This window comes from Tamandua tetradactyla, chromosome 2 (assembly GCF_023851605.1).
Source record: "Tamandua tetradactyla isolate mTamTet1 chromosome 2, mTamTet1.pri, whole genome shotgun sequence".
NCBI classification, from domain to species: Eukaryota; Metazoa; Chordata; class Mammalia; order Pilosa; family Myrmecophagidae; genus Tamandua; species Tamandua tetradactyla.
The window spans coordinates 190,458,718-190,602,896 of record NC_135328.1 but is presented as its reverse complement, the minus strand read 5'-3'; the positions used below and the strand labels follow the sequence as shown (position 1 = coordinate 190,602,896).

General features: G+C 38.0%; 1 protein-coding gene and 4 pseudogenes across 6 annotated transcripts; 2 read left to right on the top strand and 3 right to left on the bottom strand.

Annotated features, from left to right (window-relative positions):
- Positions 1-18,520: 18,520 nt before the first annotated feature.
- On the bottom strand, positions 18,521-19,617 carry LOC143663816 (transcriptional adapter 1 pseudogene; annotated as a pseudogene).
- A 26,977-nt stretch (positions 19,618-46,594) lies between these two features.
- Positions 46,595-90,113, top strand: LOC143658304 (eukaryotic translation initiation factor 2-alpha kinase 3-like; annotated as a pseudogene).
- ZMYM1 (zinc finger MYM-type containing 1) lies at positions 90,029-129,502 on the top strand. Of its 6 annotated transcripts, XR_013171102.1 has the most exons (12): positions 90,029-90,116; positions 110,407-110,576; positions 111,713-111,785; positions 111,988-112,237; positions 118,238-118,412; positions 118,515-118,727; positions 120,736-120,889; positions 122,100-122,237; positions 122,406-122,443; positions 127,022-127,138; positions 127,496-127,575; positions 127,702-129,501. XR_013171102.1 is itself a non-coding variant. In XM_077150370.1 (11 exons), the coding sequence occupies exons 2-11, from the start codon at positions 110,481-110,483 to the stop codon at positions 127,499-127,501; spliced, it is 1,260 nt and encodes a 419-aa protein (XP_077006485.1). In that variant the 5' UTR covers positions 90,029-90,116; positions 110,407-110,480; the 3' UTR covers positions 127,502-129,501. The 6 variants fall into 6 exon arrangements, 4 of the variants coding, with proteins under 4 accessions (XP_077006485.1, XP_077006483.1, XP_077006481.1 ...); XR_013171101.1 differs by having other exon boundaries at positions 127,022-127,575; positions 127,702-129,502; XM_077150370.1 differs by having other exon boundaries at positions 127,496-129,501.
- Positions 100,772-101,889, bottom strand: LOC143674527 (ras-related protein Rap-1b pseudogene; annotated as a pseudogene).
- A 7,909-nt stretch (positions 129,503-137,411) lies between the features above and the next one.
- On the bottom strand, positions 137,412-139,496 carry LOC143658293 (myb/SANT-like DNA-binding domain-containing protein 3 pseudogene; annotated as a pseudogene).
- Between the last annotated feature and the right edge of the window lie 4,683 nt (positions 139,497-144,179).

The following is a 144,179-nucleotide window of genomic DNA, read 5'->3' as shown; positions in this document are numbered from 1 at the left end:
GCTTAAGAGCATTTTCCTGACCAAAAGCCTTAATAATTTCTAGAAGTGTTCTTACTTTGCTTTTCACATTTAGAACTACAGTCCACCTAGAGATGGATTTTATATATGGTATGTATCTTTCCCATGAGAATATCAAATTGATTAGTCACTATTTTTGAAAAGCCTCTCATCTAAAAATTGTCTACATATGCATGCATGGGTTTGTTTTGGGACTATGTTGTCTCATTTCTTTAGTCTCTCCTTGTGGAAACATCACACTTTCTTAATTTCTGTAACAGCTTTATAATAAATCTTGATGTCTTGTAGAAAAAGTCCTCCCTCCTATTATGTTCTTCAAGATCATCTTGGATTTACTTGTCCCTTTAGATATTCTTGTAAATTTTAGAATTAGGTTGACAATTTTGACAAAAATTTCCTTATAAACTTTAGAATTAGCTGGGATTTTGTTTAGTATTGCACTGAAGCTATAGACCTGTTTTGGAGAATTGACATTGTATAGAGTTGACTCTTCCAATCCATGAAACTGTATATCTCTCCATTTTTTATGCATCTTTAATTTCCCTTAATAATGTATAATAGTCCTAAGTATAGATGACTCACATATTTTTTTTTTCACGTGGGCAAGCACCAGGAATCAAATCTGGATCTCCAGCATGGCAGGCGAGAACTCTGCCTGCTGGGCCACTGTAGGGCCTGCCCTCATATATTTTAATTACATTTCTTCAAGATATTTCATATTTTGCATTACTTTAAGTGGTAAATTTTCCTTTTTAGCTGATTGTTGCTGGTATACACATAGAAATGCAATTGATTTTTGCATGCTCCTCTTGAAGCTAGCACCCTTGCTAAATTCATTTATTAATTCTACTTACTTATCATATTTTGTGAATGTTATAAGTTTCCAGTTATGTCATCAGGGAGTAAACATAACTTTTACTTCATTTTCTTGCCTATTGCACTAGCTAAGAGCTCTGGTACTGCGTTGAATGGAAATGGTGCTAATGGGCATCTTTTTGGTGATATGGGTGATATTTACTTAACATTTTTATTACAAACAACAAACAGACATACGAACATTCTTGGCATAGAAACATTCTTGACATGGTTACAATTAGTGGCTCAAAATATCATCACTTAATTGTGTATTCATCCATGATCATTTTTTTTTAACATTTGCATCTTTCCAGCAAAAGAAAGAAAAAACACATATCCCCCATTCCTCTTACTACTCCCTTCCATTGACCACAAATATTTCAATCTACTCAATTTATTTCAACATTTGTGCACCCTATTATTTATTTTTCTATCCATATTTTAATGCATCTGTCCATACCATAGAGAAAAGAAGCATCAGACACGAGGTTTTCACAATCATACAGTCACACTGTGAAAGCTATATCATTATACATACATCTTCAAGACACATGGCTACTGGAACACAGCTCTACAGTTTCAGGCACTTCCCTCTAGCCACTCTAATATACCATAAACTAAAAAGGGGTATCTATTTAATACGCAAGAATAACCTCCAGGATAACCTCTTGACTCTGCTTGAAATTTCTCAGCCGCCTACGCTTTATTTTGTCTTGTTTCTCCCTTCCCCCTTTCTGTCAGGAAGACTTTCTCAATCCCTTGATTGAGCTCATTCTAGGATTTCTGTCCTATGTTGCCAGGGAGGTTTATACTCCTGGGAGTAATGTCCCACATAGAGAGAGGAAGGGCAGTGAGTTCACTTGCCGTGTTGGCAGAGCAAGAGAGACTACATCTGAGATTCTCTGGGGTGACTCTTAGGCCTAATTTTAAGGAGGCTTAGACTCTCCTTTGCAGGGATAAGTTTCATAGAGGCAAACCCCAAGATTGAGGGCTCAGCCTATTGCTTTGGTTGCCCCCACTGCTTGCGAGAATATCAGGAATTCTACAAGTGGGGAAGTTGAGTTTTGCCCCTTTCTCCACATTCCCTGAGGGGCTTTGAAAATACTTCTTTATTCACTGTTCAAATCACTCTGGAATTTATCAGAGCAACACACTAACCTGAACAAACCTACAAAATCTCATGCCCTATTCAAGGTTCCATGTACTTATGTTGTTCAATTAAACTGCGTATATAAGTTAAATTAGGAAATGCACTAGTCAAAATATAAACTTTGTACCAAATAAACATTTCTTGCTTTAGTCTCACATGGAAGTTAAAATTTTAAAATGTGAATGACCATCTATTTTCAACATCCAGCAATATTGACATTCCTTTGTTCTTCCTCATGCAAAAACATTTTTTAATTTATACATTTAGTCACTGTCATTGTACACTTTAGGTATTCCTAAATTTAACTATCTCTGTCTTTATCATCTATCTTTCCTTCTGGTTTCATATGTGCCCCCAGCCCTTCTTGTCTATCATTCTCACATTCAGCTTCATTCAACTTACATTTTTGTGCTACAATCAGGTAGTATTGTGCTATCCATTTCTGAATTTTTACAATCAGTACTGTTGCACAATCTGTATTCCTTCAGCATCAATTACCCAATCTCTGTCCTATTTCTATCACTTATTAACCTGTGTTCTTAGCTGAAATTCTCCAAGTTCCCTCATTAATGTTAGTTCCTATCAGTGAGAACATACAGTTTCTCCTTTTGTTTCTAGCTAATCTCACTAAGCATAATGTCCTCAAGGTCCATCCATGTTGTTACATGCTTCGTGACTTTATTCTGTCCTACAGCTGTGTAATATTCCATCGTATATCTATACCACAGCTTGTTTAGCCACTCATCTGTTGATGGACATTTGGGGCTGTTTCCATCTCTTTGCAATTGTAAATAATTCTGCTATAAACGTTGGTGTGCAAATGTTCATTTGTGTCCTTGCCCTTATGTCCTCTCAATAAATACCTAGCAATGGTATTGCTGGATCATATGTCAATTCTATACTTAACTTCCTGAGGAACTTCCAAATGCCTTCCACAGCAGTTGTGCCATTTTACACACCTACCAACAGTGAATAAGGGTGACTGTTTCTCCACATCCTCTCCAGCACTTGTCGTTTTCTGTTTTATTGATAATGCCCATTCTGGTAGGTGTGAGATGATACCTTATTGTGGTTTTGATTTGCATTTCCCTAATAGCCAGGGAAGTTGAGCATCTTTTCATGTGTCTTTTGGCCATTTGTATTTCCTCTTCTGAGAAGTGTCTGTTCAAGTCTTTTGTCCATTTTTTAATTGGGTTGTTTGTCTTTTTGTTGTTGAGTTGAACGATCTCTTTATATATTCTGGATACTAGAGCCTTATCTGATATGTCATTTCCAAATATTGTCTCCCATTGTGTAGGCTGTCTCTTTATTTTCTTGACAAAGTTCTTTGGTGGACAAAAATGTTTAATATTGAGGCATTCCCATTTATCTATTTCTTTCTTCAATGCTCGTACTTGGGTGTAAGATCTAGGAAACCACCTCCTATTACAAGTTTTATAAGATATTTCCCTAAATTTTCTTCTAAAAGTTTTATGGTCTTAAGTCTAATGTTTAGGTCTTTGATCCATTTTAAGTTAATTTTTTGTACAAGGTGTGAGATATGGATTCTCTTTCATTCTTTTGCATATGAATATCCAGTTCTCCAAGCACTGTTTATTGAAGAGACTGTTCTGTCCCAGATGAGTTGGCTTGACTGCCTTATCAAAGATCAATTGCCCATAGATGAGAAGGTCTATATTTAAACACTCTATTCAATTCCATTGGTCAGTATATCTATCTTTATGCCAGTACCATGTTGTTTTGACCACTGCAGCTTTGTAATGCACCTTAAAGTCGGGTAGTGAGAGTCCTCCGACTTCATTTTTCTTTCTCAAGATATTTTTAGCTATTTGGGGCACCCTGCCCTTCCAAATAAATTTGGTTATTGGTTTTTCTATTTTTGAAAAGTAAGTTTTTGGGATTTGAATTGTTATTGCATTTAATCTATAAATCAATTTAGGTAGAATTGACATCTTAACTATATTTAGTTCTCCAATCCATGAACATGGTATGCCCTTCCCTTTATGTAGTCTTCTGTGATTTCTTTTAGCAATTTCTTGTAGTTTTCTTTGTACAGGTCTTTGTATCCTTAGTTAAATTTATTTCTAAATATTTTATTATTTTGATTGCAATTGTAAATGGAATTTTTTTCTTAATTCCTTCCCTCAGATTGCTCATTACTAGTGTATAGAAACACTACAGATTTTTGAGTGTTGATCTTGTAACCTGCCACTTTGCTGTACTCATTTCTTAGCTCTAGTAGTTCTGCTGTGGATTTTAGGGGGTTTTCAACATATAGGGTCATATCATCTGCAAACTATGAGAGTTTTACTTCTTCCTTTCCAATTTTGATGTCTTGTATTTCTTTTTCTTGTCTAATTGCTCTGGCTAGAACTTCCAACACAATGTTGAATAATAATGGTGACAGTGGACATCCTTGTCTTGTTCCTGATTTAGGAGGAAAGCTTTCAGTCTTTCCCCATTAAGGAATGTTAGCTGTGGGGTTTTCATATATTCCCTTTATTGTGTTGAGGAAGTTCCCTTCTATTCTTATCTTTTGACGTGTTTTCATCAATAAAGAATGATGAATGTTGTCAAATGCCTTATCTGCATCAATCAAGATGATCATGTGGTTTTTATGATTTGATTTGTTGATATTACATTAATTGATTTTCTTATGTTGAACCATCCTTGCATACCTGGAGTAAATCCCACTTGGTCATGGTGCATAATTCTTTTAACGGGTGCTGGATTCGATTAGCAAGAATTCTGTTGAGGAATTTTTCATCTATATTCATTAGAAGGATGGGTCTGTAATTTTCTTTTCTTGTAGTAACTTTGTCTGGCTTTGGTATGAGGGTGATGTTGGCTCATAGAATGAGTTAAGTAGCTTCCCCTCCTCTTCAAATTTCGGAAGAGTTTGAGCAGGATTGGTACTAATTCTTTCTTGAATGCTTGGTAGAACTCACATGTGGAGCCATCTGGTCCTGGATTTTTCTTTTCTGGAATCATCTTAATGACTGATTCAATTTCTTTACTTCTGATTGGCTTTTTGAGGTCATCTGTTTCTTCTCAAGTAAATGTTGGCTGTTTATGTCCTTCTAGGAAGTTGGTCATTTCATCTACATTGTTTAGTTTAATATCATAAAGTTGATCATAGGATCCTCTCATTACCTCTTTTACTTTTGAGGGGTCAGTGGTTATGTCTCCTCTTCCATTTCTGATTTTATTTATTTGCATCCTCTCTTTTTCTTTTCATCAATGTTGCTAAGGGTCCATCAATTTTATTGATTTTCTCAAAGACCAACTGCTTGTTTTGTTGATTTTCTTGATTGCTTTCATGTTCTCAATTTCATTTATTTCTGCTCTAATCTTCATTATTTCTTTCCTTTTGCTTGCTTTGGGGTTAGTTTGCTGTTCTTTCTCCACTTCTTCCAAGTGAACAGTTAATTCCTCAATTTTTGATATATGCATTTAAGGCAATGAATTTCCCTCTTAGCACAGCCTTTGCTGCATCCCATAAATTTTGATATATTGTGTTTTCATTTTCATTTGCCTCGAGATATTTACTGATTTCTCTTGTAGTTTCTCCTTTGACCCACTGTATTTTTAAGAGTGTGTTGTTGAACCTCCATATATTTGTGAATTTTCTGGCCCTCTGCCTGATATTGATTTCCAACTTCATTCCTTTATGATCTGGGAAAGTGTTTTGTATAATTTCAAACTTTTTAAATTTATTGAGACTTGCTTTGTGACCCAACATATGGTCTATCCTTCAGAATAATCCATGAGCACTCGAGAAAAAGGTGTATCCTGCTGTTGTGGAGTGTAATGGTCTATAAATGTCTGTTAAGTTTTTTTGTTTATTGTATCATTCAAATGCTCTGTTTCTTTATTGATCCTCTGTCTAGATGTTCTATCCATTGATGAGAGGGGAAATTGAAGTCTCCAACTATTATGGCAGATGTATCTATTTCTCTCTTCAGTGGTTTCAGTGTTTGCCTCATGTATTTTGGAGCACTCTGGCTCAGTGCATAAATATTTATGACTGTTATGTCTTCTTGTTGAATTGTTCCTTTTATTAATACACAGTGTCCCTCTTTGTCTCTTTTAATTGTTTTACATTTGAAGTCTAACTTGTCAGATATTAGTATAGCTACTGCTGCTCTTTTTTTTATTGTTGTTTGCATGAAATATCTTTTCCCAACCTTTCACTTTCAATCTGTGTTTGTCCTTCGGTCTAAAATGTGTCTCCTAAAGACAGCGTATGGATGGGTCCTATTTTTAATCCATTCTGCCAGTCTATGCCTTTTGATTGGGGAGTTTAATCCATTAACCTTTAGTGTCATTACTGTTAGGGCAGTAGTTTCTTCTACCATTTTGTCTTTTGGATTTTGCATGTCATATCTACTTTTTTACTCTTTTTGCCTTTACGATAGTCTTCATTTCTATATTCTTCTCCACACCTCTCTCTCCTGTCTTTTCCTGTCTCTAGTGCTCCCTTGAGTATTTCTTACAGAGCTGGTCTCTTGGTCACAAATTTTCTCAGTAATTTTTTGTCTGAAATGTTTTAATTTCCCCCTCATTTTTTGAAGGACAATTTTGCTGGATATAGAATTCTTGGTTGGGAGTTTTTCTTTCCAAATCTTAAATATATCATGCCACTGTCATCTCCCATCTATGGTTTCTGCTGAGAAATCTACACTTAGTTTTATTGGGCTTCCCTTGTATGTGGTGGGTTGCTTTTCTCTAGCTGCTTTTCAAAATTCTCTCCTTCTCTTTGACATCTGACATTCAAATTCGTAAATGTCTTGGAGTATGTCTATTTGGAGCTATTCTGCTTGGGGTATGCTGCACTTCCTGAATCTGTAATTTTAAGTCTTTCATAAGAATTGGGAAATTTCTTCCATTAGTCTTTCTCCTTCTTTTGCCTTCTTTTCTCCTTCTGGGACACCCACAACACATATATCCATGCACTTTCTATTGTCATTCAATTCTCTGAGTCCCTGCACATATTTTTCCATTCTTTTCCCTATGTTTTCTTTTGCTTTTGGATTTCAGATGTCCCATCCTTCAGTTCACCAGTCCTTTCTCCTGCCTCCTGAAATCTCACATTGTAAGTTTCCATTGTTTCCTTCATCTCTTCTACTGTGCCTTTCATTCCCATAAGTTCTGTGATTTGTTTTTTCAGATTTTTTATTTCTTCTTTTTGTTCACCTGTTGCCTTCTTTCTAGCCTTCCTCAACTCACTGATTTGATTTTTGATGAGATTTTCCATGTCTGCTCAAACATACTGAATTAGTTGTTTCAGCTCCTGTATCTCATTTGAATTGTTGGTTTGTTCCTTTGACTGGGCCATATCTTCAATTTTCCTAGTATTACTCTTTTTCTTTTTTTTGCTGGCATCTAGGCATTTTATTTCCTTAATTAGTTTATTCTGGAGATTGTTTTCACACTTTTACCCAGGATTTTCTTGCCAGATGGCTTTGTTCTCTATCTGTTCTTTGGCATTCAATTCAATTTATTCTAGACCTCTTGCACAGGTTTTGTCTAACAGATAAGAATTTTTCAGTTCTTGTTTTCTTGTTTCTTGCCTGCTTTTATGGACCTTTTTTCCTTTTTCTTTTTAAGGAGGGCCTACTTAGATATTATAGACTTTCCCAGATTTTCCAAGACCAGACTGGCCTCCTCTCAGGAAGAAAGAGACAGAGAAACAGTTGTAGGCTGGCTTTAATTGCTTCAGTTTTCCAGTCCCTGGGGTCTGAATTTCTTGAGGAGGGATTCCACCTGAGTTGGGCACCACCCCTCTTGGGGAAGGCACAGCCTTCAGGGAATTAATTCCTTTCACCTGACCAGCCTCTTTGTTTCTCAGACAAGTTTAATTCTGCCCTTGCCTGAAGCAGTTGGAGCCTGAGAAGCCCTGCAGTTCTATCTAATGAGCAGGTAAGCAGTAGAAACAAACTAAAAAACAACATCCTTTTCAGAGCAGGTCCCCCTTTCCTCACGTTTGTTAATCAAGAAATTAGATTGGTATGTTGCTCTATGTACCTCCATGCCCCCAGCAATGAGAGTCTGCTGAAGTTAAAGCCACCATATCACCTCATACTGGTTGGAAACTACAGGCAGACAAGCACCACATACTGGACAGGATAGGAAAAACACAGCGTCTAGAGGCTTCATAGGAAAGTCTGTCAACTTGCTGGGTCTTGCCCTCAGGAAAAATTGATGCAGATGATTCTTTCTTCCTCAGAGAAGGCCCATGCCCCAAAACTATATCCATAGATCTTTCTGATACAGACTTCTCTCTACTTCAGAAGTGTCAGGATGCTATGTGATAATATCCTTACATTTCTTAGAGAGTCTTTGAGACCTTAAATCCGGATGCAGTCTAACAGTTGCATCCTTGAGCTGATCTTAATCCTGAGGCCATATTTCACTGCAATGCCTTAGATTTGATCCATGTCCTGAGACCGTATTTACTTTGAAAATCTTTTGCTAGTTGGAGAGACTGTTCAGAGCCCTATACAGTTTCTAATTTCTGCAGAAATAGTTCTTTACCTTATTTCTCTTTTGCAATATCATACCATAGGTGACTAAAAGAAGCCAATAGGCACTTTTAATATTCCACCAGGAAATTCCTTAAATCACAAGGGGCTCACAAGGTCCCAGACCTTCCCTGCCAAGGTCTCAGGCATGTATGTGAAGCCAAGCTCATAGCTAAATGCAGCCACAGAAGTAACCCTAATTAACAACATTTGGAGGAGAAGAACTCCCTCCCAGAGTCCAGACAATCATAGAATCATGAAAAATGACAAACTGTTGTTTTAAGCTGCAAAATTTTGGAGTGGTTTGCTACATATCAATAGATAACTGACAGAGTAAAATACTTTACGGCTTTTAGTTTGATATTATTAAGCTTTTCCTTTAAGCATGCATGTTTTATTTAAGAATCCTTACTTTGTACTTATATAACGAGTTTTGAGTTGACTAATGATATCTTGGCTATGTATAAAATTCTGGGATTTTAGTTTATGTGCCGATTGGAAAGGATGTATGTACTCTAAAAAACCATGTTTTAATTCTAATCCTATTTTGTAAAGGCAGCTGTTTCTTCTGATCCCTGTTCAGTACTGTATGTTTGAAACTTCAATTAGCTCATCTCCCTGGAGATGTAACCCAATCAAGAGTGGTTTTTAGACTGGATTAGGTGGAGACATGTCTCAACCCATTTCCAGGTGGGTCTTGATTAGTTTACTGGAATCCTTTAAAAGAAGAAGCACTTTTGAGAAAGCTAGAGAACTACAAGAGAGAAAGCCATGAGATTCTGAGAGGGCAGAGAATACTGCTGAACCACGAAGCACAGAGTTCACCAGCCAGCGACTTTTGGAGATGAAGAAGGAAAATGCCTTCCAGGGAGCTGGAGAGGAAGCTAGCAGGTGATGCCATGTTTGCCATGTGCCCTTCCAGCTGAGAGAGAAACCCTGAACTTCATCAGCACTCTTAAATTGAGGTATCTTTCCCTGGATGCCTTAGATTGGACATTTCTATAGATTTGTTTTAACTGGGACGTTTTCTCAGCCTTAGAACGTTAAGCTTGCAACTTATTAAATTCCCCTTTTTCAAGCCATTCCATTTCTGGTATATTGCATTCTGGCAACTAGCAATCTGGAAAAGTTTATATCATAGTATTGCAGATGGAGAGTCCACATCTTGTCCAATTTACTTTCTTTTGTAAGTAAAATGTTCTTTTTCATGCATAGAATCTTGTAAGCTTTTTTTCTTTATTCTTGGTTTCAGTTAGAATTCCTCTACTGTGGTGGTTTGTAGCTATGTAGTCCAGAAAAACACATTCTTAAACTTAATCCATTCCTGTGGGTGTGCACCCACTGTAAGGGGGAACTTTTGATGAGATTAGTTCAGTTAAGGTGTGACAACACAATCAGGATAGATCTTAATCCTATTACTGGAGTGCTATGCAAGCAGAAGCAAATTCAGAGAGAGAGAGAGAGAGAGAGAGAGTCAAAGGAAGCAAGAAGCTGAAGGTCAACAGAACCAGAAGAGAATGGAGAGGCAAAGAAAGGCTGCCATGGGCATTGCCATGTGAAAGAGAAGCCCAGGATCAAGGATCACCAGCAGCCAGTCCCAGGACAGCAGTCTTCAGTAAGAAAGAATTGTCTTGATGATGCCTTGTTTTGGCTTTTCTCCTAGTCTCAAAACCACAAGCTAACAATAAGTTTTCTCCTAGTCTCAAAACCATAAGCTAATATTGTTTAAGCCCACCCATTACACGATATTTGCTTGAGCAGCCAAGAAAATTAAAACATCGACTTACTATTCACATTGCCTATACCGTGCTTATGAACTGGACTGGTGCCTTTCACTTCCCAGCATCATTTTTTTCTTCAAGTTGGCTGTACCTCATAACCAAATATGTTAATATTTCCTCAGCAAAACTTATGAATACTCATACTAAGTATGATATATAAAAACTAAATAGGGAGCAGGCCATGGTGGCTCAGCAGGCAGAGTTCTCGCCTACCATGCCGGAGACCCAAGTTCAATTCCTGGTGCCTGCCCATGGAGAAAAATAAAAACTAAATAGGGTGGGCAATGGTGACTCAGTGGCAGAGTTCTTGCCTGCCATGCTGGAGACCTGGGTTCAATTCCCAGAGCCTGCTCAACAAAACAAAACAAAACCTAAATAACCTCACATCAGTTTAGTTTAGGTTTCACTGCTAAAAGAGATCAGATTAGGGCATACTATGCCAACAAATGAATTACGAAAAGAACTTTCAATTTTTGGAGTTTTATTGATTTCAGAATTGTAAAGTGAATGATTGTGCATCAGTTTAGGTTAGGTTTCACTGCTAAAAGAGTTCAGATTAGGTTTTTGTGTCTCTATATGTGGCTTAAACACGATGGAAGCTTCTTTTTTTTCACATAGAAGTTCATAAGATGTTAGTATGGCAGATCCATAGTCATCAGAAAAGTGTGAAATTTTAAGTGCACAGCTCCTTGAATTATTACAAAGTTAACATGGCCTCGTAACCACCAGGAGATCAAGATAGGAGACATTACTAGTCCTCCATAATTCTCCCATCTGGCAACATGAACTTTTGAGTCCCAACTTTTGTGGGCACTATATTTTTAATTGGGAAGATAAATCATGTTCAAGAAGCCAGATAATGGAGTGGACTCGAGAGAAAAATTTGGAAATGATGGTGCCAACACAAATATCACATGGCATACCAAGACAGGCTTAGATAGAAGTGTGGAAATAGATGTAAAAGATCCCATCTGGGCCGGCCTTGGTGGCTTAGCAGGCAATGTTCTCTCCTGCCATGCTGGAGACCTGGCTTCTATTCCCAGTGGCTGCCCATGCAAAACAAAACAACAACAAAATACAAACAAACAAACAAACAAAAAACAATTGGCCATTTATTTAAAAAAAAAAAAAAGAAAAAAGAAAAAGATCGCAGCTTTGCATCATGGCAAAATCAACTCCAACACCAAGCTTCTGGGCTCAGGAAAGAAAGGCAGGTCAATGCAGGTCTATACCCAGAAGCAATCCAAAGGACAGTAAGACAGCACAGAGTTAATATGAAACATCTCAGATCTTGGGCCCACATGGAAAAGTATCCAGCCAATCTTCTCAGCATGCCTCCAACTCTATACTTACTGCAACCCTCAAAGATGTGACTCAGAGCCCCACTTCCCCAACCCAGAATGGGAAGGAATTAATCCACATGATTACATGACCTAGTTGGGGATTGATCAGATGCTGGTCCAGAACCTGGGGGAAACTCACTTGCTAAACCTTCTCAGGGTCAGGAGTCCCTGGCCCAATCCTGTTCCCACCTGGAAACACTCATGCCTTGAGGGTGTGAGGCCAGGACCAGTTCAGGGTTTTATCCATAAACTTCTTTGGGTCCCAAAGACCACAGAGATAGTCTCACTCTCTCCTTCTCACTTCTCTACAACCACAGGTCTCCCATCCATGGCTGGGGCTGGCCTAGGTCCTCAAGCCTGCACAAACTTGTATATACCAACCCTGCATCCTCTCTGACTTGGCCTACTCATGCCTGGATCCTTGCCCTCACCTTTAGCTCTGGCTACACTTCCTTTACAGTCCTCAAAGATAAGTTCTCTGTCATTTCTGCCCATTGACTTCAGGACTTGAAGCACTTTCTCTATGGTTGCTTCTCTGCCCTTGTCATTTCTTTCTCTGATTCTGAGAGGAAGAGGAGAGTTTCCCTTTGGGTCATAGAGATCCTTCGTGGCATTAATGTGGATCTCCTTTTTTGTGTGGCTGTGAACACCTCTCAGTACTGCCTTCTTGGCTTTCAAAGCCTTTGCTCTGGCTTTGGTTTTGGGAGGGGCAAGGGCTTCTTTCTTTGCTTTCACAGCCATGTTTATTATGAACAGCTATCTTTATTCTTATATGTATTGTTTTTTTTTTTTTTAATCCCCGCACTGATGGAGTCACATCTCCATGGAGGTAAGCTCTTTAAAGTTTCCAGTATATAGTGCTGAGTAAGGATTAGAAGAAACCATTGCTCCCACAAGGTTGAGCAGGATTAAAACATGGCTTTTCTAGGGGACATAAACCTTTCCAAACCAGCACATTCCACCCTCTGGACCCTCAAAACGGCATGTTTCTCCATATACACAATACATTCATTCCATAACACTATCAGAGATCCTTAAGCCATTTCAGTTAGAATCCAAATACAATGCGTGGTTCAAACCAGTACAGAGTCTCAGAGTCAGCTGTAGGCCTGGAAAGTTCTAAGTCCAAACTTTCCCCTGGGTCTGGACCTGTAAAACTCAAACAAGCGATTTGCTGCCAGCATACAAAGGAGGAATAGTCATAAGAGACATATGCCCATTTCCATAGGGAGAAAGAGGCACAGGGGTCACAGGACCTAGGCAATTTCAAAAACCCACAGGGTAGAGTCCATTAGATGTCAGAGTCTGAGCGTCATTGATCTTTGGGGCTTTAGAGAGTGGCAGTCTCGCCCTCTCCAAGGGCCTACACGGTGGCCTACCTCTGTCTGAACACAACATTGGGGGACAGTGGAGAGACCCCTTTTTTCTCAGCACCACCCTCTCCAAGGACCGGGGCCTGCTTCTGGGTTCTCGGCCATCTCTAGGGTACATGCTCGATCCCCCAATGTGGTGGCAGCCAGACTCTCCCTAAACCCCAGGGAGTGTGCTCCACCTTCCCCAAGGCCTCAGGTGGCATGCCTCTTCCACTGCAATGCGGTGGAAGGCCCATCCTCTGCCTTTGGGGCAAATTTACCCTCTCCACCTGCGTGGGTGGGCCTGTTCTCCTGGCCTGAGGATCTTCTTCTTAATTAATACATCCAGCCAACCTACAAGATCATTTTTTTCATCACGTAGTTGTCTATTCATCATGATCATTTCTTAGAACATTTACATCAATTCAGAAAACGAAATAGGAAGAAAACAGAAAAAATACTTCATACATACCATACCCCCACCCTTCCCATTCGTTGAGCACTAGCATTTCGATCTACTCAATTTATTTTGACATTTGTTCCCCCTATTATTTATTTATTTTTAATCCATATGTTTTACTCATCCGTCCATAAGGTAGATGAAAGAAGCGTCAGGCACAAGGTTTTCAGGATCGCACAGTCACGTTGTGAAAGCTGTATCATTATACAGTCATGTTCAAGCAACATGGCTACTGGAACACAGCTCTGCATTTTTAGGCAGTTCCCTCCAGCCTCTCTGTTCAAAGTGATAGCTGTTTAATGGGTAAGAATAACCTCCAGGATAACCTTTCGAGTCTGTTTGGAATCTCTCAGCCTTTGATACTTTGTCTCATTTCTCTCTTCCCCCTCTCGGTTGAGAAGTTTTTCAATCCCTTGGTGCCAAGTCCCAGCTCATTCTAGGATTTCTGTCCCACATTGCCAGAAAGGTTCATACCCCTGGGAGTCATGTCCCACGTAGAGAGGGGGAGGGCAGTGAGTTTGCTTGTCGTGTTGATTGAGGGAGAGATGGCCCGACGCGTCTTGCCTACGGATCCTCAGCCTCCATGGCTTTGCCTCTGAAGTTATTTTTCCTCCAGTGTGTCCCTTCTCTTAGCCCCGCAGTCCAAACTGGCAGGGGCTCTGTCTATACAGGTCCCACAGCACTGTCGTTGGCTTTCGATGCCGTAGCCTTGGATCATGCCCATCAGACATAAGGAATTTCCACAAATCCTTCCTGGATAACTCCGTGTCGGGTCTTGGCTTTCTCTGAGATGATGGCTGACTGGTTCCATGTTTGGTTAAAACCTCATGTGGGGCACTATTCTCTGGGTTCTCCCCTCCTGGAAGCCCAGAATTTTCCAGAGCCTCAGTTTCTGGTTTCTTTGTACGCAAGAGTTCAGTTCTCATCTGATCTCTTTCCTGTCACATTCCCTGTAAGCTGCGAGGAGAAACCAGACTGCACTTTCCACATTGAATTTGCAGACCTCCTCTGCTAAACTTCCAAGTTCATGCCTTTGAAAATCTGCCTTCCAGCCAAAGCCACTGGTCAATTTTACCAGATTATCTGCTGTTTTAAAACAAGGATTGCCTTCTTTGCAGTTTGCGGTAACACACATGCCTCCTTTCTGTCTAAGGCCTCATCACCGGTTTCTTCGGAGTCCACATTTCTACCAACAGTCTCTTCAAACATTCTAGGCCTTCTCTGTCAAGCGCTTCTGTTCTAGTTTGCTAGCTGCTGGAATGCAATATACCAGAAACAGAATGGCTTTTCAAAGGGGAATTGAATAAGTTGCTAGTTCACAGTTTGAAAGCCAAGAAAATGTTCCAGTTAAAACCAGTCAGTACACATGTCCAATCTAAGGCATCCAGGGAAAGATACCTTGGTTCAAGAAGGCTGATATAGTTCAGGATTTCTCTGTCAAGTAGGAAGGCACGTGGTGAACAGAGGCAAGGTTTCTCTCTCATCTGGAAAGGCACATGGCAAACACAGCGTTAACTGTGAGCTTTGTCTCCTGGCCTCCTGTTTGATGAAGCTCCCTGGGAGGCGTTTTCCTTCTTCATCTCCAAAGGACGGCTGGCTGGTGGACTCTCTGATTCTCCTAGCTATGTCATTCTCTGCTCTCTCAGAATCTCATGGCTTTCTCTCTTGTCATGCTCTAGGTGTTTCCAAAGTGCTTCCTGTATTGTTTTTTGAGTAATGAAAATGTTCAAAAATTTATTGTAGTGATGAATGCATCAAGATGAATCATCAACTATATGATGATACTTGAACCATTGATCATACAGTTTGATTATAGGGTATATGAATATATCTCAATAAAAGTGCATTTTTTAACAAGTGCATGAAATAAATACTAAAATCCTCCTTGGCACATCTCTTTCCCCACATCTCCACAGAGTAGCTCTTATTTGTTGTTAAAGCTTCCAGACACTTTTTTTTATTATTTCATATGTATATATAGCTGTTTATTTCAGCATTTTTAATGTTAACAAGAGATGGGAGAAAACTTAATATGTCTTAAGTATTAGGAAACTAGTAAATGGTACATCAGTGTAGTAGAATTCTCTGAAGTTGAAAGAGACACCTCAGAAAATCTTTAGGTCCAATTATGGCAAAGTCTCTGTCAAGTGAAAAATGCAGAGTGTGGAACACTGTGTATTGTATGCATCTACTTTTATAAAAATGCATAAAATGTCTCTAAAAGTATTTGTAAAAAGCTGATAAACTCTAGGAAAGAGAACTGGGTGGCTGGGGCTAGGGCAGAGGTGGAAGGGAATCTCATCACAAAAAAACATATTGTACATTTTGAAATTAGATAATAAATAAGATGTATACTAAAATTAAACATTTAAATAAATAAATTTTAACTGAAAAAATAAATTGGCTGTAAATATGAAGATTTATTTCTGAACTCTCGATTCTGTTCAATCTATAAGTCCATACACCTGTACTACGTGTTTTAGGTTACGGTAGCTTTGTAGAGAGTTTTGAAATCAGGAAGTGCGAGCCCTTCAACTTCTTCTTTTTCAAGATTGTTTTGGTTATTTTGGATCCCTTGCATTTCTATATGAATTTTAGGGTCAGTTTATCCACTTCTGCAAAGAAGCCAGTGGGATTGTCTTTTCTACCAAAAGCTTTATTTGTCACATTTTACGTACAAAATCAAATACATAGCTCTAGATATATGAAAAACATATACATATATAGATACATATCTATAATATACTGTAGTTGGACCTACACAATCGCACCTGTACATTCTAATTTATCCACCAACACTACTTCTTAAGAACAACATATCTCTGAAAGAAAAATTGGCAAAAGTGATACTGCCTGTGCTGGTTTGAATTTGTGGACCCCAGAAAAGCCACGTCCTTTAATCCTCATTCAGTATTGCTGGGAGTTTTTTTTAATTCTCCATGGAAATGTGACCCATCCAATTGTGGGTGGTAACTTTTGATTAGATAATTTCTATGGAGGTGTGTCTCTGCCCATTCAAGGAGGGGTTGCTTTCTGGAGCCGTTTAAGAAGGTTCCATTTTGGAAAGAGCCACAGAGCCCAGGCAGTGAGACACCTTTGGAGATGAAGAAGGAAAACACCCCTGGGTGAGCTTCATGAAACAAGAAGCCTAGAAAGAAAGCTAGCAGACATCACCACATTTGCCATGTGCCTTTCCAATTGAGAGAAAAACTGAACATCGTCAGCCTTTCTTGAGTGAAGGTAACCTCTTCTTGGTGCTTAATTTGGACTTTTTTTATAGAATTGCTTTAATTGGGATAATATCATAGCCTTAGGACTGTAAACTTGCAACTTAATAAATTCCCCCTTTTAAAAGCCATTCTGGGCGAGCCACAGTGGCTCAGTGGCAAGAACGCTTGCCTGCCATGCCAAAGGACCCGGGTTCGATTCCCAGTGCCTGCCCATGTGAAAAAAAAAATAAAAGCCATTCCATTTCTGGTATATTGCATTCTGGCCACTAACAAACTAGAAAACTGTCTGGCTTTTTAAAAGGAGAATTTAATAAGTTGCTAGTTTAGTTCTAAGGCTGAGAAAATGTCCCGATTAAAACAAGTCTATAGAAATGTCCATTCTAAGGCATCCAGGGAAAGATACCTTGGTTCAAGAAGGCCGACGAAGTTCAGGGTTTCTCTCTTAAATGGAAGGGTACATGGTGAGCACGGTCAGAGTTTCTCTCTCACTGGAAAGGCATATGGTGAACACGGTCAGGGTTCCTCTCTCATCTGGAAGGACACATGGTGAACACGGCATCATCTGCTAGCTTCTTCTCTCCTGGCTTCTGTTTTCATGAAGCTCCCTGGGAGGCGTTTTCTTTCTGGCTCGTGAATTCTGCTTGCTGGTGCTGCAGCATTCTCTGCTCTCTCCAAATCTCATTCATTCTCCAAAATGTTTCCTTTTTTATAGGATTCCATAAACTTATCAAGACCCACCCAAATGGGTGGAGACATGTCATCACCTAATCCAGTTTAACAATCACGCTTGATTAAATCACATCATCCAGGAAGATGATCTGATTACAGTTTCAAAGATATAGTATTGAATAGGGATTATTCTACGTTTATGAAATGGGATTTTGATTGAAACATGCTTTTCTAGGAGATATACATCCTTTCAAATCAGCATACTGTCAAATGTGAATTATTTTCACTTTATGATGTAAATGAGTAGAAAATAGATATTTCACAGGAATAAGAGAGTTAGCAAGCACAAATCCAATTTGCTTGTATGGACATCTTCAAACATATTCTACAGGAATAATTAATAGATGAACCTGCCAATTGAAGTATTTGAGCATATTAACTCTATAATAGAGAAACTTGAGTGAAGAGGGGACATTCTATAAGATTAATTAGTTGCATTCCAAGAGTTTTGTTTGTTTTTATTTTAGTTTCAATGCAAAGAAAGGACTTTATTTTGTCTATTAGCATAGCACTGCCAAGTTATAGTTTCTTTGGGTTATAATGATGAATTTTTAGGGAGCTATCTACAGCTGTGGAAAATGAAACTGATCCCTAAAGGAGGTCTCTGATTTTTAACACTATATAGATTATTTCAGCCAAAATGCAAAAGCAGAGTTTTTTAGGAGAAAAGCAGGAATTTTAGACTTGCCAGATACAAGAATATATGTCTGAACCCACATGGCTGTCCCACTAATCATGGGGACTAAGTTATAATAGCTTCCTTTTTCAAGGATGTCATCTACTTCAGATGTAGACCATAGAATACCAAGTCACAGATGCCAAACATCTCCATCCTGGGCACTGAATTCCATCAGATCCTGTTTCCATAATTGAAATCACACACACACACACACAAGGATAATTCTCGAAGACAGGTTTATATTAATGGCTTCCAGTAGCAACACAAAATGTACTCATGTCACATTTCCATAGGAAAGCTTATATATACACTATTCACTTCAGCCTTGAAATATGGACCCAAAAACATTCCAATCTCAATAATCAGTTTGCTGAGGGCCCCACCCCCTCAAATCCTAATTCAGCAATATAAAAATCCCTCTTTAGATGCTAAGCATTGGCAGTGAACTTTGTCTTGCTGCAAGTCTTGATGATTTGGATGCCAGACTTTCATGATAATCTTTTCAATGTTGACAGCATACACACTATGTGTAGGGATTACTTCCCTGTGAACCTACAAAGCTTCAGAAAGATTGTACATGTTCACTGGAGGCAAAGATGCTGGTAGAGTGTCCCCAGGCACACCAGCAGGAATGCAGCCTGCTGCTTGGCATTATCAGGGGGTGGCTGAGAAGCTGGATTCTGACTAGTAATGGAAACAGAAAAGCCAGAGGGCTTCCTATTAAATTGTTGTAAGCTACTATACCATTCTTCAGGTATGGCCGAGGGGTCACATTAATACCAAAAGGGTATTTAAAGTGACTATCTCAGACCCAATACGCTTTCCTTCTTGACACACTGATGTCACAATATCTTTAAAGTGATTCTTTACTGCATAGACAACAGCTGAAATGGCATCCTTGGTGACATCAGCCAGCCCATGCTCATAAGCAGTCACTATCATTCTCCCTTCAAGCTGACCCGGAGTGGGGAGTATCTGTGTATGGGAACAAAGTCTCAAGTCATCATCATCTTAAGGATCCTTTGCCACAAACTGCTGGACTCCTGAGACTGGATTTTGAGGCTGAAATCTATTATCAAATTTCTGATGAACTGAAGAAAGCTTTTCTCCCCCTTGGGTTTCCCAGGTTTGGCTGCAAGACACGGTGCTGAGGGTAAAGATCCAGTACCCTCTGGTGTTAAAACCAAGATCTGACAATGTGTGAGAATAGGCAGGAGGAAATCATTGAGGGAATGGACGTTATCCTGTATGAGAAGTCTGTGAGCCTCAAGGTCAAACTCTTCTTTTCTGATCTTCTGCTTAAACCACAACTTTAGGTTAGCATAGTGTTATTTATGTTGCTTCCTATGGCCTCACTCAAATTCTTCTTGACCGTCTCCAGCTCGCTCACAAAGGTCACCATTGCTCTGCGCATCTCAGCACAACCACCCCAGCTGGGGGTTGGATAGGGATGAGTTTCTTCTTAACTCACACTTCCTCATTTCTGACCATGGGAAGAAAAGCCTTGGATGTTGTGTTAGTTTCCTTGACTTCTCAACAACAAAAAACGTTCAGTGGTTCAGCTTAAACAATGGGAATTTATTTGATCATGGTTTTGAGACTAAGAAAAAGTTCAAATCAAGGTATCATCGAAGTGATGCTTTCTCCCCCAGGACTGTGGCATTCTGGGGCTGACTGCCTGAGCTCCATGATAGCTTGTCAGATGGCAAAGCACATGGCGGCCTGAAAGGGAAAACTAAATTTGTAGAGTCTGTTCTGCTCAACTGATGTGACCATTACATGACTTTGGCAATAAATTGTTATAGAATTTGCTATACTCAACTGAGGTTACCATTATGTGACCTTGATAATAAATTGTTGTAGAGTTTGTTATGCTTAACTAAGGTGGCCATTACATGACCTTGGTAATAAATTGTTGAAATGTGCACTCTAGCTGGGAGGACTGGCTATCCTCCCAGAAAGAGATGTATTTTGATAAAAAGAGTTACCTAGGTCCCAGAAAACTCCTCTCAGTCTCTAGCCAGTTCCTAGAGGACCACCTGGGCCCAGTCATGTAAGTTAATTGGAATCCAGCCGCTATTGTGTAAAGATACCATATAAACTGCGTGCAAGCAGTTAGACAAGAGAATCTCATGAGAGAGAGAGACAGAGACAGAGGCAGAGACAGAGACAGAGAGAGAATGCTCTGCTGTGGATTTTTACCTGTCAGACCCTGAATACTGTCTCGGAGATTCCCCAGCACTCCCCTTCAGGTGTTGATGCTATCCCATCTGGTGATGTAACTATGTCTCATTTCTAATAATCTTTTACTTTCCTAATAAATTCTGTTTTTGTATCACTGAAGTCTGTGTTGTCTGTGAATCTGAGCCTATAAATTAAGTGACCACAAATATCATGTTGCCTTTCACGCAACAAAATTGGTATAATTGACAGGATTCACATTTCAGCACAGCTTCATGGTGGTGAATATCAACAAGACAAGCTTTAGAAAATCTGTGTAGAGAATATGGACTGTGTTCTCTTGAATATTGCAATGCTTTGTTAAGACCATTTTTTGATAGATTTAAAGTTGCTGGTTTCTTATTCTTTCTGTGTGCAGAGTGTTGTTTTGAATGTGAACATTTTTGTCTCCCTGGTTGATACTTTCTACTGCTATAAGACATTTGGGAATTTGTAATTCAGTAACCCCTTTTCAAGATTTACTTGAAATCAGTGAGGGTCAAAAAACTCTGTAAAAATCAAAAGGTACTATCTCCTTTATCTTTTTGGTTGTGCATTCATTGTTACAGATATTAGTGAAAGGCCTGTTCAGGAGTTGGGAAAGGCATTTAGCAATATCTGACATGAAAGCTCGCAGCTTCCATCCAAGTAGCAGTAAGAAATTATAAGTGGGTCATAAGCTTTGGTCATCGACTAAGGAATGATGACACTTTTTAAAAAGTCCTCTAAGAAATGAGACAAAATAAAGTGTCAATGGCTGAGAGATTCTAACAGAGTCGAAAGGTTATCCTGGAGGTTATTCTTAACGCATTAAATAGATATCACCTTTTTATTAAAGCATAACAAAGAGGCTGGGGGTAACTGCCTGAAACTGGAGAACTGTGTTTCAGTAGCCATGCTTCTTGATGATGATTGTATAATGATATAGCTTTCACAATGTGACTGTGTGATTGTGAAAACCTTGTGTCTGATGCTTCTTTTATCTACCTTATGGACAAATGAGTAAAACATGATTAAAAATAAATAAATAATAGGGGGAACAAATGTAAAAATAAATCTAGTAGATTGAAATGCTAGTGATCAATGAAAGGGAGGGGTAAGGGGTATGGTATGTATGATTTTTTTTCCGTTTTCTTTTATTTCTTTTTTCTGAATTGCAATTGCAAATGTTCTAAGAAATTATCATGATAATGAATATACAACCATGTGATGAAAAAAATGTTCATATTGTATGTTGATTGGTTTTATTAATAAAAATTTTTTTTTAAAAAGTCCTCTAAGTCCAAAATAAAGAGCCAAGAAATCCTGGAATGGGATGATTTCTCTTTCTCCTTGCTTACAAAGGAATGGGCAAAATGAACAGGACCCTGTGAAGATTGGGGGAATGGAATTAAACAGGGAGAGTCTATTCAAGTTACTAGAAAGCATCCTGTTAGAAAAAGGAGAAGAAATGGTTGGAGTGTGTCAAAGAGGATGGGCTTTGTTAAAAACATATAGAAAAATGTGTGAGCAGAGAGATCAAGCAATTTCTGAAAAGATTAATTGTGAAAAGGAATTGGCAGAGTTGCAGGGAAAACTGCCTATGCTGCAGTGTCAAAATTCTAATTTGGAAAATCAAGTTTGTAATTATCAGTCAGGAGCTGAAAAAGCCACAGTCCATGCGACCCAATATTAAAGATAAAAATAAACAAAGTGAAGTGAACAAAAAGAAAGTACATATGGTAATAGTCACCGCCCCTGCTGATTGGGACCCTGATAAGTAGGATGGTGATGTGTGGGATGAGACAGAAGAGAAGGAGGAGGAGGAAGAAAAAGATTGGAAGATTTTAGATGAGAAGGTTTGTCAGAAATAAAAGAGTAAATATCATCCAGAAATAGGAGCTCACCCAACACAAAAGGCAAAAAGAAGAGAAACAGGGCAATCAGGTTACTATCAAAACCACTATAAAAGAACAAGAAATAACTGACATTCTTAGGCATTTTACTCAGAAAATTAGTGAGCCATTAATTGCCTGGATGGTCAGGATTGCTGATGCAGAGGCTGGAGGAGTGGTGTGGATTATGCCAATGGCATGAAATTTGTAAGAGTTAGCACTAATTCCCTTATACAGACTGCTTTTCAGGAGTTTAGTTGGCAGATCAGAGAAAGTTCTAACTTGTTGGCATTAGCTGCACAAGGGTGTAATAAACAATACCCTACTGACATTATGTGGCTGCAAAGTGATCAGCCCTGGTACATTTTGTGAGATGCTATGCATAGAATGAAAGAGGAAGCTATGAAGTCCTCAATTATGTTAGGAGAAGCCAACTCATACCATCTCCTCCCTGTCAATGAAGAGAAATGTCATTGTTAAGATGGCACCCCCTACATGGAAATATTTAATAGTGACTTTATTATTAGGAAAAACAGGACATCCACTTAATGGGGTTCTGGATAAACTGGCAGAGCTGGGGGACATGGGAGACTAGAATATAAAGGAAGGAGAGACCAAAATACATGATGGGAGTTGGTTTCCCAATACCAGTAATAGGATTTCCCACAGAGGCATGTTCCAAGCCCTGCTGGAAGCTGGGGTCAACCAAGGAAGTACTAATGGTTTGCCAAATAATGAGATAAAGAAAATGTATGAAGAAAAATGTAAATCAAGTTATAATCATAAAGTGAATACTAATAATGCTCCAACTCCTGGCAAGGCAGAAGACCTGCATCCAACTCCCTCAGCACCTTAATTTAGCCCCTTTCTTTCAGACAAAGGGATTAGGCCAAACCCCATTACCTGTTACCCCAAATTTGTGGCTCCCCTTTGGTTTTATATTTTATATTTTTGAATTGAGGGAGCTGTTTAATATTGAGAAACTCCTTGCTTGTAAGTTTTATCCTCACAGTTTTTCTTTACTTTTAAGTTGAAAAATCTAACTTCCCATTGTATAAACTGAACATTGGTGAAAAGTAGCCTAAGAATGAAACTTCCAATTTCAATAGCATCTTATAATTAGATTCATGAGATGAGACGCCTCATTGTATTAGTCAGGTTCTCTAGAGAAACAGAATCAACAGGGAACACTTGCAAATATAAAATATATGAAAGTGTCTCACTTGACTGCAGGAATGCAGAGTCCAAAATCCACAGGGCAGGTTGTGAAGCCAACGACTCTAATGGAGGGTCTGGATGAACTCCACAGGAGAGGCTCACCAGCCGAAGCAGGAAGAGAGCCTGTCTCTTCTGAATCCTCCTTAAAAGGCTTCCAGTGATTAGATTAAGCATCACTCATTGCAGAAGACACTCCCCTTTGGCTGATTACAAATGGAATCAGCTGCGGATGCAGCTGACGTGATCATGATCTAATTCTATGAAATGTCCTCATTGCAACAGACAGTCCAGCACTTGCCCAACCAGGCAAACAGGTACCACAACTTGGCCAAGTTGACACATGAACCTGACCATGACATTCTTATTCAAGCTTTTTTAAAAAAAATTATATAACGATTAAAAAAACTTTTAAAAAAGTGAAAATTCTCATTAAAAATTATAAATTAATGTTTCAAAAATGCATTGACTAAAGCATTTTAAATATTTAAATGATAGGAATTGTATGTGGTGAAATGTTTGTTTGAAGACAGTTTCCAAAATCATTTTAGTAATTTATGAAAGGATATGAGGATATAAAAATGTGGTTTTTATTACAAGGAAAAAAGAGGATAGTTTTGTCCTAAAATAAAATGAATGGCCGTAACACAATGAGGAAAGTGTAGAACAAAGCCTGAATAAATATAGCAGGTTGCCAAAGGTTTTTGAAAAAGGAAATTATGGTCAAATTTAAAAAAAGATTTAATAGGTCTGTTCTAGTTTGCCAGCTGCCAGAATGCAATATACCAGAAACAGAATGGTTTTTAAAAAGGGGAATTTAATAAGTTGCTAGTTTACAGTTCCAAGGCTGAGAAAATATCTCAATTAAAACAAGAAAATATAATTGAAATTATATATTATAGAAATGTCCAATCTAAGGTATCCAGGGAAAGATACCTTGGTTAAAAAAGGCCAATGAATTTCAGGGTCTCGCTCTCAAGTGAGAAGGCACATGGCGAACAGGGTCAGGGTTTCTCTCTCATCTGGAAAGGGATGTAGTGAACATGGCATGATCTGCTAGGTTTCTCTCCTGGCTTCCTTTCATGAAGCTCCCCAGGAGGCATTTTCCTTCTTCATCTCCAAAGGCCGCTGGTTGGTAGACTCTCTGCTTCTCGTGGCTATGTTATTCTCTGCTCTCTCAGAAATCTCTCATACTCTAAAATGTTTCCTTTTTTATAGGGACTCCGGTAAACCAGTCAAGACCCACCCAAATAGGTGGAGACGCATCTCCCCTAAACCAGTTTAACAACCATTCTTGATTGGGTTACATCTCCAGAGAAATTATCTAATTACATACAGTATTGAATACAGATTATTCTGCTTCTATGAAATTGGATTTTGTTTAAAACATTGCTTTTCTAGGGTACATACATCCTTTCAAACCAGCACAAGGACTATCTACAAAATCTTTTAAAGCTTTATTATCAAATAATATACTGATGCAAGACTAAAATTTGGTTTTCTCTCAGTTAAAGTGACAAAATTTTCTTTGATTGTTAGTCTAGTCTAATGAAAAGTTATAAAAGTCTTTTCTAAATAATCAACATAAAAAGCAAAGAGTCTGTGTTTTATCAGAATAACTTTTTATACTTTATGTTGATGTTATCATGTCATTAGCTGTGTAAGAAAAATAAATCAAGACCCGGGTTCAATTCCTGGACCATGAACCCCCCAAAAAAAATCCTTTGAAAAGGATTTATTGATTCATAAACAGTGGCTAATGGACTAACCATTTGAATGCCTACCTGAAAACAGAATAATTGAGAAATACATGGAAGGGGATTATGGGGGAAAACATCAAATATATACATATATATATGAAATTGTTCAATGTACTAATGTATCTATTTTTCATGTAGTTGCCCACTCAACCCTAAATTCACCTGAACATGAGTTTGATGCTACCACAGATGCCTTGGCAAAAATCGCTGTGAATGCCATTACTGAAGAAGACTCCACTTTTGTACAATGCGTGCATCAGCAACCTGGACATTTAAGCTCACAAGCTAGGCAGCTATGCACAAGCTATGCACAAGCCTAAGAGATTGATTTACATTTTTCTATTTTAAATCAGATTAAAAATCAATGTGAAATTTGTAAAAAAAAAGATGGCTTACAAACAATACCAAATACAGTAACAGGGGAATTGGCAAGAGGAACACTCCCTGCTCAAATATGACCTATCGATTGTATTGGATGGTTGCCTTATAATAGAGGGTGTCAATACATCTGCACCTGTGTACACAACTACTCTGGAGCGCTTGCTGCCTGTGCATACCAATGTGCCACTCAAAGAAATACTTGTAAAACTTTAGATATTATTACAGATCTCCTTTTACAAATCCAAAGTGACAATGGTTCCCTTTTTGAGGGTAATGAATAATTATTCCTTATAAAAAGGGAAACTGGGAAAAGCTAAATCATGCTCCTAATGTAACAACTTGTATAGGAAGATTTGTCTCCACTGATAGCAAAATTAGCTCTAACAACCAAGACAAGCCAAGGGTTGCTGAAATAATAGCAAAGGGAAATAATAATACAATGATAGTGACCAATGCTGGAAAGGATAAATTAGAAATATTGCCCATAATCAACTTTTTCTTTGTGAATAAGTATATTACAGCGGTCATCATCTTCAACTGAATGATTGAATAATAGCCTGGCATCGTGGGCTCATACCTATGCCCGAGGGCGTAGTATCTCTCTGCAGGATCAGTGCTGAGCTCCTGACCAATATAGCTGAAGGACTTCTATGGTGAATAGCACCAGCCACTGAACAGAAATGAACTTAGCTAAATCTAACAACTGCTAAAGAACCTGTGCTCTTATACATATAAAATGATATATATATATATATATATATATATATATATAAATCCCTGATAATCAAGATTCTGTTAAAAATGCTTTACAAGAAATAGATGAAGAGGTAAAAGTCATACACACCCTTTCTCAAGACCCTTTGCAGTTATAATGGACCTCTCTTACTGGTTCTTAATGTTTGGTATTAATAACATTTGCCGGTATAATAGCATCTTTAATTCTACTCTGTTGCTTGCTCTCCTACTGTTGTCTTTTTGTGTTTGCTCCAGACCAGGGTAGCGAGTATAAAAATATACTGTACTGGTTGGGGAATGTGTTTGCTTGTCTAAGAATACTGTACTGGCTGGGTGATGTTTCTTTCCTTGCCCCAGATGGGATGGACCTGTTCCTAATATATACTGTTGCTGTAGGTGAATCTGTTATTGCTGTTATCAGCCAGGAGATGCCCAGCATGTGAATGATGTGTTCTTATCTTGAATTCCTTTGTCTTTGTCTGTTTGGGTTTGCCCCAAAGATGACCATGGCCTACATCATGAACATATCAGACTCTAAGGGTCGAATGAAAGGGAAAACTAAATATGTAGAGTCTGTTCTGCTCAACTGATGTGGCCATTACATGACTTTGGTAATAAATTGTTATAGAGTTTGTTATACTCAACTGAGGTTACCATTACATGACCTTGATGATAAATTGTTATAGAGTTGATCATGCCTAATTAAGGTGGCCATGACGTGACCTTGATAATAAATTGTTGAAATGTGCATTCTAGCTGGGAGGACTGGCTATCCTCCCAGAAAGAGATGTATTTTGATAAAAAGAGTATCTAGGTCCCAGGAAACTCCTCTCGGTCTCTAGCCAGTTTCTAGAGGACCACCTGGGCCCAGTCATGTAAGCTAATTGAAAACCAGCCACTATTGTATAAAGATACCATATAAACTGCATGCAAGCAGTTAGACAAGAGAATTTCATGCAAGAGAGACAGAGACAGAGACAGAGCAAGACAGGGAGAGAATGCTCTGCTGTGGATTTTTACCAATCAGACCCTGAATGCTGTTTCCGAGATTCCCCAGCACTCCTCTTCAGGTGTTGATACTATCCCATCTGGTAATGTAACTGTGTCTCATTTCTAATAATCTTTTAATTACTTTCCTAATAAATTCTGTTTTTATATCACTGAAGTCTGTGTTGTCTGTGAATCTGAGCCTATAAATTAAGTGGCCACAAATATCATGTTGCCTGTCATGCCACATGGCCTTTCAGTTCTCTTCTGGTTTATGTTGACATTCAGCTTATTACTTCTGTGGCTTTCTTTCTGTGTGTCTGAATTTTATTCCACTTATAAAACACTTCGATAATAGGATTAAGACCCATCCTGAGAAAGGTGGGCCACAACTTAACTGAAGTAACCACATCAAAAAGATGCTACTTATAATGGATTCACACCCACAGGAATGGATTAGTTTAAGAACATGCTTTTCTGAGGTACATACAGCTCTAAGCCATCACAGCAGACATGGTGTATCTTTTTATTCTGCATTCCTAAGTGATTTCCTCAGCTTTATTTTCCAATGCTTCTATTGAATTTCTAATGTCCACTACTATATTTTTAATTTCCAAGAACTCTTTCTTTTTCTCCTATTGTTCCATTTTTTCATAGTATAGTGTTCCTGTTTTATGAAGGTAATAAATTATCTTAAATCTCTGAGTATATTAATTAAAGTTATTCAGTGTTCTAAGTATTTTCTTCTGTTTGCTTATTGTCCCTCTTTTCTCCACATTTCTTTTACCACTTTTTAGTTTGGGCTTGTCCCTTTCACCTTCAAATTTTCCTCAAATATCTGGTGTTCCTGGGTGCTGTATTGATTTTTTTTTTTTTTTTTTTTTTTTTTAGGGAAGCATGAAAAGCTAATTGGATCAGCTATGTATCTGGAGAGGTAGGCTCCACTGAATTTTTCACTGAGGTTCCCCAAAGTTCGCTTAGGGTTCACTTAGGTTCCTCTAAGTATCTTTTCTTTAGGGTCATTCCATTCCTCCAAAAATGAATTTCTCAAGTTTTTACCTGATGGCCAGAAATCTAGGTAAATATGACATAAGAGGGTTTGCTAGCCTCATCATTCTGTCTGCAGACCTTCACTATTTTCATTCTCTATTTTCATTTCCACTTAACATCTCCACTCTCCTTTGTGCCTGATATATCCAAACCTGAAGCTTCAATTTTTTCCCAAATGGAGGAATGGTTATAGGGCAGTTGCCTAGCTGTAAAGAATGCTGGAAAAATCCTGGGGACCGTAAAGTTCCAAATTTAGAGTTTCTCCCAATTTCTATGTTTTCATCCCTAAGCCACCATCTACCATCTGAGATGACTAGTGCCTCCACATCTTGAGCCTTTCTGGAGATCTATGGAATTAATTGATTTCCCTCTGGGGATACGCCTCCTCTGCAAGCATGTAACTTCCCCCTTCTGTTTCCACTCTTTCATGAGCTCTCTGCCTTCCAAAATATGCCAAACTCTTCCATTCTTTAAGATCTATTTTCCCATTTGACTTTGTCAGAGTTCTCTAGAGAAACAGAACCAACAGGAGAGATCTGTAAATATGAGATTTATAAAGGTGTCTCACGCAACTGTGGAAATGGATGAGTCCAAAATCTGTAGAGCAGTCTGTGAAGCTGGCAGTTGCCAATGAAGAGTCTGGATGACCTCCACAGGAAAGGTCTGCTGAATGAAAAAGCAATGAAAGGTCTCTCTTCTTCCTCAAAAGCCTTTACTGATTGAATTTTCTTGTTATGGGAGACATGCCTTAGTTGATGGCAGATGTAATTAGCCACAGATGCAATCAACTGACTCATGATTGAATACACCAGCCTTCTGGTTTATGAACCAGCCATGTAATCTCCTTGCAGTAATGGTCAGGCCAGTGCTTTTCTGACCAGATGTGCTGGTTTGAAAGGATATATGTCCCCTAGAAAAGCCATGCTTTAATCTAAATCCCATTTCATAAAGGCAGAATAATCCTTATTCAATACTATATGTTTGAATCTGTAATTAGATCGTCTCCCTGGAGATGTAACCCAATCAAGAGTGGTTGTTAAGCTGGATAGGGGAAATGTGTCTCCACCCATTTTGGTGGGTCTTGATAAGTTTCTGGAGTCCTATAAAAGATGAAACATTTTGGAGAATGAAGGAGAGTCAGAGAGAGCAGAGCAGAATGCATAGCCATGAGTAGCAGAGTCCACCAGCCAGCGACCTTTGGAGATGAAAAAGGAAATATTTCCTGGGGAGCTTCATGAAACAGGAAGCCAGGAGAAGAAGCTAGCAGATGACACCATGTTTGCCATGTGCCCTTCCAGATAAGATAGGAACCCTGACCGTGTTCACCATGTACCTTTCCACATGAGAGAGAAACTGTGACTGTGTTTGCCATGTGTCTTCTCACTTGAAAGAGAAACCCTGAACTTCATCGGCCTTGTTGAACCAAGGTATCTTTCTCTGAATGCCTTTGATTGGACATTTCTATAGACTTGTTATAATTGGGACATTTTCTCAGCCTTAGAACTGTAAACTAGCAACTTATTAAATTCCCCTTTTTAAAAGCCATTCTGTTTCTGGTATATTGCACTCCAGCTGCTAGCAAACTAGAACACCAGACAACTGGGCTTCATCACTTGGGCAAGTTGACACCAGAACTTAACCATCACAATCCACCCCTTGTCAACTTGGCAGCTAGACATATCAACTTGAAACACAACAATTTCTAAATAGAACACAATAACAGACTTACATTTCACCTAACAATATTCAACCGTCCTGCATACAACTGAAAATGCACTGCATCTCTCCAGAATAGGGTGCAAGTCCTTAAGTAACATTCACTCTTAAACTTCATATCCTGTGATTTAAATACTATAACATGAACAATACAAGTTATGTGATAACAGGAAAACAAGTTATCTACTTATTATGTACAAATGCAAACATATCCATAACAAAACAGGGAGGAAATAGTCATACGATCACAGTTCCTGTTTCTGTAACTGGTCGCATAGTCATGGTTAATATTTATCACTACCTTCTATTACCCATTCCATGTTCCCTTTCCCCTCAGCAAGCATTTCAGCTGGCCATGGTTCTTTACCAGGTGGGGCGACCCCGACCTTCATTCTGAAGTTTCTCAGCCGTTGGTAGCCCTGCCTGGATTGGGTTGTGGCAGTTTTCCGTAGACTTTAGTCACAGGGTGTGGTAGTACTAGGAGAAGCCCTAGGGGATCTCCTGTATTCCAAGAAAATTCTTCTTTACCTCCATTGTGTAGCTGAGGTCCTATTTCCCCTTGATAGGATCAATCACACCTGGACAGAACAATAATCCCCTTTTGTGCCTGTTGATTTACTGGTATGAGAAGCCCAAAGTGGCCAGGTGGCAGTTTTAACTTCCAGTTCAATGGAATCATTGCATCTCCTGATAGGAGCACTCGTCCTTTTGGAAGAAAGACCTGTACACCAGCAGAGCTTAAGGTTTCAGGGACAGGAAGCAAGCATTTGCCTATTGGATCACTAGGGGTGGTAGTGAGTGGTGCCACTCCCATTTGGACCCCTTGATTCCTGGACCTATGAATCCTGGCTATGGGAGAACAGCACCATACAGTGGACACTGTCAGAGCATACACATACTCCTTGAGAACATTGTCCCAGCACTCCAAAGTATTGGCACCTAGTTGGCACCATAATTAGGTCTTCAAAAGGCCATTCCACCATTCTATCAGCCCAGCTGCCTCTGGATGATAGGGAGCATGGTAAGACCAGAGAATTCCATGAGCATGTGCCCTTTCTTGCACTTCATTTGTTGTGAAGTGGGTTCCTTGATAAGAAGCAATGCTGTGTGGAATACCATGATGGTGGATAAGGCATTCTGTAAGTCCATGTATGGTAGTTTTTGTGGAAGCATTGCATGCTGGAAAGGCAAACCCATATTTGGTGTATGTGTCTATTGCAGATAGAATGAATCATTGCCCCTTCTATGATGGAAGGGGTCCAATGCAATTAACCTGCCACCAAGTAGCAGTCTTGATCCCCCTGGGATCACCCAGGGGAATGGGGCCGTATAAGGGACTGAGTATGGAACTTTGCTGCTGGCAGATTGGGCATTCAGCCCTGGCCATAGCCAGGTCAGCCTTAGTGAGTGGAAGTCCATGTTGCTGAGGCCATGCATAATCTCTATCCCTACCACCATGACCACCTTGTTCATGAGCCCATTGGGCAATGGCAGGAGTGGCTGAGGAAGGAGGATGACTTGTATCCACAGGACAGATCATCGTATTCACTTGATTGTTAAAAGCTTCCTCTACTGAAGTCACCGTCTGGTGAGCAATCACATGGAATACAAATATCTTCATGTTCTTTATCCACTCAGAAAAGTCTACCCACATACTTCTTCCCCAGACCTCTCTGTCACCAATTTTCCAATCATGCTCCTTCCAAGTACCTGACCATCCAGCCAAACCATTAGCAACAGCCCCTGAGTCAGTATACAAAAGCCAGCTCTCCTTCCAAGCAAAATGCACAACCAGGTGCACTGCTCGAAGTTCTGCCCACTGGGAGGATTTCCCCTCACCACTGTCCTTTAAGGACATTCCAGAATGGGGATGTAGTGCTGCAGCTGTCCCTTTCCAGGTGGTCCCAGCATATCATGCAGAACCATCTGTAAACCAGGTCTGTGTTTTCTCTTCCTCAGTCAATTGACTGTAATGAATTTCCCAAGAGGCCTTAGCTCTGGTCTGGGAAAGAGAAAGTAATGTGGCAGGAGTGGAGGCCATGGGCATTTGGACCACTTCCTCATGTAACTTATTTGTGCCTTCAGGACCTGCTCCAGCCCTGTCTCTAATATACCATTTCCATTTGATGATGGAGTGCTGCTGTACACACCCCACTTTATGGCTTGGTGGGTCAGACAACACCCAGCTCATGAAGGCAACTCAGGTCTCATGGTAACTTGATGGCCCATCATTAAGTGTTCAATCTCTACCAAGGCCCAGTAGCAAGCTAAGAGCTGTTTCTCAAAAGGAGAGTAGTTCTTTTCTAATCTAAGCCCTTACTTAAACAGCAGACACCCTGCAAGTTTGAGATTTTAGTTAATGTTGTTAATCTAGTATTTGCACAATGAAGCTCTGTGTCCGGTTTTCAGAGCTCTCAAGTGTGCAGCCACAGGAAGTAAGATTATTTTTTCATGGCACACATGGAAACTTTTACGTCATTCATACAGCACTTAAGTTTCAAATCTGAAGGCTTCAGCTCATCCCTTTCCTTCATTGCTATATCTAGCATATCTAACAACAACCAGTCAACATCACTATACCTTTTAATTCCACAAAACTCTGTAAAAGTGTTAAAAACTTCTCATTCCGAGTCTTGCCTCCTATTATCATACAATTAGCAGACTCTAATGGCAATATTTTGAGTATCTCTTTTACCAACTCACCCCATGGACTGTCAGTGCCATCTTGATTATTGGAAACAGAGTCACTAGTACCTCTAAATCTAGTCAGAGTAGAGAACCAATTGTAAAAACCCATATATAAGATTCTGTTTCTCAAGAACCACTCCTGAAATCAAGTTAATTTAGTCAGGGTTCTCTAGAGAATTAGAACAAACAGGAGAGGTCTGTAAAGATAAGATTTGTCAAGGTGTCTCACATAACCATGGGAATGAAAGAGACCAAAATCTGCAGGGCAGGCTGTGAAGCTGGCAGCTCCGAGGAAGGGTCTGGATGAACTCCACAGGAGAAGGTCACTGGCTGAAGAAGCAGTGAAAGAATCTTTCTCTTTCCTTAAAAGTCTTCAACTGATTGGATTATCTCATCATGGGAGATGTGCCTTAGTTGATCGCAGATGCAATCAACTGACTGATGATTTAATACACCAGCCTTCTGGTTTATCAACCAACCATGAAATATCTCTGCAGAAATGGTCAGGCCAGTACTTGCCTGATCAGACAACTGGGCATCATCACTTGGTCAAGCTGACACCAGAACCTAACCATCACAACATTCTTTTATGCCCCTTAGTAGGTATCATTTTTTATTTCTTTAATGTCGATTTATTTGAGTTTCAGAAATAAGACATTTTTAACCAGAATTTAGTCCTGTCAATTCTACTTCTGAATACTTTTCACTTTCAAAAGAGGGACCCACTTTCTGAAGGAAACAGTTGCATCTATGTAGAAGGGTCGTCTGCCATTCCACCCCATACCAGGAAATGGGCTCGTCCTGAGTGGGCAATGGTGGGTGAATTCCAAGAGGTCAAGGTTGATCATATGTCTGATGAAAGTCAGGGTCCCAGACAGTCTGTGAGTCCTGATCTCCATCCCTATACCCAAATAGGTCACATTCGAAGGAGGGGTAAAAGGGCTTTGGGAATGTAAGAGTGGGGAACTATTACCAAGATCCTCCTTCTCACCCTGTTTCAGTGGATGATGTGGTGACTTTCACTACAAGGTATTTCAATTTGCTAAAGCTTCTGGAATGCAATATACCAGAAATGGATCAGCTTTTTAAAAGTGGATTTAATGATTAAGAGTTTCCAGTTTTAAGACCATGAAAATGTTCAAATTAAGGCACCAGCAAGAGGTTACCTTCACTCAGGAAGGACTGATGCTATCCAGAATATCTCTATCAGCTGAGAAGGTATCATCTCCTGGTCCTTGTTCCCGTTTCAGTTGCTTCTAGTTTCTGATGCCAGTGGTTTCCTCTCTAAGCATCTGTGGGCCTTCACTTAATTCCTCCAGGACATAACTATGGGTTCTGGCTTCCTTAGCACCTCATGGGGAGGCACGTGGTGACATCTGTGGGGCTCTGCCCGTGTCTAGGCATTTTCTCTCTCTGTCGGCACTCCATGCATCTCCAAACATCCATGCCTCTGTCAGCTCTGAAACAACTGTCCTCCAAGCATCTGCATCTTAGGTTTCTCCAAATTGTTTTCCCTTTTAAGACTCTAATAAACTAATCAAGCCCCACCTCGAATGGGTGGAGTCACATTTCCATCTAATCAAAAGGTCACACCCACAACTGGGTGTGCCACATCGCTGTGGAGATAATCTAATCAAAAGTTTCCACCCTATGGTATCACAAACAGGATTAAAAGAAAGGGCTGGCCCGCAAGACTGGAACAGGATTAAAACATGGCTTTTCTTGGGTACATAATAGTTTCAAACCAGCCTTGCCATGCAAATGTTCAAACTGGGGGTGCAAGGATATTTCAGTGGTAGAATTCTCGCCTGCCATGCAGGAGACCTGGATTCAATTGCCAGCTCTTGCACTTACCGCTCAAAAAAATTTTTTTTCAACAAATGGTGCTACAATAACAGGATACTCAATTGGAATAAGAATGAAATGTGACCCCCACTGTGCCAGTTTGAAAGGATTTATGTACCCTAGAAAAGCCATGTCTCAATCTCAATCCAGTCTTGTAGGAGTGACCATTTCTTTTAAACCCTATTCAGCACTGTATGTTGGAAGCTTGATTAGATTATCTCATGGAGATGTGAGTCCCCAATTGTGGGTATTAACTTTTGAATAGAGGGAGATGTGACTCCACCCATTCCATGTGGGTCTTGATTAGTTTACTGGAATATTTTCAAAGAGGAAGCATTTTGGAGAAGCTTCAGTATGATAAGAGAACCACAGAGTCCACCAGCCAGCAACCTTTGGAGATGAAGAGGGCGAACTCCTCCAGGGAAGCTTCATGAAGCGAGAGGCCTGGAGAGGAAGCTAGCAGATGTCACCATTTTCACCATGTGCCTTCCCAGTTGAGAGAGAAAACCTGAACTTCATCAGTCTTTCTTGAGTGAAAGTAACTTCTTGTTGGTGCCTTAATTTGGACATTTTTATAGACTTGCTTTAATTTGGACATTCTCACAGCCTTAGAATTGTAAACTTGCAACTTAATAAATTCCCCTTTTAAACAGCCATTCCATTTCTGGTATATTGCATTCCATCAGCTAGCAAACTAGCACACCCATCATACAGCATACAAAAAAAAATGTCCAAATTAAGTTATCCAGAGAAAGATACCTTGACTCTGAAGAAAGGCCAAATGGCGTCTGGGATTTCTCTATCACATCGGAAGGCATGTGATGACATCTGCTTTGCTACCAGGTTTGTTGCTTTCAGCTTCTGATTTCAGTAGCTTTCACTCTAAGCATCTGTGAGCCCTCAGTTAGCTTCTCTGGAGCAAACTCTAGGTTTCATCTCCTAGTTTAGCATCTTCAAATATCTATGTCTTGGTTTCATTCCTCTGCCCTCTGTGTCGATTCTCCAAGCATCTCCAAACGTCTGTGTCTGAGCTTTCTCTAAAATGTTTCCCCTTTCAAAGGACTCCAGTAAACTAATTAAAAAGACCCACCTTAAATGGGCAGAGTCATATCTCCATCTAATCAAAAAGTCACACCCACAAGTAGGTGTGTCACATCTCCATGGAAACAACTTAATCAAGAGGTCCCACCCTACTACAATATTGGATCAGGATTAAAAGAACCTGGCTGCCCCCACAAGAATGGATCAGGATTAAAGGAACAAGATTTTCTGGGGTACATAACAGCTTCAAACCAGCACATGGTTTTCATTTTTACTTGCAAGGAAAAAATTTGTGGCACTGGAGAATCATGTATGCCTGCTGGCCAGAATTCCTTCCTAATTTAAATGGTTCTGTCAGTGCACCTTTTCTAAGCACCCCCCTGCCTCCAGGTTATTGATCTTAGCCTCAGAACCCCTGCCTTTCCTCAGCTATATTGGCCTGGGCTGGCTTGGGGAGTAATTAAGGATTTATTTGTTTCTCCAGCTCAGTAGTTTAATTCCATCTATGACAGGCAGGCAGGGCTTTCTTTCCTCCTTTTAGGGCAGCCTAGCCAATTCCAAGGGGGCAAGGAATGGAGTTTTAATTAAGGAGAGGGCGTGTATAAATTTGGGCCAGTGAGTGTTTGTTTAGTGATAAGCATAGGCATTAACCTGTTTATCTATTAAGAATGTATAAAGATAAACATACATAGCGACATAGGGGTACAAGAAGTTGTTTACATAAGTTGTATATGATTTAAATTACTGACTATGCATATACAAGGAGGGAGTAGCAGGGATTGATTAGACAGTTGACATTATCTTGAGTGTACTCCTGACAGCCTCAGCAGGGAACAGGACAAGACGTGTCACATTCTACTGCCTCTCTGAGACGAGCATTGTGTCTTCCCACAACCTTAGTCTTCAGAGTTGGAAGACAACTTGGTGGTTTATGATCCAAGGCTTGTCTAGTGCTTGAATCTCTAATGCAGCTTTCCAAAATGAGTTTACCAGTCTCTGCTTGAACACTTCTCAAGACAGGGAGTTAATTCCTTCCTGGAAGCTCCTTCCACAACAGACAGCTCTATCTTCAGGAAGATTCTATCACTAACCTCGGCCAAACCACAGGAAGGTATTTCCCTTCTCCCTCTTCTTCCACGTATATCTACTTCTGCTTATATCATTTAGCTCTGGGCTGCCACCTCCTTTGACTTAATCACTGAGGCTGCACTATTGAATATTGTTGAACACCAATTGTATGCCAGAGCCTGTGCTGGGAACTAGAGACATGGAAGAATAAAATAGGTTTTGGAAGTCAAACATGAAAAAAATCTATAACAAAAACAGAGAAGGGAGTGATTAATTCGGCCTAGGGAAAATAGAGGTGGCTTTCAAGAAAGAATTCCTGGAGGAAGACCTGAGCTGAGTCAGAGGGCAAAGTCAAGTAGAGGGAGCTTGCACCCAAATGCTGCCTCCCCTCCTGAAATGTTGTGCCAGCCTTGTCCCCAGCTCCTGATCTCTTCTCTCCTGCTAAACCCATAATTCAGAGAGGAGAGCAGGGGTTTAGACACTCCTGAGGTGGGCAGGGACAGCCAGAGCTGAGAGGTGGGAGGCATCAGCACATGGACCACGCTGTCAGTTAACCAACAAACCTTCTTACATCCCCATGTGCCCCTAATCCTGTACCCTGTGGGAGAGGCCCAGAAGGAGGAGATGTGCCCTGGTGCTAGTAACCGCTATCGCAATTCACACAGGGAGCTTACAGGACAGTGTGCTGGCCCAGGAGGCAGTCTTGAGCTCTGGCCTCAGTGGAGAGACTAGACTCCTGGGCCAAAGCATAGAAGTGGTCATGGGCCTGGCCTGGTTAAGCAGCTCCTGCTCTATGGACCCCTGCTACGGGCTTGGGCTCCTGGCTGCTGCTCTCTGGTGTCCTGGAAGGCTCAGGTCAGGCAGCACCTGGATTCTCTAACCACATCAGCCCAGCCCAATGCTGGTCATAGGTTCTCAGACTAGAGAATGCTCTAAGCTGGAAGACAATAAGAAAGCAGGTGAATTCATACTGCATCAAGCACTATGCCAGGTGCTTCGAAGATAAACCCTTTAATACTCACCATAACCCTCAACTTCAACTTATTCATAAGGAAGGATACACACTAAACTGCTAACAGCACTCATCTGTGATGGTAGAATTATTAGGGGATTTTTTTTCAGTGTCTTACACAATAATGTATTATTGAAAAAAATTAAAATATTTTTATATTTTCTGTGAGATGTTTTTACAGATCAGGCCTAGCTGTTGCACATCATTTCTTTCTTCATCTCATTTTCCAGCACTCAAGTCACATGCCTGCACTTAACTTCAAGAAAAATGTAGCTCTGTATAGTCAGGATAAGTAAATGAGGTTTGGTGAATATTTGGCAGTATCTGTCCGAACATCAGTTGAACAGAATTCAAAGTTCTAAGACTCTGACTGGCCAAGCTTAGGTGGCATTCTATTCTACTGGCTGAACCAGGAAGGAAATACAGGAAGAATCTACCTCTCAACTTCCTTTCCATTCCAAGGCAAACAGAGTAATTGCCTTCCCTCACAATGGAGAATTTTCCTAAAAGGGAGATAAGGGCACATAGAGGCAGGGAAAGAGTTAGATACTAGACTGCCCAAAACAGCGAATGTCCAGTACTTCTGAAATCTGCATGGATTAAACAAGAAAGTTTCGAAGGGCTTTTCCAGTTTTAATAGTTCACGGTCCAGATGCAAGTATAATAAAATATATAGGTGTCCACAGATTTGTATTGAAGGACGACAGCCCTCCCTGAGTTCTGAGGGCTTCCCTGACTCTCAGAAGAGTAAATAACAGAACGAGATAATATTTTTGAAGGGATGGAAAAGCATAATGGCCGATGAACAGAACAGTATAAAAGCATATAAATGCAGTAACATATATTAAAATGAAAAACAACACTGCAAAATCATGAGCTCAAAAAAATTTTTTTTCCAGGCTCATCACTATTAAAAGATGCCCGCTAGCAGCACTAATATTTTGCCTGATATTTACTGTCATGTACAGCCCTAAAACCCCAAATTTGGTCTTTGGTATTATTATCCACCAAAAGAATCTAGAACCCTTTGAAGACTAGCTAATTCCATGGAACAAAAAAAAAAAAAGGATGGGCTCAGAACATCCACACAGAGAGTAAGAATGTGTGTTTCAAGGATATCAGGGACAGAGCCAAAAGGACAAAGCTTAAAGGTGCACCCACTGCCCAAAGGCATAACAGTTCGATTTTTAAAATCATAATTAGAATTAACTGGAAAAAGTTGAATCTACAAAAACTATGCATTTATACTAATGCTAAAAAAGAGAAAAGTAAACAAAAGTAGCGTTAACACAGTAGAAGAATGAAGAGCAAATACAATATATGTTTAATAATTATGTGTGTGCACATGAGTGCACACAAATGTTCCCAGGTGAGTGCATGTGTATTTTATTGTTTCTTAAAGGGTAAGTTGATTTAAATATATAGGGTATGTTAAATTAAATATATATGTTACGTATATTAATGTATAAAATATATTTCATATATATATTTGGCTGAGCAAGCAGTAAAAATGAACAAAAAATTGTGACTAAACCAAAGTGTCCTTTAAAAAGTACCAAGAATAGAAAAGACCCATCAGCACTTGTGGTTTCATAAAATCATCATGACCAGGAAAAAAGGGAGTCAAGCAGTTAATCAGCAGCAGCTCAGCAATAAGCAAAAAAAAAATTGGGAGATGGAACAACTAAATAACCCTAGTAATAAAATATTGATAAGAAATGTCTTTTCATTTTCCAGATCAATATATTATGTAATGACAAGATAATGAATTAGGGACAGGTTGGTTATGCAAAACTTAGCGGTTACATCATTTTTGGGGTAGATACAGTATTAGTTTGTTAAGCTGCCAGAAGGCAATATACCAGCAATGGAAAGGCTTTTAAAAGGGGAATTTAATAAGTTACAAGTCTACAGTTCTAAGGCCATAAATATGTCCATCTAAGGCATCCAGAGAAAGATACCTTAATTCAAGAAAGGCCGATGGGTCTGGAAAACCTCATCAGCTAGGAAGGCATGTGGCTGGCACCTGCTGGTCCTTTACTCCTGGGCTCCGTTGCTTTCAGCCTTATTCCTGTGGGGGTTCCTTACTTTGCTTTTCTAGGGCTGGCTTTCAACTCTTGGCTTCCCTTGGCTCTCCCCGGGTTCTGGCTTGCTTAACATTTTACGGAAAGACACATGGCGACATCTGCTGGGCTCCAAGCATCTCCAAACATCCGCGTCTCTATCAGCTCCGTCCTCCATGCGTCAGCAGCTGTGTCAGCTCTGTTGTGAGCTCTCTCCAAAAATGCTTCCTCTTTTGAAGGACTCCAGTAAACTAATTAAGAACCATGCTGAATGGGCGGAGTCACATCTCCATCTAATCAAAAGGTCACACTCACAGTTGGGCATGCTACAGTTCTGTAGAAATAACCTAATCAAAAGTTTCCACGCTGCAATATTGAATCAGGATTAAAAGAAACAGCTGCCCCTCACAAGATTGAATCAGGATTGAAACATGACTTCTCTGGGGTACATATTTTCAAAGCAACACAGACACTAAGATTAAAAACCATATGGAAGACAGGGAATTATAAGTCCCATAATATAAAAAGTAAAATTTAATATTAAAGAAGAGTTTAGATTAATGGTCTATATCGCACTGAACAGCAAAACTAGGTCTGTTTCCAGGCCTTCCAACTAATCCAGAAAGAATTAGTTGCTATCATAGATAAATTATTACCTCAACTGATCTAATACCGAATTTCTTTTTCTATTGGTTTGGAAAGATATCTGAAATCCCAGAAAATAAAGTAATAATAAAGAAACCCTGAGCAGGTATCAAAGTAAATATAGGTATAATGTCAAGAGGTATAAATGTTAGGAGTGCAAAAACAATGCAGAAATGTTCAACTCTTGGCATTGAATAGGTTTAGATAGAAGTGTGGTTGATTATGTACTTTTTGTATTTGTACATGATTTGCTGATTTTGGGGGCATTTGAAGTTTTAAAAACTATTGGTCATTTTTAATTTGTAATTGCAGTTCAAATTGTTTAAGAGAATCAAATTAACCAAATATGTATTCTGTGTTTTAATGCCCAAGAAAAAAGTGGTTTCAAAGTTTTGTTTATTAGAAGCATCCCATTAGCAAATTGGGCAATAAACAGCAAACAAATAGCCTAAGTATTCCTCTCTAGGAACAAAAGCTCCTCAAACATGAAATAATCTATCAAAGCAATTGAATCTTAAGTAATAAAGTAGATAATATGTTTTTACTGTTCCTTAGGTAGGATGGGAGGTAATAAATGGGACTAGAATGAGGAGTGGGTTGATTGAAAGAGTTTAGGAGACTGTGGCCCATACACTTTTTTAGAAGAAAAACAACCAAATAGATAATTAGTCTAAAGTGTGGTAAATATTACAGAGGTATGCTCTGGAAACACAGAGGAAGGAAAAGTTAACCTGAGACAGAAAAGAAAGTGAGAATGGAAATGACTTCTATGTGCATCTATTACATAGCAGAGGTAGTATGCTATAGAATATACTGTGTACTTTATACTGGTGGTGATGTATTTGTAATCAAATAGCATTTAAACTGCAAAAAAATTCTAATTCCAAGGATTTTTCATAATGCAAAGAAACCAAATGAAATCTAAAATATCCCCGTGGCTGGAATCTAGACATATCCCTCAGGCCTACCTCCTAGCCAAGGAGTCTGTTTGCCAAGGGACTTCTAGGAGAGAATTCATTTGATGGGAAAAAATTAACCAGTAGGACTAGCCTGATGTGGTAATAACGCTTCACAGACAGGAGAGGAGACTGAACAGAGTACAGTGTCTATATATGGTGTTTGAAATTGTATTTACCCAGAAAATCATGTTCTTGAAGCTGATCCACTCCTGTGGGTGTGAACCTATTTTTTAAGTAGGACCTCTTGATTAGGTTACTTAAATTAAGGCATGACCCAGGGTAGGTCTAATCCCCTTACTAGAGTAATTCATAAGAGAATAAAATTCAGAAAAAGAAAGAGAAACCACAGAAGCAAGAAGATGAAAGCAATAGAACCTGGAAGAGAAGGGGGAGACTGGCAGACACAACCATGTACCTTGCCAAGTAGCAGGGTTGCCCAGGATCCCCTGCAGCCGGTCTTTCTAGAGAAAACATTGCCTGATGAGGCTTTGATCTGGACATTTTTTCAGCCTTAAAACTGTAAGCTTGTAAGCTAATAAATTTCCACTGTTAAAAGCCAACCCATTTTACGGTATCTACTTTCAGTAGCCTAGTTAACTAAAACACTGTTACTTGGATTTAATTCAACCCCAGCCCCAAAAAAGTCATGTCTTAGGTCTAGGGAAAAGAAGGAGAGAGACAGGGACAATGAGGGAGAGGAAGCAAGACGGAGAGCAATAATCAAAACCTGGAAGGTCATTTTTACTAATATTCTGAAAAATATTAACATTACCTTGGGACCCTTCTAAAAGAATGATTTACAAAATGGAGAGAGATGATCTCCCCACTTTGTATATATATCAAGAAGTCGGCACTACCAAGCCAAGACCCAGAGAAATGCAGATTACAAACAAATTAGGAAATGGGCTCAGAAATGTAAAGCAGCTTCCTCAGGTTCTCCTAGGTTTCAAGTGATAGAGTTAGAATTTGGACCCAAATATTGTGTGGGTCCAATTCCTATCCTTTTTGTTTTTTATTTCAACAGCCTTGTGCATGGTTTCCTGAGCATGTTTATTTCACCTGCAAACTCTATCAAGTGAAGTATGTTCCGTCTCCTATACCAACTGCCTAGGATCTGAAATTGGGTCTGTGTACCCCTGTGGTTCCCATTGCTGTTTTTATGTAAAAGCCCATATTCATTTAAAGTTTATACCATTAGGCTTATCCCTCCCTATTTCTGCACCTACTCATTTCCTAGAGGCTCTCCCACACTCATTGAAGAATTCAGCTTCCGGCTCATTGTTTCCCTCTCCACTCCCAATCTTGCCATGACCTCCATTTTATTAGACAGCACTTCTAACACCTGATCTCTCACTTTATTTAGCTTCTTGTTTTCATTGAACTTTTCCTGATTCTACTTGAACTGCTCCATTCCAATGGCCACATCTTGATCCCTTTGATCACTTAAAGTTGCTCCACCTCTAATTCTAAAATAAAATATTGAGATATCTCCATTTCTGAATACAATCTTCTATCTTTTCTGTTTTCTCACCAAGTTGCTTTCTCTAAACCTATCCTTCTATTTTATAAACACCTCAGGTTTCTTGATCAACCTACTTTCATCCTATTTATTAACTTTCTGCTGTCTTCTTTCCCTTTTTTAATTCAGGCTACAGTTCATGTTGCATCATTTCTACTAATGACTTGCCAATATCCTCAAACTCTGTCCTATTGACCTTCCATGGCACGTATGTGGGAAAAGAACCTTTTCTGTGTCCACACTTAAGCTACTCATCATGGTTGGTGAAAACCACACAGCCTACCAAGCTGGTACAAATATGAATTCAGGGTCTCAACCTCAACTGGGCTGGTAGTATTGTCTAGAAATCCTTCCGTGATTCTATTATCAATTCTCCTCTTTTATCCACAATTACTATTCAGAGCTTCATTCTCTTCAAATTACTGATCTTGTCACCTTCCCCTCATTCACAGCAGATGAGCTGACCTCTTATTTCAGAGAGATAATACTATAAGTGTCATTAGATAAGAACTCCCTCTGTTCCTGGAACCAAACACCCAAGGTTTTTTGAAGTTATACCCACCATTGTTTCTTTTCTACCATTACGAAGAAAGAAGTGTTCCTCTGCCTCTTATCTTCTTTCTCACAGCCACACATCTTAGAAGAGCCAACACACGGTTTTCACTTCTTTATATCACACCCATTCCCCAATCCACTACTATCTGGCATTTGCCTTCTACAGAAACACTCTTGGAAAGTTCATTAATAATCTTGTTGGTAAATCCTATGGGTATTTCTCAGTCCTTATTTCAGCAATCAACAGTGTGGTAGTTAGATTCAACTTGGTCAAGTGAAGGCACCTAGTTCTGTTACTGTGGACATGAACCTCATCTGTTGCTGATTACATCTGTGGTTGGCTGGGAGGCACGCCTGCTGCAGTGAAAGACATTTGACTTAATTGGCTGGTGCTTAAATGAGAGAGCGCAAAATAGCACACCCAAAGCAGCTCAGCATACCTCAACTCAGCACTCACAGCTCAGCCCAGGCCTTTGGAGATGCAGAAAGGAATCACCCTGGGGAAAGTTGTTGGAACCCAGAGGCCTGGAGAGAAGGCCAGCAGAGATTATCCTGAACCTTCCCACGTAAGAAAGACCCTCAGTTGAAAGTTAACTGCCTTTCCTCTGAAGAACTAATGAAATAAGTCCCCTTTTATTAATAGCCAATCTGTCTCTGGTGTGTTGCATTCCAGCAACTAGCAAACTAGAACAAACAGCATTGCCATTGTTGAACTTATCCCTCTTTAAACACCCCCTTCCCTTGGCTTTGTGGTGATACCATATTCTCCCAGTTTTCCGCACACCACCTTGGCCATTTCTTCTTGGTCTTTCTTGTATTTCCACATCTATACTAATTATTTGTCAGTGTTGCTCAAGGTTTCTTTCTTTGGTCCTCTTTTCATCTCACTCTATACACAATGAGGATGAAAGTGGACTTCCATTCACTCATTTGGCTATAATCATCAACTGTATGTGAGGACTCACGAAGCTATAACTCTTTCCCAGATATATCTTCTGAACTGTTTATCCAACTTCCCATTGAATATCTCCCTTAGGATATCCACAGCACCTCAAACTCAACATATCTAAAATTAAACCCACTATTTTGCCCATGTCCCACTCTTTCAACTGCTGCTTTTCCTGTGTTCCCGTTCTTATGAATAATACCATCATCCACCAGATTTTCTAATCATTATGCTTAACTCCTTCCTCTCCCATATCCATCCATAGTGATTCTTTCTCTTAATTTTCCTTTTAATCTCTCTGTTTTTCTTCATCCACAGTTCTACACTCTAGGTTCAAGATATCATCATCTCTGGCTTGGATTACTGTGACAGCACCTTTTTTTTTTTTTTTTTTTTTTTTTTACTTTGAAGTCTTATTGTTTAAGAAATGCATTTTGTAAGGCTTTCACTGCCATAGATAATGATTTCTCTAATAGAATAGACAATGACCATTGGAATCACCATTCTAGATGCCATTAAGAATAGTCATGATTCATGGGAGGAGTTCAAAATATCGATATGAACAGGAGTTTGAAAGAAGTTGATCCCAACTCTCATGGATAACTTTGAGGAGTTCAAAATTTCAGTGAAGGGAGTAATTGCAGATGTAGTGGAAATAGCAAGGTGTGCTGGTTTGAAAGGAAGTATGCCCCCTAAGAAAAGCTATGTTTTAATATAAATCTCATTTCTTAAAAGTAGGCTAATCCCTATTCAATACTGTATATTTGAAACTGTAATGAGATCATCTCCCTGGTTGATATGATTTAGTTAAGAATGGTTGTTAAACTGGATTAGGGGATGACATGTCTCCACCCATTTGAGTGGGTCTTGATTAGTTTCTGAAGTCCTATAAAAGAGGAAACATTTTGGAGAATGGGAGATTCAGAGAGAGCAACACTACAAAGCAGAGAGTCCACCAGCCAGTGACCTTTGGAGATGAAGAAGAAAGACACCTCCCGGGGAGCTTCATGAAATAGGAAGCCAGGAGACAAAGCTAGCAGATGATGCCGTGTTCGCCATGTGCCCTTCCAGCTGAGAGAGAAGCCCTGACTGTGTTCGCCATGTGCCTTCTCACTTGAGAGAGAAACCCTGAACTTCATCGGCCTTCTTGAACCAAGGTATCTTTCCCTAGATGCCTTTGATTGGACATTTCTTTAGACTTGTTTTAATTGGGACATTTTCTCGGCCTTAGAACTGTAAACTAGCAACTCATTAAATTCCCCTTTTTAAAAGCCATTCCGTTTCTGGTATATTGCCTTCCAGCAGCTAGCAAACTAGAACACAAGGGATCTAGAATTAGAAGTGAAACCTGAAGATGTGGTTGAACTGCTCCAAAATCATGATAAAACTTGAATGGATCAGGGGTTGCTTCATAGAATGAGCAAAGAAAGTGGTTTCTTGAGATGGAATCTTCTCCTGATGGAGATGCTGGGAATATTGTTGAAATGACAACAAAGGGTTTAGAATATTACATCAACTTAGTGAAAGGCAAACTCGCCAGGAGTAAAGCAGGACAAAGGAGTTCAGGCAAAGGGTTTATTTCAGGGAGAAACAGAGCCACCCAGACAGTGTTTCAAGAGAAAGAGAGAGAAACAGCTGCCCTGAAGTGGTGGGGGATAGGGTTTTTATGGTTTGGGGGTACGGTTTAGGTGGGTTTTCATTAGTGGGTTTTTGGGAGTTGGCAACCTTCCATCGGTGAAGCTTAAAATTTAAGCACTGCCCTAGTTATGCAGGGCTGTAACTGTCAGAGAGCAGATATTGACTAAGGGGAGTTTATGCAAGAACGCATCTGCTGGAGGGTGGACGTTGAGTAATGGGAGGTTGTTGCAAGAGGGCAACTGCTGGAAGGTGAAGGAGATGTGAATTCTTGTGGATTGGAGTGGAAGAGGTTTTCTGAAATATTTGCCAGGGGTAGGTCACATCCTAGGGGGGATGTGGTCCTGTCCTCCATGCCTCACATTCTGGCTTTTTGTAATAGGGAGAATGGGGCAATGGTCTATTTTCTGTAACTGTTTCCAGATGAAATGGGATGTAGTCATCCTAAGGGAAAAAATTTGGGAGGTGGCCAGAGGCACCGTGGGATAGAAGAAAAAGTTGTTTCTGCTCCTTCTCATATTGGGAGACATCATTCATGTATCCTTGAGTTATTAACCGGATGACTCAGTGTATGAACTGGGAGAAGTGCTGTAAGAGACAAGAGCCAAAGAGAAGAACCAATAATAACAACAGTAATGGTGTTATAAGAGATACCAGAAATGATTTTAGCAGTGAAGTGAAATAGTAGAAAGATAAAGATAGTCATGACTGGGTCTCATAATTAGCATCCTGGGCCTTTTGAATGATTTCTATGTTTTCTTTTAAGATTTTCTTCTACCTCCAGTTTTGTTAACATAAAAACAACAGATTTCATTAATGATTTCACAGGTGCCTCCCGTGATGACAGTGAGAACATCTAATGCTCTCCTGTTTTGTATGACAACTGATTTATTTTTGATTGTTGGTTATTAATAGCCTGTGTGGTTGCATTCCAGGGTAGTTGTAATGTGAGGGAGATATTTAAAATTGATCATTCTAATAATGGGTTTCCTGCAAACCAAAAGCAGGCCACGAAAGATGGTATATCCTATGCCAGGTTTTTCTAGAATAGGATTGTCATGAGCATGAACTCCAAATTCTGGATCTTCTAAGAAATGCCTTTTTTTTTTCCTGTTTTTGAGGTTGGGGTGAAGTTTTGAGAATGGAAACCAAATTAGATATTTGTCCAGAAGAGGCCATTTCTTAGGGTTTTAAGACAGTGGCATTAGGAGTGATGGATACCATAGCACAGGCTCCTGGCCGTACCTGAGGAAGTACTAAGTATGCAGTGTTCCCACATAGGAAATAGAAACCAGTATCTGTCAGTGTCAGGCCTGTTGAAGGTCTAGAGGGGATAAAATATAAATTTGTGTAGGTAGAAAAGTTGAATGCTTGGGTTCCACCATACGCTACATTTACACATAGAGGAGAGTAATGAGGGTCAGAGATGTTAAAGGTTTGTCTTGTTTGACAGAGGAGACTGTGAAAAAGAAAAGTGAAAAGGTTTTTTAGGACTTTTTTGTTTTGTTTTCATTTGATTAGGTTATACATCGCCCCAACTGGGTTCCCAGACTAAACAGTCCAGTTCGTTTATAAGAGCTGTTAAAGCATAGAGAGTCTTCACTATAATTTTTACTGAGTATGTGCATAGGGAGGATTCTGCTAATGCCGGAATCATTCCATATAAGGGTTGAGTTGAGATGCTTTCTTGATATATGTTGATTTGAGTGTCACTGTAAGGTGGTTGTAGTAAAGAATAAAGTATGATTGCAGGATGTGGATAGTAAATGCCCTAATTCAGCTGCATAGGGTCATAAAGAGAGGTGTTTAAAGCATAGGAAGGGCTTGTCCATTAAGACTGTAATTATACTGATCGAGTCTGAATTTTCTATAGGTTGAGATTTTTCCATTTTGTTTATGGTTTGACAAAGAGTGGATATATCTTTGATTTCTGCAACATTTGAGGGGAGTTTTGTAACCCATAGGCCACTAAAGGTGGTATATTGTGGAGGGACTCATAGTTTCAAGGCTTAAAGGAAAGGTAAACAGGGCTAGGGTATCAGTGTGGGTAGATTTGGGGCATATCTGACAATTGGATCAAGACTACAGTTGCTATTTTTGGATGATTCCTATAAGAGGATGGTAAGGAGTTTTGGGGACATTTAATATGAGGAAGCATGAGATAGAAAGAGGAAGAGTTTTCAGAAATAACAGGGAGTTAGTGTCATGGTTAGGTAGGGACAGAGGGGTAAAATAAGAACTGGATTTGCTGCCTCTGGAAGTCCTGGAAGAGGCCATGGAGGAATTCATCCAGCAGCAACATTAGGAGCTGTTGCTTTATGGGTTCTGGAAGGTGAGTAAGTAGAGCGATGATTTCAGTGAGGAACTGGAGGGGGATCTGGGGATGAAGGTCCATTGCTAGGCAGCTTGGTTATTTTGAGAGAGGTCAGTCCTGTACGGGTAGACTGATGGACTGAATTAGGAGGGTGATAGAATTTTATTCTGCTTAAGTGATGCCAGGAAGTGGTATTTTCAGCTAGTTTAACAGCTGAGGATGTTGCTAGGACTACTGTGTAAGGCTTTTCCCACCTGGGTTGGTGGGTCTTTGTGGGTTGCATGGTTTTAAGTAGGACAAAGTCTCCAGGGCTGAGTGTGGATGTGGTAGTGGTATTGGGGCTTGGGAGGAGAATGTTCACCTGCTGGCAGAAAAGGATTCTTAATTGGAAGAGTGTGGGAAAGTATTCTCCTACAGGGAATTCAGAGTAGGGAATGGAGATTGCCTTGGAGGAAAGAGCATCTGTACATGAGTTCAAAAGGGCTAGGAAAGAGGAAAGGGTTGTGAGGGGAGTGCTCTCAGATAAGTGAGAGCAAGGGGCAAGAGTTGTATCCATGGAGTGTGGAGTTCTGATGCTAGTTTGGTAAGGTGTGGTTTTAATAAGTGATTAGCTTTTTCTACTTTTGCCAAAGATTGGGGGCAGAAGCAGAGCTGCAGATTTGGCACGTTGGTCAGCAAGTGTTCAGTGGGGTTGTTTCTTTTTGAGATAGGGGGTGGGAGAAATTGGTGGCCTTTGCAGTGGATTAGAATGACTTTGGAGGGGAGGAGAGCAGCTTCAAGAAAAATTTTTTTTTAATTGGTGATCCATTTGTAATGGGTGTGCCATTGGCATTGAGAAATCCCCTTTCGGTCCATATGGTAGTATCGTGTTACATTATATGATATGCATATTCAGGGTTGTGTATAGGGGTTGATAAGAGGAGAAGGAAATTGGTTCCAGAGGATGGAAGAGTGAAGTTTGGATAAAATGTCACAGCCTATGCTATTAAAAAAACAGGAAATTATAAATGGTGAAGAGGATGTGGAGAAACCACACTTTATACACTTATACACTGCTGGTGGGAATTTATAATGGTGCAGCTACTATGAAAGACTATTTGGTGGTTCCTTAGGAAACTAAGTTTCGAGTTGCCCTATGACCCAGCAATAGCACTACTTGGTATATACCTAGAAGAGCTGAAAGCAATGACACAAATAGACATTTGCACACTGATGTTCATAGTAGCATTATTCACAATCGCCAAAAGATGGAAACAATTCAAATGCCCATCAACAGGTGAGTGGATCAGCAAAATGTGGCATATACTTATCATGGAATATTATGCGGCAGTAAGACAAAATGACATCCTGAAGCACATGACAAGATGGATGAGTCTTGAGAACATAATGCTGAGTGTTATGCTGGACATATGCTGGCTATGTAAATTAGCCAGACACAAAAGGATAGATACCGTGTGATTCCACTGTATCTATGACCAGCATAAAGGTATATTCAGAGACTTATATTACAGAATATGGGGGACTTAGAGAAACAGAGATGCTAGAGATGGGTGAACCATTAGCTAATGATGTTGAACGCCAATGTAAGGGAATAGATAAGCATGAAGGTGGTTCTCTAGTGGGCCTATTACCATATTGAAGATGAACAAGATTGAAAGGGGTTGAAGAGACCTATATGTCCCACTGATTCACACTAGAAATATGAATTAGTTCTCGCAAGAATTACTTCAAAGATATGATTCTTGTACAAAGAGTGTTTAACTCCAGGGTACAGGGGGAAAACTGCTATTGCATGCTATGATCTATGTTCAAAAGGAAAACATCAGCACTACCACAGCAACAGCAGAGGTAAATCATGGGGGGAGGGACAAGATTTAAGAGCATGCTTAGATTTCCTATTTGGCAAGGGTGTGTTTATTGGTTTTCTTTCTCTTGGGAATAATGAAATTATCTAAAATTGAGAATATTGATGGTCTGTGGACTTTAGGCCCTCTACATGATGCCTGATGAATGCAGGTGGCAGAAGGATCCACTGACAGAGAAGTAGATTGGTGAACGATGGTGTATACTTATGAGTGAAGGTTGTGCTGCTACAAAAAGGAACGATGTCATGAGACATGTAATGATGTGAATGAACATGTGGGACATTTGGTGAGACAAATAAGCCAGAAACAAAAGAACAAGAATGGTATGATCACTTTTAGAAAATGCTTATAAGAAACTAGGGGTACCTAGATTGTAAGCTTTTAGAGCAGACACATTAAATCTGGAGTGGTGATTATTACTTCTGGATTTTGAGAGGCTGTTTTATATATATAACCTGATATTTAGAGATAAGAAAGAAGCTGAACAGGTTGGGGTTAAAGTAATTCAGAACACAGGGGTAAGGAAGACAGTGTCTATATTTTAGAACCACACATAGTCTTTGAGACCAATGGAAGAAAGGTTTATTTGGTCTGTAGTGCATAGTCAAATTCCACCTATCCACACAGAGAACCCAGAATAAGAAAGAGGTCCTTTTCAATTCTGTATAGATTATTGTAACACCTGGAAACATTCTAGAATATATTAAGCAGATAAAAAGTTTTGGCAAAGTCCCCTGAGGGATGGGAGAAAGAATATGGATATATTAAACCTTACTATCAGGGAATCCCCTGATACTGTGTCAAACTTTAGGGACACCCCAGAAAGATTTGAATAGTGAATTAAAAAATATTTGCAAAGTCCCCTTGGGGGCATGGTGAGAAAGGGAGAAAATTCAACTTCCCCAAGTGGAGAATTCTTGATACTCTCACAAGCAGTGGGGACAGCCAAAGCAATAGGCTGAGCCCCCAATCTTGGGGTTTATTCATATGAAATTAACCCCACAAAGGATAGGCTAAGTCTACTTAATATTAGGCCTAGGAGCCACCCCCAAGAGATCCTCTTTTGTTGCTCAGATGTGACCTCTCTCCTCTCAGCCAACACAACAAGCAGACTCACTGCCCTCCCCCTCTCTATATGGGACATGACTCCCAGGGGTGTGGACCTTCCTAGCAATGTGGGACAGAAATCCTACAATGAGCTGGGACTCAGTACCAAGGAATTCAGAAAACTTTCTCAACCAAAAGGGAGAAGAAAGAAATGAGACAAAATAAAGTGTCAATGGCTGAGAGATTCCAGAGTTGAGAGGTTTATTCTTATGGCTTAAATAGGTATCACCTTTTTAGTTAAGTCACGACAGAGAGGCTGGAGGGAACTGCCTGAAAATGTAGAGCTGTGTTCCAGTAGCCATGGTTCTTGAAGATGATTGTATAATGATATAGCTTTCGCAGTGTGACTGTGTGATTGTGAAAACCTTGTGTCTGATGCTTCTTTTATCTATCGTATGAACAGATGAGTAAAACATATGGATTAAAAATAAATGAATAATGGGGGAACAAATGTTTAAATAAATCTAGTAGATTGAAATGCTAGTGATCAAAGAAAGGGAGGGGTAAGGGGTATGGTATGTATGAATCTTTTTCTGTTTTCCTTTTATTTCTTTTTCTGAATTGATGCAAATGTTCTAAGAAATGATCATAATGATGAATATACAACTACATGATAAAAAAAGAATGTTTATATTGTATGTTGATTGGTTTTATTAATAAAAATTTGTTTTTAATTTTAAAATAAATTTAAAAAGAGAGAGATGGAAACATCAAAGGTAATGGTGGAATTATACAGAGAAGATAGGATTTAACAAATGAATATGAATCCTGAATCCATAAATTGATACTCTTTTAGTCTCCAGTGTTTTAGAACAGCTAGAAGTAAAAATCTAAAACGGTGGAATTGTAGCCCATACCAAACTCTGAAATATATTCTACAACTAATTGCAGTGCTATGCTTTGAAATTTAAAGCTTTTTTGTATATGTTATTTTTCACAAAAAAAAGAAGGAAAAAAAACCCAATTGTGATGATAAAAAATATATACTTAAGCCCTCTAACCTCCTATATTCTGGAGCAGCTAGAAGGAAAAATATGACAGGGTGGTGTGGTAGCCAATGACAAACTCTGGAATCTGTCTTGTAACTGCTTGTTGAAGAGTACTTTGAAAACTACTGCTTTTTTATTTCTTTGCTTTGTATATATGTTATACTATACAATAAAAAAAAAGTTTTAAAAGAAATGTCACAGCCCAGGAGTGAGGAGATACAAGTAGGGATTATCAGGAATTTCTGGGAGAATGTTAGATCATCTATTGAGCATATGATTGGTTCAGTAATTAAAGGGGAAGAGAGGATGCAGCAAACCCTTACAATAGAGATTGAGGAAGTGGATAAAGATCCTGAATGTTCAAGGAGAACCGAATGTATGGTCCCCGATTCAATTACAAAGGAGATCGGCTTACCGCCGGCCTTGATAAGGACCCTTCGGACTTACTGATGGAGATGTAGGGCCATCTCAAACCAGGGACCCGTCAGTGTTTTGTTGTTAATCTGAGGAGATCTGGAAAGGGAGATCCTGGCTATGGGTCCATAGGGTGTTCTAGAGGAACTTTTCTGGAGACAGGATTTTCAGGATGGCTCAACTTCCAGTGACTCTCACAGCAGCACACTGGGCATGCTCCCATTGGGAGCCTAGGATCTCTGTCAGGACAGTCCGATTTCCAGTGACTGTCATGGTGACACACCAGGCAAGGTCCCAGTTGGGGCTTAGGATAGCAGAAGAGGGGTTAGGTTCTCAGATTTGAACCTGAGGGCAGCAGCTAGGAAGGAGTCTATGGCCTGATCTTGTTTGTGTTTTTCTAATCTGGCTTCCTCCTCTCTATTGTTAAAGATCCTAAAGGCTGTTTTAATTAAGTTTATTGGGACCAGCCTTTAGTTTTTGTAACTTTTTCCCAATATCAAGATAAGATTGTAATGAAATGAGTGTGTAAGTGTAGTCAGCTAGTGTGGACTGAGAAGCATTACTTGGCTTTTCCATCACATGGCAGAGTTCTCGCCTTTCTCTTCTGAGTTCCTGCTGACTTCCGTCTTCTGTCTGTTTCTGTCCTTCTCTTTTACAACAGCATCTTAATTGGTCTTCAGAAGTTGTTTCCGTACCCATAGTTATTTAACCCTCCCCACCCTTACCCCCAGCAGCAGCAGCCAAAAGTAATCTTTCTAAAATGCAATTCTGATCAAGTGATTTCCTTGATTAAAGTTCTTTCATATCTTCCCATTACTCACCCACTTCCTAATCTGTTTTATAAGGCTCAGTATGATATGACCCTGCCTACCTCCAGTCTCAATTCTTGCTATTCTCTCCATGATGCATGACAGACTTCATTAACACTGAATTTATTTCAATTCCTCAAATGCTCCGAATTCTTTCCTGTCACTGAATCTTTGTACATACTATTCCTAGAATTCTCTTCTCCCCTCTCTTCACCTGGCTAAGTCCTGCTCAGCCTTCGTATATCAACTTTTAATTTATTCCGGAAAACCTTCCTTGATATCCAAATCTGGGATGGATTGCACTTTTAAGGGTTTATCAGCACCCTGTACTTCATTCTCATAGCCTTATGTTAGCAATTTCTGTTTACATGCCCAAATCCTTCACTAAACCAGCTCCATGAAGGTGTAAACTGTATCAATATTGGTCCTTTTTTTGTTATAACCACCATCTAGAGCAGTGACTCGACAGGTGTTTGTTAAAATAATAATAATGACTAACATTTATTTAGCACATACTATAGGGAAGACATTATACTGTACATATGTGATCTCATCTGATCTTCTTAGCAATCCCATAAAGAAAGTACTATTGCCATTGCCATTTTACATAAGGAAGCAGGGTCAGACAAGTTAATACTAAGGGTATTCAGCTAGTACATGACAGTCAGAATTTACACATAAACTGACTCCAGTGATGGTCTGTGCTACAAGTCAATCTTTAAAATGGGAAGATGAGTGTCATGGTCAGGTTCATGTGTCAACTTGGCTAGGTGGTGGTACCTTTTTGTCTCTTTGGGCAAGTGCTGCCCTGTCTATTGCTATGAGGACATTTCATAGAATTACATCATGAGTATGTTGGCTGCATCTACAGCTGATTCCATTTGTAAGCAGTGAAGGGGAGTGTCTTCTGCAATGAGTGATGCTTAATCTAATCACGGGAAGCCTTTTAAGGAGGATTCAGAAGAGACAGGCTCTCTTCCTGCTTCAGCCAGAGAGCCTCTCCTGTGGAGTTCATCCAGACCCTCCATCGGAGTCCTCAGCTTCACAGCCTACCTACAGATTTTGGACTCTATATTCCCATGGTTACTTGAGACTTTTATAAATTTTATATTTATGGATATTTCCTGTTTATTCTGTTTCTCTAGAGAACCCTAATTAATACAGCCTGGTACCAGGAGTGGTTCTTAAACAACAGAATCTTAAAAATGGGTTTTTATGATTGGTTTCCTCCTCTGACTGGACTCAAAGGCACTAAGGACTCTGATTCTTTTAATCAGAATGATACTGCCAATCCATGGGGTGTTGGCAAAAGAGATAGTCAAAATATCACCATTTGATTCTTCTAATCCTTCACTTGTATAAAGCCAGGCTCTGGGGGATAATGTTTTTGACACCTTTACAGAGTTTTGTAGAAATAAGAGTTATAGAGATGTTGGTTGGTTGTTGTTAGATACACTGGCTACATTAAGGGGTGAAAGGGATGGGCTTAAGGCTTCAAATGAGAACCTTACACACTATTTGACAGATGTAAATGCTTTTGAGTGTCCTTAAGGAAAATCTTACTCTTGTAGCCATAGACTTGAGATCTCTGAAAATCAGACTCAGAATCTTATTGTTAGAGTAGCAACTTTACAACATAAACTAAAATCTCTATCTTGCACGGTGTCTGCCATTAAAGTGAGGGCATTGATTGGAAAGGAGTGGGACCCTGAAAAATGGGATGGTGACATATGGATTGATAATGATGTCGGGGGTGAGGTTGAAACTCTGGGTCATACTGAGTCTTCTCCAGATAACCTATGTCTCTGAGGACATAGCCACCCCAACTCCAGTCTGCCTTGAGGAATTGACCACCCAACCTCCACCTGAAGGGATTAGCCCTAGAGTGATTAATCCTGTTTTACCAGATGAAACTACAAATGAATGTCCTGAAGCAAATGTCTTGGAAGATACTTCTAATTCTTTTCATGACCCACCCCCACCACCCCTCATTTCTTCCAGACCTATAACTAGACTAAAGTCCCAATAGGCGCCTAAAAGTGAGATACAAAGTATCACACATGAGGAGGTATGTTATACTCCAAAAGAACTGAGTTTTCCGATTTATATAGACAAAAATCAGGGGGATATGTGTGGCAATGGATTTTAAGGGTGTGGAATAATGGTGGGAGGAATATAAGGCTGAATCCAGCTGAATTTATAGATATGGGTCCACTAAGCAGAGATTTTGCATTCAATGTTATAGGTCAAGGGGTTAGAAAAGGTATTAACAGTTTGTTTGTATGGTTGGCTGAAACATGGATCAAAAGGTGGCGGACATTACCTGAGGTTGAATGCGAGAACTGCCCTGGTATAATGTAGATGAGGAGATCCAGAGGTTTAGAGAGATTGGAATGTGAGAGTGGGTTTATAATGCAAAGACTGCTCTTACACCCCAGAAATGTCTGGAGGATGAACCTTTCACCAGAACATTGAGAAATAAATTTATGAGACTAGCGCCATCACCCCTGAAGAGCTCTGTAGTTGCCCTTCTCTGTAGGTCAGATGTTACTGTGGGAATTGCTGTCATTAAGCTGGAATCCTTAAACATAATGCAGATAACCGGATCCTGAGTTGGCATAAGCAGGTGGCAGCACTTAATCGCCAAAGACAGGGTGGACATGGCTGTTATAATAGATGGCAAACTCAAAGCAGGAGTCAAAATAATCTGACTTGCAGAGATTTGTGGCATTGGCTAGTAAATCATGGGGTACCTAGAAGTACAACAGGTGGGCAGTCTACTAACTTCTTGTTTGAGCTGTATAAACAAAGAGTTCTAGATCAAGTGAACAGAAGTCTAACTTGAATTACAAAAACATAGCGTCACGGCCCCTTAATCAATTTCCAGTCTCGAGACAGTTTACACACCCAAGCCCCTTGAATGAAGGGGCATCCAGGGCCCTTTGGGGGAGAACTCTGTCACACTGCCACTAATTTATACTGTTAATCTTCCTCCAAGCCTTCCCCAAGGAGATCGACAGCCTTTTACCAGGGTAACTGTGCATTGGGGAAAAGGAAATGATCAGATATTTCAGGGATTATTAGACACTGGTTCAGAAGTGACATTATTTCGAGAAGACCCAAAATGTCACTCTGGTTCACCAGTGAGAGTGGGGGCTTATGGAGCCCAGGGGATCAATGGAGTTTTAGCTCAGGTCCTTCTCACAGTGGGTCCAGTGGCCCCTGGACCCATTCTGTTGTTATTTCCACAGGTCCAGAATGCATAATTGACATAGACATACTGAGCAACTGGCAGAATCCCCACATTGGCTCTCTAACTCATGGAGTGAGGGCTATTATGGTGGGAAAGGCCAAGTGGAAGCCACTAGAACTGCCCCTACCTAGCAAAATAGTAAATCAGAAGCAATACTAGATTCCTGGAGGGATTCCAGAGATTACTGCCACTCTTAAGGACTTGAAGGATACAGGGGTGGTGATTCCCACTACATCCCCATTCAACACTCCTATTTGGCCTGTGCAGAAAACAGATGGGTCTTGGAGAATGACAGTGGATTATCTTAAACTCAACCAGGTGGTAACCCCAATTACAGCTGCTGTTCCAAAAGATGTTCCAAACCCTTTTATCTCAGTAGCTGTTAGTAAGGACCACTAAAAACAGTTTGCTTTCAGCTGGCAAGGTCAGCAATATACTTTCACTGTCCTACCTCAGGGGTATATCAACTCTCCAGCCCTATGTCATAATCTTGTCCACAGGGACCTAGATCATTTCTCCTGCCTACAAGACATCATGCTGGTCCATTACATTGATGATATCATGTTGATTGGACCTAATGAGCAAGACATAGCAACTACTCTAGACTTATCGGTAAGGCATTTGCATACAAAGGATGGTAGATAAATCCAACAAAAATACAGGGGCCTTCCACCTCAGTGAAATTTCTAGGTATCAAGTAGTTGGGGCATGTTGAGAAATCCCTTTTAAAGTGAAGAATAAGTTGCTGCATCTAGCCCCTCCTATGACCAAAAAATAAGGCACAATGCCTAGTTGGACTCTTTGGATTTTGATGACAACATATCCCTCATTTGGGTGTCCTACTCTGGCCCATTTATTGAGTGACCAGAAAAGCTGTTAATTTTGAGTGGGGACCTAAACAAGAGGAGGCTCTGAAATAGGTCCAGGCTGCTGTACAAGCTGCTTTGTCACTTGGACCATATGATCCAGCAGATCCAATGGTGCGGAAAGTGTCAGTGTCAAATAGAGATGCTGTTTGGAGCCTTTGGCAGGCCCCTATAAGAGAATCAAAGCCTTTTTGTGATTCTGTATTTTGGAGGAAAGTCTTATCATCTTCTGCAAATAACTACTCTTCTTTTGAGAAACAGCTTTTGGCCTACTACTGGGCCTTAGCAAAAACTGAACATTTAATCATGGGTCACCAAGTTACTATGAAATCTGTGTTGCCCATCATGAGCTGGGTGTTGTCTGACCCACCAAGCCATAAAGTTGGGCATGTGCAGCAGAACTCCATCATAAAATGGAAATGGGGGGGCCAAGATGGCAGCTTAGCAATGTGTGTGTTTTAGTTCGTCCTCCAGAACAACTACTAAATAACCAGAAACAGTACAGAACAGCTCCTGGAGCCACAATAGTGACCAGACACACAGCGTACCCCAGTCTGGACCAGCTGGACCGGCTGTGAGTCTCCGGAACCCAGGGAGAGCCTTCCAAAGTTAAAGGAGCCACAACATCTTTTGCTGGTGGGACCCACAGGCAGACAAGTGCCACATACTGGGCAGGATAAGAAAAACAGAGCCCAGAGACTTCATAGGAAAGTCTTTCAACCTGCTGGGTCTCACCCTCAGGGAAAACTGATGCAGGTGACTCCTTCCCCTAATAGGAGGCCAGTTTAGTCCGGGAAAACCTGGCTAGAGTCTGTAATAACTATGTAGACCCTCCTAAGGGTGGGGAGGGGAAAGGTGCCTTACAAGCAGGACAAGAAACAAGAAAACAAGAACTGAAAAATTACCCTCTGTTAAACAAAACTTAAGCTAGAGGCCCAGAAAAAGCTGAAATGAAGATCAAAGAACAGATAGACAACAAACTCATCTAGCAAGAAAACCCTAGTAAGATAAATGAAAACAATCTCCAGAATAAACTAATTAAGGTAATTAAATGTCTAGACACCAGCAAAAAATAACAAATCACACCAAGAAAATTGAAGATATGGCCCGGTCAAAGGAACAAACCAATAGTTCAAATGAGATACAGGAGCTGAAACAATTAATTAAGAATATACGAACAGAAATGGAAAACCTCATCAAAAACCAAATCAATGAATTGAGGGAGGACATGAAGAAGCCAAGGAATGAACAAAAAGAAGAAATGGAAAGTCTGAAAAAACAAATCACAGAACTTATGGGAATGAAAGATACAGTAGAAGAGATGAAAAAAACAATGGAAACCTACAATGGTAGATTTCAAGAGACAGAGGTTAGGATTAGTGAACTGGAGGATGGAACATCTGAAATCCAAAAAGAAACAGAAACTATAGGGAAAAGAATGGAAAAATATGAGCAGGGACTCAGGAAATTGAATGATAATATGAAGCGCACAAATATACGTGCTGTTGGTGTCCCGGAAGGAGAAGAGAAGGGAAAAGGAAGAGAAAAACTAATGGAAGAAATTATCACTGAACACTTCCCAACTCTTATGAAAGACCTAAAATTACAGATCCAAGAAGTGCAGTGCACCCCAAAGAGAATAGATCCAAATAGATGTTCTCCAAGACACTTACTAGTCACATTGTCAGAGGTCAAAGAGAAAGAGAGTATCCTGAAAGCAGCAAGAGAAAAGCAATCCATCACATACAAGGGAAACCCAATAAGACTATGTGTAGATTTCTCAGCAGAAACCATGGAGGCAAGAAAACAGTGGGATGATATATTTAAATTACTAAAAGAGAAAAACTGCCAACCAAGAATTCTATACCCAGCAAAATTGTCCTTCAAAAATGAGGGAGAAATTAAAACATTTTCAGACAAAAAGTCACTGAGAGAATTTGTGACCAAGAGACCAGCTCTGCAAGAAATACTAAAGGGAGCACTAGAGACAGGTACGAAAAGACAGAAGAGAGAGGTGTGGAGAAGAGTGTAGAAAGAAGGAAAATTAGATATGCCATATAAAATACAAAAGGCAAAATGGTAGAGGAAAGTACTACCCAAACAGTAATAACACTAAATGTTAATGGATTGAACTCCCCAATCAAAAGACATAGACTGGCAGAATGGATTAAAAAACAGGATCCTTCTATATGCTGTCTACAAGAAACACATCTTAGACCCAAAGATAAACATAGGTTGAAAGTGAAAGGTTGGGAAAAGATATTTCATGCAAGTAACAACCAGAAAAGAGCAGAAGTAGCTATACTAATATCCAACAAATTAAACTTCAAATGTAAAACAGTTAAAAGAGACAAAGAAGGATACTATGTACTAATAAAAGGAAAAATTCAACAAGAAGACATAACAATCATAAATATTTATGCACCAAACCAGAATGTCCCAAAATACATAAGGCAAACATTGCAAACACTGAAAAGGGAAATAGACACATCTACCATAATAGTTGGAGACTTCAATTCCCCACTCTCATCAATGAACAGAACATCTAGACAGAGGATCAATAAAGAAACAGAAAATTTGAATATTATAATAAATGAGCTAGACTTAACAGACATTTATAGGACATTACACCCCACAACAGCAGGATACACCTTTTTCTCAAGTGCTCATGATCATTCTCAAAGATAGATCATATGCTGGGTCACAAAGCAAGTCTTAACAAATTTAAAAACATTGAAATCATACAAAACACTTTCTCAGATCACAAAGGAATGAAGTTGGAAATCAATAATAGGCAGAGCACCAGAAAATTCACAAATACGTGGAGGCTCAACAACACACTCTTAAACAACCAGTGGGTTAAGTAAGAAATTACAAGAGAAATCAGTAAATATCTTGAGGCGAATGAAAATGAAAACACAACATATCAAAACTTATGGGATGCAGCAAAGGAAGTGCTAAGAGGGAAATTTATTACCCTAAATGCCTATATCAAAAAGAAGAAAGGGCAAAAATTCGGGAATTAACTGTCCACTTGGAAGAACTTCAGAAAGAACAGCAAACTAACCCCAAAGCAAGCAAAAGGAAATAAATAACAAAGATTAGAGCAGAAATAAATGAAATTGAGAACATGAAAACAACAGAGAAAATCAATAAGACCAGAAGTTGGTTCTATGAGAAAATCAATAAGATTGATGGGCCCTTAGCAAGATTGACAAAAAGAAGAAGAGAGAGGATGCAAATAAATAAGATCAGAAATGGAAGAGGAGACATAACCACTGACCTCACAGAAATAAAGGAGATAATAACAATATGAACAACTTTATGCTAATAAATACAACAATGTAGATGAAATGGACAACTTCCTAGAAAGGCATGAACAACCAACTTTGACTCAAGAAGAAATAGATACCTCAACAAACCAATCACAAGAAAAGAAATTGAATCAGTCACTAAAAAGCTTCCCAAAAAGAAAAGTCCAGGACAGATGGCTTCACATGTGAATTCTACCAAACATTCCAGAAAGAATTAGTACCAACGCTCCTCAAACTCTTCAAAAAAATCGAAGCGGAGGGAAAACTACCTAATTCATTCTATGAAGCCAATATCACCCTCATACCAAAACCAGGCAAAGATATTACAAAAAAAGAAAACTACAGACCAATCTCTCTCATGAACATAGATGCAAAAATCCTCAACAAAATTCTAGCAAATTGAATCCAGCAACACATTAAAAGAATTATACATCATGACCAAGTAAGATTCATCCCAGGTATGCAAGGATGGTTCAACATAAGAAAATCAATTAATGTAATACACTATATCAACAAATCAAAGCAGAAAATCACATGATCATCTCAATTGATGCAGAGAAGGCATTTGACAAGATTCAACATCCTTTCCTGTTGAAAACACTTCAAAGGATAGGAATACAAGGGAACTTCCTTAAAATGATAGAGGGAATATATGAAAAACCCACAGCTAATATCATCCTCAATGGGGAAAAACTGAAAACTTTCCCCCTAAGATCAGGAATAAGACCAGGATGTCCACTATCACCACTGTTATTCAACATCATGTTGGAAGTTCTAGCCAGAGCAATTAGACAAGAAAAAGAAACACAAGGCATCAAAATTGAAAAGGAAGAAGTAAAACTATCACTGTTTGCAGATGATATGATACTATAAGTCGAAAACCCTGAAAAATCCACAGCAAAACTATTAGAGCTAATAAACGAGTACAGCAAAGTGGCAGGTTGCAAGATCAACATTCAAAAATCTGTAGTGTTTCTATACACTAGTAATGAACAATCTGAGGGGGAAATCAAGAAACGAATTCCATTTACAATTGCAACTAAAAGAATAAAATACTTAGGAATAAATTTAACTAAAGAGACAAAAGACCTATACAAAGAAAACTACAAGAAACTGTTAAAAGAAATCACAGAAGACCTAAATAGATGGAAGGGCATACCATGTTCATGGATTGGAAGGCTAAATATAGTTAAGATGTCAATTCTACCTAAATTGATTTACAGATTCAATGCAATACCAAGTAAAATCCCAACAACTTACTTCTCAGAAGTAGAAAAAACCAATAAGCAAATTTATCTGGAAGGGCAGGGTGCCCCGAATTGCTAAAAGTATCTTGAGGAAAAAAAACGAAGCTGGAGGTCTCACACTGCCTGACTTTAAGGCATATTATGAAGCCACAGTGGTCAAAAACAGCATGGTACTGGCATAAAGATAGATATATTGACCAATGGAATTGAATAGAGTTCTCAGATATAGACCCTCTCATCTATGGACATTTGATCTTTGATAAGGCAGTCAAGCCAATTCATTTGGGACAGAACAGTTTCTTCAATAAATGGTGCCTAGAGAACTGGATATCCATATGCAAAAGAATGAAAGAGGACCCATCTCTCACACCCTATACAAAAGTTAACTCAAAATGGATCAAAGATCTAAACATTAAGTCTAAAGCCATAAAACAGTTAGAGGAAAATGTAGGGAGATATCTTATAAATCTTATAATTGGAGGCGGTTTTATGGACCTTACACCTAAAGCAAGAGCACTGAAGAAAGAAAGAAAGAAATGGGAGCTCCTCAAAATTAAACACTTTTGTGCATCAAAGAACTTCATCAAGAAAGTAAAAAGACAGCCTACACAATGGGAGGCAATATTTGGAAATGACATATCAGATAAAGGTCTAGTACCCAGAATTTATAAAGAGATTGTTCAATTCAACAACAAAAAGACAGCCAATCCAACTACAAAATGGGAAAAAGACTTGAACTGACACTTCTCAGAAGAGGAAATACAAATGGCCAAAAGGCACATGAAGAGATGCTCAACGTCTCTGGCCATTAGAGAAATGCAAATCAAAACAACAATGAGATATCATCTCACACCCACCAGAATGTCCATTATCAATAAAACAGAAAATGACAAGTGCTGGAGAGGATGTGGAGAAAGAGGCACACTTATTCACTGTTGGTGGGAATGTCAAATGGTGCAACCACTGTGGAAGGCAGTTTGGCAGTTCCCCAAAAAGCTAAATATAGAATTGCCATATGACCCAGCAATACCATTGCTAGGTATCTACTCAGAGGACTTAAGGGCAAAGACACAAATGGACACTTGCACACCAATATTTATAGCAGCGTTATTTACAATTGCAAAGAGATGGAAACAGCCAAAATGTCCATCAACATACGAGTGGCTAAACAAACTGTGGTATATACACATGATGGAATATTATGCAGCTTTAAGACAGAATAAACTTTTGAAGTATGTAACAACATGGATGGACCTTGAGAACATTATGCTGAGTGAGACTAGCCAAAAACTAAAGGATAAATACTGTATGGTTTCACTGATATGAACTCACATTAGTGAATAAACTTGGAATATGTTGTTGGTAACAGAGACCATCAGGAGATAGAAATAGGGTAAGATATTGGGTAATTGTAGCGGAAGGGATACAGACTATGCAACAGGACTGGATACAAAAATTCAGAAATGGACAGCACAATGCTACCTAACTGTAATGTAATTATGTTAAAACACTGAATGAAGCTGCATGTGAGAATGATAGAGGGAGGAGGGCTGGGGACATAAATGAAATCAGAAAGAAAGATAGATGTTAAAGATCGAGATGGTATAATCTAGGAATGCCTAGAGTGTATAATAATAGTGAAATGTACAATGTACAAATTTTAAAAATGTTTTTGCATGAAGAAGAACAAAGGAATGTCATTATTGCAGGGTGCTGAAAATAGATGATAATTAATACTTTAAAATGTCACCTTATGTGTGAGACTAAAGCAAAAAATGTTTATTTGTTACAAAATTTATATTTTGACTACAGCATTTCCTAATATAACTCATGTAGATAGTTTGATTGAACGTCATAAGTACTTGGAATCTCAGGTAGGACATGAGATTTTGTTGGTTTGTCCAGAGTGATGCCCCGACGAATCCCAGAGTGAGTTGATCAGTGACTGGAAAATTATTTCAAGCGCCCTTCAGGGAATGGTGAGAGTGGGGAGAAATTCAACTTCCCCAAGTTGAATTCTTGATATTCTCACAAGCAGTTTGGACAACCAAAACTATAAGCTGAGCCCCCAGTTTTGGGGTTTGTTCATATGAAACTTAACCCCACAAAGGATAGGTCAAGTCTACTTAAAATTTAGGCCTAAGAGTCACCCCCAAGAGAGCCTCTTTTGTTGCTCAGATGTGGCCTCTCTCTCCAGACACCATGACGAGCAGTCTCACCACCCTCCCCCTCTCTGCGTGGGACATGACTCCCAGGGGTGTGGACCTTCCTGGCAACGTGGGACAGAGATCCTGGAATGAGATGAGACTCGGCATCAAGGGACTGAGAAAAACCCTAGAATGAGCTGATAATTAACATCAAGGGATTGAGAGAACCTTCTTGACCAAAGGGGGAAGAGTGAAATGAGACTAAGTGTCAATGGCTGAGAGATTCCAAACAGAGTCGAGAGGTTATCCTGGAGGTTATTCTTATGCATTAAATAGATATCACCTTGTTGTTCAAGATGTAGCAGAGAGGCTGGAGGGAACTGCCTGAAAATGTAGAGCTGTGTTCCAGTAGCCATGTTTCTTGATGATGATTGAACAATGATACAGCTTTCACAATGAGACTCTGTGAATGTGAAAACCTTGTGTCTGATGCTCCTTTTAGCTACTATATCAACAGAAGAGTAGAACATATGGAATAAAAATAAATAATAGGGGGAACAAATGTTAAAATAAATTTAGTTTGAAATGCTAGTGGTAAATGGAAGCGAGGGGTAAGGGGTATGGTATGTATAATCTTCTTTTTCCCCTATTATTGTTTTATTTCTTTTTCTGTTGTCTTTTTATTTCTTTTTCTAAATTGATGCAAATGTTCTAAGGAATGATGAATATGCAACTATGTGATGATATTAAGAATTACTGATTGTATATGTAGAATGGAATGATATCTTAAAGTTTTGTTTGTTAATTTTTTTTAATTATTAAAAAAAGTTTTTAAAAAAATGGAAATGGTATATATGAGACAGGGCCAGAGCAGATCCAGAAGGCACAAGTAAGTTACATGAGGAAGTGGCCCAAATGCTCATGGCCTCCACCCCTTCTACATTACCTTCTCTTTCCCAGACCAGAACTATGGCCTCTTGGGGAGTTCCTTACAGTGAATTGTCTGAGGAAGAGAAAACTCGGGCCTGATTACAGATGGTTCAGCACAATATACAGGTACCACCCGAAAGTGGACAGCTGCAGCACTATACCCCCTTTCTGGTGTGTCCTTGAAGGACAGTGGTGAGGGAGAATCCTCCCAGTGGGCAGAACTTCGAGCAGTGCACATGGTTGTTCATTTTGCTTGCAAGGAGAACTGGCCAGAGATGCGTTTGTATACTGACTCTTAGGCTGTTGCTAATGCTTTGGCAGGATGGTCAGAATGTGGAAAGACCATAATTGGAAAATTGGTGACAAAGAGGTCTGGGGAAGAGGTATGTGGATAGGCCTTTCTGAATGGGCTAAAAACATGAAGATATTTGTGTCCCAAGTGAATGTGCACAGAGGGTAACTTCAGCAGAGGAAGGTTTTAATAATCAAGTGGATAAGATGGCCCATTCTGTGGATTCCAGTCAGCCTCTTTCCCCAACAACTCCTGTCATTGCCCATTGGGCTCATGAACAAAGTGGCCATCGTGGGAGGGATGGAGGTTATGCATGGGCTCAGCAACATGGACTTCCACTCACTGAGGCTGACCTGGCTACAACCACTGTTGAGTGCCCAATCTGCCAGCAGCAGAGACCCACACTCAGCCCTCAATATGTCACCATTCCCCGAGGTGACCAGCCTGCTACTTGGTGGCAGATTGATTACATTAGACTACTCCCTTCATGAAAGGGGCAGCGATTTGTTCTAACTGGAATGGACACATACTCTGGATATGGGTTTGCTTTCCTTGCATGCAATGCTTCTGCCAAAGCTACCATCTGTGGGCTTACAGAATGCCTCATCCATCATCATGGTATTCCACACAGCATTACTTCTGATCAAGGAACATAATTCACAACAAATGAAGTTTGGGAATGGGCACATGCTCATGGAATCCTCTGGTCTTACCATGTTCCCCATCATGCAGAAGAAGTTGGATTGATAGAACAGTGGAATGGCCTTTTGAAAACTCAATTATGGTGCCAACTAGTTAGCAATACCTTGAAGGGTTGGGGTGGGGTAATTTCTCCAGGAAGCTGTGTATGCTCTGAATCAGTATCCGCTCTATGCTGATTTCTCCCATAGCCAGGATCCATGGATCCAGGAACCAAGGGGTAGAAAGGTTCAGGTTTATTTAATCTGAATGGCTGGAGTGATTGACCCTGACTATCCGGGGGAAATAGGACTGCAACTAAGCAATGGAGGTAAAGAAGAGTTTTCCTGGAATATAGGAGATCCCCTAGGATATCTTTCAGTATTACCATGCCCTGTAATTAAAATCAATGGAAAATTATACCAACCCAATCCAGGCAGGACTACCAATGGCTCTGAAACTTCAGGAATGAAGGTTTGGGTCACCCCACCAGGCAAAGAACCATGGCCAGCTGAAGTGCTTGCTGAGGGTAAAGGGAACATGGAATGGGTAGTGGAAGAAAGTAGGGATAAATATGAACTACGACCACGTGATCAGTTACAGAAACAAGGACTGTAATGCTGTTTTGTTCATGTAATAGTATTTAAGTTGTAAGGTATTAAGTTTAAGAATGAATATTACCCAAGGACTTGCACCCTATTCTGGGGAGATTTAATGTTTTTTCGGTTACATGCAGGCAGTTGAATATTGTTAGGTGAGGGAAAAAAATGTGTCATTTATTGTTTTCTATTTAGAAATTAGGTATGCCTTAAGATGATATGTATATCTGCCAAGTTGACAAGGGGTGGACTATCATGGTCAGGTTCATGTGTCAACTTGGCCAGGTGGGGGTGCCTGTTTGTCTGATTGGGCAAGTGCTAGCCTGTCTGTTGCTATGAAGACATTTCATAGAATTAAATCATGATTACGCCAGCTGCATCTACAGCTGATTCCATTTGTAATCAGCCAAAGGGAGTGTATTCTGCAAGGAGTGATGCTTAATTTAATCCCTGGAAGTCTTTTAAGGAGGATTCAGAAGAGACAGGCTCTCTTCCTGCTTTAGCCGGTGAGCCTCTACTGTGGAGTCCTCAGCTTCACAGTCTGCCCTACAGATTTTAGATTGTATGTCCCCACGGTTTCATGAGACACTTTTATAAATTTAATATTTATGGATATTTTCGGTTGATTCTGTTTCTCTAGAGAACCCTAACTAATACAATGAGCTAGCAGGGGAAGAATACTCCAGGCTGATTATCAATCCTAAAAAGTGAGAGAATTCATATTTCAGTTGTTACCAAGTGGCTCAGTTCAGATTAAGTAAACCCGAACCTTCCTTAAAGGTCAGTATGGAAACCGCGAGGAACAGTGTCAAATGCTGAACCCCTGAAATGTTTTAACACAGTTGAAAAAAACAAGCCAGTTTCAAGATTAATTTATTCAGCACTTCGTCATTTCAATTCATAGTTCAGAGACAGTAATGATGAGAGATAGAAACAAAAATTTCTAAGGCAGGAAGAATTCATTTACCCATCCATTCATAAAAGAAACATTTACCAAGTGACAACTCTATGTCCAGTACAGTGTTAGGTACTAGGAGACAGCAGTTAGGGACAAAAGACATGCAATTTCAGAAAGAGATTCAAAAAAAAAAAAAAGTGCATGTCAGGCAGAGATGAAGAAAAGGACCCACCCATAAAGTTTCATTTTAATTTGTATGTTTGATAACCAGCAACTAAAACCCCCAAATATATCTCAATTGTTGTACTGAAACAAGATGTTATACATTATTAGGATGCCTTTAATTTGTTATTCTTTAGTATAAGGAGCTTTGGAGAAGGAGAAGGGCTCTTCAAGAAGAAAAACAGAATTATGACTCATTCTTATTCTCCCCTATTGAAGATTGTGGGCCCTTTTTTTTTTCCCCATCATAAAAATGATGCAGAATTATGGTAGGGAGAAACACCTAGAAATTTAAAAAGTAAAAAGGAAAGGGACAAAGAAAGCCACACTCAGTCTTTCTCAAAGACAACTATTCTTCACATTTAGCATATTTTCTCCCTATCTTCTTTCTGTGAATCCAGTTTTTTAAATGTACTGAAAATGTCCTATACAATCCTACATTCCCACCCTTCCCATTGTGTGGCAGTCATGTGCTTCGGATGGGACAAACCCTATCCCTCAAGTTTAGGGATGGACCCTGACTGATAGAATTCAATAACAATATCCCAGTCTCCTTACCATGTTGATTGGTTCAGAAACAGCACAATACTCCAAATAGGTCAGTTGGTCCAATAGTTGTGGAAAGAGAAATCCTCTTTCTCACTGTCACAGAGGAAGAATAGCCTCTTTGAGGAAGCCATCTTGAGAATATAGTCAACCAAAGAGGGCAAAGCTGAGAGAATTAGAGAAAAATGGCACGCAGACTTGAGTGAACCAAGTCTGGGGCTTACCTCCCTACTTACTTTTCAATTTTATGATTAATAAATTGCCTTTTACTGTTTAAACCTGTTAAAGTTGGGTTGTGTATTATTTGCACCCACTATGCTAAACAGATGCACCACCCATATGGGATGATCACATGAAACAATTTTACCACCAAGCTCTTAAAAATGAATGAAGTCTGTATTGATAGGAGCTATTAAACTTTTCCTTCTGGGAAACCCCAGTTATCCTCTCAACCATTGGGACTCTCAAGAAAATAGGCAAAGCCCTTGATTTTGAGGTTTACCCTTATGAAGCTTATTTCTGTAGTGGACAAGCAAAGACTACCTATAAGTAGGCCTAAGTGTTGCTTCCAGGAAATCTCTTTTGTTGCTCAGATTTGCCACCTCCCCCCACCACTACCTCTAAATCCAACCCTGCAAGGAAAATCATTACCCTTCCCCCTTTGTGATACATGACACTCAGTGGTGAAAGTTTCTCTGACAAAGTGGGGTGTGGCTCCCAGGTATGAGTCTGGCCCTGGCATCTGGGATCAAGGATGCCTTCCTGACCAAAAGGGGGGATAGAAGTATAATAAAATAAGGCATCAGTGGCTAAGAGAGATCAAATAAAGTCAAGAGGCTATTTTGGAGGCTGCTCTTCAGTTAGATAGTGCTGATTGTCATGGTTTGCTAAACCCCAAACGTCACTCCTGTTGACTCTTAAGAACAACTAGGGCTCGAACTGAGACCCTATAAAAATTTCATCACTAAGTTTGCTTTCCTGGAACCTATAATTTCCAGAAGGCAGGCAAATCCTGAAACACAGGAGGATCAGCCTCTCCATGATTATCAATTAATTACATCCCCCTATCCTTTAGCGTTCACGACCCTTCTCAACGTGAAAAAGTCAGAATGAGCATTTGAAGATTCTTGTAGATTGGGGAAGGAGAAGGAGGAGTTATTACAAAGAAAATAGGATTTAACAAATGAGCATGACTGCTGAATCATTATATTGCTATTTCTTCTAGCCTCCAATGTTTTGGAGCAGCTAGAAGGAAAAATCTGAAATACTGGAATGGTAACCCATAATAAACTCTGAAATCTGTTCTGTAACTACTTGTTGAAGTGTATTTTGAAAATTATTGCTTTTTCTTTTGTTTCTTTGAATATATGTTACATCCCCAACTTAAAATGTTAAAAAAAAAAAAAATGAATGAAGTCAGGCCGGAGTCAGGTGTGGCAGGGCGCAGCCAATGGTGGGGCTACAGGCGCAGAGAGTGGGCTCGATAGGCTATGTCGGAGCAAGTCACTCAGGCCGCTGCAGGGTCTGAGACTTGGCAGCAGGGAAGGCAGGAGCCCCGGCAGCCTGGCCGAACCACGAAGTGGAGCTGCGGCCCCACGGCAGATCATTGGTGATTATCAGCACTTCTAGATGGGCGAATTGGACTTCCGGAGAAGATGGCGGCTTAGTAAGACGCGTGGATCTTAGTTTCTCCTCCAGAACAGCTACTAGGGGAGTAGAAACAATACAGAACAGCTCCCAAAGCCACGACAGAGATAAAAAAGACAGCGTACCCCATCCTGGAACAGCTGGCTGGCTGAGAGAACCTGCTCTGGTGAGATCGCCGAGGGGCGCAGGCTGCACCGGGCGGGGCGGCAAGTGGCCGGAGTCACTCCCTTCCCCTTCCCGGGCCGGCTGGGAGAATTGGACAGGCGGTCCCCTCAAACCGCGGCGGCTGGTGCCCACACCATGCGCGGCCCCCCAGACCAACTGAGAGAATTGGATCGGAAATCCCCAGGCCGCGGAGAACAGTGACGGGGGGGGCCCTTCCAAACCCATGACTCCCCGGGAACGGTGCACACTCCTGGGCGGGCCGCTGCGGCTGGCGCCCTCCCGGCATGCTTGGCACCCCGGGCTGACTAGGAAATTCAGACAGGCACTTTCCCGGGCTGCGGCGGCCAGCGACCCTCCCAGCGTTCGGACCCCGGGCCGGCTGGCACTCTTCCAAGCTGCTTCGGCTAGCGAACCTCCCTGACGGCGAGAGTTTTCCAAAGTTAAAGGACCCACAGCACCTTTTACTGGTGGGACCCGCAGACAAACGTGTGCCACAAGCGCCACCTACTGGGCAGGATAAAAAAAAAAAAAACAGAACCCAGAGATTTCACAGAAAAATCTTCCAAACTTTTGGATCCAACACCCAGGGAAATCTGTCTAAATGCACAGACGCCAGCAGAAGATAACGGATCACGCTCAAAAAATTGAAAATATGGCCCAGTCAAAGGAACAAACCAATAGTTCAAATGAGATACAGGAGCTGAGACAACTAATGCTGAATATACGAACAGAAATGGAAAACCTCTTCAAAAACGAAATCGATAAATTGAGGGAGGACATGAAGAAGACATGGGCTGAACATAAAGAAGAAATAGAAAAACTGAAAAAACAAATCGCAGAACTTATGGAAGTGAAGGACAAAGTAGAAAAGATGGAAAAACAATGGATACCTACAATGATAGACTCAAAGAGACAGAAGATAGAATTAGTGATTTGGAGGATGGAACACCTGAATTCCAAAAAGAAACAGAAACTATCGGGAAAAGAATGGAAAAATTTGAACAGGGTATCAGGGAACTCAAGGACCATATGAAGCGCACAAATATATGTGTTGTGGGTGTCCCAGAAGGAGAAGAGAAGGGAAAAGGAGGAGAAAAACTAATGGAAGAAATTATCACTGAAAATATCCCAACTCTTATGAAAGACCTGAAATTACAGATCCAAGAAGTGCAGCGCACCCCAAAGAGATTAGACCCAAATAGGCATTCTCCAAGACACTTACTAGTTAGAATGTCAGAGGTCAAAGAGAAAGAGAGGATCTTGAAAGCAGCAAGAGAAAAACAATCCATCACATACAAGGGAGACCCAATCAGACTATGTGTAGATTTCTCAGCAGAAACCATGGAAGCTAGAAGACAGTGGGATGATATATTTAAATTACTAAAAGAGAAAAACTGCCAACCAAGACTCCTATATCCAGCAATATTATCCTTCAACAATGAGGGAGAAATTAAAACATTCTCAGACAAAAAGTCACTGAGAGAATTTGTGACCAAGAGACCAGCTCTGCAAGAAATACTAAAGGGAGCACTAGAGTCAGATACGAAAAGACAGAAGAGAGAGGTATGGAGAAGAGTGTAGAAAGAAGGAAAGTCAGATATGATATATATAATACAAAAGGCAAAATGTTAGAGGAAAATATTATCCAAACAGTAATAACACTAAATGTTAATGGACTGAATTCCCCAATCAAAAGACATAGACTGGCAGAATGGATTAAAAAACAGGATCCTTCTATATGCTGTCTACAGGAAACACATCTTAGACCCAAAGATAAACATAGGTTGAAAGTGAAAGGTTGGGAAAAGATATTTCATGCAAATAACAACCAGAAAAGAGCAGGAGTGGGTATACTAATATCCAACAAATTAGACTTCAAATGTAAAACAGTTAAAAGAGACAAAGAAGGACACTATCTACTAATAAAAGGGGCAATTAAACAAGAAGACATAACAATCATAAATATTTACGCACCGAACCAGAATGCCCCAAAATACGTGAGGAATACACTGCAAACACTGGAAAGGGAAATAGACACAAATACCATAATAGTTGGAGACTTCAATTCCCCACTCTCATCAATGGACAGAACATCTAGACAGAGGATCAATAAAGAAATAGAGAATCTGGGAGAAGATGGCAGCTTAGTAAGACGCATGGGTCTTAGTTCCTCCTCCAGAAAAGCAACTAAAGAAACAGAAACAATACGAAACAGCTCCCGGAGTCACGACAGAGACCAAAAAGACAGCGTACCCCATTCTGGAATGGCTGAATGGGCAGGGAGAATCCGCTGCGGTGAGATACCCGAGGGGCGCGCATTTTCCCGGGCGGGGCGGCTGGCGACTGGGGTCCCCTCCACGCACGTGGCTCCCCGGTCTGACTGGGAACGTTGGATAGCGGGGCCCTCCCGTCACGCTTGGTGTCTTGGGACAGCTGGGCAATTTGGACCGGCACTCCCTCAAGCCGCGGTGGCCAGCGACCCCCGCCTCCACGCGCGGTTTCCCGGGCCGACTGCCCCGCAGACAGACGAGCGCCACGAGCACCACCTACTGGGCAGGAAAAGAAAAACAGAGCCCAGAGATTTCACAGAAAAACCTTTCAACCAGCTGGGTCTCACACCCAGGGAAATCTGATCAAATGCCCAGACACCAGCAGAAAATAATGGATGATGCTCGGAAAATTGAAGATATGGCCCAGTCAAAGGAACAAACCAATAGTTCAAATGAGATACAGGAGCTGAGACAACTAATGCTGAATATACGAACAGAAATGGAAAAACTCTTCAAAAACCAAATCAATAAATTGAGGGAGGACATGAAGAAGACATGGGCTGAACAAAAAGAAGAAATAGAAAATCTGAAAAAACAAATCACAGAACTTATGGGAGTGAAGGACAAAGAAGAAAAAATGGAAAAAACAATGGATACCTACAATGGTAGATCTAAAGAGACAGAAGCTACAATTAGTGAACTGGAGGATGGAACATCTGAATTCCAAAAAGAAACAGAAAGTATAGGGAAAAGAATGGAAAAACTTGAGCAGGGGATCAGGGAACTGAATGACAATATGAAGCGCACAAATATACGTGCTGTGGGTGTCCCAGAAGGAGAAGAGAAGGGAAAAGGAGGAGAAAAACTAATGGAAGAAATTATCACTGAAAATTTCCCAACTCTTATGAAAGACCTAAATTTACAGATCCAAGAAGTGCAGCGCACCCCAAAGAGAATAGACCCAAATAGGCGTTCTCCAAGACATTTACTAGTTAGAATGTCAGAGGTCAAAGAGAAAGAGAGGATCTTGAAAGCAGCAAGAGAAAAACAAGCTGTCACATACAAGGGAAACCCAATAAGACTATGTGTAGATTTCTCAGCAGAAACCATGGAAGCTAGAAGACAGTGGGATGATATATTTAAATTACTAAAAGAGAAAAACTGCCAACCAAGACTCCTATATCCAGCAAAATTGTCCTTCAAAAATGAAGGAGAAATTAAAACATTTATAGACAAAAAGTCACTGAGAGAATTTGTGACCAAGAGACCAGCTCTGCAAGAAATACTAAAGGGAGCACTAGAGTCAGATACGAAAAGACAGAAGAGAGAGGTATGGAGTAAAGTGTAGAAAGAAGGAAAATCAGATATGATATATATAATACAAAAGGCAAAATGTTAGAGGAAAATATTATCCAAACAGCAATAACACTAAAAGTTAATGGACTGAATTTCCCAATCAAAAGACAAAGACTGGCAGAATGGATTACGACCCAGCAATACCACTGCTAGGTATCTACTCAAAGGACTTAAGGGCAAAGACACAGACGGACATTTGCACACCAGTGTTTATAGAAGCATTATCTGCAATTGCAAAGATATGGAAACAGCCAAAATGTCCATCAACAGACGAGTGGCTAAACAAACTGTGGCGTATACCTACGATGGAATATTATGCAGCTTTAAGACAGACTAAACTTATGAAGCATGTAATAACATGGATGGACCTAGAGAACATTATGCTGAGTGAGTCTAGCCCAAAACTAAAGGACAAATACTGTATGGTCCCACTGATGTGAACCGACATTCGAGAATCAGCTTGGAATATATCATTGGTAACAGAGACCAGCAGGAGTTAGAAACAGGGTAAGATAATGGGTAATTGGAGCTGAAGGGATACAGACTGTGCAACAGGACTAGATACAAAAACTCAAAAATGGACAGCACAATAATACCTAAGTGTAATCTAACTAGGTTGGAACACTGAATGAAGCTGCACCTGAAATATGGTTTTTTGTTTGCTTGTTTGTGTGTTTGTATCTTTTGTTTTTGTTTTTTCTTTTTCCTTTTTATATATATATATATTTATTAGTATTATTATTTTAATTCTCTTCTCTATATTAATATTCTATATCTTTTTCTGCTGTTTTGCTAGTTCTTTTCCTAAATCGATGCAAATGTACTAAGAAATGATGATCATACATCTATGTGATGATACTAAGAATTACTGAGTGCATGTGTAGAATGGAATGATTTCTAAATGTTGTGTTAATTTCTTTTCTTTTTTTTGATTAATAAAAAAAATTAAAAAAAAAGAAATAGAGAATCTGAATATTACTATAAATGAGCTAGACCTAACAGACATTTATAGGACATTACATCCCACAACAGCAGGATACACCTTTTTCTCAAGTGCTCATGGATCATTCTCAAAGATAGACCATATGCTGGGTCACAAAGCAAGTCTTAACAAATTTAAAAAGATTGAAATCATACACAACACTTTCTCGGATCGTAAAGGAATGAAGTTGGAAATCAATAATAGGCAGAGTGCCAGAAAATTCACAAATACGTGGAGGCTCAACAGCACACTCTTAAACAACCAGTGGGTCAAAGAAGAAATTGCTAGAGAAATCAGTAAATACCTCGAGGCGAATGAAAATGAAAACACAACATATCAAAACTTATGGGATGCAGCAAAGGCAGTGCTAAGAGGGAAATTTATTTCCCTAAATGCCTATATCAGAAAAGAAGAAAAGGCAAAAGCGCAGGAATTAACTGTTCACTTGGAAGAACTGGAGAAAGAACAGCAAACTAATCCCAAAGCAAGCAAAAGGAAAGAAATAATAAAGATCAGAGCAGAAATAAATGAAATTGAAAACATGAAAACAATAGAGAAAATCAATAAGGCCAGAAGTTGGTTCTATGAGAAAATCAATAAGATTGATGGGCCCTTAGCAAGACTGACAAAAAGAAGAAGAGAGAGGATGCAAATAAATAAGATCAGAAATGGAAGAGGAGACATAACTACTGACCTCACAGAAATAAAGGAGGTAATAACAGGATACTATGAACAACTTTACGCTAATAAATACAACAATTTAGAGGAAATGGACGGGTTCCTGGAAAGACAGGAACAACCAACTTTGACTCAAGAAGACATAGATGACCTCAACAAACCAATCACAAGTAAAGAAATTGAATCAGTCATTCAAAAGCTTCCTAAAAAGAAAAGTCCAGGACCAGACGGCTTCACATGTGAATTCTATCAAACATTCCAGAAAGAATTAGTACCAACGCTCCTCAAACTCTTCAAAAAAATCGAAGTGGAGGGAAAACTACCTAATTCATTCTATGAAGCCAACATCACCCTCATACCAAAACCAGGCAAAGATATTACAAAAAAAGAAAACTACAGGCCAATCTCTCTAATGAATATAGATGCAAAAATCCTCAATAAAATTCTAGCAAATCGTATCCAACAACACATTAAAAGAATTATACATCATGACCAAGTAAGATTCATCCCAGGTATGCAAGGATGGTTCAACATAAGAAAATCAATTAATGTAATACACCATATCAACAAATCAAAGCAGAAAAATCACATGATCTCTCAATTGATGCAGAGAAGGCATTCGACAAGATTCAACATCCTTTCCTGTTGAAAACACTTCAAAAGATAGGAATACAAGGGAACTTCCTTAAAATGATAGAGGGAATATATGAAAAACCCACAGCTAATATCATCCTCAATGGGGAAAAATTGAAAACTTTCCCCCTAAGATCAGGAACAAGACAAGGATGTCCACTATCACCACTATTATTCAACATTGTGCTGGAGGTTCTAGCCAGAGCAATTAGACAGGAAAAAGAAATACAAGGCATCAAAATTGGAAAGGAAGAAGTAAAACTATCACTGTTTGCAGACGATATGATACTATACGTCAAAAACCCGGAAAAATCCACAACAAAACTACTAGAGCTAATAAATGAGTACAGCAAAGTAGCAGGTTACAAGATCAACATTCAAAAATCTGTAGCATTTCTATACACTAGTAATGAACAAGCTGAGGGGGAAATCAAGACACGAATCCCATTTACAATTGCAACTAAAAGAATAAAATACCTAGGAATAAATTTAACTAAAGAGACAAAAGACCTATACAGAGAAAACTACAAAAAACTGTTAAAAGAAATCACAGAAGACCTAAATAGATGAAGGGGCATACCGTGTTCATGGATATAGTTAAGATGTCAATCCTACCTAAATTGATTTACAGATTCAATGCAATACCAATCAAAATCCCAACAACTTATTTTTCAGAAATAGAAAAACCAATAAGCAAATTTATCTGGAAGGGCAGGGTGCCCCAAATTGCTAAAAACATCTTGAGGAAAAAAAACAAAGCTGGAGGTCTTGCGCTGCCTGACTTTAAGGCATATTATGAAGCCACAGTGGTCAAAACAGCATGGTGTTGGCATAAAGATAGATATATCAACCAATGGAATCGAATAGAGTGCTCAGATATAGACCCTCTCATCTATGGACATTTGATCTTTGATAAGGCAGTCAAGCCAACTCACCTGGGACAGAACAGTCTCTTCAATAAATGGTGCCTAGAGAACTGTATATCCATATGCAGAAGAATGAAAGAAGACCCATCTCTCACACCCTATACAAAAGTTAACTCAAAATGGATCAAAGATCTAAACATTAGGTCTAAGACCATAAAACAGATAGAGGAAAATGTTGGGAGATATCTTATGGATCTTACAACTAGAGGCAGTTTTATGGACCTTAAACCTAAAGAAAGAACACTGAAGAAGGAAATAAATAAATGGGAGCTCCTCAAAATTAAACACTTTTGTGCATCAAAGAACTTCATCAAGAAAGTAGAAAGACAGCCTACACAATGGGAGACAATATTTGGAAATGATATATCAGATAAAGGTCTAGTATCCAGAATTTATAAAGAGATTGTTCAACTCAACAACAAAAAGACAGCCAACCCAATTACAAAATGGGAAAAAGACTTGAACAGACACCTATCAGAAGAGGAAATACAAATGGCCAAAAGGCACATGAAGAGATGCTCAATGTCCCTGGCCATTAGAGAAATGCAAATCAAAACCACAATGAGATATCATCTCACACCCACCAGAATGGCCATTATCAACAAAACAGAAAATGACAAGTGCTGGAGAGGATGCGGAGAAAGAGGCACACTTATCCACTGTTGGTGGGAATGTCAAAAGGTGCAACCACTGTGGAAGGCAGTTTGGCGGTTCCTCAAAAAGCTGAATATAGAACTGCCATACGACCCAGCAATACCATTGCTGGGAATCTACTCAGAGGACTTAAGGGCAAAGACACAAACGGACATTTGCACACCAATGTTTATAGCAGCGTTATTTACAATTGCAAAGAGATGGAAACAGCCAAAATGTCCATCAACATACGAGTGGCTAAACAAACTGTGGTATATACATACGATGGAATATTATGCAGCTTTAAGACAGGATAAACTTATGAAGCATGTAATAACATGGATGGACCTAGAGAACATTATGCTGAGTGAGTCTAGCCAAAAACTAAAGGACAAATACTGTATGGTCCCACTGATGTGAACGGACATTCGAGAATAAATGTGGAATGTCATTGGTAACAGAGTCCAGCAGGAGGTAGAAACAGGGTAAGATGATTGGCAATTGGAGCTGAAGCGATGCAGACTGTGCAACAGGACTAGATACAAAAACTCAAAAATGGACAGCACAATAATACCTAATTGTAAAGTAATCATGTTAAAACACTGAATGAAGCTGCATCTGAGCTATAGGTTTTTGTTTTGTTTTGTTTTGTTTTGTTTTGTTTTTACTTATTACTTTTATTTTTTTCTCTATATTAACATTCTATATCTTTTTCGGTTGTGTTGCTAGTTCTTCTAAACCGATGCAAATGTACTAAGAAACGATGATCATGCATCTATGTGATGATGTTAAGAATTACTGATTGCATATGTAGAATGGTATGATTTCTAAATGTTGGTTAATTTCATTTTTTCCGTTAATTAAAAAAAAAAAAAGAGAAGGGGTAATTGGAGCTGAAAGGATACAGACTGTGCAACAGGACTGGATATAAAAACTTAGATGGGCGAATTGCTGCTTTGGATCCTGAGAATTATGTTAAAAAACAGTGGGATTTGGACGTAGTCTCTAGTCCTTGGTTTCATCCAGCCTTAGCAAACCAGAGGTATTTGGGAATAAGAGAATCATTCCTTCCCTGGATGGAGATCTCTTTCAGTGGACGGAGACCGCGAGAGCATGGAAAGAGTTCCTTTGAATCATTCCTTGAATCTTCTTATAAATTTGAAGATGATCTCCTTTTAGTTGGAGGAAAGTTTCTCACTGTATATGGACTCAGTGCATATACTGGAAAGGTGGGTATATCTGTTAGCTTTGGGTTGTTGAGGATGGAATAACGAAATGGAACAAGAAGATATCTTGCTTCTGCAACGCACCCAGAAAACCATCAGAGCTGTTGGACCTCATAGTAGCAATGAGAAGTAGAATTTCAGTGTTGGTCGCTTTGAACTTGGGTATATTCCAGACACGGAAACTAGAGCTGGATTTATTGAAAGTATCTTTAAGCCCAGTAGGAACAAAGGAAAGCCTAAAATAATTTCAGAAATGGAAGAACAGGAAGCTGTCAGGATGGACACAGTGATAAAAGTCTCTGTTCCTGACTGGAAGGTCGTAATGTTTATTAAGAAGGGAGGAGAACATCTGGAATGGCAATATCAGTTTGGTCCTCCATTTGCATCCACCTGGTTGGTTAAGGATGGCAAAGTCATTCCAGTCTTTTTGATGATACAAGTGACACACCTGACCACATAGCATTTTAGAAGACAAAGACCACATTGGAGTAGGTGCCCGAGGAGCCACAGAGAACAGTGTCTACTTGGGAATGTACAGAGGCCAGGTGTACCTGCAGTCATCAGTCAGAATTTCAGAAAAGTTTCCTCCAAGTCCCAAGGCCTTGGAATCTGTCAATAATAAAAAGGCAGTTAGTTATTGCTTTGCCAAGGATCATATGGAAGCCCTTAATTCACTCTCCTTCTAGAACTCCTGTCTGTTGGGTCTAATGAATTTGACAAATGTCTTAGTAACAATAAGTTTTCTTATGAAGAATACAGTAATGGCACACTTTTAATTTTGCAGTATCCTTATGATACTGGTTATTATCTAAGGTACTACAAAAGGAAAAGGAGTAAATGGAGCACACAGATCACAGTCAGGTTTCTCAACAACCCAAATTATAAGAATATCCACATAAAGGATCCTGTTTTCTTCACTAGCAGAAATACATAGTCGAAACTATTCTGTTTTGTATCATAGCACCAACTTTTACTGTGTATAGACTTTGTCATACTCATCCTCACAGATGAAGGAATCTGAAATTCAGTGTCAAACTGTAATTCTGTAAGTAGTGAAACCAATGATTGTAGCTGAAATGACATTTTAAAATCTGGATATGTATCAATATCTAGCAGATTTTGAACCAATTCAGTGCATGAGTTGTGGTGGGTTTGGAACTGTCTTTGAAGCTAGAAACAAAGTAGATGACTGCAATTATGCCATCAAAAGGATCCATCTCCCCAATTAGGAATTGGCTTGGGAAGAGGTAATATGAGAAGTTAAAGCTTCCTGGTTGGAAGCACCACCAGAGAAGTGGTCAGAAAAGATGGATGAAATTTTGTTGAAAGATGAAAGCACAGACTGGCCATTCAGTTCTCCTAGCCCAATAGATATGCCATCAGTTAAAATACACAGAATGGATTTTTTCTCTACAAAACAACCTATTGAAATCATAGCTCCTTCAACAGAAAGAAGGGGGTCTTTTTCAGTAGGAATTTTCTGTGGCCAGACAAGTTCATCTGAGAGCCACTTCTCTCTGCTGGGATTCTCAGGAACTGACCCTGGAAATTTCAATGGGTCAGGGGATCCAGCATACAACCTCCAGGACAGTTGCCTTACAGACTGTGAAACAGAAGATGATACTATAGATGGCATAAGAGGCACTGCTTTGAACTTTGTCCTTCTGAAGCGTTTCCTAGAATATGGTCAAGGGAGACAACCTCTCTTCTATAGTATTTGAAAATTCTGGCTGTGATAATGCATCCAGCAGAGAAGAGCTCAAAACCAACAAACTGCAGGGTGCACGGGTGGTTCAGTGGTAGAATACTCGCCTTCCACGCAGGAGACCCAGGTTTGATTCCCAGACTATACACCGCCCCCCACCCCCCACCCCCACCCCAAAAAAACCAGACTGCATACTGTCAACCGCTATGCTAATAAACTAAACAGTTTCAAGCATTCCAGTAGCAATTCTTCCTCTGAAGTTACTTTGTCTACTTCTCCTTCAAGACCAACCACTTTGAGTTTAGATCTTACTAAGAACACTGCTGAAAACCTCCAGCCCAGTTCACCCAAGGTGTATCTTTACATTCAGATACAACCGTGCAGAAAGATAAACCTCAAATACTGGATGAATAGATGATGTACCAAAGAGGAAAGAGAGAGGACATTTATGTGCCTATCTTCCTGCAGATAGCGGAGACAGTGGAGTTTTTGCATAGTAAAGGACTCACGCACAGGGACCCGAAGCCTTCAAACATATTCTTTACAATGGCTGATGTGGTAAAGGTTGGAAACTTTGGATTAGTGATTGTAATGGACCAGAACAAGGAGGAGCAGGTGGTTCTAATCCCAGTGCCAGCCTATGCTTGGCACACAGGACAAATGGGAACCAAACTGTACATGAGCTCAGAGTAAATTCATGGAAACAACTACTCTCACAAGATGGACATTGTTTCTTTAGGCCTGATTCTATTTGAATTGCTGTATCCATTCAGTAAGCAGATAGAAAGGGTCAAAACTTTAAGTGATGTAAGAAATCTCAAATTTTCATCACTATTTACTCAGAAATGGTTCAACACATGCTCTCTCCATCCCCCCTGGAATGGCCCAAAGCTACAGATAACATTGAAAATGCTGTATTTGAAGACTTGGAGCCTCCAGAAAAAACTGTGGTCAGGCAGCGCTCCTTGAGCTCATCAGAATCAAAGCATTCAAGATCGTTGAGCACCTCTCACAGCCCTTGCCAGGCAGTTAGGCTTAAGATGTGCTCACATTGTGAAGAGGTGACACAAAATAGCCCATTTCTCAGGAACGTGGCTTTCCAAAACTGTGAACTTGAAAATTTATTCTTTGCTCAATTTTATTTTAGGCTCCTTTTTCTAAGTCAAATTTAAACTGTATTTTGAGGTATAACCTAATTTGAGTCAACTCTCAAATTTTTTCTACATTCAAACAGAAGCTATTGCTAAACTTTTCATATGTGGTCCTTTTGCTTCATGGTTCTCTTGAAACTGGCTGGCCAAATTCTGTAAGGAGGAAGAAGTGATTTCTAAAACATTTAGAGAGAATTAAAATGGAATATTTTTATAGTACAGAAGAACACAAGTCCTCACATGTGGAAGCTATAGTTCTAGAAATAGGTTTTCTAGATATTTGATGGTAATTTTGAAACTGATTCCCAAAAAGAGCTGATTCCTTTTTTGTCCCTGGTGGGTAATTTAGGACTTTCCGTTAGTTTTGAGGACAAGTAGCACAAATTGAACAATGGTTTATGTCCATAGCTAGTTTTCTAATGATATTTGTAGAACTAAATAACTATTTCTAAGGGCTTTTTGTACTTTCACCTCCAGTAAAGGGAACATGAAGTTTTTTTTTTATGTAAATTGGTTTAAAGTTCTGCTTTGGAGATTAAAAAAAAAAAGCCGTATGAATCATATATTAGAACTAACTTCTATTCTGGACTTTTTAAGCCTAATGAAATCTTAGGTATCTTACATGTAATCCTGTCAGTTATTTCTCCACCCAGACTGATTGTAGATAACATTTAATCATCTAACTTACCTTTTTTTAAATTTTTCACTACAAATATGTTTATTTTTTATTTATAAAAATTATGAAATCAATCCAAGGGTTGGTGGTGTACAGAATGCACTCAAGTGTGTTAACTATTGTAACTTTTTCCAGTCTAAATGATTTAATGAAACTTTTTTAAAATTAAAAACAAATGAGTGAAGTCTATTTATTTGGGTTCATAATACAAAGAATAAAGGAGCAAAGTCGTACAAAGAATAACTCTCATTATTTCTGAATTCCCACATTTGGACCCAAAGTAGGATATTCTTAACATTTGAGTGTTCACATAAGGGATATGAATATCACATGTTATAAATGAGATACTGGGAATTCTCCTGGGGCTATCACTTGACTGCTACTGGGGCCTCTCCAGATACTTATTGAAATGAGGTAAGTCAAGGAACCAAGTTGCTTCGTCTAATTTTAGGGAATACTCAGGGATGTAGGAAATAACATATTTCTTTATTTTCTTATAATAAACTTAAAGTCTAGGTGCTTATTCTGCTACACCGGCAGAAAGTTTAATCTCAGTCCTTATTGGAGTTTCCAGGAAGAATGCCAGTAGGACCATGCATAGATCCCAGAGTGGGTCTTAACCAGCACCAAAGCATCATAGTGTACCAAAATCCAGGTATATAAATAGTTACATTAAATAGAGATGGTCTATAAACATCATTTAAAAGGAAGAGCTAGCCAGCATGGAATTTTTTAAATGACCCCACTATATACTGTCTACAAGAAACACACTTCAAATATAATGATATAGGCAGGTTAAAAGTAAAAGGATGGAAGATATACTATGCAAAAACAAATCAAAATACAACTGGAGTGGCTATATTAAAATCAAAGTTTATTTCATATACCAGAAACAGAATGGCTTTTAAAATGGGGAATTTGATAAGTTGCTAGTTTAAAGTTCTAGGGCCAAGAAAACGTCCAATTAAAACAAGTCTATAGAAACGTCCAATCAAAGGCATCCAGGGAAAGATACCTTGGTTCAAGAAGACTGATGGAGTTCAGGGTATCTGTCTCATCTGAGAAGGCACGTGGTGAACAGTCACAGTTTCTCTCTCAGCTGGATGGGCACATGGTGAGCAAGCCATCATCTGCTACTTTCTCTCCTGGCTTCCTGTTTCATGAAGCTCCCTGGGAGGCATTTTCCTTCTTCATCTCCAGAGGTCGCTGGTTTGTGGACTCTCTGCTTCATGGTGCTGCAGCATTCTCTGCTCTCTCTGAATCTCTTATTCCCCTTTTATAGGACTCCAATAAACCAATCAAGACCCACCCAAATGGGTGGAGACATGTTGTCCCCCTAATCCAGTCTAACAACCATTCTTGACTAAATCACATCATCCAGCGAGATGATCTGATTACAGTTTCAAACATACAGTATTGAATAGAGATTATTCTACCTTTATGAAATGATATTTTGATTAAAACATGGCTTTTCTAGGGGGCATACTTCCTTTTAAACCAGCTCACCACCCAACCATAGCAGAACATATGTCATTTTCACACACAGGTGTAACACTCACTGAGGTAGACAATGTCCTGGGATATAAAACAAACCGTAAAAAATATTTAAAAAATCAAAATCATAAATTAGTTCTCTGACTATAATGGAATTAAACTAGAAATCAATAACAGTAAGATATCAGGAAACCTTCAAACACTTGGAAATTAAACAATATACTTCTAAATATTCCATGGGTCAAAGAAAAACTCTCAAAGAAATTTATAAAATATTTGAACTGAATAAAAATGAAAATACATTTCAAAATATGTGTGATGCAACTAAAGCAGTGCTTAAAGGGAAATTTTTAGCATTAAATATTTATCTTAGAAAAAATGAACGGTCTCAAATCAATAATCTATGCTTCTAAAAAATTAGAAAAAGAAAAGAAAAATAAGCCCAAAGCAAGTAGAAGGATAGAAATAAAAAAGATAAGTGTGGAAATCAATGAAATTGAAAACAGAAAAACAACAGAGAAAATTGATGAGACCAAAAGCTGTTTTCCTGGAAAGATCAATATAATTGATAAACCTCTACTGAAACTGACAAGAAAAAAAAAAAGAGTAGCCACACCTTACCCCATAGACATTAAAAGGTCAATAAGAAAATACTGTAGCCAACTCTACTTAAATTTAACAACTTAAACGTAATGAACCAATTACTCAAAGTTATAAACTAACAAATCTTACCCAAGATGAAATAGATAACCTGAATAGTCCTATGAAAATAAAAGAAATTGAACTCATAATTTAAAATCTTTCTGGGAGGAGGATCAAAGGAGAAGGAGGAGCTTCACAGAGAAGATCAGATTTAACAATTGAGTATGACTGCTGAATCATTATATTGATATTTCTTTTCAGTCTCCAATATCTTAGAGCAACTAGAAGGAAATACTTGAAATTGTGGAACTGTAACCCATATCATACATTGAAATCTGTTCTGTAGCTACTTGTTAAAATGTACTTTGAAATTTATCACTTTTTTGTAAATATGTTATATTTCACAAAAAAAGTTTTTAAAAAATCTTCCAAATAGAAATTTCTAAACCCATTGGTTTAACTGGTAAATCTTATTAAATGTTTAAGAAGGAAATAACATCAATCCCTACAATATCTTCCAGAAAATAGAAAAAGAGGGAATACGTCCCAACTCATGAGGCCCAAATTTCTCTGGTATCAAAACCAATCAAAGAGAAATAAGAAAAGAAAATCACAGATCAACATCCTTCATGGCCATAGACAGAAATTCTCAACAAAATCTAATCGAGCAATATATAAAATGAATAATACACAATGACTAAGCAGAGTTTATCCCAGGAACAAAGTCTCATTGAATGTTTGAAAATCAATTAGTGTGAAATCACATAATAGTAATCTAAAGTAGAAGAACCACGTAATCATATCAATCGATGCAAAAAAGTTATTTGACAAAATTTAATGTCCATTCATGATAATTAAAAAAAAACAAAACAGCAAACTAGGAAATAGAAGAGAACTTTTTCAACTTGTAAAAGTGCATCACCAAAAACCTACAGCTAATATTACACCAAATGGTGAAAAACTGAATGCTTTCCCCTACTGCAATATGCCAAGGATGTCCATTCTTACTACTCCAATTCAACATCATACTGCAAATCCTAGCTAATGCAATAAAGCAAGAAAAAGAAATAAAAGGCATACAGACTGGAAGAGAAGAAATAAAACTCTCCCTATTCATAAATGATTGTTTATATAGAAAATCCCAAGGAAGCTACAAAAACCTCCTAGAACTAATAACATATTTACTAAGGTTTCAGTTTACAAGGTCAACATACAAAATCAATTTATTTCTGTATACTAATAATGAATGATTGGAAACCAAAAATTTAAAACAATACCGTTTACAATTGCTCAAAATTTATATATAAGTTTAACAAAACATATACAGTATCTTTATGCTGAAAACTACAAAATACTAATGAAAGACATCAAAGAAGATTTACATAAATGGCAAGATACATTGTTTTCATGGATTGTAAGACTCAATGTAGAAAAGATGACAATATCTCCAAATTGATCTATAAATTCCATGCAATTCCAATAAAAATATCAGCAGGATATTTTGTTGCTATAGGCAAGATGATTCTAAAATTTAAATGAAAGACAAAGGAACTATAATATCCAAAATAATTCTGGAAAAAAGTAAAGTCTTAAAAAAGTGTTAAGACTTACCATATAACTATATGATCAAGAAATTGTGGTATCAGAACAGAATAGTTGAAGATTAGAGGCAGACAAATTGGCCAATTGATTTCTGGCAAAGGTAAAAAATTATTTCAATGAAGAAGCAATTGTTTTTTCAATCAATAGTACTGGAACAAATGGACATCCATATGCCAAGAGATGGGGGGAATCTTGAACTAAACTTCATAAATTACACACAAATTAATTCAAAATAGGTCATGGATTTAAACATAACATGTAAAACTATAAATTTTTTAAAAGAAAAAATAGGAGAAAAATCTTCATAACCTGGAGTAAAACAAAGAGTTCTTAACGACATTAAAAGCATAGGCCACGAAAGAAAAAAATGATTATTTGAACTTCGTCAAACTTAAAATACATTGCTCAGTTAAAGACACTGTTCAGAGAATTAAAAGACAAATATTTTCTAGACTGGGAGAAAATATTTGCAAATCACATATCTTGTATCCAGAATATATAAAGAACTCTCAAAATTCAACAGTAAGAAAATAAACAATCCACGAGGATATACAGAAGGCAAATAAGTACATGAAAGGATGCTCAACATATTATCCATTAGGGAAATGCAAATTAAAATCATGATGAAATACTACTACATATCTATTAAAATGATTAAAAAAATACTGGCAGTACTAAGTGGTAGCAATGATGTGGAGGAATTGGAACTCTCATACATTGCTAGTGGGAATACAAAATAATAGATATCAGGAAAAGCAGTTTGCCAGTTTCTTATAAAATTAAACCTACACCTACCATATGACTAAGCAATCCTACTCTCATGTATTTACCCTAGAGAAAAAACTTTTGTTCACACAAAAACCTGGACATTAATATATTGTTCATAATTGCTGAAAACTGACAACAACCCACATGTCCTTCATTAAGTGAACGGATGAACAAACTGTGGTACATCAGTGCAATGGAATACTTTGCAGAAATAAAAATAAACTATTGATACACATACATTAGATGAATCCCAAAGGCATTACGCAGAGTGAAAGAAGTCAGTTTCAAGAGGCTGCATTCTGTATGATTCCAAATTTTTGTCAAGACAAAACAATAGTGACAGGAGCTGATTAGTGGTCACTAGGTGTTAGGATGGGGGAGGGTAATGACATCAAGGGAGGTTTTTTGGGGGGCAACCAAACTGTTTTGTACTGTGCTTGTGGTGATGGTTATACAAACCTACAAATGTGTTAACCTTAATAAAACTGTACACCCAAAAAAGTCAATTTTATTCCATGTTAATTAGAAATATAAAATGAAAAGACAAAACAGATGAGCTTCCTCAATGAAGCCTTCTTTCCTTTAGTGCTTGGATTCCTCTTTATTTCTAGCCAAACTGAGTACTGGGGTAAAGCCTCTGGAATGTTTAGCTTTGTCAGGTTTTGTCTTTTGTTTAATGGAACTATTTCCCTATCTTGGCAGTTCTCCAGGTAATAAAATCAAGGACAAACAGCCTTCAACAGGAGCTAGCATTCAAAATTCAGTCACGTATTCCTAACTTCTGGGCTTTGGACCAGCAGCCAAGAATGCAAAGGTAGCCTGTGGACCAGATTTAGCCCACAGAGTTGTTATTTTGGCCTACTTGATACTTCTAAAATTTCTAATTGAAAAAAAAATTTTTTCTACTTGGTTTCCAATATATATTTTTTTAATTAGACAATTTCACATAAAACTATGAAAATATTTCTAGCTCCTTGGAAATTGGAAGCTTGGGCAACACGATGCCCTACATTCCTGAATAGCAACAATCAGAATTGAGTAGGAACTATCCCTTTGGCCCTAGCATATGATCTACACAGCTCAATGTCTAAGATTCCCTTCTCTTATACCTAACCCACAGCTTTCTTTTACTGTTACATTCCTACCTCCTGCAGGTTCCTGGTGTGACAAAAGTTACAATTCATTCCTGGTGCTGCACATTCTCAAACATATTTTCCTGAGGTGGGGAAATGTTTTCAGGTTATAATTTCTTATTTGTTTCTTAAATTTTCTTCCCACTACACATAAGCCATCACTATCGTATCATAAAGGCCATTTTTTTTTTCTCTAGTTGAGATATGGAGACTGAATATGAGACTGAAAAGAAATTAATCAAGCCCCCTATCTCCCAGAACTCTCCCCCAATTATTTCTTAGTTTAGAACATAATCTCTTCGTTAGTGTAAACTGTTGAGGCTTCAGAGCAAGAAAGATTCAGGAAACTTGTGGCCTATATCCTGGTCTACTACCTGAAACTTCAGGCCAAATGTTGAGTTCCATAAGTTGGGGTGAAATATGACAATATATTAAAATTATCAGACATCCTTACAGTTCTGATCCTGAGTCCTCCATTTTTTTCAACTACCAAGAATGTTCATGATAATGACATCACTTGGCTTTGGAGGCCCACAGGACCAGTACTCATTTCTGGGTTCTAGTTTAATGTCAGTCACTGCATCACTACCTGTGTCTTGGGGTAAATGACCTCTGCCCCCTGGCCCTCAGTTTCCCCAGTGGCAAAATGGGTGCATTAGAGGAGAGATAATTTAGTGGCATCCTTTACAATTTTAACAATCTACATGAATAGATTATTACTGTTTGGAAGGTAAGAATAACCGTTGAAGAAATTAACTTCAGTGACTAGTGTAGTATTCAAAACGAACATAAGGTGTGCATTTCAGATTAACTGCAGAAGATATTCAGGGGTTACAGTAGCAGGGGTCAGAAGGCCTTTTTGGCCTAGATGGGGCATTCACAAAGAGCCTCAAATTTAGAGTTTTAATAATACCTCCGTAACAAGTTATGGCAAAATAAATTGGAAAAAAATTATGATCAAAAATAGGATCACAACAAATTTATCATTCAAAATTATATATTTTTTCTTTCTTTCTTTTTTTTTGCATAGGCCGGCACCGGGAATCAAACCCGGGTCTCTGGCATGGCAGGCGAGAATTTTGCCATTGAGCCATTGTCGCACCACCCCAACTTTATATTTTTAATAATCCTATTATTTTAGGAATGGCACGATTACTTGACCCTATACTTTTTAGGTGTTGAAAGTGTTCATTTGTTAAATATAAGCATTTAAAATATACCTTGAATTCTGCACACTATTTTAGGATTATTTTAATTTTAAAATACTAAGAGTTTCCCAAAATGGAAAGCAGCCTAGATAGTTGCTTTACCTCTGCTGGTAAATTCCTTTACTGGGAGTTTACTCTGTACTGGCAGTTTACTAACATTCCTCTCTTATTTTTTTCTTCCTATTCTTTTTATTTTTGTTAACTCACATTACTTCTTTAATCCGCACAAGCCTATGACGTACACAGGCACTATAATTATTCCCATTTCAAGGACGAAGAAACTGGGATCTGAAGAAGTTAACAAATTGCTCCGAGTCGCAGTTTGTAAATGGTAAAGTCATCCCTTCAGTCCAAGAAATTTAATTGCCCCGGTAGAGCTCTGAGTTATTGCTAAAGTTGCCCCAGCCCTTAAGGGTCCAAATTTGACTGCGATCTAAAGCTGGCTTCAATATTAAGATCCTAATGCGGATGCAAGGAGCGACTGCACGCGATACCACACTCCCTCCCCTTCCCCTATCCCACATTCTTTTCGATTCCAAGGTAGCCCGTCTCAAACTAGGGAGAAAGGGGCACGCTGGTTCGCTGGCGCTGCGCACGTTCAGCCGCAGAGCACGGCGGGAAAGGGGCGGGGCTGGCGTAACCGTTTTGCTCCGAAGTTCCTCTGAGAAGCCTCCCGTGCGAGCGTCTCTGTGAGAAGTTAGTAAGCCTCTTTATGCGGCTCTGGTTTCGGTCTTTATTCCTGTCCAATGCCCGGGTCTTTTCGGAGAAGGGCGGAGAGTTTCCTCTGTCGGAGGGAGGATGAAGTGCCGGACTCCGGCCGGAATTCTAGGGACGGGCCCTAAGTGTGGACTCCGCCATGTGGTGGTCGGGAACTCTGGACCAGGCCCCGACTTGGGTTGTGTTTGTTGGAGTCTCTCAGCAGAGAATCGGGTTGGGAGGTGTGGGTAGGGGTCATTGCCTCCCGCTTGCACAGTTTCTCGCCGCCTACCGCTTCTGCGCCATTAGCTGGGCTTTCAGTGTTTGACTTGACCCCTCTTCGCGCGGCCTCGGTTAATTGCTAAAACATTCAACTGATCACACCTGTGGCTCTCCTTTCTTAACAAGTGGTTTTTCAGACTTAAAAAATTAACGAGACTCCTTTTGCAAACGGGGTCGTACACGGGAACTCAGTTAAAAGGAATTAAAGAAGCTCTGCAAAAGAGTATTACCCATTTTATAAGTTTGACTTGATGAATTCGGGCTTGAAATTGGGTTTAGATGATGGCTCAGTCTTTATCAGCCTTTATTTGAGTATTTTGTTTTACGGTACAGAATTGAGAATATCTTGGTTTGCATGGACTAGTGTTTGCAAACGGTAACTTTTCATCAGCTTTCTCAGGTTGCTATCTCAGGACACTTCTCAAACTGAACCGATAAGTTTGAAGTAGTAGTGGGGAATTTTTACTTTGAATTGAGTAACTAATAGCATCTGACAACAGCTTGTATTCCTCATGACGAATATATAAGACACGGAGCCCAAAAAACATAACAAGAACTACATTTAGTCTCAATAGTATCAGGGCTCCACACGTTTAGACATTCATTTCGATTATTTCCTAGGTTAAGGCAAGCGCGTTAGAGGAGTAGACACATTTGCTGAAATGATTTGCTTCTGGAGTTTTAATATAAGTAAATATATACTCCAGATTCAGTGAGAAAGTTGTAACTTTCCTAATCAGTGCCTTCGCTGCAAGGATTGAGTTATATTCACCCAGACGTCAGGAAAAGCTATTTTTTCATGGTCTGTGTTAACCTTAACACAAGTTAATGCTTCAGAGGTCTCCAAAATGCTTAACGTTTGATATATAGTACAGTTGAGTATATCTAATATTTTAAAAGTTTTTAGAGTAAATTTTCATTTTGAAAATGGAGTGTAAATGAAAGTTTGTTGAACCCCAAAAACAGTTTGAAAGCTACTGACTTGTAAGATTAAGTTCAGTTTCTTTGGTGTTTCTTCAATCTTCCTCAAGATCCTTCCTGATCTGACCTATGTTTGCTTTTCCAGCTTCATCTTCTCCTAGCACTCTCTTGTTTTATTTGCAACAATAACTCCACTCCTTCTAGCATATTTTTGTGTTTTGGGTTATGTTGTCCCTATGCCTGGAATATCTCCCATTAATGCTTGGTACATGCACTTTAAAACCTAACTCAAATTCCCTTCCAGAAAACTTTTATCAACTTCTCCCTCTTTTCTGCTTTGTAACTTGTATATCCTTAGCTTTTTGCACTTAACCTTAGAGAGCATTATGAGGGTTAGGACTACCAAGCAATTCTCATATCCTAGGTACCTCATAAATGGTGGCTCCCTGTTGCCTACAGAATGAAGCGGTGTTTTAGTTTGGTTTGAGAAGCATTTAGCTACCTGCCTTTGTCCATCCCATCAAGATAGTAAAAGAGCTTGCAGAAATCTGAATAAAACAAACATTTGCGAAGTGTAATATATATTAAGAAGTAGCCATACTGCAAAGAAATGAAAGCCTTATTAAAGATTTGGGAAGTAGTTAGAAACCATACAGAGCGATTAATTTCTGCTCAAAGGTGGGAATTCACGGACGGGAAGTCAGAATGCTCTGAGGAAGATGTGACATTTAAGTCTTAAAGGATGCTTAGGATTTTACCAGCCCAAAACCTCCCAGCCGAAGACATGATCTTAATTTATGGCTTGTTTGCTCTTCCTCTAATGCTTCTTCATACCTAACTCTTGTGGATGGTATCCTGTCCCCTTGTTAAATTTAGACACGTTCATGACTTGTAGTTGGTTATTGAAATGGAAATGTACGTTCTTTTGCCAATCTTAGGTGTAGGCTCATGGCCTTTCCTTTGCGTATGAAGCTAAAAATATAGTTATTTGTTCTTTTATCTTAAACCAAACCCGTAACAGATTGGTTAAAATGCTCCATTTCAGTTTCTTTAAAAGAAAAGTAAGAAATTAAAGACACTTTCAAAACATTTGGAGTACAAAGTCTTTTTGGAGTTTTATGATTTTTATCTAGTCTTCTATAATTGTCTTACCCCTAATTCTTAGTTTTTATTTTTTTTTTTAATTTTTTTACTTTGTGTGCTGTATGGCACGGTCACATCTCATTTTTCCATGTGAGTATCCGGTTATAGCAGCATCGTTTGTTCAATTTTTGTTTTTTGTTTGTTTTGCTTGTTTTTTTGGGGGGGAGAAGTGCATGGCCTGGGAATCAAACGGGGTCTCCCTAATGGCAGGTGACAGTTCTACCACTGAACTACCCTTGCACTCCCTTGTTTTAATTATTTTTAATGGCTCTTCTTATTCTTTTCCAAGCATTAGTTTTCAGTGAAACAGGTATTTCTTTTTGGTTAACATTTCAAGTATGTTAAATAAAAATCAGTTAAGAAAACCTCTGACAGAATTCAACATATATAAATATAGTGCCCCCCCCCAATAAATAAGATCATTGTATTGTTCTACAAGTTGCTTTTCCCAGTTAATAATAGATCAAGATGCCCCTCCAGGGCAATATATTCCAAACCAAACAGCACAGTTTTCTGTGCTATAGATAAAACCCAAATTTATTGAACTCCTCTTTATTTATGAACATTTAAGTTTTTACAGCTAACAGTGCTGCAGGAAAAATTGTACATATGCATCACTATGTACATTTTCAAGTATTTCTATAGGATCAGTTTCTAGAAGTACCTAGTCAAAGTACCACATTTAAAATTTTGGTAGAGATGCCAAATTGTCTTCCAGAAAGCTGAACCAATTTATATTCTAATTAACAGGGTATGCGTGGGAGTGCTCATGTTGCTATATCTTGCCAACATTATATTGTTATATTGCTAGTTTGCTAGCTGCGGGAATGCAATATACCAGAAACTGAATGGCTTTTAAAAGGGGGAATTTATTAAGTTGCTAGTTTACAGTTCGTTGAGGAAATGTCCCAATTAAAACAAGTCTGTAGAACTGTCCAATCTAAGGCATCCAGGGAAAGATACCTTGATTTAAGAAGGCCGATGAAGTTCAGGGTTTCTCTCTGAAGTGAAAAGGCACGTGACGGACACAGGGTTTCTCTCTCTCCACTGGAAGGGCACATGGCGAACACAGCGTCATCTGCTAGCTTCCTCTCCAGCTCCCTGGGAGTCGTTTTCCTTCTTCATCTCCAAGAGTCATTGACTGGTGGACTCTCTGCTTCATGGTTCTGTGGAGTTCTCTGTTGTAGCTTTCTGGTGGTTCTGTCGTTCTCTGTTCTCTGTGAATCTCCAGCTTTCTCCAAAATGTTTCCTCTCTTATAGGATTCTAGTAAACTAATCAAGACCCACCCAAATGGGTGGAGACAGGTCTCCACCTAATCCAGTTTAACAGCCACTCTTGACTGGGTCACATCTTCAGGGAGATGATCTAATTACAGTTTCAAACATACAATACTGACTAGGGATTACAAGAAACAACGGCCTTTACAAAAATGGGATTAGGATTAAAACATGGCTTTTCAAGGGTACATACATCCTTTCAAACTGGCACATATATGTTAGCAGTCTTTTTGAAAGATTTTTCTCTTTTCATTGACGTGTGGGTATGTACGTAAAGCGCACAAATCTCAAGTATTCAACTAGATGACTCTTTATGTAGTATGTATATGCCCTTATAACCACCATCCAGATCAAGATATACAACATTTCCAGCACCCCAGAAAGCTTCCTCATGGTCCTTCCTAGTAAATATCCCCTTCTTTGACCTCTGTTATCATACATCAGTTTTGCCTGTTTTTAATCTTCATGTAATTGGATTCATACAATAACTGGCTTCTTTTGTTCAACATTATCTTTGTGAAATTCATCCATATTGTTGTGTAGCATTAATTCATTCTTTTTTGTTGCTGTGCAGTATTCCGTTGTATGATATACCGCAATTTTTATATGCATTCCATTATATCCATCCTATCATTAATAGATAGTTGGATTGTTTCAGGTTTTGACTCTTACAAATAAAGTTGCTATGAACATTCTTTCACACATCTTTCTGTAGACATAAGCACTCATTTGTTATATATCCAGGAATGTAGTATCCTGGGTCATATATATGTTTAGCTTTAGAAGATACTGCCAAACAATCTTTCAGAATGATTGTTATCACTTTATATTTCCATTAGCAGTGTATGCTTCACAACTTCACAAACATTTGGTATTGTCAGTTCTTTTAATTTTAGCCATTCAATAGTATCCTGTGGTTTTTATTTGCATTTCCTCTGAAGGCTAATGAAATGGAGCACTTTTTCATGTTTATTGGCCATTCTTATATCCTCTTTTATGAAATGCCTGTTCAAGTCTTTGGCCAATTTTGTTCAATTGGATTTATGTCTTATTGATTTGTTGGGATTTACATATTCTGCATATAAATTCTTTGTTGGAGATATAGATATTTTTTGCCTTCTCATTTTTTAATGTTTTTTTATTAATTAATGGAAAAAAAGAAATTAACCCAACATTTAGAAATCATACCATTCTACATATGCAATCAGTAATTCTTAACATCATCACATAGATGCATGATCATCGTTTCTTAGTACATTTGCATCGGTTTAGAAGAACTAGCAACACAACCGAAAAAGATATAGAATGTTAATATAGAGAAAAAAATAAAAGTAATAATAGTAAAAACAAAACAAAAACCTATAGCTCGGATGCAGCTTCATTCAGTGTTTTAACATGATTACTTTACAATTAGGTATTATTGGGCTGTCCATTTTTGAGTTTTTGTATCTAGTCCTGTTGCACAGTCTGTATCCCTTCAGCTCCAATTACCCATTATCTTACCCTGTTTCTAAGTCCTGCTGAACTCTGTTACCAATGACATATTCCAAGTTTATTCTCGAATGTCGATTCACATCATTGGGACCATACAGTATTTGTCTTTTAGTTTTTGGCTAGACTCACTCAGCATAATGTTCTCTAGGTCCATCCATGTTATTACATGCTTCATAAGTTTATCCTGTCTTAAAGCTGCATAATATTCCATCGTATGTATATACCACAGTTTGTTTAGCCACTCGTCTGTTGATGGACATTTTGGCTGTTTCCATCTCTTTGCAATTGTAAATAACGCTGCTATAAACATTGGTGTGCAAATGTCCGTTTGAATTTTTGCCCTTAATTCCTTTGAGTAGATTCCCAGCAATGGTATTGCTGGGTCGTATGGCAATTCTATATTCAGCTTTTTGAGGAACCGCCAAACTGCCTTCCACAGTGGTTGCACCATTTGACATTCCCACCAACAGTGGATGAGCGTGCCTCTTTCACCGCATCCTCTCCAGCACTTGTCATTTTCTGTTTTGTTGATAATGGCCATTCTGGTGGGTGTGAGATGATATCTCATTGTGGTTTTGATTTGCATTTCTCTAATGGCCAGGGACATTGAGCATCTCTTCATGTGCCTTTTGGCCATTTGTATTTCCTCCCCTGAGAGGTGTCTATTCAAGTCTTTTTCCCATTTTGTAATTGGGTTGGCTGTCTTTTGTTGTTGAGTTCAACAATCTCTTTATAAATTCTGGATACTAGACCTTTATCTGATATGTCATTTCCAAATATTGTTTCCCATTGTGTAGGCTGTCTTTCTACTTTCTTTTTTATACTTTTTTTTTATTAATTAAAAAAGAATTAACAAAACAATTAGAAATCATTCCATTCTACATGTACAATCAGTAATTCTTAATAACATCACATAGTTGCATATTCATCATTTCTTAGTACATTTGCATCGATTTAGAAAAAGAAATAAAAAGACAACAGAATAAGAATTAAAACAATAATAGAAAGAAAAAAAACAAAAAACAAAAAACTTATACCTCACATGCAGCTTCATTCAGTGTTTTAACATAATTGCATTACAATTGGGTAGTATTGTGCTGTCCATTTCTGAGTTTTTATATCAAGTCCCATTGTACAGTCTGTATCCCTTCAGCTCCAATTACCCATTCTCTTTTTTTTTTTTTTAATTAATGGAAAAAAAGAAATTAACCCAACATTTAGAGATCATACCATTCTACATATGCAATCAGTAATTCTTAACATCATCACATAGATGCATGATCATCATTTCTTAGTACATTTGCATTGGTTTAGAAGAACTAGCAACATAACCGAAAAAGATATAGAATGTTAATATAGAGAAAAAAATAAAAGTAATAATAGTAAAATCAAAACAAAACAAAACAAAACAAAAACCTATAGCTCGCATGCAGCTTCATTCAGTGTTTTAACAAGATTACTTTACAATTAGGTATTATTGTGCTGTCCATTTTTGAGTTTTTGTATCTAGTCCTGTTACACCGTCTGTATCCCTTCAACTCCAATTGGCCATTATCTTACCCTGTTTCTACCTCCTGCTGGACTCTGATATCAAGGACATATTCCAAATTTATTCTCGAATGTCTGTTCACATCAGTGGGACCATACAGTATTTGTCCTTTAGTTTTTGGCTAGACTCACTCAGCATAATGTTCTCTAGGTCCATCCATGTTATTACATGCTTCATAAGTTTATCCTGTCTTAAAGCTGCATAGTATTCCATCGTATGTATATACCACAGTTTGTTTAGCCACTCTTCTGTTGATGGAGATTTCGGCTGTTTCCATCTCTTTGCAATTGTAAATAACGCTGCTATAAACATTGGTGTGCAAATGTCCGTTTGTGTCTTTGCCCTTAAGTCCTTTGAGTATATTCCCAGCAATGGTATTGCTGGGTCGTATGGCAATTCTATATTCAGCTTTTTGAGGAACCGCCAAACTGCCTTCCACAGTGGTTGCACCATTTGACATTCCCACCAACAGTGGATAAGTGTGCCTCTTTCTCCGCATCCTCTCCAGCACTTGTCATTTTCTGTTTTGTTGATAATGGCCATTCTGGTGGGTGTGAGATGATATCTCATTGTGGTTTTGATTTGCATTTCTCTAATGGCCAGGGACATTGAGCATCTCTTCATGTGCCTTTTGGCCATTTGTATTTCCTCTTCTGATAGGTGTCTGTTCAAGTCTTTTTCCCATTTTGTAATTGGGTTGGCTGTCTTTTTGTTGTTGAGATGAACAATCTCTTTATAAATTCTGGATACTAGACCTTTATCTGATATATCATTTCCAAATATTGTCTCCCATTGTGTAGGCTGTCTTTCTACTTTCTTGATGAAGTTCTTTGATGCACAAAAGTGTTTAATTTTGAGGAGCTCCCATTTATTTATTTCCTTCTTCAGTGTTCTTGCTTTAGGTTTAAGGTCCGTAAAACCACCTCCAGTTGTAAGATCCATAAGATATCTCCCAACATTTTCCTCTAACTGTTTTATGGTCTTAGACCTAATGTTTAGATCTTTGATCCATTTTGAGTTAACTTTTGTATAGGGTGTGAGAGATGGGTCTTCTTTCATTCTTTTGCATATGGATATCCAGTTCTCTAGGCACCATTTATTGAAGAGACTGTTCTGTCCCAGGTGAGTTGGCTTGACTGCCTTATCAAAGATCAAATGTCCATAGATGAGAGGGTCTATATCTGAGCACTCTATTCGATTCCATTGGTCAATATATCTATCTTTATGCCAATACCATGCTGTTTTGACCACTGTGGCTTCATAATATGCCTTAAAGTCAGGCAGCGCGAGACCTCCAGCTTTGTTTTTTTTCCTCAAGATGTTTTTAGCAATTTGGGGCACGCTGCCCTTCCAGATAAATTTGCTTATTGGTTTTTCTATTTCTGAAAAATAAGTTGTTGGGATTTTGATTGGTATTGCATTGAATCTGTAAATCAATTTAGGTAGGATTGACATCTTAACTATATTTAGTCTTCAATCCATGAACACGGTATGCCCTTCCATCTATTTAGGTCTTCTGTGATTTCTTTTAGCAGTTTTTTGTAGTTTTCTTTATATAGGTTTTTGTCTCTTTAGTTAAATTTATTCCTAGGTATTTTATTCTTTTAGTTGCAATTGTAAATGGGATTCGTTTCTTGATTTCCCCCTCTGCTTGTTCATTGCTAGTGTATAGAAATGCTACAGATTTTTGAATGTTGATCTTGTAACCTGCTACTTTGCTGTACTCATTTATTAGCTCTAGTAGTTTTGTTGTGGATTTTTCAGGGTTTCCGACGTATAGTATCATATCGTCTGCAAACAGTGCTAGTTTTACTTCTTCTTTTCCAATTTTGATGCCTTGTATTTCTTTTTCTTGTCTAATTGCTCTGGCTAGAACCTCCAACACAATGTTGAATAATAGTGGTGATAGTGGACATCCTTGTCTTGTTCCTGATCTTAGGGGGAAAGTTTGCAATTTTTCCCCATTGAGGATGATATTAGCTGTGGGTTTTTCATATATTCCCTCTATCATTTTAAGGAAGTTCCCTTGTATTCCTATCTTTTGAAGTGTTTACAACAGGAAAGGATGTTGAATCTTGTCAAATGCCTTCTCTGCATCAATTGAGATGATCATGTGATTTTTCTGCTTTGATTTGTTGATATGGTGTATTACATTAATTGATTTTCTTATGTTGAACCATCCTTGCATACCTGGGATGAATCCTACTTGGTCATGATGTATAATTCTTTTAATGTGTTGTTGGATACGATTTGCTAGAATTTTATTGAGGATTTTTGCATCTATATTCATTAGAGAGATTGGTCTGTAGTTTTCTTTTTTTGTAATATCTTTGCCTGGTTTTGGTATGAGGGTGATGTTGGCTTCATAGAATGAATTAGGTAGTTTTCCCTCCGCTTCGATTTTTTTGAAGAGTTTGAGGAGAGTTGGTACTAATTCTTTCTGGAATGTTTGATAGAATTCACATGTGAAGCCGTCTGGTCCTGGACTTTTCTTTTTAGGAAGCTTTTGAATGACTGATTCAATTTCTTTACTTGTGATTGGTTTGTTGAAGTCATCTATGTCTTCTTGAGTCAAAGTTGGTTGTTCCTGTCTTTCCAGGAACCTGTCCATTTCCTCTTAATTGTTGTATTTATTGGCGTAAAGTTGTTCATAGTATCCTGTTATTACCTCTTTTATTTCTGTGAGGTCAGTAGTTATGTCTCCTCTTCCATTTCTGATCTTATTTATTTGCATCCTCTCTCTTCTTCTTTTTGTCAATCTTGCTAAGGGCCCATCAATCTTATTAATTTTCTCATAGAACCAACTTCTGGCCTCATTGATTTTCTCTATTGTTTTCATGTTTTCAATTTCATTTATTTCTGCTCTGATCTTTATTATTTCTTTCCTTTTGCTTGCTTTGGGATTAGTTTGCTGTTCTTTCTCCAGTTCTTCCAAGTGGACAGTTAATTCCTGCATTTTTGCCTTTTCTTCTTTTCTGATATAGGCATTTAGGGCAATAAATTTCCCTCTTAGCACTGCCTTTGCTGCGTCCCATAAGTTTTTTTATGTTGTGTTTTCATTTTCATTCGCCTAGAGGTATTTGCTAATTTCTCTAGCAATTTCTTCTTTGACCCACTCGTTGTTTAGGAGTGTGTTGTTGAGCCTCCACGTATTTGTGAATTTTCTGGCACTCCGCCTATTTTTTTTTTTTTTTAATAATGCAAGCCCTTGCATGGCAATCCAAATTTATTGAACTACTGATGCTAAGTTATACAAAATTGCACCACTTTAATTAAGGCTTTTAGTTTACATTTGGCCACCTCAAAGTAGTTGTAACATTAGGTTGTTCAATTTAAATACTGTGGCTCCCCGTTGGATAGACGAACAATCTTTACACCCAAACATTAATGCGTACAAAGCAACAAGGCATTGTTAAATAAAACAGCAGTAGTTACTGCAAATTAGGCCTTGTGACCAATTACACATGATTAAAATTACTTCCCACATCTACAGTACTCGTCCACCATTTAACATCTCAACCAAACGTTACACATGTGAAACAATCATTAACAGGCAAAAATACTAAACCTGTATATTTGGTATTGCAAATACACTTATGCATGAGCAAGCAAGGGGTTCACAGTGAGAATCTACAGCTGCAGAAGCCTGAAAATGATTTACAAAAAAATTGTTAAATCATTAAAAAATTGTTTGAAAATATACACTTCTTGTTGTAGACCCCCACTGTACACACAACTATAAACATTGTTCCCTATGTAAACAAAAAAGGAAACATATAATAAGAGATTTGAAAAGTCTGGACATTTCCTTCCCAACAGATATTAAAGGCACTGTCTTTAATCTAAGACATTTTACTGAAAGGACTATCATATTTTAAAGACAAGATCACTGTCTCCACAGGTTTTTCAAAAATTAAGAAAACTATATAGCTGCGTTAATCAAAAGCACTTATTTTGTACAATACAATGATAATGACCTTGAATTTCTTAAAAAAAAAATTACAATAAGCTACAAGTATCAAAGAAGCGAAGTTATCTGGAGTAGTCTATATAGGAGCTCTTTGGACTTTCTTTTATTAAGCTAAAATAGTGGTGCTTTTAGGGTTTACATTATTGTACTCTCCAATACAAAGTTTATGGGATGTGTTAAAGTATACAGTACACCATTTTCATACATGTACAGCATTGGTGGATGAAGAATGTCTCTTAATAAGCAGTAATACTGGATGTAGCCTCTGGTTTTACCGGTTGCATACTCTAGGACTATTATATAAGTAAAAATCTCTCTTGTGATACTGGAAAGTGTTTAGAATGTGCAAACTGATGTAGTAGCTTTCATCCGCCTCTTAAAGGGTACCACCACAGGAAAGTCCATTTAAGATGTTGGTAGGTTTAACAAAGTTGGAATGCTGGCACTGTTGAATTGGGCAACAGTTCTTCAGACCTGGCTCAGAGCTACAATGCATTTAGTATATTAAAGCAGCTGACATGATGTCTTTTTGCAGGCCTTCCCAGGCACTGGAGTTTTTCTGTTAATTTGCCGTACTAGGTCATAAAAGATCTCATTAACATTAATTTTTGATTTTGCAGAAGATTCTAAGAATGCACAGTTGTTCCACTGTCTTGCTAGATTTTGACCTTGCTCCTTTCCTACAACTCTTTCGTCCTCCAAGTCACACTTATTACCAACCAGAATCATTGGAACATCATCAGTGTCTTTTACTCGAAGAATCTGTTCTCTCAGATCTTGTAAATCATTAAATGTGGACTGTGCTGTGATGGAATAAACTAATGCAAAGCCTTGTCCATTTTTCATGTACAAATCCCTCATTGCTGTAAATTGCTCCGTTCCTGCAGTATCCAAGATTTTGAGCATACACTGTTGTGCATCTACTTCAACTTGCTTTCTATAAGAATCTTCTATTGTAGGATCATATTTTTCAACAAAAATTCCTTGAACAAACTGCACGGTCAGAGCAGACTTTCCAACACCTCCTGAGCCAAGAACGACTAGCTTATACTCATGCATGGTGTGAAGTTGTTGTCAAAATCTAGTACCTCTCGCGCTGTCACCGGTCTGCGCAGCCAGTGTCTCCTCGCGCCTCGCGCTCCCTCTGGGTCGCTGCTCCCAGCACCACGGCTGTACTGCCGATACCGCCGCCGCTCCGGCTGGTTACACGCCTGACTCTGCCACTCAGCCTATTATTGATTTCCAACTTCATTCCTTTATGATCCGAGAAAGTGTTGTGTATGATTTCAATCTTCTTAAATTTAAGACTTGCTTTGTGACCCAGCATATGGTCTATCTTTGAGAATGATCCATGAGCACTTGAGAAAAAGGTGTATCCTGCTGTTGTGGGATGTAATGTCCTATAAATGTCTGTTAAGTCTAGCTCATTTATAGTAATATTCAGATTCTCTATTTCTTTATTGATCCTCTGTCTAGATGTTCTGTCCATTGATGAGAGTGGTGAATTGAAGTCTCCAACTATTATGGTATATGAGTCTATTTCCCTTTTCAGTGTTTGCAGTGTATTCCTCATGTATTTTGGGGCATTCTGGTTCGGTGCGTAAATATTTATGATTGTTATGTCTTCTTGTTTAATTGTTCCTTTTATTAGTATATAGTGTCCTTCTTTGTCTCTTTTAACTGTTTTACATTTGAAGTCTAATTTGCTGGATATTAGTATAGCCACTCCTGCTCTTTTCTGGTTGTTATTTGCATGAAATATCTTTTCCCAACCTTTCACTTTCAACCTATGTTTATCTTTGGGTCTAAGATGTGTTTCCTGTAGACAGCATATAGAAGGATCCTGTTTTTTAATCCATTCTGCCAATCTATGTCTTTTGATTGGGGAATTCAGTCCATTGACATTTAGTGTTATTACTGTTTGGATAATATTTTCCTCTACCATTTTTCCTTTTGTATTATATATATCATATCTGATTTTCCTTCTTTCTACACTCTTCTCCATACCTCTCTCTTCTGTCTTTTTGTGTCTGACTCTAGTGCTCCCTTTAGTATTTCTTGCAGAGCTGGTCTCTTGGTCACAAATTCTCTCAGTGACTTTTTGTCAGAATGTTTTAATTTCTCCCTCATTTTTGAAGGATAATTTTGCTGGATATAGGAGTCTTGGTTGGCAGTTTTTCTCTTTTAGTAATTTAAATATATCATCCCACTGTCTTCTAGCTTCCATGGTTTCTGCTGAGAAATCTACACATAGTCTTATTGGGTCTCCCTTGTATGTGATGGATTGTTTTTCTCTTGCTGCTTTCAAGATCCTCTCTTTCTCTTTGACCTCTGACATTCTAACTAGTAAGTGTCTTGGAGAACGCCTATTTGGGTCTAATCTCTTTGGGGTGCGCTGTACTTCTTGGATCTGTAATTTTAGGTCTTTCATAAGAGTTGGGAAATTTTCAGTGATAATTTCTTCCATTAGTTTTTCTCCTCCTTTTCCCTTCTCTTCTCCTTCTGGGACACCCACAACACGTATATTTGTGCGGTTCATATTGTCCTTGAGTTCCCTGATACCCTGTTCAAATTTTTCCATTCTTTTCCCAATAGTTTCTGTTTCTTTTTGGAATTCAGATGTTCCATCCTCCAAATCGCTAATTCTATTTTCTGTCTCTTTAAATCTGTCATTGTAGGTATCCATTGTTTTTTCCATCTTTTCTACTTTATCCTTCACTTCCATAAGTTCTGTGATTTGTTTTTTCAGTTTTTCTATTTCTTCTTTTTGTTCAGCCCATGTCTTCTTCATGTCCTCCCTCAATTTATCGATTTCATTTTTGAAGAGGTTTTCCATTTCTGTTCGTATATTCAGCATTAGTTGTCTCAGCTCTTGTATCTCATTTGAACTATTGGTTTGTTCCTTTGACTGGGCCATATTCTCAATCTTCTGAGCATGGACCTTATCTTCTGCTGCTGGCGTCTGGGCATTTAGTCAGATTTCCCTGGGTGTCGGACCCAACAAGGTTGTAAGATTTTTCTGTGAAATCTCTGGGTTCTGTTTTTCTTATCCTGCCCAGTAGGTGGCGCTCGTGGCACACGTTTGTCTCACGTGTTTGGAAGGGATCCCCCCGGTCACCAATCTCCGTGGCCTGGGGATTTCCGATCCAATTCTCTCAGTTGGTTCGGGGGGGCCGCGCATCGTGGGGGCGCCAGCCGCCGCGGCTTGAGCGGACCCTGTGACTCCTTTATTAATTCCCCTATTGGTGTTTGGTTGGACCCAGTCCCTGCCACTGTCGGAAATTCCCTCCTCTCCCTGGAGGGGTGTCAGTCGCTGGCCGCAGCGGGCCCGGGGAATTCGCCACCGGACCAGGAAGTCGCCCGCGGGGGAGGGCGTCAGTCACTGGCCGCGCGGCCTGGGGAATTCGCCACCGGACAAGGAAGCCGCCCGCGGGGGAGGGCCACCGCGGCTTGGGTAGCCCTCTGATCCAAGACTCGTAGCCGATCCAGGAAGCCGCCCACAAAAGAGGGGCGCCGGCCGCCGTGGCTTGGGAAACTTGCCTCTCTGAGACTCTCAGCCGGCCTGGGAAGGAGGGAGGGAGGAGCTCCGGCTGCCACAGCTGCCGCTGCTCGGGAAATCGCGCGCCGCTCGGGAAATCGCGCGCCGCTCGGGGATCTCACCGCAGCCGAGTCTCGCAGTCAGACTAGCCAGTCCAGACTGGGGTACGCTGTGTGTCCATTCCCTGCCATGGCCCCGGGAGCTGTTCTGCACTGTTTCTGTTCACCTAGTAGTTGCTCTGGAGGAGGAACTTAGACGCACGTACCTTACTAAGCCACCATCTTCTTAATGTTTTTTAATAAGCTGAGTAAAAGTTTTTTATTTTAATGACGTTCAGTTTACTATTATTTTCTCTTATGGTTATTAAAATTTGTATCTTGTTTAAGAAGTCTTTGCCTATTCCAAGGTCATAAAGATATTGTCCTGTGTTTTTCCTAAACATTTTATTGTTTAATCTTTCTTATTTAGGTCTATGATCTTACTTAATATTTATGTGGTATGAGGTAGGGACAAAGGTTCTTCTTTTTTTGAAATACGGATCCTAATTGGTCTAACATCCACTCATGAAAAGCCTTTCCCCACAGAATTACAGTGACACTTTTGTTTAAAAATCGGTAACTGTGTGTCTCTGTTTCATTACTCATTCTATTTTTATTCTTGTATCAATATCAGACTGTTTTAATTACTGTAATTTTATCATAAATTCTTCAGTTTCTTTGAGATTGTCTTGGCTATTATAGGTTCTTTGCGTTTCTGTGCACATTTTACAGTCATTTTACAAGTTCCACAAAACCCCTGCTGGATTTTTTATTGGGATTTTGATCTGCAGCTTCATGTGGGGAAAATTGGCATGTTAATATTGTCTTTCAACAATAAGCATGGTATATCTCTCCATTTTTCAGAGCAGGGTTTTGTTTTTATGTATAGGTCTTGACATCTTTCTGTCTTTGATGTTTATGATGCTATTGGAAATGGTTATTTTTTAAATTTTATTTTCAAATTGTTCTCATACAAAGATAGATGATTGAATTTTGAATATTGACCTTTTTAAATTTACTTAATAATTCTAGTAGTTACTTTGAGATTCTTTTGGAGCTTCTATATGTACAATCATGTCATCGATGAATAATAACAGTTTTACCACTTTTTCAAGATTTATGTTTTTTCTTTTTCTTTTACTTTTTTGTTTCATTTACCTGTCTAAAACTTGTAGTACAATATTGAAGAAAAATGAGAGAGAAGATTCTAAAATACTGACTTTTTATCCTGTGAGCCTGCTAACTTCACTTTTTAGTAGTTTTGGGGAGTGGAGAGGGAGAGGAGATTCCTTAGGGTTTTTTCCAAGCTCAGTTTGTCTGTGTACCACAAACCAGTTTGTGTACAACCAGTCTGTGTACAAACCAGTTTGTCTGTGTGCTGTGTACCACAGTAGTACCACAGTACTACTTCTTCCTTTCCAATCTTCATGTCAAATTTCTACCTAGTATTTCACTTTAACCTAAAGAATTTCCTTTAGCATTTCGACAGTGTACATTTGCTTGTGACTAATTCTTGCGTTTTCATTTATCTGAAAATGTCTTTATTTTTCGTTCATTTTTGGAGGATTTTTTATTGGGTATAGAATTTAAGATAGATTTTTTTTTTCCTAGCACTTTAAAGGTCTTCCTTTGCCTTCCACCCTCCATCATTATTAACAAGAAAACCGTTTTCATTACTGTATTTGTTTCTCTCTGGGTTGATGTCTTTTTTTTTTCCCTCTGGCTACTTTTGAAACTTTCCTTTTATCTTTGGTTTTCAACAGTTTGACTATGCTATACCTAGTTGTGTTATTCTTTGTATTTATCTTGTTTTGAATTCATAGAGCTTCATGAATGGTTTAATGTCATGAGTGGTTTAATGTTTTTCTCCAGTTTTTGGAAAATTGTCCAGCAGGTATTTCTTCAAATATTATTTCTGACCCATTGTCTATTTTCTCTCATCCTGGGACTCTACTTACATATATGAAAGACTTTAGCCATGTCCCACATCTCTTACATTTATCTTTGTGCATCAGTTTTACTGCTTTTCACTGATCTGATACTAAGCCATCTGTTGGATTCCTAATTTTCCTATTTGATTTTCCAATGCCAGAAATTCCATTTGACTTTTTGTGTATGGATTTTGGGTCTCTGCCAAAAGTCCTATTTTTTTCTCTATTTTCTTAAATATTTCAACGTCTTTGCCTGATACCAATATCTTAGTCACCCATGGATCTGTTTTTATTGTCTATTTTTTTCCCTTTGGTTTTCAGTAAGTCCTGGTTTTTGTTCATTTGTTTGTTTTTATTGGAATTCTGAATGTTGTGAATGAAACATTTTAGAGACTCTGAATGATGTTATCTTCCTTCAAAGGGGGCTAAATTTTCTTTAGGCAGGTAAATAGTAACAGCAGATTATATTGATTCTATTCAAGGTTAGTTTTAGGCTTTGTTAGAGCTGGTCTGTTTCTAAAACGTGGTCTATTCTCCTGGGATCTGATCCCCAGATGACAAGGGTCATCTCCTGGAGCCTCTACTGAAAGTCCAGGTCTTTACCAAGGCCTCTCTACCTTTATTGAACTTGAATTTCAACATCTCTCTTCTTAGCTCTGCATATCTATTATAATCTCTTCTCCACGTATTAGCCTCTCAGTTACTGTTTTCTGTTAGATTTTTCAGTCTCACTCTGTTGATATGCAGTTTAGGGATAAGCCAATGAATGACTTGGGGGAGGAAACATACAATGTAAATCTGGGGATCATTTCTCAGTTTCCCTGCTCCCCCCAGATTGTGCCTCCTGAATTCCAGCTGATTTTTGCTTGGGCTGTTTTTCCACTATTGTGTCTTGGAAAGTGCTCTCAAGGGTAAAACCCATTTATTTCATAATTGTTTTCAGTGGGGAGATTTAGTATGAGAAAGTCTGCTCTGTGGTGGCTTGATTTATCAGCCTTAATTTTAAATTCTTGCTGTTCTGATAACTCTGGGGCTGAGTTTGTTTAGAAGTTGAGTAGGATTTGAATAGTTGGAAACGACTTTAGCAAGAAGAACAGTATAATAAGCACATATATAATGGGGAGGAATTAAAATGTTGAAGTAAAACAGTTTGAAGTTTCAGCTTTATGTGGGTAATATTGTACTCATTTTCCAGGAGGAAAGTAGGTCCATTCCCTCTGGAATCCTATTTGTGTGGCTGGAAGAAACTCTTGATAACTTAACAGTTTCTTTCCAGGCTCATGCTTCACTTTAAAAAGGAATGTTAATTTTGTTCTCTGCTGCATAATATATCTCTGTTTTATATTAAAATGGTTTAAATTACTTACTGTCTAGCAGTATTGACCAGCAGAATGTGCCCCATTTATCCTGTGACCATCATATCATGGTTTAGCCCCAGGGCTAAACAAGTTTGAAGGAGTTCCAAGATTGCCAAACTTATAGGTACTTGATATTTAATAGATATTTACACTTGCGTAACATACTTTCAAGTAAAGGGAATCTACTTAATGACAATATAATATTTCCAGTGAGTTTTGCTTTAGCTGGTTGTGTGTAATGGTCAAATGGATTGGGCAGAAACCATAGCTGCTGTCGATTGCACTTCAGGAGAGACTCAAAGGTAGTTTGCTGACTTTCTGTTTGTTGTATGGCAGGGTCACATTTCATTATTTTTCATATGGCTATCCCCTTATTGTAGCACCATTTGTTTAATTTCTGTTTGTTTGTTTTTTGGGACATGCATGGACCCAAAGTTGAACCCGGGTCTCCTGCATGGCAGGCGAGAATTCTGCTGAATTACCCTTGCACACCCAGTTTGCTGACTTTTAAATGGAGTGGAAGGAGTGTGTACTTCAGTTTTGTTCTGTCTTAATGGCATTTTCAGGCTTTATTTATTTTATTTCCTGCTTTTGGGTTAAGGGCTTTCAACAAAGCTGAGCTATAGATGGGGGTGGGAGGAGGTGGTTGAGTCCCAACCTCAGAAATAAAAGATAATGGCAGAATCCTTTGGGTTTTTCATGTACCAACTCAGAGTAAAACGACTGACCTGGAATAACTCCTGTTAAGAATTTAAGCTTCTCTTTATTTATGTAGTTATCCCCTGCCATCCAAAATAATTAGTTGTAAAACCCTTTCTAAGAAGTGTGTTTGTCTTGGGAATGGGAATGCAGGAGACTTAGACTCTGCAGCCAAAGCTGGAGTGACAGGAAGGAAAAGTATTCCAAATGATATAAGATCTGAGGTAGCAGTTACCAGAAAAGTGGAAAGTGGGCCTCTGTAAAGGAAAAAGATCACTGGGAACCAGTTTCCCTTGAGACTGAACAATCAAAGGCTCCTATGGTTTCTCAAAAATTGTAAAGTGGAATACTTTGTAAACCTGAATGTTCAACAGTTTTTTATATTGTGGTTTTGAACTTTAGCTATCTATTTACCAGGAAGAAATCCATTGACTTGGGGCTATGGGATCGGGACAGAAGCAGGAATAAAGGATAATGGGAAAACAGATTTCAAGACATATTTAGAAGGTAGAATTGATCCAATTTAGTGATGAGACGTGGGAAGTCTAGAGAAAAGAATTTGAGACTATTCTTTGAATTCTGGCATAGTAAATTGGGATTATGATAGCACTATTTACCAAGAAAAGGGAACATATGTGTAAAGCCAAGTTTTTAGGATAATGTAGGAATGTAGTTTTAAATTTCTTGAGTTTGAGTGACCTGTGGAACATCTGGATGGAAATATCTAATAAATAACTAGATATATCACTGGAGCTCAGGAATATAGGGGAAATTAGCCCTATAAATAATAGTGGACTCCAAAGTTGTGTCCTTGGGATTTGTGGTTTGGGAAAACAAATATCTTAGAAGCAGAAAAAAATGTGGAGAAAATTGGCAAAGAGGTAGGAGGAAAAATAGGAGATCTAGGAGTCGTACATCCTAGGAAGGAGAAATTTTCAAGAAAGAGGGAAGAAGTAGTCAGAAGGAAGTAGAAGTTGGATCCTTGAATGTATTTAAATGCTAATGAGAGAGGAACCCATAAGGAGAGGAAGAGGTGGAGATGCTGAGTAGAAAGGATAACTGGCTCTTTAGGAGGACAAAGGCAGGTAATGAGATCCGGAAGTACAGGTGATTGGATTAAGCATTTTCTTTTCGGCTATTGATAAATTGGAAATAAACATGTAGGTTTGGTTGTTTTATGTTGCAGCCAGACCTGGGGGGAAAGAAATGGAGAAGGCTAGTCCCAGAAGAAAGGATAGAGATGTTATCAGAGGAGTGTAAAGCAAAGCTATTTTGAGGAAAGTGAATAGGGCATGCTGCTGTTGGTTCTGTGAAGGTGTTACCAGACAAAGGATATGGATTCTTTTGCCCAACGCGCTCAATAACCAGTTCCTAAAACACCGAGGTTTCAAAGAGAGAGTTTATTACCAGACACATAATAGGAGAGCAGATGGCCTAGCAGTACAAAATCTGTCTCCCCGCGATTAGGGGATTCAAGGTTTTGAAGGATTTTAGTAAGGGAAGATGAAGATCATTTTGAATAGCAACTTCAAAGCAGAAAAGGGGACAGTGTTATCGTTATCATTTCAGTAGGAGAACGTAAATTGAAAGAAGTGGAGACAGGCTGTCACTTCAGTACTAAGGGTGTAAGCCAAAAGGAAGTGAGACAAGTTATCTTTCAATAGCAGAATCTAGCTGATATGATAAACAAATGTCCGGGGCTGAAGCTAGTTAATGGCTGACTTCAAATTTTTCATTAGCATCAGGGCCTTTGCCCTACAAGAAAATGACCAAAGGACGTAATAGCTCTTACAATCACAAAAGCACAAGATAAGAACTTTTACAATCATTTCAGATATCTGGGCAGCTTAATTATAGTTTAGGGTTCTCAGGTGTTGCCCTCTGTCTACTCCAATATCCCAGAAAGCAAAAAGGAGTATCTGTATAATGGCTCGGTAATCAAAATCATCCCTTAAATTCTGATATCTTCGTTACAAAGGAACCTTGAGGCCAAGATAAAGAACCTTTAGTGTTACTGAACAAATTATCATGTTTTGAAAGGACCAAAATTTTAAATCAGACTTGTCGATCAATTTATATTGTATTTTAGGAATCTGGAAACTGTTCCTCAAGGAGAAACTCATTAGTTTGTAACTGGAAGATTTCTTTGCATCAGATACTAAAATGAAAGAACCACCATTAAATGGTGAATGTGACAAGACAACGGCACTACCACTGAAACGACTTGATGAAATTAAGACAGAGCCTGACAATATTCAAGTAAATATCTTAACTTTAATTTCTTTTTTCTAGAGTAGCATTTAATTCTAGATTTTAGTTTTGCTGGTGATGGTTTATTGGTTGAAAAATTTAAATCTTTATCTTCTCCAAAGGAATTGATCAAGTAATACAAAGTATGTGGTGTTAAGTGCCATAATGAATATATGCAAGGAAGGGAATTGAGAGAATGGACTATTTGGAATTGAGCTTTTGGATAGATAAAAGGATTGCTTTAAGTGTTATGGGCTTAGGTGAGAGTAACACATTTTTGTTTTCATTTTTCCTAACTTGAAGCAATACAGATAGCTAATTATGTTTTGCGCTATTGCCTCTATTAAGTAGTGGAATTAATAAATTTTAAGTTCTTAATTTTTTAAAATATTTTTTATCCTAATTAATTTCATCTTTAAATAATGTTAAACATTTTTAGACATATCACATAAAGGATAAACTAACTCAAGCTGTGAGTATTCTGTGAGTAGGGCCAACTTTACCTTTCCTTAGAATGTTTGTTTATGAACGAGATAAAATTTTTAATAAAACAAAAAAATCAGAATTCAGTTTGAAATTTATTTCTAGTAGTAGCCTAAAGTAGATCTGTGTTAGGTAAGAGTGTGACACTCATTGAATTGGTAACAGCAGTCTCCTTTTTAAATGTATAACTGGGGAATGTTTTCTATCCTGAAAGTATCTATTGCTTCAGCAACCCATAGACTTTCAAACACATACAAGTTTGGATATAGTAGCCATGAGATTTTCTGCTGCTCTGAAAAATTCTCTTGTAAAGATCATTCATCCCCAATAGATTTGTATGTTTAAGACAAAAATGAGACAATTAGCTGTTAATTATTAGAACAGGAGGGAAAATGGGTATTGAGTACATTGCTTCCTATTTGTGGGCTACTGTGGGAGTGCATTGACAAAGATTCAGAGGTCACATCTGGGTAGGATAAAAAATAATGTAGTGATTGGTTGGTATTATCAGCCATGGACCCCAAAACAGGGAGTGCTTACCAATGGACTCTACTTCCATTCAGGTATGCAATTCAGCTGACTTAAACATGTTATCATTTTTTATTGAATAACCAATAGTCTTAAATGCTTTGTATTCATTGTTTTCAACTTTCTTTTTTTAGGAGTATTGTCAAGCCCAACAGCCCAAAACTCAAGAAAGCGAACTGAAAATAAGTACTACGTTTTCAGACAGTGGTAACCAATTGTTTAAGTTAATCCATATCTTCTGGCCAATATGATAGCCGGTTTATCTTACTTTTTTGTACAGTGCTTTTGAATATTGCATTGTTAGTGTTGGGTTTCAAGTCCAGGGGAATTACCACTAAAAGAAAAGAAATGAATGTATACTTACTTTTATGTAAATACTAATTTTTTCCTTCCTGTTTTGTTTTTATAGCTTCACAGTTAACTACAGGCATTCAGCTTTCTCTGGCATCATCCAGCATGAATAAAATGCTTCCTTCAGTTTCAACGGCAGTTATTCAAGTTTCCTGTTCTGGTTGTAAAAAAATTCTCCAGAAGGGGCAAACTGCTTATCAGAGGAAAGGGTCTACTCAGCTTTTCTGCTCCACACCATGCATCACTGAATACATTTCATCTTCCAATTCACCAGCTCTTCCCAAGAGAACTTGTTCAAACTGCTCGAAGTATATAATTCTCAATTTTGTCCCCCTTTACTTCCCTGACAGACCTTGATCAAAGTCTTAGTTGTGATTTTCTTTTTTTTTTTTTTCCTGAAGAAATGTCACCTTGGTTTAGTGGGAAAAAAGCTGCTTCTACCTCATAGAAGAGATGACACTTGTAAGACCTTTAAAAAAAGAAAGTAGCATTTGAATAAGTACAGCTCTGAACTATTTTTTTAGATGTCATAACTTAATTTTGTAGACTATCATATTCCTGGCATTATTTAGTACTTGGAAATAGAATTTGAGGAATTTTTTTCTGGATATAAATCCCTTAATTATTGAAAAGCTGATTATTTTTCAAACTTGGGCTCTTCTGAACTTTGAAGTTAGTGCTGGATTGAACTGATAGATATTTAGGCACATTGTGAAATAATCATTTACATATTGTGAGTTTAGACTATGTAAATGCCTGGCTGTATTCCAAACCCAAGCATATATTTTTTCTTGTTTTATGTTGTAGTATCTCTGTTTCTTCTCCCCTTCATGAATTTTGTATTAGAAAGAAGTATGCAGGGTCAAAGAGCTTTGTGAATTTCTTATCCAGCCTATTTCTAATTGTATGCAGTCTGGATAAAGACTATAGATAGGATGGATAGTATTTTTATTTTTTTCCATACTAGGATCATATTATCTGATCAAAGTGAATTTTGTTTAGTCAATGGTAACCAAAAATTCAATAAGTCTGTTTATAATATTTTTTAAGAAAAAGCTTTTGCATCAAACCATATATTCATATAAAACTAAAGTTTGGTTTCTTTCTGTTAAAATAATGTGGACAGGGCAGTACGATGGTGGCTCAGTGGCAGAGTTCTCACATGCCGTACCAGAGACCCGGATTGGATTCCTGGTGTCTGCCCATGCAAAAATATAATAATAATGTGGATAGTTAGTCTGCTCTTAATGAAAAGTTATAAAAGTTTTTCTTAATTATATGTTTTAATACATCTGCATATTCTGTCTAGAAGACAAAGACTTTATATCAGAATAATATCCTTGTTATTGTTTATGTTGGCTTTATCATCTTTTATTTCAGAAGACGAGTCTTCTCTTTTAAAGGAAAACTTACAAAGTATTTGTTCTTTCACTTTGTAAAAGTGAAGTACTAAAATAGCTTAACGTATTACATAGGAGTCTAGGAAATGATACAATAATTAAAAAAGATCTTCTAACCTTTAAAAAGAAAGGCGGCTTCTGTTTAGTTCCTCTAACAAATTATTCAGAATAGTTTTCTCATTAATTAAGAGGTTTCCAGAAATTAAAATGTGAAGAGTTCTGTTTCTCTTCAACTTTGAATGTGTCTTCCAAAACTTATTTTTCCTGTTCTTTTCAGTTGAAAGTCTTCATAAGTAGAATTAAGGTATGCCTGTTCTATTTTACCATCTAACTGTGTAGGCAGCAACTACTCAAAAAGTAATCATTTAACAGTTGTTCAGCAACTACTCAAAGATTAATTATTTGACAGTTGTTTTGCAACTTATAAAATAATGTTTTTCTTGTAATGGCAAATGGCGTTTAATTCTTTTGAAAAATTGAATAGTCTTACGTAAACATATATATATATATATATGTAATCTTTTAAAGATTCCTCTGAGATATTGTTGGGATCGTTTTTCTTAATTTTTTTACATATGTAAGGCAGTTTAAATTAGAGAAAGGAAGTAGTGACTTCACTTAACTTTAATAATGAATTGGTGATTAATGTCTAGAACTTGAACCTCTGCCCTAAGATGTACTGGAGCAGTGGCATTTTGGCTTTGAAAGTCCTATGGTGGTGTGATTGTGGGTTGTTAGGACTCATTAAATGCTAATGCTAAATATAAAATGTCTTTTTTCAGAGCAAGAAAACATACAGACCACCAGTTTTGCTTCTAACTGTTATTATTCCTTTCAAATAATGTCTTGGAATCACATGCTATAATTTGAATCTTGCTTCCCCCATTTACAGTTACATTTTGCTACTCAAAGTATGATCCCTGAGCAGCTATGTTAGTATCACTCTGGAGCTTGTTAGAAATGCAGAATCTCAGATCTCATCCAGACCTACTGAATCAGAATCTGCATTTTAACAAGAACCGCACGTGATTCATATACGTGCTACAGATTAAGAAGCATTGAGAACTTCTTGTTTCTTAGTATTCCTATATATTTTGTTAAATGCACATACAAATTACAATAATTAAATTTATATAAATTAAGTAATATGTTGATTAGAACAAAACTGGCATATAATAAGAATTCAATAAATGTTAACCTTCACTATTATTCTATTAACAATGCAAAAAAACCCTTTTTATTGGTTGCTTCAGCTTCTCCTTTGACTGCTGCTTCAGGTGTCAACCATTACTCCCATGAACTCTACTTACCTTGGTTGGTTTTTCAGCGCTTTTATACTATACTGAACCTTTTTCCTTTTTTTGCTGTGGGCTCTGTGGCACTCTCATTACTTCAGCCTGCTTTCTTTCTTTGCAGAAGCATAAAATTGGAAGGGACTTTAGAGATCATCCAGTCCGAACCTTTTCTTTTGGTTTTGACAAAAATGAGGCCCTGAGAATTTAAGGTATCATGTCACTATGTTTGGAGTTTACCAATCCATATCTTCAGCAGATCTCCCAAATACATTGAAAAAGGCTGAAGTAAGAAAGAGTGTGTGAATTGCTCTCTAAGGCAAAGAAATCGAATATGAGCAAAATTTGAGTAGCAAAATGTAACTGTAAATGGGGGAAGCAAGATTCAAATTATAGCGTGTGATTCCAAAACAAGACATTATTTGAAAGGAATAATAACAGTTAGAAGCAAAACTGGTGGTCTGTATGTTTTCTTGCTCTGAAAAAAGACATTTTATATTTAGCATTAGCATTTAATGAGTCCTAACAACCCACAATCACACTACCATAGGACTTTCAAAGCCAAAATGCCACTGCTCCAGTACATCTTAGGGCAGAGGTTCAAGTTCTCTTTTTAATATTTTATAATTTTGAGATATATTAACTTCTGGAATAAAATTATTTTTTATTAAAAATACTGTTTTATAGGTTGGTAGAAAGATGATTGTAGTACTTAAGACTGGGAGAGGCCATCTATTGATCAGAGTAACTTGTGGGGTTTTTTTTTTTTTCAAATTTTTTTATTGGATATGCATTATCCTCTTAATCTGTAGTTCTCAATATTTTAACTAATTCTCAATTCTTGTTAAGGTTTCTTTTATAGCAGTGACTTTTATAACAGATTTTTCTGTTTTGGATTAATGCAGTTTTTATTGTGTTTCTTGAGCCAAGTGAAAGAGCTTTGAAAATGACATTTTAAATCTTGTTAGAAAGATAATTTATTTTTTGAGTGAAGATTTTTTGTGTGTTCCAAAGTGTTATTTCTGAATTTTAATATTCTAATTGGGGCCAACCAGAAATCTGGGAAACAATCATTAAAGGCCCAAACAAGCCAATGCACTAAAAGTGCTAACATTTGATTTATTTGTAAGAAAGTTGTTCAAACCCCTGCTCAGAGTTCATTTCAGCTAATTGTAGGCATTTCTAACAAGATTCATGTTTTAATTTTTAATTTATAAGGCCTTAATAGATTAAAAGCCAGCATTCTAGCATGCTTATAGCACTATTTCTTCTGCTTTCCTTCCCATCTGGCTAATGCTTTCTGTTCTAAAGATCTGCCTTAACTATCTTTACCTCTTAGCCTGCCCACATCATTTCTGCCCCCCTCCTTACCCTCCAAAAGTTATTTGTTCTCTAGTCTATGTTTTTGTAGTATTGTATTTAATAACCCTACAGCATTTATCATAATATATTACAGTAATATTTTTTTAATGTTGCTATTGTCCTGTCAGATTGTGAACCTTTTGACATTAGGAATCAGTTTATACTCATCTTTCCTTCCTCAAAGCCTAACACTGCCTGGCACATAGTGAATCCTAGAAAATTTTTTGTCAAAAGAAGTACAAGACAGCGAAATTCAGGCACTGCAGTTAGGGCTTTATTTTAAACTAGTAAAATGGCTGATGTGATAATGAAATAAGCCTGTTATTTTCAGTACCATTTGTTTAAGAAGGTGGGAATATACTAAATATACTAAAAATTAGAAAGCATGTTAAAGTAGGGTTGATTTCAGGAGTGATTCACCTGGAAAACTGTTATCTTGAAAGATTGATGTCCTGTTGTTCTAGGTAGCCAGATATGTTGGTTTTTCCCCTAGGAGCTGTTCCCAAACTTTCTGATCTCACGATTCCTTTATATTCTTAAAAGTTATTGAAGAACAGGAGTTATGTTTATCAAGATTTACTGTGTTGAGAATTAAAACTGAGAAATGTTTCAAATATTTATTAACTCATTAAAGAACGATAAACCCAGTATATATTAATATAACAGCATTTTTAAAGAAAAATTTGAAAGAATTTTTCAAAAAATCTTTGAAATTTTTATTTTCCAAAAAAAAATTTGGTGGGAAGAGTGGCGTTGTCTTAACAGGTTTGCAAACCTGTTTAATGTCTGGTTGGATTTTCATATCTGCGTCTACTTTCAATTTGTTGTAATATGTTGTTTTGGTTAAAGCCTAGAAAGCAATCTGGCCTCACATATATGTAGTTGGAAAAGGGAGGAGTGTTTTAATAATAGCTTTCTAGATAATTGTGGTTGTTGTTCTTTGATACCACACCAAAAGACAAGTGGTGGTTTGTTAAAAGTTAATTGCTATGTGGAATCTGAAACTATATCAATTAACACATTATACTCTATTACAATAAAAGCCACTGGTCTTTCTTTTACTTTGAATGGATCTTTTCCCCATGAGTGATTTTTCTAACATCATGCTATGGTCATTTAGAAAATATTAGTTCACTGAGTTACACTGATCTTTCAAATATTGACATATTTTGTTGTACAATACTTTTAAAAAGTCTATCTGTTAATAATGACCACCAATCTCATCAGAAAAGTCTTTAGTGTTAGAAAGTGATAAGCTCAAGGTGGCGGATGGAGGTTTTCCAGAATTCTGATTTTTACTTGATAGCTTGAATTTTATCATTGGCTACAAATACTGTCAGTTGTTTCCCTTAAAGAGACAGTTTCACTTTGTTCATTTTTGAGAAGATATCTACTAGATACCCACTTCTGAATATAGTTCGTCTGTTAGTCATTCTTTCACATAAAAATGTGTGCCGTGAGAAAAGCAGTTCATTAACTTAACATTCTTATACATGTTTTTTTTTCCTTGAGACAACCAGTGTACTTTGTTGTATAGGGAAAAGACTTTACGGATACTTCCTCTTTGTCACATAGAATATTTTAAAAATGTACTCAGGGATCAAGATTACTGCTTCGTTAAGGACATTCTTAAGAAAAACTCATGTTTGGGGTTTTTCACTGCAAATGTGTAGCAATGAACATTAGAATACTAGTACGTTTTTGTGTCACTGCTTTGATTTATGCTAGGGCTCTGCAGTTTTACCCACCATTGATTTTACATCATTAGTTCAAAGGTCAACACAGTAAAAAAGGCATATAACATCTTAATATTATTATGAAAATGGTTTGATTTCATTGAACCCCCTGAAAGTATATACAGGATCCCTTGGAGATTGCAGATTGCACTTTGAGATCCTCTGCCCTATAGAGTCCGAAGTTGCCCAAGTATGTATGTGATTTCTCATTACCACTCTTTTACCACTAGCACCAATTAATACAGTCTAGTTATTCCTCAAAACAACACTACCAAGTACGTTTGATAATCCCTTCTTATAGATGAGGAGATTAACATTGAGAGAGTATGAATGAGTTATCTAAGACTAGATACCAAATTTGGGTTTTCTCATTCCGAGGCTGGTGTTCTACTACTATTTCATGGTTTATCATATAAATGGATAGGCAGGGGAAGAGGTTGCTTGAGGGAGGATTTAGTTTATGAAAAGAAAGAAAGAATCATGATGGAAGTTTTGACTGGTGCTCTTGTTTATTTTAGAGACATTTCAAATTCAAAGAATGTGATCAGTAGCCAAGTGGAAGATACTACCTCTACTAAAAATTTTTGCAGCCAATCTTGTCTTTCATCTTATGAAGAAAAAAGAAAGCCATTTGTTACCATATGTACTAATAATATTTTAGCCAAATGCAGCATGTGTCAGAAAACTGCTGTTGTAAGTTGCATTTTTTTTTATCTTTAGGAACTCTGATGATTCTGCAATATCAGAATATTATCAATGCAAAGGTTTTGACTGACTTCTTTTTTTAATTCCCAGATTCAGTATGAAGTAAAACATCAGAACATGAAGCATAGTCTTTGCAGTAATGCCTGCTTTTTAAAGTTTCACTCTGCTAACAACCTCATCATGAACTGTTGTGAGAACTGTGGGGCTTACTGTTACACTAACTCTAGTCCATTCAACATACTTCATATGGAAGGACAGACTCAGTACTTTAATAGTTCAAAGAGCATTACAGCATGCAAGCAGGTATGAATAAACATCTATTGCATAAAGTTAAGGATTAGGCCATTTGAATTGACTGCATAGGACCAAGTTGCAAAGTAAAAGATTGAATTCCTTCCATTAGATGGCCTGTGACTTATTCCCACTTTAGGAAAATGTGGAGGTATACATTTGAGTACCTTTGGGAATAATGGTGGATGTGTAAGTTGTGGTTGGAAGATTAAATAAAAGCAGTTTCTTCTTGCATAAGAATTCATGATAGGTGCTATATGAAGGTTTTCGTAAAGAATTTCAGAGTGATCACCTTACCTTGAAGGAAAAACATGCAAGTGGAAGCATGTTTATAAACTACAATTAAAGATAGCAAAAATAACAGTAAGCAATCAGTAAAACCCAGCTTCAAAAACAGAGTTTTTAATTCCATGTGTTTTTAACTCTTACTCCTAAGCAAGGTAAAGAGAACCAAGAAAGTCACATGCTTTTTCTGAATCAGTCACAGAAGGAAATAAATCAATGAGAATTAAGCTCCTGTTTCTGATGAGAGTTTTTCGGTAGGTGCTTCTGACACCAGAAAAGCTAGCCTTGCTTTGATATTCTAAGTGGAATTAACACTATTTTAGTAGTCGAAGCCCTTTTCATGAAGAGGACTCACATATTTTGCTTTTTCAGATGATGTTTGAGACCCAATTCTTCCTTAAAAACAAGCAACTAAAGCTAGAGTTCCAGTGAGCCACAAATCAGGATAAGTTATTTGTGAGCCATATCTTTTCTATGGGAGAGTTCTCTGCTAGGAGCACATCCTGCTTTGGGACCAGAAATGGGAGGGAAGAGAATTATTGTTCCTTCTTTTTCTTCTTTATCACTCACACTCACTAAAAATAGACCTTGCCTATTTTTAAGAGCCTATATTGAGTACCAGTTACTCAGTCCCATGTGATAGAATAGGGCGGATTTGGAAAGTTAACAGATAGCAGCTCACACTTTGCCCTGCATATATGCCATGCCTGTGAGATATTGTGTGATAGTGATAATGGAGAAAACCCCACATTGCTAGTGAATAAAACCAAGTATTAGAAAATTTTTCAAATGTATAAATCTAAAAGTACATTTTTAGTGTAATTGTAATTATTTTGGCCATATCTTCCTAATAAAGTATACTAAATATTAGCTTTCCCATATGAATATTAATTAAATTATGTTATAATTGTTACTTAATGTTAAAGAATAATAAATTGTTGGGGGTTCTCAAAATATAATAATTATTCATGCTAGTAAAGGATAAAAATGGGAATATTCAAAATTATTCTGTTATTTGTTTCATTGTCCCTTTACCAATATCTTCTTTCACAGAAAAAGAAAATCTGTATATTTTCATTTTCTTTGTGCTTTGTTTCCCCAAAAGCAGTTCTATTCCATCATTACCATCAATGTTGCATTCTTAAGTGCAGGAATAATGATTCCTGTTTCACCTGAAAGAATAGTTAGTGAACCTCACACTTTATACCCTTTTCTTTTGTACATTTGCTGCTTGTTGAACTGCTTTTTTATAATATGTTTGCAATTTATACCATGAAGTTAATGTAGAAAGACAATGAGTCCCACAGTATCTCATAGTATGCATTAGGTACCCTTTAGCTTCTCTTCTCCTCAGCACCAGTAGGAGGCTTTCCTGAGTTGATACCCAATACTGGCAATCAGAAGAGACCTATAATTATAAGACCTTTGTGCCTTTGTCCAGTTGGACTTAATTGCCTGGAATAATGAATTTCTATGACAATACATATATATTATTATTGCTGTTAATATATATGATAAATAATACAAATCATTGTCTAATAGATTTATCAATTTCCTTCATTTTACAGTCATTGCAATCTATAATGCCTCTTTTTTAGATTTTTAAGAAAGTATAAAAATGTGGCTTCATCATCATTATTTGTAATATTTCTCCTAAGAGCAGTGGTAGTATATTTTTGTTAACAGTGTGTGTCATATTACCAGGAATATGAATTTTATTTTAATCTCTAAACAGAAACCAGCCAAAATACTTCCATCTGTTCTTTTCAAATCATTGAAGCCCTCAGATGAAATTATTGAGACTACCAATGACTTGGGAAAGACAGAGCTTTTCTGCTCTATTAGTTGTTTCTCTGCTTACAATAAAGCTAGGATGGAATCTTCTTCAGGTAAAATTTGTTTAGCGGTTCTCAGGTTTAGTAACTGTTGAAGGAGACTTACTACTGTGCTTTAATGTATAACCCTGATTCACTTCCAAATTAAAGTGACTTAAAATCAAAGCACACACTTAAAAATGGTTTAAATGGCAAATTCTATATGTATGTTAAATGGTAAAAAAAAAAAAAAAAAAATTGAGCCAAAGACCTGTTTTAGTTCTTTGTAAAGAACTGTTTTCCTATATTTTTGGTAAAGGAAAGATTACTTCACCACTAGAGATTTTATATTTATTTGTAAAGATTGTTATATTGGACTGTTACAATCCCTCTTAATTTTAAGACAAGAAAGATTTAAGAAAAAATTTAAAGATACATGTCTTGATTTTTGGGGGACCCTGTAGTAAATTAATATATATATGTTTATGTTAGTGAATATATTGAGCAACTACCATAGGACTTGGTACATAGGAGGCACTTAGTATTTATTGAATTAGTAATCATTTATGATAAAGAATGACTGTTAAAATATAGAATATATCAAACCTAGCTCTGCTTTATAAAAATAAGACTATCATGTTTTTCACATGCAGTAGAGCTAGTTGAAAATGCTTTAAAATTCACTAATAGAAACGCACAAGTAAGACAGTGCCAATTGAGTATTTTATCAAAGAGCCTCATATAGGGCTGTAAATGCCATTCACATAAACTACAGAGTGGATGGTATCCCAGGAGATTGTAGATTATGCAAACTGGTTTATTAAAGAAATATTTTCAGTAGTAACATGGACACCATTATCTTATCGCCATGAATGTTGAAGTTTATGAAGCCTTGAAGTGTTAGAAATGATACCCAATAGGAGATTCTGTAGGAATCTCTTTTCTGTTCTTCATGGCTAATTTCATGTAAAAATTTGCTTGTATTTTCAAGAAAATTATATAAAAGGACTGAAAATTATGTGCAGAGATTAAAAATATAAAATAATGGGTAGGGTAAAGTGTCAGTTTAATGTTGTTGCTGTTAATATCATCCTAAAGAACCTAACTATCCCTAAGTCCTAATAGAAATTACTCCAATTAGAAAGAATTGCTTAGCCCAGCAATACTTAAAGCTATTAATATTTAGACTATTCTTTGAAATGCTTGTGATTAGACAGAGCTTTAATAACTCTGGTTGATTCTGCCTGGCTTACAAGAAGTCTTTTTGTTTGTTTGTTTTTATCAGTAAATATTTCCATGGTCCAAGATGCTTCAGCAGAACTCCTTTCTCCGAGGAAAGATACAACTCCAGTTATAAGCAATATAGTATCATTGGCAGATACTCATGTTGACCTGCCCATTGTAAACTCAGTTGTTTTACAAGGTATACACTGATCTGAATATTTGAAATATACATTATTTTGCCTTGTTTAATGAATCTGTCTATATTCCAAATTTTCATTTTGTTTCTCAGTGTGAAATACGTAATTAGAATTTATGATGCTGATTTATAGATTTTAGTATATCTTGAATTTATGCTTTATTTTAACAGATACAGTTTCTTCAGTAACAGCAAATGCCATTGCAGATGTAAGTTTTATTCCTAATAATTTTGCTACTGTTCTTAGCATTTATTTTCTTTTTTAAACAGATTAGATGTGTATCTTAGCGTATTCATTTCTGTTTTCGTTTTAGCTCTCAAAAAAGTAAAGAAAATAAACATAGAAAATACCTTTTGGTGTTCACATTCAATTTCCCAAGTCTCAATTTTGACTTGAAATTATTAATAAGAATGCTTAAACAGCAGTATTATTAGTCATTTTCCCTCTTTCTTTAAATTATTATGTCTTTAATACTTGTTAAGCAATTCTGGTCATCTGAGCAATAACAGTTTTTATTATAATTAAATACAAAAGCTCATTTGTACATTTTATGCTGAATCTTAGATTGCAAATAGTTATATATAACTGTTAATGCTCATACTATAACTCACCCACTCATTCTACTGTTATAGAATACGTCTGTTCAATATTTTAATTGATTGTTTGAAAACTTGTTAAAATATGTTATCATTTTCTCCCAAAGATTTCTAAGAGTTCACCCAGTGAATCAAGTAATGGTGTGGCTAATAGTGTGGAACAGCCAAGCCTTTCGCCATCTTCATCAGTACTCAGTCAGCATACAATTGGCTCTGATATAGAAATACAAAAACATAAAGTGTCAAGCCAGGAATCTACATACAATATGAAATCTATGAAAATAAGTGATGGACTGTGTCACTCTAAATTTACATCTAAAGTACAGAAAGTTAAAGGGAAGTCACGAAGTATTAAGAAATCTTGGTGTTCAAATTTTCAGCATTTTGAAAACAGTGTTAAAAAAGATGTGACATTCTGTTATTCATGCCAATTGTTTTGCCAAAAAAATTTTAGTTATGGAGGAGAGTCATTTAAAACCCAAGGAATTTCTAATTGGAAAAAAACTCTGGAAAAATTCAGAAAGCATGAAAGAAGTGAAATGCATTTGAAGTCTTTGCAGTTTTGGAGAGAATACCATTTTTGTGATGAAACCATCAATGATAATTTATCTATTCATTCAAAACAGGTTGAGGGAAATAAAAAGTACCTAAAGTTTATAATTGAAAATATTTTATTTCTTGGTAAGCAATGTTTACTTTTACAAGGAAATGACCAATCTGTTTCATCTGTGAATAAAGGCTATTTTTTAGAACTGTTAGAAATCAGAGCAAAAGATAAAGGAGAAGAAATATTTCGACTTATGAATTCACAAGTTGAATTCTTTAATAGTACTCAAATTCAAAATGAAATTATTGAAATAATAAAGACTGAAATGTTGCAGGATATTGTGAATGAAATCAATGTCTCCTCAGCTTTTTCAATAATATGCGATGAAACAGTTGATAATACCACTAAAGAACAGTTAGCAATTTGTGTAAGATACCCACAAAAAACGCCAAAGGCTATCTTAATTAAAGAAAGATTCTTGGGTTTCCTTGATACTAAAGAGATATCTGGAACCAACTTACATAAGATTATCAAAACTTACCTGCAGCATATTGGAGTTGATCTGAATAAAATACGTGGCCAGGCCTATGATAGTACCACTAATTTGAAGGGGAAATTTAATAAAATCGCAACAGAATTCAAAAAGGAAGAGCCAAGAGCTTTATACATACATTGTTATTCACATTTTTTGGATTTAGCAGTGATTAGGTTTTGTGAAGAAGTAAAAGAACTCCGAAGTACTCTCAGTACTCTCACTTCTTTGTTCAACATTATGTATATGCCTGGAGAAATGTTGGCAAGTTTTCAGAACATTTGTAAACTAAGCCAAAACAAAACATGCAAGAAGCATTCATCGCAATCATGTTGGACAGTCCATGATCGTACATTACTGTCTGTGATTGAGGGTCTTCCAGAGATTATTGAAACATTGGAAGTTCTATCAAGCCATTCTTCAAACCAAAATTTGGCTGATGAATTGAGTGACTTATTGACATTGCTTTCTAAATTTGAATTTATCTTTTGTTTAAAATTTCTTTATCGAGTGCTGAGCGTTACAGGGATTCTTTCCAAAGAGCTTCAAAGTGATAAAATAGACATTTTTTCTTTGTCTTCAAAAATAGAAGCAATTTTTGAATGTTTGTCATCTGAGAGGAATGATGTTTATTTCAAAACTATCTGGGATGGATCAGAGGAAATACGTCAAAAAATAGCCTGTAAAGGTTTTGAAATTGAAAAACCTTCTCCTCAAAAACGAAGAAAAATTCAGAAAACAATAGATCATGGCAATTCAGATAGTGTGTTATTTCCTACTTCAACAGAAGAGCAATATAAAATTAATATTTACTATCAAGGACTGGATACTATAATACAAAATTTAAAATTGTGTTTTTCAGAGTTTGATTATTGTAAAATAAAGCAAATTTCAGAACTGTTATTTAAATGGAATGAACCATTAAATGAAACAACAGCCAAATGTGTTCAAGAATTTTATAAACTTGATGCAGATATTATCCCAGAACTTAGATTTTATCGACACTTTGCAAAGCTCAACTTTGTTATAGATTATGATTGTATCAACTTCATCAATCTTGGCTATTTGTTTATTCAGCATGGTCTTCACAATAATGTTCCTTGCCTCTCAAAGCTGTTATACATTGCTTTATCTTTGCCAATTGCTTCAGCAAGTGCCGAAACCTCATTTTCTACACTGCCCCGCCTTAAGACTTATTTACTTAATACCACAGGGCAAGAGAGGCCTAGTGGCCTGGCCCTGATGGCAGTTGAGCAAGAATTGGTCAATAAACTGATGGAGCCTGAAAGACTTAATGGAATTGTAGAAAAGTTTATCAATCAGATGAAAAAAATATGATGTTTGCTACTTTGAACCTACCTAAAAGAATTTTTTATTTCTGTTGGAAAAGTTATAGTATGGATTTCAAGATTTTGTCTCTTTTAAAAGAAAAAAAGTTTTTCATCAGAATATGTACATTCACATGGTTCAGAATTTTTTTTTTAAATACACTTAAATATCTCCTTCCAGCTCTTAGTACCCGATTCCTCCTCCCTGGAGTGTTAAAGTTTCTTAAATATTCAGAGATATTTTATTTAATGGTACTGTACACACTGTTTTTCAGCTTATTCTTTCCACTAATATATTTTTTATTTATTTTAAATTTTTTGTTTCTTTTTTCTTTTAGTTTTTTATTTTTTTTCACTTAATATATTTTTGAGACATCTCATATCAGTATATAAAGAGTTATTGATTCTTTTTTACAACTGCATACGATTTTATTGTATGGATGTCCTGCCATGTGGATGGACCATAATGTATTTGAGGAGTTCCTACTGACAGACATTTTAATTATTTCCATCTGACTCTTACTGACTTTAATAACCTCATATGTAGGTCATATTGCACATTAGTAAGTTTCTCTAAGATACATTCTAAAATGAAAATTATTGGATCAAAATATTTGTGCCTTTTTATTTTTCATAGTACTGGCAAATTGCTCTCTATAGGGGTTGTACCAATTTTCACAACCACCAACAATGCCTCAGTGCCTATTTCCTCAAGTCTTCACAGTATTGTCAAACTTTTTTATCTTTGCCAGTCTCTTAGTTGAAAAATGGTATTTTAATTTTAGTGAAGTTTTAGTTTGCATTTCTCTTACGAATACAGTTAGGTATCTGTTTGAGCCATTTGTATTTCTGTGAACTCTCACATTTAAGCACAAACTCTAAGTATTGCTGGTTTGGTTGTGTAATATTGACTTATTGCTGGAATGCTATAATAGAAATTATTAAGCTACTGTATGAAAATATTGTATTTTTCAAATAAATAATTCCAAAAGGAAGGACTCTTCTATTTTGTTATTTAAAATGTAAATAACAAAGGAAGTATATGTTCCTTAAAGATTTGAAAGAATTTGATTGTAGATATATTACAACCTGGATTTCTTTTTGGGGTGGGGGGGGTTGGTGGTATTTCTCTGGTATCTTTAGTTCTTCCGTGCCTTCTTTTTCTTTCCTCTAATGGTTATTGATTTATTAATGTTTTCTATCTCTTCTTGAGTCAGTTTTTATAATTTGACATTTTCCTAGAAAGAGCATTTCATTCAGGCTTTCAAATATATCTGCTTAGGGTTGTAGAAAGTATTCTCTTTAAGTTATTCTGTATACCTGTGGTTATTTTCTTCACTAACCTTATATATTCATTGTATTAGGGTCTTCCAGCAAAACAATTAACAGTATATATGTATATGTATATACACATATAGATTATTTGTTTATTGTAAGGAGTTTTGTGGGCTGGCAAGTCCAAATTCTCTTTTGCAGGTCAGAGGCTGGGAATTCCTGGAGGATTGATTTTGAAGTCTTTAGTCACAGTTTATAGAGAAGAGCAGAGGGTGTAGTCATTTTTTTAAATGCAGTTTTATTGAGATATGTATTCATATACCACATAATCGTCCAAATTGTACAAACAGTGGTTCACAGTATCATCATATAGTTGCATTATCACAGTCGATTTTTGAACATTTTCATTACTCCAAAAAATAAATAAGAATAAAATTAAAAATAAAAAGAACACCCCAAACATCCCCTTCCCTCAAAGTATTTATTTTTTGTCTTTTTTTCCCCTCAGCTGTCCATACACTGGATAAAGGGAGTGTTAGTCACAAGGTTTGCACAATCACAGTCACACCTTAAAAGCTCTATATTCAGGCATCGAGGCTATTGGATTACAGATCAACAGTTTAAGGTATTAACCTCTAGCTACTCCAATACACAGCTATACCAAAAATTGAAAGGGCATAGCTATATACTGCAAAAGAGTAACCTCCAGAATGACCTCTTGGCTCGATTAGAAGGTCCTCAACCACTGAAACTTTGTTTCATTTCTCTTCCCCCTTTTGGTCCAGAAGGCTTTCTCAAGATGCAAGGGCCAGGTTCATCCTTTGGAGTTGTCCCACGTTGCTAGGGAAATTTACACTTCTGGGAGTCATGGCCCACATAGTGGGGGAGGGGAGTGAACTCACCTGTAGAGTTGGCTTTGAAATAGAGGTTCTCTAGGGGTGGCTCTTAGGCATAATTTTAAGTGGGTTTATCTCCTTTACAGGGATAAATTTCGTAAGGCAATCCTCAAGATTGACAGCCTGGCGTATAAAATTGGCACTTCCCAATGGTTGTGAGACTCAGGTGAAGTTTATTATTTCCTTTTTCCCTCGTCCCTCAAAAGGACCTTGCAGATACTTTTAAATCTCTGCCCAGATTAGTCTGGGATTTATCAGCCTGTACTAACCAAGATCTCACTCCCTATTCCAGGTTCTGTGCAATTTATGGTGTTCAAATAAGCTGACCATACAAGTTGGATTAGATAGTGTGCTACCTAAAATAAAAGTTTTGCACCAAATAAACATCTCTTCCTTTGGTCTCACACAGAAGTTGAATTTTTTAAATACAGTCAGTAGCATCCTTTACCCTTTAGTCTGCTTTACCTCAGTCCTGCCTGTATCAGCTTCATATCTCTGATAGAAATCTGATCACTTTTTCAGTGTTTTGAACAGTTGTGTGGGTAATGCTACAGTTCATGGCTCAGAACTCTAGCTCTGATTTCCAGGTGTCATACAAATACCTGAAGTTCTAGAGAATGACTGTTATACACAAAGAGCATCTCAGAATTTAGAAATTGCCCTTCAAAAAAAGGGATATTCTCAAAACAGAATTAACCTCCAGTAGAGAGATTCTTTACATGCACTTAAAACCACCCATTTGGAAGGTCATGATTTTAATGAGTTTTAATGAATATATACATGCATGTCACAACCATTTGGATCAAGATATAGAATATATCCATTGCCTTACAGAGTATCCTTTTGCAATATGTGAAGAGCACAAACACACCTTTCCAGCCCCAGACAATCACTAATTTGCTTTATGTCACTATAAGTTAGTTTTGCCGGTTCTACAGTTTCATATAAAACTAGCTAGCAGTTTCACTGCATGATCAGAAACTGGAAGTAGTGATAGCTGGAGCTGGCTTGTATAAGCTGTGTGTCTTTTTCCAATTTCGAGTTTAGTGATTGCATGTCGGTAGCTTAAAGTCGCCATTGGTGGGTGCATTTACGCCACTGAAATTAGCAAAGTCTACAAATCATGGTTTCCCCTCTCCTCTAGAGTCATTGCTTGGAAGAAACAATATTGGGGGATCGGTAATAAGGAGGTATGGAGAAGTATGTAAGTGAGAGAGTAAGATTTGTGTTCCATGTGATTGCTCACCAAAAGGCTTCACCAGAGAAGAGGCTGTCTATAATAGGTAGTCAAGGTGACTCACTATGTGGGTATCAATTAGCCTCCTACACTAGTCATCCCAGTGTGTAAATCACAAGTTCTTGAACAAAATGGTGGAGGTAGCAAAGACAAAGTTTATTTTGGATTTCCTCTTTCCAAAGCCAATTTTGCTACTGTTTCAGTTTGCTAAAGTTGCCACAATACAATCTACTAGAAATGGATTGACTTTTATAAAGCAGATTTATTAAGTTACAAGTTACCAATTCTAAGGCTGTGAAAATGTCCAAACTAAGACATCCAGGGCAAGATACCTTGACTAAAGAAAGGCTTATGGTGTTTGGAGTTTCTCTGTCATATGGGAAAGCACATGGCAATGTCTGCTGTGCTTTTCTCTGGGCTTCCGCTTTCAAATGGCTCTCTTAGCATCTCCAAGCAACTGTGTCTAGGCATCTGCTGTCTGTGTCAGCTCTTTTAAGGACTCCAGTAAACAATTAAAGCCCATTTTGAATGGGTGGGGTCACATCTCCATTGAATCAAAAGATTCCACACACAATTTTGGGTGGGTTGCATCTCTATGGAAACAACATAATCAAAAAGTCCCACCCAAACATTAGGTCTGCCCCCACAAGATTGGATTAGGATTAAAAAATCATGAATGTTCTAGGGTATATAGAAGTTTGAAACCAGCACTGCCACTATCAAGACTAGTTTCCTTTCTCATCAGCGGTTGTGACCAGCCTTGAATTCCCCAAATCACAAATTTCAATGTTTTTTTTAAATTTGGTTCAAAATACTTTCCACTTTCCTTTTTCATGTCTTCTTTGATCTGTGGGTTACTTAGATGTGTGTTAAATAGTTTCCAAATATTTGGATATTTTTCTGTTATTGCTTTCTACTTTAATTCCATTGTGATCAGAGAACAAACATTATATGACTTGAATCCATTTAAATTTATTCAGACATTTTATAGCCCAGAATATGGTCTGTCTTGGTATATGTCCCTGTGCACTGTGATGATTAATTTAATGTGTCTATGTTAGGGGGTCTAGTTGTTTGGTCAAGCAAGCACTAATCTGGTTGTTACTGTGAGGATATTTTGTAGATGGATTTAAAGCATTAGTCAGTTGATTGTATCTATAGCTCATTATATCTACAATCAACAAAGGAGAGTGCCTTTAACAATGAGAGGAGTCTCCCTATCCAATCAGGTGGAGGTCTTAAAGGATTGCAGCAGTCAGAAAGAATTTCTATCTCTACTTCAGACAGACAGCTTCTGGAGAATTCAATGTCACCTTCATCAGGTTTCCAAATTGTGTTCTGCCCTATAGCATTCTATTTATGGTCACCTGAGGCAATTCCTATAATAAATCTATTAATGTTTACATATATATATATATATAAGTTCTGTCAACTCTGTCTCTCTGTAGATCTCTGACTAATACATGTTCTAATGTATCAGAATATGATTAATACCTACATAATATGTCTTTTTCCATCCTTTTGCTCTTTTTTTTCCCCAAAAATCAGAAATAAAAAGTTTTTTCTATTTTTTATAGAAAATAGTATTGAGCTAACCATAAAGTCAATTGCTGGGAAAATAAAACTTGATCTGTCTCTAAAACAACCCATAAAAGTAATTTCCAGCTGTATGGAATAGTCACGTACAGAAAACAAACCAGTAGAGAAAAAAGAAGAAAATTGAACTGAATTCTTATCACATCTGGTTTTAGTTTATTAGGCTTTGTAAGCAAATACCATGAAATGAGCTGGCTTAAGCAATGGGAATTTATTAGCTTATGGTTTTGAGGCCAAAAGAAAACCCAAATCAAAACATCAAGTTGATGCACAAGGCAGCCTTTCTTGGTCTCTCTCTTTTCCAGATTTCCTTGATTTCAGCTTCTTGCTTACTGAGGCTTTCTCTATCTGAATTTTATTTAAAGGACTCCAGTTATAGGATTAAGAACCATCCTGATTGAGGTGGGAAATACCTTATCTGAAATAACCTCGTCAAAAGTGGTTGTGAACCTACTTACAATAGGTTCACACCCTCAAGAATGGATTAGGAGAGGAATTAAGTGATTCCAGAAGCAGGAATTTAAATTAAGGACCGCAGAAATGTGTAAGAAGCCGTGCAACCTTAAAATAATGTAAGGATGTGACAAAGGGCACAGGCGCATCATAAAAAAAAAAAGTGAGGCTGCTAAACTTTTTAGAAAAAAGTTTTTTACTCATACAACACACTCATGGCCCAAACCGTGAGGAAACCAGTAAACTTCAGGAATTTTGGATTGACTTGTAAGCAATATGATGAATGAGGAAGAACATGAAGACATTAAGGATAGGATATAGTAGCATATATTTCTTCATCCCATAAGTGTAATCATCAACAGTCAGGTGAGAAAAACAAAACTTAAAGGAAAGGCATTCTCCAAATACCAAGCAAAATAAAGTGTTGTGGGATTTTAATCCTGATGGGACTGTGAGAAAGTGACCTCTATTTCATTGTCCCTATGGACATTTGTTTCAAGAACAATGTCAAGACGTTGGAGCCAGAGCAAAGGGAATGCAGTCATAGCACAAAGCTTGAATGTTCAAAGAATCACATTTAAATAATCATAATAATAATTTGGAGGCAAATGTGTAGATTTAAAACATGAAGAAAACAAACCTGAGGCGATTGTGAACTCCAGGAATAGAAATTGTTAATGGACTACACCGACCTCAGCTGTGCATAATACAGTCATAAAAAATCAGTTGTTATTTTGTGAACACTGAATTCTGATTTAACAAGAAATGATTATATAACATTGGGGGAATGGGAGAGGGTGAGGGGTATATGTAATTGGGAAAAGTCAATCAAAATCTAATATAAAAAGTTTTTTAAAAAAGCAGCATAGACATGGTATTTAGAAAAATGGAGGTAAATAAGAAATAGGTATGATCAACATGATTGTCTGGATAAAGGAAATCAGGAGTAGGTAGAGAAAAAGCAGAGGACAGCTGTATTTCACTACCAGTCTAAAGGTATTACTTGATTTGTTTGAACTATTTATATATATTTCTTTGAGTAAAGCTAATTTAAGTAAATTCTATTTTTAAAAATTCCCCAGGCAATTAAAAGTATACACCAGAGTAGAATGGAATTGAGTTTTTAATCAGTCAAGCCTCTGTTAAAATATAAACTATTTGAATATAAAATATAAACTAATTTTGTGGCCTAAGGTGAGTCCATTTAGTGAACTAAACTTTGGTTTCTTAAACTAGCAAATGAGGGTAAAAATATCCACCTTGAAAGGTTATAAGTAAGTGTTTTACTGCTGGATATAAACGCAATAAACATTATATATTGTAACAATATCACATTAAGATGTGAATAAAATTTTAAAAAAAGAAAAAAAAAAGAATGGATTAGACTTAAGAACATGTTTTTCTGGGGCCCATACTGATTCAAACCATCACATACCTCTAGAGCAGGGAAATTAAAAGAGAGACTTTTAGGCTATATTATAATCGCATAAGTAAACACTGGCAGATTTCACAACATAAAGTTTAAAATGGGTGTATACCTGCCTCAGAGAAAATCCAGAGATTAAGCCAGAGCCCCATCCCTTGGAGACTATGGAGGACTGTCCAGGTGACTGGAAGGTGAGAAGATGAATGGACATCAGAGATGAAGGACACTCCGGCAGGAGGACCTCAGGGTTTTGAGGTGGGGAAGCAAAAATGGCAGGAACTGCATCCTGAGCTGCTGCTGCAGACCTCAACTCCAGAGCCAGTGGGGCCAAGGATATGGACCCAAAGGAAAGTGATTTCACCTAGAGGGTGGATGGGCTGGAGGTGGGGTGCTTTGGAGGGGGTTCAGGAAGCTGAGGGAGGCAGCCATGTCCAGAGATTCTCCAGAACAGGATTTGAGTCATCATACAACAAAGGAGGCCTGCTGGACTCATTGTGATTCAGTCCTCTGGTCCCTCCATGAAACTGTGGCCCTGTCACCTTCTCCTTCTCCCTACAAAATGCCACTGGAATCCTGCCTGAAGCTGCTCTGGGCCATATAACTCTTCCCACTCACCAGTCTTATGGACTCCCCACAGGGCATTGTGGGCAACCATCCTACCCAGCCTCCAACCACAATTCCTGATTTAGCTTTTGTCATGGGTGATACAATTATAATTATATAAATGTCACCCATGGATGTGTCAAAGAATTGCTATAATGATGTTTCCTTGCAACACATGCTTTTTATTGTTTCCTGGCATGAAAAATTGCCTTGTTATTTCTCATTTGCTTGATTTTTTTCTGTACTTATCTCCAATTCTGCACTCATCCTCTAACAGGTCCAAAACAGGTCGACCTATAACCTATTAGTTCCATTTATTCCCAGGAGATCCCTTCTTGAGTTCCTTACTCTTTGGTCTACTCCAGTCTGGTGTGGCAGCTTTCAGGACACCCTGTCCTTTCGCTGACCTCTTGGGAATTTCCTTCACCATTCTCCTGTGTTGGAGTCAGTATTCCTTGAATTCAAACCTTCTTCTGTTTTGCATTGCTCCCTTATTCTGGTAAGGAAATCTGAGACTCCCAGCGGTCACAAAATACCTTTTTATACCTTCACGTTCATCTCTTTGACTGGTTTTGGAACTTTAGGTGGTATTCTGGTTTGCTAGCTGCTGGAATGCAATATACCAGAAACAGAATGGCTTTTAAAAAGGGGAATTTAATGAGTTGCTAGTTTACAGTTCTAAGGCCGAGAAAATGTCCCAATTAAAACAAGTCTATAGAAATGTCCAATCTGAGGCATCCAGGGAAAGATACCTTGGTTCAAGAAGGCTGATGAAGTTCAGGGTTTCTCTCTCAAGTGAGAAGGCACATGGCAAACACAGTCAGGGCTTCTCTCTCGGCTGGAAGGGCACATGGCGAATATGGCGTCATCTGCTAGCTTTCTCTCCTGGCTTCCAGTTTCATGAAGCTTCCTGGGAGGTATTTTCCTTCTTCATCTCCAAAGGCTGCTGGCTGGTGGACTCTCTGCTTCATAGTGTTGCTTTCTCTGAATCTGTCTCTCCAAAATGTTTCCTCTTTTATAGGACTCCAAAAACCAATCAAGACCCACTCAAATGGGTGGAGACATGTCATCCCCAATCCAGTTTAACAACCATTCTTGACTAAATCACATCAACCAGGGAGATGATCTAATTACAGTTTCAAACATACAGTATTGAATAGGGATTATTCTACCCCTATGAAATGGGATTTATATCAAAACATGGATTTTCTTAGGGGGCACAGGTGGCTAGTCTTTTCACTCAGGTTTGAAGATGTTCTCTGCATCTTCTAGCCTCCATGCTTTCATTGAACTGACATCCTGCACTTGTCCTTTGTGTTCTTGATCTTGATATTCTTAAATATTACCTTAAAGGCCTTGGTGTGGGTCTTTTTCTCATTTTTCAACTAGGTAAGCAGTGACCCTTCCAAACTCTGATCATTCCCACCATTCTGTTTTCTTCTTTCTCAGACACTCATTTGTCACTGTTGGACCTCCAGGACAAGCCTCAAACTTGTGTCCTATTTGCCATCTTTTTACCTTTTAGTTCTTTCTTGAAGATATCTTTATGTTCTAATTCTTCTACTGAATTTTAATTTGATTAACATTTTTTTTTAATTTCCAAAAGCTCTTTCTTGTCCTCTGGTTGTTGACTTTTATCCACTCTTTTAATTTTAACCCACTTTTATATTTAAGGTGGTTCATGTAGGCAGCATATAGTTGGATTCCCTTGTCCCATGTTTATCCCTAGCAAGTCTGGAATAAAGCTCATGAAACTGTATTTTTGTTCATTCCTTGCCTTCTTTATATCCTCCCTCAATTCATTGATTTGGTTTTTGATGAGGTTTTCCATGTTTGTTCGTATATTCTGAATTAATTGTTTCAGCTCCTGTATCTCATTTGAATTGTTGGTTTGTTCCTTTGACTGGGCCATATCTTCAATTTTCCTAGTGTGATTTGTTATGTTTTGTTGGCGTCTAGGCATTTAATTACCTTAATTAGTTTATTCTGGAGATTGCTCTCACTTCTCTTACCTAGGGTTTTCTTGCTGGATGAATTTGTTGTCTATCTGTTCTTTGACATTCAGTTCAGCTTTATCTGGACCTCTAGCTTAGGTTTTGTTTAACATAGGAGAATTTTGTTCTTCTTTTCCTGTTTCTTGCCCTGCGTGTATGGTGCCTTTTTCCCCTCACACTTAGGAGGGTCTACTTAGGTATTATAGACCCCAGCCGGATTTTCCCGGACCAAACTGGCCTCCTTTCAGAAGGAAAGAGTCATCTGCATTGGTTTTCCCTGAGGGTGAGACCCAGGATGTTGAAAGACTTTCCTGTGAAGTCTCTGGACTCTGTTTTTCTTATCCTGCCCAGTATGTGGTGCTTGTCTGCCTGCAGATCCCACCAGCATAAGATGATGCAGTACCTTTAACTTTGGCAGACTCTCCCGCTGGGCACATGGTGGAGACAGAGGAGTGGTTGTATACTGGTGGTTTTTTTTTTTTTAGGTTTGTTTAAAATATATTTTTATTGAGACATCTTCACACACTGTACAGCCCATCCAAAGAATGTAATCAAAGGCTCACAATATTTTTACATATTTGTATATTCATCACCATGATCATTTTTTTGCAGTTAATTTTTTTTATTGAGACATCTTTGCACACATACCTTCTATACATGGTGTACAGTTGATGATCCACAGTATCATCACATAGTTGTGTATTCATTATCATGGTCATTTTTTAGAATGTTTGCATCACTCCAGGAAGAGAAATAAAAATGTAAAAGAAGAAACTCTTACATAACATACACCATAACCCTCCTTCTCATTGACCGCTAGTGTAACTGTCTACCCAATTTTTTTTTTTACCCCTATGATACCCACTATTATTTATATTTTTATCCTTCCTTTTTTACTCATCTGTCCATACCCTGGATAAAAGGAGTTTCAACCACAAGTTTCTCACAATCATACAGTCACATTGTAAAGACTACTTTACACAATCGTCTTCAGGAATCAAGGCTACTGGAATACAGTTCCACAGTTTCAGGTACTTCTCTCTAGCTATTTCTATACACTATAAATTAAAAGGGATATCTGTATAATGCATAAGAATAACCTCTCAGATAACCTCTCAACTCTGTTTGAAATCTCTCAGCCACTGAAACTTTGTCTCATTTCTCTCTTCCCTCTTTTGCTCAAGAAGGCTTTCTAAATTCCATGATGCTGGGTCTTGCACATCCCCTGTAGGCTGGTTTTAATGGCTTCAAATTACCAAGCTCTGGTGTCTCAATTCCTTGAGGGAGGGATTCCACCTGAGTTGGGCTTCACCCCTCCCCTGGGGAAGGCACAGGCTCCAGACAAGCCCCCAGAAGAGCTCACTTCTGCCTATGCCTGGGGCAGTTGCAGCCTGAGGAGCCCTTCTGCTGAATCCAAAGGCAGTGAAGCCTTTGTAGAAACACAACCACAAAAACCTCTGTTTCCTTTTTTCTTTTTTTTTTTTCTTTTTCTGTTAGCCCTGCCCCCTTGGCGCCAGGGCAAAAATGAGCGACCTCCGCTTTGACCAGGTTCACCTGAGCTGGGGGCCTATTTTTTAGTAGTCAGAATTTGTTCATTAATTCCACAATTGGCATTTCGTTGGGCTCAGCCCCTGCTGCTGGTAAAGTTTCTTTCCTTTCCCCTCTGGGAAGCAGCCTGTGGGGGAGGGGTGCCAGCCACCCCGGCTTGGGGAACTCACAGTTCTGCGGGGGGCTTGCAGCCGGTTCAGCTGGTCCAGACTGGGGTATGCTGTGTGTCCGGTCACTGACGTGGCCCCAGAAGCTGTTCTGTACTGTTTCTGGTTATTTAGTAGCTGTTCTGGAGGGCGAACTAAAATGCGCACATTACTAAGCCGCCATCTTGGCCCAGAAGCATGAAACAATATTTTTAAAAGCTCCACAGGAAATTTTGATGCACAATCAACTGGGAATTAGTGTGTTAGAGAACAACTTTCAGATCAATTGTATCCTCTGAGTACTATTCAATTTGTCTGAATATGAGCCCAAAAATATATTCTATGAAAACATTGAATGTAACTACTTGATGGCTGGCAATTGATATCTCTGTATCTCAATTTCCTTGTAACTAAAAGAAAAACCTTGATTATGACCACCATGGTACTATCCCGTTTTATGCCCCATATGTACTTAGAGCATCCTATAAAGAAACTGTCAAGTAATAACTGGGCCTAACAAAACAGTGAGGAAGACATACCAAATATAGTATTATTAAGTGAAAGACCATGGAGATGGGTGGGGATAACCATAGTGACCACTTTTAAAAAGATGAAGAGTTTCGCCCAGGGAAGAAAGGAAAGGTGGAAGTGGGAAGTAGAAGTAGAAGTATGGCATACAAGTAGAAGTATGAAGAAGTATGAAGGCATCTAAGTGTGTCCAGAGGAAATATTGGCTTGAAAGAAGAGGTAGGGAAGGGGGTAATGCTAGAAAGTAAGGGATGTTTATGTAAAGCTGAATAATCAGGAGGCTGTGAATGTTGGGGGAAAATCTTATGTTAGGTATGACAAAAATGGAAGAACCTAGAACGCTAACTTTTAGAGGACTGTAACAACTTCTTTTTCACTTGAGGGGTACAGAGGGTGCAACTGTTTACCTGAATGTATTCTTAAAAACTCTAATTTTACTAGCTATTAGCTATGTTACAGGTTATTGACCACATGTCCATGTCCCAGACTTCCTTTACCAGTACAGATTAATCACGTGGGGCCACTCCCAAAGTCTCAGGGGGATTGGGAAAGAGCCGGTTAAATGAGGAAATGGTAAAAGTTTGTAGCTGTAGCTTTCTTTCCCAATATATCTTCTTTTAATTGAAAACTTTCACTTTTTTCCTGTGTTCCTCCTCTGCCATCGCACTTTCTCATTCTACCTGCTGGATTTTGGCCACATGTGTCTCATCCATGTGTATCAGCTGCAGCTGATTTGTTAATGGTGTTCTTCCTCAAGCTTCTATTTTAAAGCATCTTCCTGAGAAATTTTGCTCCTGTAGTTTTATTGGCTGGTATTCTCATAGTTGAATATGAGGGTTTCAGTTTGAGTGGTCCCATACCACATACTGGAAAATGTGTGAACTCTTTCTCAACATCAAACGGTTCTCTATTTTCAACAGCAAATGATTCTTGGGCTGCAACATTAGGGTGGTATACAGGCTCTTCTTACAGAGGGTTCTGCAGGAAGTAGAACTGCTCAAGCAGCATGTTGTTAATCTTCTCCTTTCCCAGAATATAGGTACTCAGAGGTGGACTGACACTGATTCACTTTCTCTCTCCTTTCTTGGGTGATGATGATGATGATGATGATGATGATGATGATGATGATGATGATGATGATGATGTATGAGCCCTGATGTTCTCCGATGATGATGATGATGATGATGATGATGATGATGATGATGATGATGATGATGATGATGATGATGATGATGATGATGATGATGATGATGATGTATGAGCCCTGATGTTCTCCCAGCACATCTTCAGCTGTTTGAAATCCCACAGGGACACTCTTGGCTCAGAGTTGTAATCGTGGGCAAGTGCTTGTAAGTTACATTGCTTGATTGCAATCAACTGCACATCACTTTTTTTCTTTTACATTCAAGCACATATTTGTATTTTTCTACTAAAGCAAGCAAAATGCTCTTTTCCAATTCTGAGAAGTATTTAGCAGTTTTTATAATTGTGTTGTTTTGTATTTTCTACTATGTTTTTACTGGCTATTAGCTAACTGTATGCAGAAGAAGGCAATGAAGATAAATAAATGCCACCAGTTTCCTGCCATCAAAAGGTCACAGTCCAGTGGGGTAGGCAGAGTAATACACAAATTACAATACCCTATGATAAGTACCGTAATAAGAGAGCAGAAAGGGCACTTCAGCCAAGCTAAGAGAGGAGGCTCAGACTAAGCTTCCTAGGGCAGGGAGCCCCAGAACATGGTCCATAAGAGGAAACCATGAGGGGGACAGCGTGTCCACAGTGCTGACTTGAGCAAGCTTGGCTTTCCTCTAGTGATGCCAAATACAACACCCCTTGTGACCCCCAGGGATTCTGTTTCTAAGAAGCTATATGAATGATGAGAGTGTGATTAGTCTGAAGTCTCCTTTGCTGAAGAGTTTCTGAAGTATCTGGGAAAACTGTGTTCCATTTCTGCCAGAATGTGTTGGTCACAAGGGATTGCTATCAAACAAAAGTGGGGTCCTCTGTCCAACGTGCATAACAGACAATCTGTGCTATCAATGTTTCAAAGAGAGAAAGAATTTATTGCTAAGAAAGAAGCAGGGGATCAGATAGCCTATTGGCCCCAAAATCTGTCTCCTCTAGTAGTAAATGTTAAAAAGGATGTAAAGGATTTATACACAGAAAACCACCAAAACATTGCTAAAAGAAATAAAAGGAAACCTAAATAAATGGAAGACTGGAATATTAAATTATTATTGACATGTCAGTTATACAAAAAATGATTTACAATTCAATGCAATCCCAGTCAAAATTCCAACAGCCTACTTTGCAGAAATAGAAAAACCAATGATCAAATTTATTTGGAAGGGAAAAGGGTCACTAATAGCCAAAAACATCTTGCAAGAGAAGAATGGAAGTTGGAGAACTTACATTTCCTGACTTTAAAGATACAAAGCTATAGTGATCTAAATAGGATAGTGCTAGCACAAGGATAGTTATGTAGATCAATGGAATTGAATTGAGAGTTCAGAAATAGACCCTCACATCTTGAGAAGGGGGGCGGAACCTCATCTTGAGAAGGGGGCCAAGTCCACACAACTGGGAAAGCATAATCTCTTCAACAAATAGTGCTGGAAGAACTGGATAGCCATGTGAAAAGAATGAAGGCAGACCCCTATCTCACACCCCATAGAAAAATTAAGTAAAAATGGATCAAAGACCTAAATATCACCACCAGGACTATAAAACCCTAGGAGAAAATGTAAGGAGCAGCTTCAGTTACTTGTGTTAAGCAATGATTTCTAAGACTTTACATCCAAAGTCTTAGAAACTTAAAAAACAACAAATTTTTTGTTGTTGTTTCATCAACAACAACAAAAAATTGATGAATGGGCCTCATAAAAATTAAAAGCTTTTATGCCTCAAAGGACTTTATCACCAAAGTGAAAATACAACTTACTCAATAGGAGATAATATTTGGAAACCACATATTTGATAAGGGTTTAATATCCAGGATATAGAGAGATCTCCTTACAACTGAACAATAAAGAGATCAACAACCCAATTAAAAATTGGCTTGAATAGACATTTCTCCAAATAAGATACATGAATGGCTAAAAATGTACAAATATAACAATGCTTTTACATGAGGGAGAATGAATGAATGTCAACATTGCAAGGTGTTGAAAATGGAACGGTATACAGAAAAAATACATCAATACTATAGTTAACAGTAGCACTGTAATATGCTTCCATTAAGTGTAGCAAAAGCAATGTCAATTAAAGCTAAATGTCAATAAAAGAGGTGGATATAAAGGAGGGTTATGGGAGTCTTGGTGTTGGTGTTTCTCCTTTTTACTTTATTTTATTTTATTTTTAGTTTTTCTTCTTCATTTTTCTCTTTCTTTCTCTTTCTTTGCAGAAGAAATGGAAATATCCTCAGATAGATTGTGGTGGTGAGTGCATAACTAAGTGACACTGGTGTTTGTTAAACACTGCCAGAATGCAATGTGCAAGAAATGGGTTAGCTTTTATAAAGGAAATCTATTAAATTATAAGCCTACAGTTCTAAGGCCATAAAAGGTGCAAACTAAGGCATCCAGAGAAAGACAACTTGACTCAAGTAAGACTGACGTCTATCACATGGGAAGGCACTTGACTGACATCTGCTGATTCTTGTTCCTGGTTCCATTGCTTCCAGCTTCTGATGCCAGTGGTTTCCTCTCTAAGCATCAGTTGCCTTCACTTAGCTTCTCTGGGAAAACTCTTGGTTCTGGCTTACTTAGCATCTCATGGGAAGGTACATGGCAATGTCTGTTGGGCTCTGCATCTCCACACTTTCCTGTCTAGGCATCTGCTCTCTCTGTTGGCATTCCAAATGTCTGCATTTCTGTCAGCTCTGAAGCAACTCTGAAATGTTTCCTCTTTTAAAGGACTCCAGTAAACTAATCAAGACCCACCTTGAATGGGTGAAGTCACATCTCCTCCTCATCAAAAGTTCACACCCACAGTTGACTGTGTCACAACTCCATGGAAACAATCCAATTGTTTACTTAGGATGGTTTATATGGTGTGTGAATAAAACTGTCAAAAATTAAACAGAAAGATACAAGTGCTGGAAAAAATGTGGAGAGAGGGATGTACTGTTCCTTATTCACTACTGGTAGAGAAATAGAATGGAGCAGCCCAGCTGGAGGGCAGTGTGTTGGTTCCACAGGAGGCTAAATATAGAATTGTTATATGATCCAGCAATCCATTTATTAGGTATATACTTGGAAGAACTGAAAGCAGGTACATGAATGGACATTTGCACACTGGTGTTTATGGCAGTAGTATTCACAATTTGCAATGGTCGGAGGTGGCCTAAGGGTACATCAACTGATGAACAGAAGGGTGAACTGTGGTCTGTACATCCAATGGGATATTGAACGGCTGAAAGAAGGAATTAAGTTGTGAGGCATTCAACTAAGTGAAGGGACCTTGAGGACAATATGTCGAGTGAAATAATCCAGAAATTAAAAAACAAACACTATAATGCCTCACTAATATGGATGAACTATAAGGTACAAACTGTAAGAATTGAACCCAAGAGCATAGATTATCAGGTGAAGGCCTATTGTAAAGGTTCGTAGATTGAAAAAACTTATACCCGTCACATCTAGTCCTGATTTATAATGATTATTTCTAAATTCTGAGATACTGAGTTCTCTGTGTTTAACCCAGTCGGTTGCTGGAACTTGGGGTATCAGTATGACACCCGAGACTTAGAGCTAGTTCTGCAGCTATGAAAGTCAGCATTACCCATACAGCAACTGTTTAAAACAACTGAAAAAGAGATCAGAATTCAATTAGAGATACAAATGAAGCAGAGCAAGTTACGACTAAGGTAAATCAAACTAAAGGTTAAAGGATGATATTGACTGTGTCTTAAAACTTCAACTTCTGTGGGAAACCAAAGGAAGAGAGGTTTATTTGGTGCAAAATTTGTATTTTCTATAGCACACTATCTAATTTAACTCGTATGGTCAGTTTATTCAAACACCATAATTACATGGAACCTAGAATAGGGAGTGAGAACTTGTTGGTTTGTACAGGTTAGTGTGATGCCCCAATACATCCCAAAGTAATCTGGGCAGAAGATAAAAAAAAAAAAGTATTTGCAGGCTGGGCTACAGTGGCTCAGTGGCAGAGTTCTCATCTGCCATGCCAAAGACCTGGGTTTGTTTCCTGGAGCCTGCCCATGCGAAAAAAAAAAAAAAAGTACTTGCAAAGTCCCTTTGAGGGACTGGGTGAAAATATGGAAATATTAAACTTCCTTACCTGGGGAATTCCAAATATTCTTGTTAGTTTGGGGACTACCAATTTAATAGTCTGAGCACTTGACCTTAGGACTTGCCTTTATGAAACTTATTCCTGCAGGGTAGAAGCTAGGCCTACTTCTAATTATACTTAAGAGTTGCCCCCACAGAACCTCTGTTGTTGCTCTGCCAACATGGCAAGCGAATTCACTGCCCTTCTTTCTCTATGTGGGACATGACTCCCAGGGGTGTAAATCTCCCTGGCATTGGGGAACCTGACTCCCAGAGATGAGCCTGGCCTTAGCATCATGGTATTGAGAAAGACTTCTTGACCACAACGGGGAAGAGAAGCTAAATAGAGTTGGACTGGCTATGAGATTTCACATAAAGTCAAGAGATCATTCTGGAGGTTATTCTTATGCATTATATAGCTATCCCTTTTTAGTTTTTAGTGAATTAGAATAACTAGAAGGAAATACCTGAAAGAGTTGAACTGTATTCCAGTAGCCTTAATTCCTGAAGATGATTGTATAACTATATAGCTTTTACAATGTGACCATGTGATTATGAAAATCTTGTGGCTGGCACTACTTTTAACCAGTGTATAGACAGATGAGTTAAAAATAAAAATGAAAAAATAAATAATAGAGGGGTAAGAGTTATGGGATGTTTTGGGTATTCTTTTACATTTTTATTTTAATTTTTATCTTGCTATGTATTTTTTAGAATAATGAATATGTTCAAAAATTGATTGTGGTGATGAATGCACAGATATATGATGATACTGTGAACTAGTTGATTGTATACTTTGGCTGATTACAGGATATGTGAATATATCTCAATAAAATTGTAATTTTAAAAAAGCACATGAAAATATGCTTCACATCACTAGCTGCTATGAAGTGCAAATCAAAACCACAAGATACCATTTCAGACCCACTAGAATAACTCCTGTTGGAAAAAAAGACAGAAAATTTCAAGCGTTGGAGAAGATATGGAGAAATAGCAGCACTCATTCATTGGTGATGGGGATATAAAATGGTGGAGCTGCTGTGGAAGACAGTTTGGAAATTCCTCAGAAAACTAAGTATAGAATTACCATGCCATATCAATCCCTCTGCTAGGCACATACCAAAAAGAATTACAAGCAGGGATTCAAAAAAATATTTTCACACTGATGTTCATAGTAGCATTATTCACAACTGCCAAAAGACGGAAGCAATTCCATCAACCAATGAATGGTTAAACAAAATGTGGTATATACATAAAATGGAGTGTTATATAGCCATAAGAGGAAGGAAGTCCTGATACACATGACAACATGAATGCATCTTAAAGACATGTTGAGTGAAATAAGCCAAACACTAAAGGACAAATATTATATGATATCACTGATATGAAATAATTAGCATAAGCATAATTAGTTAGTATAAGTTAGCATAAGCAAACTCATATTTAGAACCTATAATATAAGTTACCAGGGGCCTGGGTTGAGAGCAGAGAATGGGGAGCTAATGCTTAATTTGAAAAGAGTTTCAATTTAGGTTAATCGTAAAGTTTTAGAAATAGATGGTGGTAATGGTAGCACATTATTGTGAGCATAATTAACAGGATTGAATTATATATTTGAATTCAGTTAAAAGGGGAAATATTAGGTCATATCTATGTTACCAGAATAAAAAATAAAAGATTAAACATAGGGATGTATAACAGTGAAACCTATTGTAAACGATGAACTATAGTTAATAGCACAAGAATAAAAATGTTCATTCATAAATTATAACAACTATACCACACTAATGTAAAGTGCTAATTATAGGGAAAAATACACCTAATATAAACTATGGACTACAATTAATAGTAAAATTTTAATATTCTTTCGTTAGTTGTAACACAGATACCATAGTAATGCAATGTGTCAACAATAGGGGGTATACAGAAACGCTGTATTTTTTAC

What these genes read in the sequence shown, in the direction of transcription:
- ZMYM1 (XM_077150366.1), top strand. Translation starts at nt 110,481, where the DNA reads ATGAAAGAACCACCATTAAATGGTGAATGTGACAAGACAACGGCACTA. An exon ending in CAGAGCCTGACAATATTCAA is followed by an intron (nt 110,577 to 111,712) that starts GTAAATATCTTA and finishes TTCTTTTTTTAG; the next exon opens with GAGTATTGTCAAGCCCAACA. An exon ending in CAGCAAATGCCATTGCAGAT is followed by an intron (nt 122,444 to 122,938) that starts GTAAGTTTTATT and finishes TTTCTCCCAAAG; the next exon opens with ATTTCTAAGAGTTCACCCAG.